The sequence below is a fragment of the Lithobates pipiens genome, unplaced genomic scaffold, assembly GCF_037356315.1.
Source record: "Lithobates pipiens isolate NorthernLeopardFrog02 unplaced genomic scaffold, aLitPip1_a1.2 Scaffold_25, whole genome shotgun sequence".
NCBI lineage: Eukaryota > Metazoa > Chordata > Amphibia > Anura > Ranidae > Lithobates > Lithobates pipiens.
The window spans coordinates 218,664,905-218,809,083 of NW_027507787.1; the positions used below are offsets into that span (position 1 = coordinate 218,664,905).

Genomic DNA, 144,179 nt, shown 5'->3' on the forward strand with positions numbered 1-144,179 from the left:
AAGTCAGGTAGGCCAGTGCCCCCGCGAAGCTTAGGGGCACATAGGACCTTATGTTTCAGTCTAGGGGGGTGGTGTAGCCATACAAATTTGATGATCGCAGAGCGGAGGGAGAGGAAGAACGCTCTAGGGAGGAGTACGGGGAGGGTTTGGAACAGATACAGAACCTTGGGCAGTATTCCATTTTAATGACGTTCATCCTCCCCCACCAGGTAAGTTTCAAATTGTGCCAAGAGTCAAGGGAGCGCCTAAGGTTGGTCAACAGGGGACTATAGTTCAAGAAGTAAATGTCTTGCAGGTCCCTCGGGATTGCGGTCCCTACATACTTAACAGAGTGTGATTGCCACCGGAACGGGTAGTTCCTTTGTAGGGCCGCCAGGTCCCGCTCGGATAGAGAAACGTTCAGGGCTTCAGTCTTTGCTATGTTAAGTTTGAAATTACTATAGCTACCGAAGCGGTCTAATTCCGCAAGAATATGCGGTATGCTAGTTTGGGGTTTCGTGACGTACAAAAGTAAGTCGTCAGCGTAGAGTGACAGCTTGCGGGGAGCCGAGGGGGTGGGAATACCATGAATAGAGGTATTGTTGCGTATAGCCTGTGCCAGGTGTTCCACCGTGATTGCGAACAGCAAGGGCGAGAGGGGGCAGCCCTGTCTGGTGCCGTTACTAATACGGAATGGTGTGGACGATTCCCCGTTAGCTGAGACCCGAGCAGTAGGGTGGGAGTAGAGGGCCATGATCTTTGAAAGTAAGTTGGGGCCTAAGCCTATTTGTTGTAGGGATGCTCTAAGGAACTGCCAACTCACCCTGTCGAATGCCTTCTCAGCATCGCAGGCCAAGAGTGCTTTGGCGTAAGAGATCAGGTGTAGTGTTTTCGTGGTGTTGTCTCTGGCCTCCCGGCCAGGGACAAACCCCACTTGGTCCCCATGAATCAGAGAGGGAAGGAGGGGGGCTAAGCGCGTGGCAAGGATTTTAGCGTAAAGTTTCAGGTCGACATTCAACAAGGAGATCGGGCGATAATTACCGCAGAGCGTAGGATCCCTCCCAGGTTTGGGGATCACCACTATTTGAGCTTGCAGAAGCTCGATAGAGAGCGGATGGTCGTCGCCAACCTCCTCAAATGCCCGCGCCATCAATGGAGCCAGTTGTTGGGCATATTGCTTGAAAAACAGGGGTGTATAGCCATCAGGGCCTGGACTTTTGCCCTGCTTAAGCCCCTTTATGGCAGTCAAAAAGTCTGAAGTGGACAACGGGCGTTCCAGGTCTGATACTGCATCTGGGGGCAATTGAGGTAAAGAGGTATCACGGACATATTGTAAGAGGTCCAAGTGCGAGGAGGGGGCGGGCGCCCGAGCAACCGGTAAGTTATACAAGGAAGAGTAGAAGTCCCGGAAATCAGAGACAATTTCTGAGTTTTTAGTGCGTTTGACGTGAGTAGAGGATATAAGATGGGAGATATTTGGTCTACGCTGTTGGGGGTGGAGTATGCGAGCTAGGTGTCTCCCACATTTGTTCGCGTGGGCGTAGTGAATATGTCTACCTCTAGTGCAGGCAATCACAGAGCGTTCGGTGAAAATCCGTTGGAGATCCCTACGTGCGTTAGAAAGTTCTGCCAGTGTCCCAGGATCGGGAGAACGCTTGTGGGAATCCTCAAGGGTAGAGATCAGCGCAAATAGTCTGTGAATTTCGGCAGTACGGGCCTTTTTCAACCTAGAGCCATGCTGAATCAAAATGCCTCGGAGGACACATTTAAGTGCTTCCCATTTGGTCAGATTAGAGGTGTTGTCGTCAGCATGGACCAGGTTAAACTCTGTGATTGCCGCTATTATCGCTGCATTGCATACTGAGTCCCGTAAGAGGTTATCGTTCAGTCGCCAGGATTTGTGTCCGCAGAGGTGTGGGGGTCTCCCCAGCGCCAAATGTACCGGGCGTGATCAGACCAGATTCTCAGTCCGATGTCGCAGGTAGGGTCACAGTCCAGTAATGTTTGGGAGATCAGTATGTAGTTGAGTCGGCTGTAGGAGTTATGTGCAGGGGAGTAATAGGTATAATCCCGCTCAGAGGGGTGAAGTACCCGCCAGGGGTCTACCAAGGAGAGGTCTTTCAAAACGGAGCGTATACTGGTCAGTGTGGATGGAGGTATGTTTGACTTGCCAGTGGATGAGTCCAGTTTCGGCACTAACGGTACGTTCAGGTCGCCACCCAGGATCAAGTTATGAGTTCCAAAAACGCGGAGGCGGGAAGCCACGGAGGAGAGGAATCGGTGCTGGTTCTGGTTAGGGAAATAAACATTAACAATGGTTAAAACCGTTTGTTGAACCTGCAGTTTCAAAAACACATATCTACCGTTAGGGTCTATCTCCTGGTCAAGAATGGTCGGGTTAAAGGAGGCATGGAAGGCCACAGAGGTCCCCCCGTGTCTTGGCGTCAGGGTTGGTGCTATGAAACCAACTTGGGTATCGTTTGTCGGAGATTGTAGGGAGCTTGTCTGTCCGGAAATGAGTTTCCTGCAATAGTAGAATGTGCGTTTTAGCTTTGTGAAAGTGATGCAGGAGCTGTCTACGCTTCTCTGGAGTATTAAACCCTCTACAGTTAAGAGAAGAGATTTTAATGCCTAGGGAGGACATACCAAGTGGGGGGGGGGGGGCGCGGGGGGTGTGTTAGGGTTCCTGTCATGGGAGCTAGAGGAGGTAGTCTCCAGCTGAGGTAACAAAGGGTCAGCAAATGGATCGTAGGGTTGGGGAAAGAGAGGGCGTCAAGGGAAACAACCAGTCAACCCCCGGAGCAGAAGGGGTAGGTAGTGGCGGACGGAAAATACACAAGGGGCAATAACAGCTCCGGGAGGGCCCAGAAGAGCCCGTGTGGGTGTGTCAAAATACATTCCCCCCGGGAAGGGTGGGTAGGGAGCAGTCAAACCCCGCCCACTAGTGTTCAGGGGGGAAAGGGGATGTGAACACTACACAGATTTCCTAAAAAATATCAGAAAACAGAGGCAGTAAAGACTCTGCACACCCTAACGTGGGGAACGTGGAAGGGCAAATCTCGGGGGCTCCGCCCCAACATAACTAAACAGACATTACTAAAGAAAAAGTGCTTATCTAAAGCGCACAGCACAGCACGTGCCGAGCAAACAAACAGTAAAAAAAGGAAAACAGTGCAAAGTCAGTAGCATAGTAGAAAAAATACCGTCCAAGCCACTGTCCAGGGCTGGCAACCAACCATGATTCGAGCAGTTCACAAAAGGGCCCAGATGAGGCTCAGCACAAAAACAAAGTGACAAAAACAGGTAGTGCCAGCGGACAGTCTCGTAGAGAAGAAAAAACTTCACAGGCTGGAACACATCACCAAAGCTGGATAGCCAGGTCAACAACCACCTAGAGGAGGAAAAGGGAACAATGCATAACGAAGAGTCAAGCCTGCAAACCAGCAAGTATAGTAGAAAAAATATAAAAATAAAAGAAAAATCATCCAGGCGGGGACTTAGAAGTGCGGGATCTGGATCTCTTTTTCCTGGATTGCTTCTCCCATCTAGGTGCTTTAGGGAACCCGGGAGTAGCTGCCTCCAATGGCCAATCCGGAATCCGAATCTGCGGCAGTTCAAACACACCTAGGAAGTTAGGTAGATCACCCAGGGTGCGAAACGTGGCCGATTTACCCTCATGGGATGCAAACAAGTGGAAAGGGAAGCCCCATCGGTATTTAATTTGCTTGGAGTGAAGTGTGTCCGTGAGCGGCTTCAGAGCTTTCCGCATGAGAAGGGTCTGCCTGGAGAGGTCCGTCAGAAGCATGACGGGGGATCCGTTAAAAAGGATGGATTCCTGATTCCGGGCGGCCTGCATAATGTCAGACTTGGTATGAAAGAAGTGAATGCGGCATATAATGTCCCTGGGGTAAGCAGGATTGGGATTGCGGGGGCCCAGGGACCTATGAATCCTGTCAATTTCCAGGTGCTCTTCCCTAGGCTTGTTCAATAGCTGATTAAACATCAAAGTGGCCGCTTTGGCAAGATCTTTGTTTTCAACCGATTCAGGCACTCCGCGGATGCGAATATTATTGCGACGACTTCTATTTTCCTGGTCGTCGAGACCGTAAAACAGTTGTTGGATCTGGTTAGTGTGCTCTTGAAGGATGTGATCATGTTCAATAATTCTGGTCACAGATTCCTCCACTGTCGCCTCAATATCATCAAAGCGCTGTCCTATATCATGGCGCAGGTCAGTAATTTCACGTTTATAGGAGAGCTCGAGCCTGCTGATGTAGGCCTCAATATCCCCTTTAGTGGGGAGGGCCTTGAGATAGCTTTCCATGTCCCATGTCCCTGGCTGAGAATGTGGCTGGGGCGGAGGGCTTCCGGGACATGCAGGGTTGCGGGGGCTCCGGGTGCCCGAACCGGGGGATTGCGGTGAGGGAGGAGAGGGCTCAGGGAGCGGTGATGGTACCTGAGAGGCGGTGAGAGCCGCCGAGCGGGTCGCCGCCATCTTGGAGGCCGGCGTGGTCCGGCCTGCGGGTCCCTTCGCGGGGAAATAGCTGCCGATCTCCTTGGATTTGAGATCCCCCAAGGCTCGGGGGGTGTCTCCGGTCCCTCTCCTGCTCATGAGGGAAGGTAGCGAGGATGTATCCGGCCGTGCTGTGCGCCGTTCGATGAGGTGGAGCGGGAGCCGAGGTCTCAGGCAGCCGTCTTGTCCATGCGCCAAGCCACGCCCTTCTTGAACAGATTTAAGAGAGTTATTCCTAAGAATTACAAGACTACAATATAAAACGCCAAATTTCCATGCAAAATAATTGTACCGCTTTCAGCACCTAAAACCAGAACTAATCATACCGCCAGGGAGGTTAAAGAGGAAGTAAACCCTGATGGGTGTTACTTCCTCTTTGTTCCCTGCAAAGTAAAAGCATAATGGGCTACTATACATCGCATAGTAGCCCATTAAGTGCCACTTACTTGCAGAAGAAGCCCGCAATGTCAGCGACGTTCCCTCTCTCTCATCGCATCCATCTTCAACCCCTCTTCCTTCCGGGGGCCGTGGACTCCAGCTCTGCTATTGGCCGGAGTCATGTCACGTCACTCCCGCACATGCACGCTAGAGCCGACGGTCACGGCACAGGCACTACATAAACGGCACGGATCGTGCCCTTTCTTTAGTGCGCATGCGCCGATTATGTCGGCGCCGGGTTCTATGTCGAATAGCTCCTAAACCATAGAGGTTTAGGAGATATTTCTAGTACCTACAGGTAAGCCTTATTATAGGCTTACCTGTAGGTACAAGTGGTTGTACTGGGTGTACAACCACTTTAAAGCATGATAGACAGCACAGTACTTGTTCTGTGCCATTTACCCCTCCCTGTGTTTTAAAAAAGATCTGGAATAAAACAGTAAAATGTTTTTTGTTTTTTAAAAGTTCCCGTGTCCCCTGTCTTCTCTCCCCTTGTCAGCTCAGGAGTCAGTGTTTTGACATTCTGTAATCCCAAAAATAAACCTTTCATCAGTCCCTTCAAAATCAAGAGGGTGGTAAATCCAGTGGCCTTTGAATTGTCACTACCTAGTTCGTACAAGATCCACCCGGTGTTTCATGCATCCCTATTAAAACCAGTGATCCCAAGCTGCATTCCTGGAAGAGAAGTGGCACCACCTCCATCGGTCGTAGTCGAAGGTGAAGAGGAATTTCGAGGTGGAGGCCATAGTGGATTGTCGAAAGAGGGGCAGACAGACTCAGTACCTGGTAAAATGGAAAGGGTATCCCCCTGAAGACAATTCTTGGGAACCCTCCAGTAACATCCACGCTCCCCGGTTAATACGGGATTTCCACCGAAGACATCCTGAGCTGCCAGCCAGATTGGGCATCCGGAGGCTGCCCCTTGGGTGGGGGCACTGTCAGAGGATCAACAGACTGCAGCGTCAGGTGCACGAATTAGTGGGTCCGGGCGCACGCATATGCGTGATATGGTACAACGGTGTGTGCGCACGGCTATGCGCACGGCTATGCGCACCACCTGATCACTCTGGCAGGCCTATAAAAGGCAATCATTTGCTCTGTGTCTTTGCTGGTTTGTCTCTTCAGCTCCAGTGTTCCTGTGTACCTGTGCCTTGTTTCCTGAGCCTTCCCGTTGTGACCCGCATTGGACCTGACTACTCTCTCGGACCTCTCCTGTGATTGACCTCTGGCTTGCCTTCTGGATTTCCCTCTCTACCGTTCCTGTGTTTGACCCCCGGCCTGCCTCCTGGACTTGCCTCTGCCTATTCCCTGTGTTGTGACGCCTGGATTTACGGACTGACCTTTGTGTATGACCTCGCTTGCTCTCGGACTCTGATTGAACCTCCCTGGTGTTTGACCCTCGGCCTCCTGCTGTTCTTCACTCCAAGTGTTAGAACCCCTGCCAGGCGTTCTCTTCAAACACATTCCAAGGCCATCTGCACGGGCATCTCTTCCTTCAGAAGAAGTCACCTGCTGGCAACCCGTGCCCCTTCGTGCCCTGTACCCGCTGTTCCACCCTCAGGGGTGCCGTGCACCCAGTTGCAAGGGAAGCCGCTCTCAGCACTTCGGACCCTGGTGAGTACCTGACACAAGGACTTTACTAGGGCTTATTTTCGGGGTAGGGCTTATATTGTAGCCAAACACGAAAATAACGCTAGGGCTTATTTTGGGAGGAAACCGGGTAGGATGGAGGTAAGTGAACTATCTCTTCTTTTGCAGGGGGCTGCTTTGGCTTATTACTTGAGTGACGGCAGAATCCCATTAAGCATAAGCATTGCATTGGACCAGGGATCCTCAAACTGCAGCCCCCCAGCTGTTGCGAAACTACACATCCCATGAGGCATTGTAAAACTCTGACATTCACAGACATGACTGGGCATGATGGGTATTGTAGTTCCTGAACAACTGGAGGGCCGTAGTTTGAAGACCCATGCATTGGATAATCATTGGTTTGTCACCTGCCAATCGCGGTAGAGGAAAACTGCTCTAGACACTTTCTCCACCAATTGATTAGGGGAAAACTGCAGTCGTTTTTAAAAGATTTTCCAACTCGCTATTCCCCTCTCCTCGCTGACAGTTCGGTTCTTCACTTTCTCTCCATTGCAGTAAAAGATGGCTGTGTGCAACCTTTGTAGTTTAACATAACCAGCTTTGTTTTGATACTGCCAATGTAATCTAAATTTCAATAAAGCCATTAATAGAGCTTTGGCAAATCCATTTGTTGAGACGTGACTTTAGATGACTGCATTTTTTTCCCCCCTTTTTTTCCGTACCTTGTAGCGGTTAAGATTAATTGCTGCCATTTTCTGTGCTGCTGAGCATGACTGTTTGCTAATGCACTCCGGAATTGTATTTTACCCTGCAGAACTTTGCTTAAATAGACCGTTCCCCAAATGTATTTCATACTGTGACAAAGTAATATTGTTTTTGTGCTGTTTTTTTTAACGCAGCTAACATCCAAATTAACTCCTGGAAATGAAAGGTGTTAAACACATATTTCTTCAACTGTAGAAACAAAAAAAGAAAAAAAGAAAAACAATTTTAGTTAATTGGACTTTGCATTAGCATACAGTGTAGGATCTGTAGTTTCCAAGCATGGGATATCGGAGTTGTTTGTTTTTTGGAGTGGGCCTGGCGGTGTGTTTGTCATAATTTTCGTCAGCGGCATATAACCAAAAATCACCCCAGATTTTCTGCAATTAACGAAAACAGAATGAAAATGTGAGGGAGAGATATTTTACTAGGGTTGCACCGATACCACTATTTTAAGACCGACTACAAGTAACGATACTTTTTTTCAAGTATCGCCGTCGCTGACTGATGCGTTTTTTTTTATATTTTTACATGCTATCAATTTTTGGCTGGCGGAAATTCGGACAGCTAAATTCCGATGGAGCATACACACAGTCGCATTTTCCGATGAAAAGCTCTCATCTGTCTTTTTCTGGCCGGAATTCCGATCGTGTGTACGCGGCATAAGGATCATAACAGTGAAAATTGAAAAATTGCCTGGTAATGAAGGTTGATGTGGTTAATCCCTGCAGTACAACTGAGTGGGGAGGGATTAGAGCCCCCGTCAATTTTTATTGCCGTGCCCCCCTTAAGGAGAGTCACCCTCTCTATTTGTCTTGTTTACCATCATCGAAAGTGAAAGTAAAAAGAAAGCCCCAAATTTTGGGTTGACCCCAGAAAAGTATTAGATGTTAAATCTTCCAATGGGGAGACCATTTCTGGTGAGCTTGGGCTCCCAAGAAATTCCTATAATTTGCAGAGATTTCCTATCACTTCCTGTTTGGCTATGGGAAAGAAAGTGAAGCGAAATCTCCGCAATGGGTCAGAGATGGGCGGAAAATAGAATTCCGATCGTGTGTACGCGGCATTAGACTGACAATTACTCGGTTGTGCAACACTGTATGCAGGTTAACTTTATAGCATATTTTAGACAGATAGGGCTTTATTTTGGTGTTATTTAATAACCTCCTGGACTTTTTTTCTTTTTAGATTTTTACAATCTAAAAGAAAAAAGGCCAACAAAAAACAGTTTCCTTTACTTTGTTTCAAAAAATAGCAAATAAAATCCCAGGACAGGTTGAAAACCCCCGAAATTATTCCTTTTTGAAAAGCAGAAACCCCTAAGTAAACTCATTTTTTTTTCCACAATTTTTTGGGGAAATGAAAAAACATTTTATTATTCAGGGGTTTAAAACATCCTTGTTAATGGTACAATAGATACATTAAAGCCCAATTCACAAAATAAACTTTTTATAATTGATGTATATGATAACACTGAGTATTCTTTTAAATCATTTTTATAAATATTTATTGGCTAAAATATTTGTCATTCTGCCCTGGGGCTTAGTATTTCCCCCCCCCCCTTTCTGACAATCTGACCCTATTGTAATTTGGCTTCTATGCTTTCAGAATTAGTCAGCTTTCGTTAGCTGAATATAATCTGCAACATCTACTTCTTCATGAGGAAAAAATAAAATTTAAATTATGCATACTTATGCATGTTTTAGTATATCAATCAAAGTGATGGCATTGCAGGATGTCAGATTGAAGCTGTAACTCATTCTGACACATCATATATAAGATGATTCCGCCCTTTTTTCAGTCTTCTTCAGTATCATTCATTTATTAGACACTTGGAGAAGGTGAACGTCTTATTGAAAATAATGTAGTGCAAATATCATTCATGCTTGCATAGAACATTTGGAAAAAGTGCCGGTCATAATATCAATGTATAAAAAGAGGGTACCTTCATCCCTAAGAGAGAGAAGGATTTTAAGGAGGCTGAAATAGACTTTTATGCTACCATACAAAAGCTTGGGATACAGAAGATAAGTATAAAAAATATAATTTTTATTACAATCACAATTTAAAATGCATGAATTTAAAAAAAAAGAGAGACATGGAACAATGCAGTGGCTCTAAATGGTTGTGGTGACACTGGAGAATGCACCATCTGTATAATAATTGCTCGATAAGTTTCGCAGAAAGGAACATCGCTTCTTCAGGAGGTTTTTTACACAAATTTTTGCACAATTTTATAGAGCGATTACCAATGTCAAACTATGAATAGAGAGAACATATTAGTTATAACATCATACAAGCCTCAAGTAATAGCACAATATTATTATTATACAGGATTTATATAGTGCCAACCGTTGCACAACGCTTTAAAACATGAGGGCAGACAGTACACTTACAATGCAAATCAATACAGGAGGGATCGGAGGACCCTGCTCATAAGGGGGGCTTACAATCTAGAAGGGAGAGTCAATTGGAACAAAGGGTAATAACTGGGGGGATGAGCTGATGGAGAAAATGAAAATACAGTTGTTAGGTGTGGGTAGGGAAGGCTTCTCTGAAGAGAAGGGTTTTCATGGATCGTCTAAAAGCTAATAGAGTAGGAGATACGTGGACAGATTGGGGTAAGGAGTTCCGTAGGATTGGAGAGGCTTTGGAAAAGTCCTGGAGGTGAGCATGGGAGGAGGTGAAGAGGGAGCTAGAGAGCAGGAGGTCTTGAGAGGAACGAAGAGAACTATTAGGTTGGTATTTAGAGACTAGGCTAGTGATGTAGCTGGCGGCTAAATTGTGGATGGCTTTGTAAGTAGTTGTTAGTATTTGGAATTTATTTTATTCGGTGAGTGGAAGCCAGTGGAGGGATTGACAGAGAGGAGTAGCAGACGCAGAACAATTGGTAAGGTGGATGAGTCTGGCAGCAGCCTTCATGATGGATTGAAGAGGTGATAGACTATGTAGAGGTAAGCCAACGAGAAGGGAGTTGCAGTAGTTGAGGCGGGAGATGACCAGGGAGTGAATTAGGATCTTTGTTGTGTCATTAGTTAGAAAGGGGCGTATTTTGGAGATGTTGCGGAGGTTGAGGTGGCAAGATTTGGACGTGGTGCTTAAGAAAGGTTCAAAGTCCAGGACTACACCTAGAACCTTGGCATGCGGGGATGGGTTTATAGTTGTGCCATCGATTGTGACATAGAACAAAATGTCATCACTACAGAGGATATACATTCATGTTCTATTACTTGAGGATTGTATGATGTTATGACTAATATGTTCTCTCTATTCATAGTTTGACATTGCTAATTGCTCTATAAAATTGTGCATATCTTTGTATAAAAAATCTCCTGAAGAAGCGGTGTTCCCTTCCGCTGAGCTGTGTCTCAGCCAATCAGGAGGAGTGTCTCGGACAGCTTAGACATTTGTGGACATCACTGGAGAGAGAGGAGGCTCAGGTAAGTAATTAGGGGGCGCTGGAGAGGCTGCTACAAACAGAAGGTTTTTTAACCTAATGCATAAAATGCATTAAGATAAAAAAAAAAACCTTATGCCTTTACAACTCCTTTAAGCACTAATTTCAATTTTAATTCATAATGTTTATTCACCTCAAGGTTCTCCTGTACATGTAGCTATGCAGGAAACCCACTAACTTTACATGCTGTGATTTTTGTTTAATGCATGATCCTACAATGGGTTACAAAGGCCTGATTACAACAGACAAAATAGTTGCTCTCGAATAAACAGAAATCTGATTTATATCCTATACACCAAAGGTGACAAAAAGCAAATTAGATATTGAAAAGCAGTAATAAGTTGTCATCGTAAAAGGGTGCCCTGCTGCTTGCATGCAATTCTCATAGGACTGCTAGCATTGTCCCCTGCACAATAGGTGACTAATGCTCAAATGGTTGTGAAAGTTAAGTTGATAGCTCTGGTTCCCCAAAATAAATCTAGTTCCAAGACGTAATATGGAATAGATGGATTCAGGTTTGCATTAAACAGAAGACTTTGCATATACAGAAGAGTCTCTTGAAATGAGGACACTTTAGACTGAAATGGGAAGAAAAGGTTGGGGGGAACCACATTCCAAATAGTCAAGTCCAAGGTAACTTGATTCCATTAACATGATCCACTAGAACAGGGGTAGGCAACCTCGGCCCTCCAGCAGTGTTGAAACTACAAGTCCCATAAGACATTGCAAGATCCTGAAAATCACAGGCATGACTCCTAAAGGCAGAAGCATGATGGGATTTGTAGTTTCACCACAGCTGGAAGGCCGAAGTTGCCTACTCCTGCACTAGAATCCTCTCAACTTGTAGGCTACCTATGTGAAACCCTAGTGCACTATTCCAATGAAATACATTTACTTTGGACACATTTTTTCATCTAGTTTCAAAATGTTCAGATCTCCAAAGACTGATCTCGGGCAAGCTGCATGACCTGCACATGAATTGACAGTTTTACCAACAAAACTGGAAAGATCATGGTAGGACCATATTTTTTCTTTTTCAAGCATAGGCAATACACTCCTACTATACTTGTTCATGTTTCCGAAAGCAGCCTTTTGAAAGAAATGTGTACTTCTGGTGGCAGTAAAGCAGAAATCTTGATTTAGCGTTTTTTTTTTGGGCAGGTGATGTGACTACACTAAAGGCTTTAAATCTTCGGAACTGCCCGCTTGAATTTCCTCCAGAAGATGTTGTGTGTAAAGGACTGGAATCTATTTTATCTTTTCTCAGAAACTTCAAGCAAACAGATCTCAGGTCTTCTGATCCCGATGAACCAGGTATACAATATCTGTAACTGGAATTATAATGTTAAATAGGGGTCTTCAAACTTTTCAATATGAGGGCACACTGAATATTTTACATCTTTGTGCTGCCCCCCATAACCGTTTTGTGAATGAATGCACATCATTTAAATGGATTAATATGTTTTAATTGCAGATTTGTTTATAGTCAGCAAAACAAATCAAATAAATTCTGTAAAACTTGAGCTATTGATAAAGCTTGAACAAAAATACATTTTTTATGCACTTTTTGCTTCAGATTCACCCTTTTTGTTAGGGTCCCCATCGTAGTCCCTTCCTTAGGTCAGGGGCCCCCTTAAATCAGGGTCCCTCATCAGAGGACCCCTTATATCAGACACCACACCAGAGTCTGCCCTTACATTTTTTTTTTTTCAATCCATTTTTATTGGTTTGCCAAATACATGTATACCATAATTCTCTTGGAACTAAGTAATAGCCGTCACCCACATTTATCCACAATAATATAAAAAGCCATAAACCCTTTTTGTGGTCATACCCTTGACTTGGCTTCAACTTCCTCCCCTCCCCCCGAATGTACACCACGAGTACCAATTTTTCCCAGTCGAGTTTCTACTCCACTGGATGGGAGAGATGGAGCAGAGCGCTGGTGAAGTTGGGGGGGTGGCGCGGGAGTCCTCACCGCGTCCCTCTGATATACCCAAATATGCAGTCCACTAGTTCCTAGAAGAGGGGAGAGGTTCCTTTCTCTGCCTCCGCCCCTCCCCCCTGCTGCCCTTACATTAGAGACCCACCTCGGAGGCCCCCCCTTACTTTAGAGTCCATGAGTGTCTGACCTTACGGTACATATTTGCAGCAGGACTTGAGCCGCGAGGTAGAATGGGTCTGGATTGAGGAGGTAGCTCTAGTTCTCCCATCTTGTACAGACCTTCATCAGCATTTGCTCTGTGGCTTCTTCGGTGGGGTCCTGGGTCTTCAGCCATCTTGATTAGCTGGCACAGGATAACATAACTTCCACACATGCACAGGAGTCACAATGCCAAGAATGGAAACTGAGCTGCACATGCACAACTCAGTGTACATTTAAAAAAATGTCTGCGAACAGAAAGGTAAGTTTATTTTTTTGCAGCAGGGAAATGGCATTTCCCTTCTACAATAAAGAGACTGCCTGCTCACATTATTTTATTTTTTTCATTTAGACTTTAGTACCACATTAAGTAGAGAGAACTGCAGCAGGCTGCACGTTGTGGTCCATATTTTATGAATGGACCATACAATGCAGACTGCAGGAACCTAGAGTAGTATAACAGAGAGCAGAAAGCACAAGGGTTATAAAGACAACCAGGTAAAAGGTATTTTCACTAGTCAAGGCCTCCAGTTCTTTTGGTGACAGATTTCCTTTAAACTCGCCTATACTCCAGTGCTGAGATGTCCTGGAGCTCCAGGCCGGCCCCTGACATTTTTAGCCTAGTGGTTTCCAGGTATTGATCCCCAGACGTGTGCTTTTATTTATATATATATATATATATATATATATTTTTTTTTTTTTAATTTTCAATAAGGGATGACGTGCAATAATTAAGAATCAAACCAAAGGGAGACAAAAAGAAAAAGGGGACACTGGACCATTTAGTTTCAGAAGGTACTTATACCTACATACAGTTGCAAACATCACATAACGCCACCATTTTTATACCCAAAGAGCATGGGGGGGATGCGCTTTTAAACCAGCGTACCAAGCCAGGACTATGTATCCGCAGATAGACAATACTGTGAACAATGCACCCATTTTGATCTAGAATAAGAAAAAGGGAAGAAGGGGTATAGGAGGTGGGAGAGGGAGCAAAGAGAGGAGATAGAGAAAAGAGCAAGTGGGCGTGGGAGGGTCAAAGACCTTATGAATACTAATAACCTAAACAGTCCTCAGATGTTTTAATTGGCCATGCAGAGTTACGTCACTCCCGCCCATGCTCAGGTGTGCAGTTAGCTCAGCATTGCTGAAATTCTATAGGGAGCTGTGTGTTCTTAATTCAATGTACAGTGGCAAACAGGCAGATAAACGACTTTAATTCAGAAAATACATGGTATGCCTCTTCTACATAAAAAGAATTCTGTTCCACAATTTTTATTTTTGTCATTAAAGTTCCACTTTAAATCCATGTTTATGTGTAGCTGCTTAGATTCTGAGTACAGTTTCTGCAGTTGCAAAGCCTCTATCCAGTCCTTGTGCAGCATGTAATACACAAAGAAATACTATTGCCCTATGCCTCCCTTTAATAGAACTACCGCCTGTAGAGAAATTGGATCTTAAAGAACTGGAGAAGTCTAGCATGGACCTCTCAGATGAAGAAGAAAAGAAGAAGTTTGAGTTGTTAAAAAGCAAACTGGAAGCACGAGAGATGGAGGAGATGGTTCAGACTGAATCCATGTATGTTCAGAACAGACCCCAAGGAGTGGAAGGCCCAAATGGCTGGAAGTTTCTAACTGAGTCAAGGTAAAGTTGCTATTGTAGCAATTGTATCATCTTTCCATAAAAAAAAAAAATAGAAAATTTATTGGATTTCTTTATATGGTCAACCACCATACAGTATATATCAGCCTTTCTCAACCTTTTCAACACAGAGGAACCCCTGAAATAGTTCTCCAGTCTCGGGGAACCCCTGCAAAAAATTTGAAATCTACAACTCATGATACATTAGTGTGACGGTCAGTGGGAAGAAAGGTCCTTACACTTGTGGTCATTGGGAAGAATTACCTCCTTACAGATAGCTAAAAAGATCAATGGTGTCGGTGGGAACTTATCTGAGAGGCAGAAATTGCCCAATGCTGAAGGAACCTCTACAACCTCTGGAGGAACCCTAGAGTTCCACAGAACCCTGGTTGAGAATCATTGGTATATACAGTATTCAGGAAAATACTATATATACACCGTATCCAGGATGAGAATAAATTACACTGTATTATACAATAGGTTAAAATGACTGTAAAGGCTCGTATTTTATTTAAAAAAAAATAACAAGCATTGCTTACCTCCACTGTGCAGCTCGTTTTGCACAGAGTTGCCCCCGAACATCCTCTTCTGGGGTCCACCAGCAGCTCTTGTGGCTCCTCCCCACATCAGATAACCCCCTAGGAGAAGCACTCTCCCGGACGGTTACCTTGCGGGCATGCTCTCAAGTCCAGCATTTGCATCCATAGACCGGAATGCCAGACTCTCCCCACCCGCTCCCCCCCCCCCACGGCTCCCGCGTCATTGGATTTGATTGACAGTACTGGGAGCCAATGGTTGCGCCGCTATCAATCAAGCCAATCAAGAGATGGGACCCCGTGGAGAGAGGGACAGCACATCCCCGGCGAGGGAAATACACGGCTCAGGTAAGTATAACGGGGGGGGGGGGGCTAGGGGGCCGGTCAGTGGCAGGTGTGCATAGGATGCATTAAGGTGAAAAAACACAAGGGTTTACAAACCCTTTAACACTGTAATATGTATTGTACGTACCGAGTTTCCCTGAAAATAAGCCCAACCCTGAAAATAAGCCCTAGATTAAAGTGGTTGTAAAATCCTAAAATGCGCTGTATTGCAGTATTATATAGTGTAAACTGTGTGTATGTTTCTGTAATCGGTTTGTGATAAATACCTTAGTTACGGCGCTCAGCTGACCCCCCCCCGCTGCTCTCCTCTTCTCCCAGATGTCAGCGGGGGATCTCTGGTCCCCTCCTCTGCAGTGCTCGGAGTGGGGAAGAGAGCTCAGGCAGGCAATGGAAGTGCCGGGTGGCGTTCAGCTAATCCCTCGCTGTTCTCTTCTGCCATCTGTCAATCGGGGATCTCGGGGGGTGGGGGGCCCCCTCCCTCTGCAGTGCTCGGAGCGGAGATGTACGATCCGGCAGGTTACGGAAGTGCTGATCGGTGCTATAACAAGGTATTTGTCACAAATCGATTACAGAAACATGCACAGTTTACATTATATAATACTGTAATTCGGTGCATTTTAGGATTTTACAAGCATTGTTACCCAATGGCCACTGACAGGCAGGGAGTGAGATGGGGAGAGAAGACAGTACCTGACAGTACCTGACAAGCCCTACCCCAAAAATATAACACATCCTCATCCGTTAAAAATAGAGGGAAAAAAAAACGAAAAAAAGAAAAGTAATGCGGCCACCACATTTTAAGAAATGGTAAGCTGCAATATATTACATTTTTATTTTTGGGTTCAATGTCACTTTAACTTTTGGTGGAGAGCCTATAACATCGTATTGCTGGCTGTATTCAGGTGAATTGGCACAGTACTAGGCAAACCTGTCTTAATTATTACACTAGCCTATGTTAATCATTAAAGAAAATGATTGTAGAGCAGAAAATGAACATAATTAGAAGCTCTCTTTTCATGACTACTTTGAGCTTGTGACATAAATTAGCTTTTCATACCAGAGATAAGAAAGAAAAGTACAATTAATGAGACCTTGTTATGTTTGCTTCAAGCTAAGTTACACTTTATTAGTCTCTTTTATCTTGTCATTGTCATCTGGACAACAGAGTGCCGAAACTACATTTTAATGATGGCGTGCATTGAATGTATTTATTAATTCTCCGCTTATTTGACAATACATTTTTAGTACTGTAAGCCAGTAACATTTTGACAACTGTGCATACACCCTTTAAATTGTTACTAAACCCAGGAGCCTGCATTTACTATACAGCGGAACCTTGGATTACGAGCATAATCCATTCCAGGAGAATGCTTGTAATCCAAAGCACTCGCATATCAAAGCGAGTTTCCCCATAGAAGTCAATGGAAACTAAGATAATGCGTTCCACATTGACTTCTATTGTATGCAGTACCGACTGTGGCCAGAGGTGGAGGGGGGGCACCTGAGAGACTCAGAAATACTTGGAGACGGCTTGAAAGCCCTTGGAAAGTCTTGGAAACACCTGTGAGTGTTTCCGAACGGCTCTGAGTGTCACCGGCACCCCCCCATCCTCTGGCCAAATGCGGTACTGCATACCACAGTGGCTTGAATCCTGCTCGTATTGCAAGACAACACTCGCAAACCAAGTCAGGATTTAAAAAAAATAATTGCTCATATTGCGAAACGCTCGTTAACCGTGTTACTCGCAATCCGAGGTTCCACTGTATTTGGTCTCCCACAGTACACAGAACAAACTGTTAAATACCTTTTCTCATTATCAGTATATAGCAGTCTTGTGACTTCTATCAGTGTCTGGCCAAGCACTGGTTATAGTTTGTAGGAGTAGTTTTCATTCCTATGAGGCTGCTTGACCCCTGACATTCTGTCTGGACAGTGCTGGTTGGCACTGTGCCGATCACATGCACCTGCCCACAAAAAAATAATCTCTAGCAAACTGAGCATGTGCAGAGTGCCTCAAAGGCTCTGTACTATCAGCAGGTGGATTGGTGACGGTAAAATAAGAGGATGATCAGAGAAGACAGGATCAAACAGCCTTTTTACACAATGCAGAAGATTAACCACTTGGGTTCCACAGTGAGTATAACAAGCATGCTTTACTGCATATACAGACTGATTTTGCTGTTGTGGGTTTAGTAAGACATTAACCACTTCCGGACCGCCCGCCGTCATTATGCGTCGCTACTTTGATGTTGAATACCATTGTTATGGCAACAGATATCTGCCATTATTATTTATTTATTATTCATACAGTTTTTATATAGCAGACAGCTGCCATACCATAACCCCGGTATTTTTAAAAACTGCGGGTGGTCCGCTTTTAGATAAAAGTGGTCTCTGTGGCGAATTCTCTGCAAAATCACTTTTATTGGCGGCGGAAGAGGTGCCCACCCGCCTCGTCCCGGTCATCTCCGCTGCTTACCGGAGCCGTTGGTAGTGGCAGAGACGATCCGGGCCTTTCCCCTCTGAGCCTGGAAGTCAAGTGGGGGAATGATGGCCCCCAATTGACTCCATACCATTGGATGATGGAAGCAACGCCAAACGTCACTTCCGCCCAATGGTCTTAAAGGGGAAATATTTTTTTATTAAAAGAAAAAAACTCTTTGTATACAGCGGAACTTTTTTCAATGACCCCTGGCATCGCACTTCTTAGTGAGTTCCTTCGTTCAGGGGATTTGTCGGACTCGGTGATTCCGACTATGTTGAGAGCACGGAAAACTTCTTCTCAGAAGATATACCATCGTACCTGGAAGGCCTACATCCTCATGTGTGAGGAGAACGGATGGCATCCGCGCTCCTTTTCCATATCCAGGATCCTGTTGTTTCTTCAGCAAGGAGTGGACCAGAGGTTGGCATTAAGCACCATCAAAGGGCAAATCTCAGCCTTAGCTGTCTTTTTTCAATGACCCCTGGCATCGCACTTCTTAGTGAGTACTTTCGTTCAGGGGATTTGAACCTGGTATTGTCGGCGCTTCAAAAACCGCCATTTTAAAATATCAGGGAGATTCCCCTGTTGACTCTTTCCCAGAAAGTGGTCTTTCTAGTGGCCATCACATCGGCCAGGAGGGTTTCGGAACTGGTGGCTTTATCCTGCAAGTCGCCCTATCTGGTTATCCACAGGGATAAGGTGGTGTTGCGTCCGCAACCGTCCTTTCTACCGAAAGTGGTCTCGGCTTTTCATATCAATGAGGACATTGTATTACCAGCTCTGTGTCCTAAGCTGAAGCACCCCAAGGAGGTGGCCCTTCACGCCCTTGATGTGGTTAGGGCTCTGAAGGTGTATTTGTCTGCTGTGGCTCCTTTTCGGAAGTCGGACTCGCTGTTTGTTTCGGTGGCTGGTCCAAAGAAAGGCATGGCAGTCTCGTCGGCCACCATTTCCAGGTGGATCAGACAGATTGTAGTACAAGCCTATGCCTTGAAAGGGCAAGTGCCCCCCCTTTCCGGTCGTGGCCCACTCTACGAGGGCAATCGGAACGTCTTGGGCCTTCCGACACCAAGCGTCGGTCGCTCAGGTGTGTAGCGGCGACTTGGTCGTCTGTCCATATGTTTACCAAGTTATTTAAGGTAGACATCAGTGCATCGGCTGATGCCTGTTTTGGCAGCAAAGTTTTGCAGGCGGCAGTGTAGTTGTAATTGAATATGCAATAGATATTTTTTCCTGGTTCCAGACCGGAAGGATTTGCCCCCCCAACCCCCCCGCCCCGGCCTTTTTTTGCGATTTGGCACTGCGTCGCTTCAACTGACAATTGCATGGTTGTGCGCCATTGCACCCAAATAAAATTGATGTCCTTTTTTTTTCCCCACAAGTAGAGCTTTCTTTTGGTGGTATTTAATCACCTCTGCAGTTTTTATTTATTGTATTTATAAAGTTAAAAAAAGCGTCACTTTTGGGGGGAAAAAACGTTTTTTTTACTTTTTGCTATAACTATCCCAATTTAAAAAATAAAATAAAAACGAATTTCTTTACCAGTTTAGGCCAAATATTTATTCTTCTACATATTTTTGGTAAAGACGCTGCACAGAGACCGGGGTCTCACTGAGAGCCTCGGGCCCCGTACTAACGATTGAAACCTGAATCTCCCGTTTCCGGGTCACCTGATTGCTTTGGTAGCCTCTGATTGGCTACCACAGTAATCAGTCACCGTGAAGCCTGCCCCTTTGTTTTTCTCTCTCTGTGAATGGAGAGGAAAGATGCAATGTATCTTTCCCAATCCTTGCAGAGGAAAAAAAAGTGTGTGCAAAAAGAAAAAAAGAAAAAAATTATATATATAGATCTATCTAGTGTGTGTGTGTGTGTGTGTGTGTGTATGTGTGTATGTGTATATATATATTGTGGCAGCAAGCAGGTAAAGTCACCTGGTTCTATCCAGGATGGGAAATATGTGTGCCCTAGATTCAGGCTTTATGCAGACCTTTACAATTAGAGGGGAAGAGTTAATGAGCCCAGCTGAAGTAAGTGGGCTCATTAAGACCTCTACAAAAAACCCCAGCATGCTTAGGGAGATGCTCCATCCTGGAACCAGTTTTTGTGTTGTATAGACTGGGGAGTGTGACACTTGTTCTGTGCGGTGAGTTAACGCCTGTGTGGCAAACCTCTACGACAGGGACTGGGGCAGCACAAGGCTGCTCTCAGTTGTTAGACAGGGAAATCTAAGTGTGTAGTTAGAGGTCAAGCTGACTAGGATTTATTTTCATGTTTTATTTTGTTTGGCTGTTATATGTATCACTGCATGTAGCAGAAATAAACCGCATCTTTTGTTTTTTTTGCACCTACAACGCTGTCTGCTGTGCCTGATTTTGTGTTGTGAACCCATCCAGGGGGTCACACACACCCGCTGCCGAGCTAACCCCTCACAGTTGGTGGAGAATTTTGGCAGTTTTTTTTTTTAAAGGCCAGCATGGAGGAGATACTGAGACAGCTGGCTCTAGCAAATGCAAATCAGCAGCAAACAAATGCGGGTTTACAAAGGAGCCTTGCAGCCCAGCAGCAGACAAATGCAACTTTGCAGCAGAGTCTGGAAAATCAGCAGAAGGCTCACCAGCAGAGTTTGGAAGCTCAGCAACAAGCCCATCAGCAGACAAATGCAAATCAGCAGCAGACAAATGCAACTTTGCAGCAGAGTTTGGAAGCTCAGCAACAAGCCCAGCAGCAATCTGAAGCCCGCTTTATAGACCTGTTGCAGAAGCAAGAGCAGAGTTTTCAACAGAAAATAGAGACATTAATACAGCAACGTCCGCAGACCAATGAAGCAAGTGGTTACAATAATACCGTATCCTTTGGTGTGAGCCGTTTATTGACAAAAATGACTGGAGAGGATGATCCGGAGGTGTTTTTGACCACATTTGAAAGGACTGCTGAAAGGGAAAAGTGGCCTAAGGAGCAATGGGCTGGACTGGTGTCCCCTCTGTTAACTGGGGAATCGCAGAAAGCTTATTATGACCTAGAGCCTGACCAAGCAAAAGACTATGTGGTGCTAAAAGCAGAAATATTGGCACGGCTGGGTGTCACCCTGGCCGTCCGGGCTCAGCGTGTGCATAATTGGACTTTTCAGGTTGGAAAACCCCCCAGGTCTCAAATGTATGATCTCATTCACCTGAGCAGGAAGTGGCTGCAGCCAGAGACTTTGACCGCACCAAACATTGTGGAACGTGTTGTTATGGATCGTTTCCTGAGAGCTCTTCCTACTGCCATCCAAAAATGGGTAAGCCATGGAGATCCAGAAAATGCAGATAAACTTGTGGATCTGGTTGAGAGGTACTTGGCTACAGAGAACTTGACCACCTCTTCCAGGGACTCACGGACTTTCCATCCTAAGACCAGATCATCCCCAGTGGTGGGTAAGATGATTCCAAGGGGTGAGGGTGGAGAGAGTGAGAGGGTGGGGGTTCTACCTAAGGTCTGGCGGGAGCAGCCCAGGAAGCCCATGCTGCAAGAGACAGTGAAAAAGATTATTTGCTACCGCTGCCGGCAAGAGGGACATATTGCAGCCAATTGCCCCGTTGTGGATGAGCCTATGCAATGTGACTTTATAAGGGAGAGACGTCAGTCGCTGTTTGCGACAGTTGCATGCACTGCCTTTCGGGGACCTGAGAAACATTTATGTAAAATGTGTATTAATGGTAGAAATGTTGATGTGTTGCTGGATTCAGGTAGCTTGGTAACATTGATAAAAGCTGAATTAGTTACTACAGAGGTCTCTGGGAAGAACAGGGTGGCTGTTATTTGTGTGCATGGGGACACCCGAGAGTATCCTGTAACTTCAGTATTTTTTGAGACCCCCAAAGGTAACCTCTCTCATCAGGTGGGGTTAGTGTCTCACTTACCACATGATGCTATTGTGGGAAGGGATTTTCCAAAATTCTGGGAACTCTGGGATTGTCCTGAGCCCCCCACTGGTGCCCCTATAAACCAGGAAGATGACCAGAATTCCTCTGGGAGTGGTGAGGACTCTCCTGAATTTCCCTTGTCGGTATTGGCGGGGGAAACTCGAGAAACTGGGGAGGAGCCAACATCCTCAGATGAAAACATGCCGTCTGTGGAGTTTTCGGATCTTGAGGTTCACAGGGAAAATTTTGCCACAGAACAGTTAAAAGACCCCACCCTAATAAAGGCACGGGAAAATGTGGTGAAAATAGATGGCGAGTTAGTGAACCCAGATAAGACTTGCCCTTATCCTTACTTCACTATGGAAAGGGACCTGCTGTATCGAGTGGCTCAAAGGGCAGAAGAACCCATTGAGCAACTTGTAGTGCCAAAACCTTACAGGAAGTTGGTGTTAGAATTGGCTCATGGGCACATTCTGGGAGGTCATCTGGGGACAGAGAAAACCAGAGAGAGGGTATTGCAGAGATTCTATTGGCCTGGGGTCATGAAGGAAATAGAAAATTATTGTTCCTCCTGCCCTGTGTGTCAGAAGTCGGCACCTATGCCACATTTCCGTAACCCGCTGGTACCTCTTCCTATCATTGAGGTCCCCTTTGAAAGGATCGCAATTGATTTGGTAGGTCCGATAATGAAGTCCGCCAGGGGCCATCAGTACATTTTGGTTATATTGGACTATGCCACCCGTTATCCGGAAGCAATTCCTCTCCGAAATACCTCGGCCAAAACCATAGCCAAAGAGCTATCTCTTGTTTTTAGCCACGTGGGTATTTGCACTGAACTGCTTACTGACCAAGGTACACCCTTTATGTCCCGGGTTATGAAAGAATTATGCAAGTTGTACAAAGTGAAGCAATTGCGTACATCTGTGTATCACGCCCAAACAGATGGGTTGGTTGAAAGATTCAACAAAACCCTAAAACAAATGTTAAAGAAGGTGGTGGATAGAGATGGAAAGAATTGGGATTGTCTAATACCCTATCTGATGTTTGCCATTAGGGAGGTACCCCAATCCTCTACGGGTTTCTCACCCTTCGAGTTGCTCTATGGGAGACACCCAAGAGGGCTGCTGGATATCGCCAAGGAAACTTGGGAAAATGAGAGTTCTCCTCACAGGAGTGTGATTGAGCATGTCGCCCTGATGCAAGATAGAATTGCACAGGTAATGCCAATTGTAAAGGAACATTTAACCCAAGCGCAGTTAGCACAGCAGAGAGTGTACAAACGTGGGGCCAAGACCCGTACTTTTTCCCCGGGGGATAGGGTCTTGGTGCTAGTCCCTACGGTTGAAAGCAAATTTCTGGCCAAATGGCAAGGTCCATATGAAGTAATTGAAAAAATTAGTGAGGTGAACTACAGGGTTAGACAGCCAGGAAGGCGAAAGCCGGAGCAGATCTATCACGTCAATCTGCTGAAAGCCTGGAGGGATAGGGAATCCCTAGTCGCAGAGACTTTGTCACAAGTACAGCCTGATTGCTTAGTTCCTGAGGTTGGAATAGCAGTCACCTTATCGAAACCCCAACAACAGGAGGTTAAAGAGTTTGTACTTCGTAACAAAGAGATTTTCTCTGAGCTTCCGGGACAAACATCTGGCGTAGAGCATGACATTATCACCCCGCCAGGAGAAAGGGTAAAACTAAAACCTTATAGAATACCAGAGGCCCGACGGGAGGCAATACGTGGGGAGGTTCAAAGGATGTTGGAATTGGGTGTGATAGAGGAGTCCCAGAGTGACTGGTCCAGTCCTATCGTACTAGTGCCCAAACCTGATGGGAGCTGGCGGTTTTGTAACGATTTTCGACAATTAAATAAAGTTACAAAATTTTACACCTACCCCATGCCGCGTATAGATGAGTTGATTGACCGGCTATATGACAACTCTTGATCTTACCAAAGGGTATTGGCAAATTCCCCTGGCCGAGTCGGCCAAGGAGAAAACTGCGTTTGTAACCCCAGATGGGGCATTCCAATATAAGAGAATGCCGTTTGGGTTACAGAATGCACCAGCAACATTCCAGCGGAAAATGGATAAGATTCTGAGGCCCCATCAGAAATATGCTGCAGCTTACCTGGATGATGTGATTATCCATAGCACAGACTGGGTCTCGCATTTGCCGAAAGTGCAAGCAGTCCTAGACTCTATCCGGGAAGCTGGGTTTACGGCCAATCCAAAGAAGTGTACCATTGGACAGGAGGAGGCCAAATATCTTGGGTACACTATTGGGAGGGGGGTCATAAAACCCCAAGTCAATAAAGTCGAGGCCATACAGAGTTGGCCACGTCCCAACAGCAAGAAACAGGTACGAGCCTTTCTCGGAATCGCTGGCTATTATCGACGATTCATTCCCCATTTTGCTTCTCAAGCTGTGCCCCTCACCAACCTGACAAAAGGGAAAGAGTCGGTTATGGTTAAATGGTCCCCAGAGGCTGAAGAAGCATTTCAGTCCTTAAAAACAGCCTTATGTAGCCAGCCAGTGTTGTACTCACCAGACTTCTCTAAGGACTTTGTGGTACAAACTGATGCATCAGACGTTGGGTTAGGAGCAGTGTTATCCCAGGTCTGGAACGGGGAAGAGCCCCCAGTCATTTACCTCAGCAGGAAGTTGAAGTCCCATGAGGTAAATTACTCCACGATTGAGAAGGAATGTTTAGCAGTGAAGTGGGCTCTAGATTCCCTTCGGTACTATCTGCTAGGTAGGCACTTTGACCTGGTGACTGATCACGCTCCTTTAAAGTGGATGGCTCAAAACAAGGAGACCAATAGAAGGGTAAATAGGTGGTTCCTGGCCCTACAGGAATTTAACTTTACAGTTAAGCATCGCCCTGGTGTTAAAATGGGGAATGTGGATGCTTTGTCTCGGATACATGCGTGTCTGGCTGCTTGTGTTACAACCCCAAGGTTGAAACAAGAGGGGGGGGGGGGTATGTGGCAGCACGCAGGTAAAGTCACCTGGTTGTATCCAGGATGGGAAATATGTGTGCCCTAGATTCAGGCTTTATGCAGACCTTTACAATTAGAGGGGAAGAGTTAATGAGCCCAGCTGAAGTAAGTGGGCTCATTAAGACCTCTACAAAAAACCCCAGCATGCTTAGGGAGATGCTCCATCCTGGAACCAGTTTTTGTGTTGTATAGACTGGGGAGTGTGACACTTGTTCTGTGCGGTGAGTTAACGCCTGTGTGGCAAACCTCTACGACAGGGACTGGGGCAGCACAAGGCTGCTCTCAGTTGTTAGACAGGGAAATCTAAGTGTGTAGTTAGAGGTCAAGCTGACCAGGATTTATTTTCATGTTTTATTTTGTTTGGCTGTTATATGTATCACTGCATGTAGCAGAAATAAACCGCATCTTTTGTTTTTTTTGCACCTACAACGCTGTCTGCTGTGCCTGATTTTGTGTTGTGAACCCATCCAGGGGGTCACACACACCCGCTGCCGAGCTAACCCCTCACAATATATATATATATATATATATATATATATATATATATATATATATATATATATATATATATATATATATATATATATATATATTAAATAAAATAAAAAAATACTTAGATCGTGTTTGATCTAGGGCCGTGCCAGGGTCAATATTTGGGTCAAGTAAGGGGCAAAGGTCAGGGTTAGTGTCAGGGTTACTATATTTTAGGCAGGATTTTTTATTTTTTTAATTAGCATCAGTGTGGTTTTAGGTAGAAAAAAATAACATAAAAAGTGCACTTTTGCTTCTGGGCTGTACTATGGGTACAAACAACAACTGACATATGTGGTATCGCTGCGATCGTCAGGAGCAGGAGAATTTATTTTCTGTTGTTTGGTAGGTTATGGTAATAACAACATTAAATACACAGCTAAGTTTTAAATCATTATATATTTTTTTATTATTATTATTTTGGGCCAGTTTTCCTTTTGATAATAAGAATCAAAAGATATCCATAACCATTTATTACCAAATGAAAGCCCAGTGTGTCCAGAAAAAAAAAGGCATAATCCAGCTGGATGCACAAAGTAGTTGTGTTGATATGTACGGTTTTACTAACACATGCCACAATTGCAAAATTGTGCCTAGGCATTAATATTTGTTTTACCCTTGGGTGTAAAGGGGTTAAAATTGCAAAAAATGTGCAAATATATGGCCAGACCCACCCACGCTCTGTAATGTGCATACAATATATCAGTTAAGGTGTTTCTTTTTTAATGAGTTTTCTTCTCCTTTCTTTTTGAGAATCTTCCTTCCCCATTGTTAAAGAGGAACTGCGGTCTGCTAACATAATTTGTAATGAAAACATCTTTGCCATTCTGAAGCTTCCCTCCAACCACTTTGCATAATATTTTATATATACAGTGTAACCTTGGTTAACACGTAACAAGCGTTTTGAAAGACCAGCAATTTTTATTTTTTTATTCTGACTCAGTTTGCGAGTGTTGTCTAGCAAAACTAGCAGAATTCAAGCTAATGAGCGGTGCAGTACCGCATTTGGCCGCAGGGGCGCTGGGGACACTCGGAATAGTTTGGAGCCGTTCGGATATACTCGGAATCACTCAAAAATACTCTGTGTTCCCAAGTGTATCCAAGCCTTTCCGAGTTCAACCAAGCTGTCCCTGAGTATTTCCAAGGCTTTCTGGCACCCCCCCACCTCTGGCCACATGCGGTATTGCATGTAATGGAAGTCAATGCGGAACAAATTATCTTAATTTCAATTGACTTCTATGGGGAAACTCGCTTTGATATGCAAGCGCTTTGGATTACAAGCATTCTCCTGGAACGGATTATGCTCGTAATCCAAGGTTCCACGGTACTGTGATTCTGAACTTGCCAAATATGCTGCAGAAATCTCCCTCCACTGAGTCTGGCTGCAGCCACTTTTACAGTGGGCAGCTGAAGCTGCTGCCTGTTCACTTCCTGGATTTACACCGACACACAGGAGGCACACCTTCAGCTCTACAGCTCTCATTGGCCCTCTTATGACTCATCCCCCCTCCCCTTACTGGCAAACTCAGATGTGAGAGCGAGAGCTGTGTATGATGTCATAAGCCTAGGCTAATGACCAGACAAGAAATGGGCTGTATAAGGGGTTTACTGGCAGAAAAAAAAATGTTTTACTATCCAAAGTTTAAAACAACAAGGGCAGAAGATTTAACAGATGGAAAGTTGAAAAAATTACTGAAGTTTCGCTTTAATTTATCTAACCATAATTTTCTTGGAACATAGGCAAGCCACACTCGCAGAGAGAAGAAAACCAAAAACCAATAAACATGCTGAAGAGAAGGAGCGGCTCGCCATGGTTCATGAAAAAATGAAGTACGTTTTTTTTTTTCCTTGTTTGCAATATAGCTTAGCGGATTTATGCATTGCTATTCGTTATATGAATTAGTAGTCGTGTTCTCTGGTAGTCATTTTAGATTTGTCTCTAATGGCCCGTACGCACGATCCGAATATCGTACAAAAATGGTCAACCGAGCAAGGATTGTAAGATTTTCGGATCGTGTGTAGACTACTTTCGACAACCGATCATGACCGTTCATCCGATTTTATTTGATCGGACATGCACGATAATTTTCCTTTTCAATTTTTGGTTAGTCAGTATAATTGTCGTTCGAAAATTTAATACAAATACATTACAACACATGACATCACTTCCGATTTTTTTTTTTTTTTTTTTCTGTCGTACGAGAATTTTCATGACTTTATTTAGCTATTCAATTTCTACTTGCGAATATTAAGCGGAAACAGTCGTACGATCGATCGTATGATATTCGGATCGTGTGTACAGGCCATAAGGCTACATTTAGATGGCCGACCAGCAGCGGATAGTTTTGTTGAGGTCAGGGGTGACTAAATGCCGCCTCTGGATGCAGCAACACCTTGTTCTATGGCTGCGTACAAACTTGTGGACTAGCTGTGGCCAGAACTCCACAGAAGCGATGATGCTGCACACACACCAGCTACATCCAGGGTAGGAGGCAATGTTTGCATACAGCCATTTAGAGGTTACATGCAGGGCCAGTGCAAGGATTTTTTTCTACATAGGCGAAAGTGCATTTTTGCGCCCCCCAACCCCCAGAACCTAAATAAATGAGTTTGCGCACGCAAAGCATAGCTGTGCTATTGTAATGATGGTCATAGCTGCTTCCATTTTTTTATTTGATTGACTTGTGATTCATTTAGACCCCTTTCACCCTGGGGCCGCTTGTGCGTTAGCAGTAAAGCGCTGCTTGTTTTATCATTGCTTTACCACTCTTTAACCGCTTGCTTACTGGGCACTTAAACCCCCCTCCTGCCCAGACCAATTTTCAGCGCTGATGCACTTTGAATGACAATTGCACAGTCATGCAACACTGTACCCAAATGACATTTTTATCATTTTTTTTCCACACAAATAGAGCAAAGTCCTTTCTTGTATTAGGAGAGGTATGGACTCCAGAGAGAGAGATATCATTTTGCCCCTGTACAAATCATTAGTAAGACCTCATCTGGAATATGCAATTCAGTTTTGGGCTCCAGTTCTTAAAAAGGATGAGGAAGGATTTTTTTTCCCCTGCTGTAGCAAATTGGATCATGCTTTGCTGGGGTTTGAGTATAGGATTGTAGTGTTTTTGTTTTTTGTTTTTTTGGTTGAACTAGATGGACTTGTGCCTTTTTTTTTTCAACCTATGTAACTATGTATTCTGCTACATATTTTTGGTAAAAAAAAGGGCCATTCATAGGGTTAACTGTGTGCCTAGGTTGTGCTTACTAACTGTGTGGGAGGTACTTTGACTAGGGGAAGGTATTGATCCATGTTCCTGCTTAGCAGAAACACAGGATCAGTGCCTTCCCTTCTGACAGAAGGACAATCTGCCTGGTTTACATAGGCAGATTGTCGTTCTGCCTGTGCCCTGTGTAATTGGTGGGTGCCGGTGGACATGGTCTGCAGTACCTGCTGCTGGGATCACAGCAGGAGCGAGTCGCCGGTGGCGCACGCAAGTTCCCAGACCTGGGAGTGTCAGATCATGTACTAGGTATGTGATCTGGTGCAGAGCAGCTGCCCTACTTCAGTAAATTTACAGTGAGCAGCGCACAAGTGTTTAAGGTAAATTTCAGTAATAACCCAAATATGTGCTTCCTGAAAATACACTATAGTTTCTCACACAAACCATGCTGTGGGATGCTACTACACGTATAGAATAATTTTCAAAGCAAGGCATCAGCATCTGAAAAAAAAAAAAGAAATATCGGTTTCTTTTTCATACATCTTGGGACACAGAGTTAAGCTAATATTCATTACCTACTGGGTTATACTGCATCTCTAGGTGAATGGACACTGGTAGACAGTCTTAGACAGGAAGTGATCCTGTATATAACCCCTCCCATGCAGGAGTACATAATTTTTACCAGTGTCTGCAAGATGGATGGGCACATTTGTTTTAGCTCTCTGAGCTCCTGGTCTCTAGTCCCACAAACGGTTCTAAATGAATCAAGGGATTGACCGATCGGATCCATTTGGCACCGGCTTAATATGCTTAGATAAATGGTACCTGAGCCTTGCAAAGAAGACACAAGATCAGACGAGGTTTTGCCTGTAATGCGACCTCCAGGCGCTGGATCCTGCAAAGTGGAATCCTGGACACCACCGAGCTAAGACATTCCTGCAGGGTGCTGTACAGGTCCAGGGGAGTGGACCCTAAGCATGAAAAGGCTACCCATTCCTTAAAGTCCTCAAGTGATGGGAACCTGCCGTGAGGGGTGAAGATTGGGCTCTTCGTTTCTAAGCTACTCTGCGCCTGGATGGGTAAGTGAAACCCTGTTATTTGCTTATTGTGGGGTGTCCCAGTGATTGTAACAATCAGTCGAGCTAGCTAGAGGCTGGACACCTGTGTGCTAGCTGTGGTTGTTTGCAAAGAGTATCTTTTTGCTTGTGTCTGGTTGTTTTTTACCTTGAATGATGGCGCACGAGGGCGCGCCATTTTGCCTCTTGGTTCGTCATGGCGCACGTGCATTCACACAAGTCAACGCTGCTGTGCTCCGCAGTTTGTTTGGCGGCCATGCCATAGGTGTGCGTATTCGGAGCTGCGCATGCACCGTAGCCTAATTGGGCGCACAAAGCTTTGTGTCATATGCGAATACAGCCGCTCCCATTAAGCTGTGTATGCCAAGCATGCAGTGCTTCCAGAAGGCAGCTGTGGGACACAGAGCAGGCTCTGAACCAGTTAGTGGTTCATTTTTAATTACCTGGGTCACGTGAGTCACCAGGTGTTGCTTGGCAGGCTAAGATGCTTAGCAGGATTGCTGCATAGGGGGTTGGTGAGCCCTATTAAAGAAGAAGTAAAGCCTCAGATCGAAGCCTCTGAAGCGGTCCTCATTCCCCTCGTCTGACACCGCCATCTATCCCAGAGTGACTTCCAGTTTTTGCGGCTTCGGCGCTGTGACTGGCTGGAGCCGCGGTAACATCATTCCCGTGCATGCGTGCTGGTGCCGCCACTAACAGCATGAGCGCCGTTAGAAACTGCACGCTCAGTGCGCCTGCGCCCAATGACTGGTCGGACGAGAAGAAGCCGGAGCAAGATGCGGGACGAGAAGAGTGGAGGAAGATGAAGAAGAAGAAGATGATGGAGAAGAACACCGAAGGAAGGCCAGAAGAAAGAAGATGGAAGAAGAAGCGGAAAGAAGAAGAAATTAATAAAGGACTTGTCAAAACCCGTCTCTTGTGTTTTTTTAACCCTTTTGACACTTTTCGTTGTGAAATGGTAGGGGTACATTTGTACCCCATTACCAATTCACACAGGGGGGGTGGGATCTGGGAGTCCCCTTGTTAAAGGGGTCTTCCATATTCCGCTAAGCCCTCTGCCCGCAGACCCCCACAACCACCAGGCAAGGGTTGTGGGGATGAGGCCCTTCTCCCCATCAACATGGGGACAAGGTGCTTTGAAGTGGGCCGCTACCCCAAAGCACCCTCCCAATGTTGAGGACATGTGGCCTGGTACGGTTCAGGGGGGGGACGCTCTCTCGCCCTCCCTCTTTCCCTGCGGCCTGCCAGGTTGCGTGCTCGGATAAGGGTCTGGTATGGATATTTGGGGGGACCCCACGCCATTTTTTTTTTTTTTTTTTTGGCGCGGGGTTCCCCTTAAACCATACCAGACCCTAGGTATAGATTTTTAGGGGAGCCCCATGCCATTTTTTTTTTGTTTTTTGGAAATTTTGGCGTGGGGTTCCCCTTAATATCCATACCAGACCTGAAGGGCCTGGTATGGAATTTAGGGAGACCCCCACGCATTTTTTTTTTTTTTAACTTTTGGTTCGGGGTTCTCTTGTGGGGAAATTCCATGCCGTTTTTATCAATGAACTGTTATGTGTATTGTTGGACCGACAATTCATTATAGCCGCGAGTTTTTTTTTCTTTTTTTTTTTCTTTAGAAATGTCATTTTACTGTCAGACTTTGCTGTCAGACAGGAAACCTGCGCCCCTTTACAGGCATACTATAGACACCCCCTAGGTACGAAATGTAAAGGAATATTACACTTTTTATTGTTTCACTTTAAGCGTTATTAAAATCACTGCTCCCGAAAAAACGGCTGTTTTTAAAACTTTCTTTTGCATTAATACATCGGGCAGGATCCAGGTCCCCAAACACTTTTTATGACAATACCATGCCTATAAGCTTTTAAAATTAGCACTTTTGATTTCTCCAATAGACTTTTATGCCGCGTACACACAATCAGAATTCCGGCCAGAAAAAGACCGATGAGAGCTTTTCATCGGAAAATGCGACCGTGTGTATGCTCCATCGGAATTTAGCTGTCAGAATTTCCGCCAGCCAAAAATTGATAGCATGTTCTCAATTTTCCCAAAGGAAAAACTTTCTATCGGAAATTTGATCGTGTGTATGCATTTCTGACACGCCAAAACTCACGCATGCTCAGATTCATCTACAAGATGGAAGCTATTGGCTACTGGCTATTGAACTTCCTTTTTCTAGTCCCATCATATGTGTTGTACGTCACTGTGTTCTAAACGATTGGAATTTGGTGTGACCGTGTGTAGGCAAGACAGCTTGAGCGGAATTCCATCGGGAAAACCATCAGAGCTTTTTCCGACAAGAATTCCGATCGTGTGTACGTGGCATAAAAGGGTGTTCTGTGGCTTTCGAATTTGCCACGAACACCCAAAGTTGTTAACTAATCGGCGAACAGCCAATGTTCGAGTCAAACATAAAGCCCGTCCCCAGGGCTGGACTGGGACAAAAATGTGGCCCTGGACTTCATCCAGACCGGCCCAGGGCACAACACATCAGGGTACAGTACATCAGGGTACAGAGCCCAGCAAATCAGAGCACAACACAACACATCAGGGTACAGAGCCCAACACATCAGGGTACAGGACATCAGGACACATCAGAGCGCATTAGGGCACATCAGGGCACATGGCACATCACAGGACACATTATAGGGATCTTACTAGCCAGTATGGAATAAGTAATAAGTTCTCTCTCATGTCACGCATCGCTGCTCGCTTCTCATCTATCCCAGATGATCTTACAAGCCAATGGGGATAGACGAGAAGAAAGAAGGGGCTGCCGGGGAGCGAGCAGCGCTGCATGACATGATAGAGAACTTATTACCGACCGGCGCTTCCTGTGCTACTCTGCATACATTTAGATCTACCCGTCAGGCAGCTGTTGACGGGTAGATCGCCGTGCACCGCAAATGCGGCTGAAAACGGCCCACACTGGCCATCGGCCCACCGGGAATCTCCCGGTAGTCCCAATGGCCAGTCCATCCCTGCCCATCCCTACTCCTGACAAACCTAATCGTATCCCTAGTGTTGTATCCCCTGAAAGTCCAGAGGCTTCCAGGCAATCTGAGCCGCTGCGCCTATCTGGTATTGTGTCTACAGTCAATGCTGCTGCTGTACCCTTTATCACCAAGGATGAACTGTCCTTAGCTCTAGCCGGGTTAGAACACAGGATTGCTGGCATGATTGCCTCCATCCCACAGTGTGCCAAGAAGCGTGACAGAACCCCCTCCCCTGAGCCTCCTAGTCTGGAGCATGAATGGGTTGAGGATGGGGAAGAGCTAAAAGCTCAGGATTCTGTGGAGGGCCTGGCAGGTGAGTCTGCTTCTGAGCAATCTGGACTAGAGGATATCCAGTTGGTGTCAGTGTCTGCCTCTCAGCCACAGGGGCTTTTGATCCAGACTCTTACCGAGGTGGTTCGTTCTGCCTTTAAGTTGCCTCTTGCAGAAGTTACTGAGCCTCCCTGGTCCTCTTTGGGATCCCTGAGGCCTCTTCAGGCTGCACAGGCTTTCCCCACTGTTGGAACAGGCGGTATATGCTGATTGGGAACATCCTGACAGGATTTTTGTTCCTCCCTAAGAGGTTTTCCCTTTTATATCCCATGGATGAAAAGTTTGTCAAGAAGTGGAGCATGCCAGCCGTAGATGCAGCAGTCTCTTCCTCAAAGAAGAACTTAACTTGTCCGGTGGGTAACGCACAGGGCTTGAAGGACCCTGTTGACAAGAAACTGGAGTCATTATTAAAGGCTTCCTTTTCTTTGACCAGTTCAGCTATTCAGCCAGCTGTTGCAGCTATTGTATCTGCCTGTCCTTAAAGGATCAGGTCAGATGGCCTTATAGACCTAACCAGGAGGGTGATCTTGCTGAAAATAAGACTGATATTCCTTGAGCGTTGTGTTTTGTTGTTGATGCCTGAAAGGATTCAATACAGCAGGTTTCACATTTGACTCTCTCTTGTCTGTACATATCAGCAAACTTTTTTGGCTTAAGAACTGGTCAGCCGAGCGTCCTTGTAAGAAGTTATTGCCAGGTTTCCCCTTTCATGGGGAATGTTTGGTGATGATTTGGACAAATATATCCAAAAGATTTCCAGAGGAAAGAGTTCTCTACTTCCTGTGAAGAGAAGCACCAAGTGTTCGGGCTTGCCCCATCTCCCCAGTTCACAAAGGTCCTAGCATCAGTACTGGGTTTTTTAAGGGCCCAAGGGATCTTGGTGCTCGGGTGTCTGGACGACCTCCTGCTCGGAGATCACTCTCACTACATGCTCTAGAACAGAGCATAACCTGCACAGTGCGATATTTGGAAAGCTTGGGCTGGGTCATTAATACCAAACAGTCAGCCTTGAGACCAGCTCAAAGTATGAAGTATTTAGATCTGATCCTAGATACGGTCCAAGCAAGGGTATTTTTGTCACCCATAAGGATCTGTGTCCTGAAGTATCAGGTGCATCAGATAAGGCACACCAGACAACCCTCCATTCAGCTCTGTTTGAGTCTTCTAGGAAAGATGGTGTCCTCCTTCGAGGCAATGCCCTATGCCCAGTTCCATTCCAGGCCTATACAACAAGACATCTTTTTGGCTTTGAACAGGTGAGGACAAGCCCTGGATTATCCAATGTGCTTATCTCTTCGGGCACGCTTAGGCCGAAGCTGGTGGTTGCAGGATCAGAACCTGCGAAAAGGAAGATCCTTTCTCCCGGTAACTTGGAGAGTACGGACCACAGATGCCAGTCTCTCAGGCTGGGCAGCAACCCTATTTGGGCTCACAGCTCAGGGGAGATAGTCAAGGACAGAACAGAACCTGTCCATCAACATCCTGGAGTTACAGGCAGTACGTCTGGCCCTACAGTCCTGGACGATGGAGCTTCAGGTCTGCCCTATCGGGGTTCAGTCTTAAAATGCGACTGCAGTGGCCTATATAAACCACCAAGGCGGTTCTAGGAGTCGTTCAGCTCTGAAGGAGGTGAACCACATACTAGCCTGGGCAGAGGGATGTGCCAATTCTATCGGCAGTCCATATTCCGGGAGTAGAGAACTGGAGGCAGATTATCTCAGCCACCAGCAGATCTGCCCGGGAGAATGGTTTCCAGCGTTGGGGATGGCCAGAGGTCGACCTATTGGCATCCAGGTTCAACAACAAGCTATAGCAGTTTGCGTCCCGAACAAGGGATCCTCTGGCAATCGGAGCAAATGCTCTGGTAGGTCCATGGAGCCAGTACTCCTTGGTTTATGCTCCCCCCCCCCATCCCTCTCCTTCCACATTTGTTGCACAGGATTCAGAGAGAGGGGTTCCCTCTCCTTCCACATTTGTTGCGCAGGATTCGGAGAAAGGGGGTTCCAGTCATTCTGGTGGCACCAGCCTGGCCCAGAAGGCCCTGGTTCTCGGAGATTGTGAGATTGACAATAGATGGGCCATGGACGCTTCCACGCTGCCCCGTTCTACTGTCTCAAGGCCCTATATTCCACCCCAATTTACAGTCTCTAAATTTGACGGCATGGCTATTGAAGCCAGAGTGTTGAAGGATCGTGGCAACTCAGGACCAGTGGTGTCTACCCTAGTGAATGCTAGAAAGGTCTGGAAGAATTATATTGCTTGATGTGAAGCCAGAAAATGGCATCCTCGGAAATACGTGATTGGGAGAATTCTCTCTTTTCTACAGTCAGCTGTGGAAATCAGACTGGCTTTGAGTACAATCAGAGGTCAGTTCTCGGCCCTGTCTTTGTTCTTCCAAAGGCCTTTAGCCTCCCATTCGTTGGTCCGAACTTTTTATGCGGGGGACAACTTGTTTTCTTCCACCAATTAGGTCACCTATGTGTCCTTGGGACTTGAACTTGGTGTTGTCTGTGTTACAGAAACAATCATTTGAGCCTATCAAGGAAATCTCATTAGACTTGCTTTCATGCAAGCTAGCCTTCCTGATGGCCATCACCTTGGCTAGAATGGTGTCGGAGTTGGTGGCTCTTTCATGCAGGGAACCATACTTGATCCTTCACCACGACAGGGTCGTGTTACGACCTGTTCCATCCTTTTTGCCAAAAGTGATGTCGGCCTTTCATTTAAATCGGGACATAATTCTACCTTCTTTTTTACTCTCAGCCTTTTTCGGCGGAAGAGAGGCGACTGCATTCCTTGGATGTTGTCCAGGCAGTCAAGGTTTATTTGTCTAGATCTGTAGAGATCCGTGGATCAGACTCCTTATTTTGTTTTACCAAAAAGACCCAAGAAGGGGGAGGCAGTTTCCAAAGCTTCCATTGCTAATTGGGTCCGTCAATTACTCATTCAGGGCTATGGTCTGAAACGTAACGCTCTTCCCTTTAGGGTGAAAGCTCATTCTACCAGGGGTGTAGGAACCTCCTGGGCTTTTCGCCATCAGATATCTGTGGCTCAGATTGTTAAGGCTGCTACCTGGTCTTCAGTGCATACATTCACAAGATTTTATCAAGTAGATGTTCGACCGGCCAGGATTTGGCTTTCGCCCGCAGTGTACTGTGGGCTGCCGTATAAGGTCTGATGGCTGTTGTTTTGCAGTGTGTCTCCGACCCCTCAAGGCTATTGCTCTGGGACATCCCAGTAGGTAATGAATATTAGCCTAAATCCGTGTCTCATGATGTACAAAAAAGAAAATAGGAATTTTCTGTCATAATTACCTGTAAAATCCTTTTCTTTGAGTACATCATGGGACACAGATCCCTCCCATCTTTTTTGAGGATTCAGTGCTTGCTAAAAAACTGATGTACTTCCTGTATGGGAGGGGTTATATAGGGGATCACTTCCTGTCTAAGACTTTGTCTACCAGTGTCCATTCACCTAGAGATGGCATATAACCCAGTAGGTAATGAATATTAGCCTAACCCTGTGTCCCATAAAGTACTCAAGAAAAGGATTTTACAGGTAAGTATGACAACAAAAAAAATCCTATTTTTAGGTATCTTGACAGAATTAGCACACTTTAAAGTAGTTGTAAAGCCTGCTTTGTTATATTTACCTACAGATAAACCTATAATAAGGCTTACATGTAGATAACATGAATATCTCCTAAACCTGAATGGGAGTGGCATCATTGCCAGCAATTCTTTGACAAAAGGACAGGAGAAGATATGCAGTGCATACTAGCACACTATGCCTTTTATCTTACAGATGTATTTATTCAGCAATTTACAACTGTTTTAAAGCCCAACTCTGGGCAACTAAATGTGTTTTTTTTTTTTTTTTTTTTTTTACATTCTGCTTACAAAATGTGTAAATCAGTACTGCTTGGACCTTGAAGAAGGGGACATACCCCGAAAGCTTGTCCTGAAAAATTGTATGTTAGTGCAAATAAAAAAAGTATCACGGACAGTACTCAATTTTCTCTGGGCAACTAAAAAATGATCCCTTGCTTTGGGGCTGTGCCTGCACTGCATGGGTTAATTACTTATTTTGGTCCAAGCCCACAAGGAAGAAGATTTATTTCCTGATTCTCCATTCCTCCCAGCAGCTAGACCATTCTCTACAGCTTCTTCTCCCCTGTGCTCCAGCAGTCTAAGGTCCTGACCAGGGGTGGACTGACCATTCAGGTACTCTGGCACTGCCCGAGGGCCCCATGCCACTAAGGGGCCCCATCAAGGTTGCTAGCCTCAATGAAACCAGAGACAGTATGTAAAAATCTGTGTTTAAAAAAAAAAAAATCTCAATGTTATAAAGCTGCCCTGCCTCTCCAGTACCTTTCCAGTGTGTATATGTGTATTCTGTGTGTGTGTATACTGTATGTGTATATTGTGTGTCTGTGTGTGTATACTGTATGTTACATAGTTACATAGTCAGGTTGAAAAAAGACACAAGTCCATCCAGTTCAACCTTAAAAACAAATAAATAAAATAAAAAATAATCGTATAATCAAAATACCCAATTTTGTGCCCACAATTGATCCAGAGGAAGGCGAAAAAACCCCCCAGCAGAGCATGCTCCAATTTGCTACAGCAGGGGAAAAAAATTCCTTCCTGATCCCCCAAGAGGTGATCGGATTTTCCCTGGATCAACTTTACCTATGTTAGTACCCAGTTATATTATGTACATTCAGGAAAGTATCCAGGCCTTTATGTGTGTGTGTATACTGTGTGGCCTCATAATCTATTGCCCGGGGGCCCCAAAATCTCCTATTGCCCGGGGGCCCCATAATCTCCTATTGCCCTGGGGGCCCCATGAGTTGTCAGTTGGTCCCTGGTCCTGACTTTATCAAGACCAAAGCAGGCTTCATAGCTGTCCTCTAGACAAAACAAACTATTAATCTACACTGCAAAGGATCATTTAAACTGTACAAACTTGTATAATAATTTAAATATTCCCAGAGTTGGGCTTTAACAAAGATAAATTCATAAATAACCTGTACATTTTTACTGCTGTGTGATGAGCTAGAATACCTATACACATACTATTGATCATTAGAAGCAATTGCTAATAAGTTATGTTAAGTGGAAAACTTATTTCCATTGTATTCGTAATACACTTTGTAATTCCTTGAAGGAAGCAAGAAATTCTTAAAGAATGGCAAAAACAGACACAAATCATGCAAAGTCAAAAAGCAAAAAACAGGAAGAGAAATGAGGTCCAACAAGAGGTATGTAAGACTTTCCTATTACACATTTCTGAACTATTAGATGCTGTGCTGCCAGCAGAGGGCATCATGGTATCACATGTATGGCTGATAGAGGTCGAAGATCATCATAGCACTGACTTTACAAAAGACATCTTTGTATTATTATGTTTTAAGAACCCAAACCTTCTGCAGTGCTGTGCAGTCTATTGCCATCTAAAATGTACATTTAACTATGTGGGCATTTGATAATAAAAAAAAAAAAAAAAAAAAAAAGCTTGGGGGAAAGAGTTGTAAACATGAGAATTGGACAACAGTAAACAATCAGCTGATTTTGTTTTGTTTTCCTGATAATAAAATATGAAATTAGATCTTCTTTGATCACTTTTTCAAATGTATTTTTTTGCATTTTGTTTTAATAATACAATCTGTATTTTCTCTAATAAACTTTGTAGACCAATTGGTCTCTTCCATACTAAGCAGAGCAAATGTCAGCACCTACAAATACTGTTGCTTTTAATATTGGGACACTTGCCTGTTCAGGAATCCAGCGGTGTCTTCACCCGCCGCCATTTTGGGTAAGGGAAACTGGCAGTGAAGTCTTACGGCTTCACAGTTGGGTCCCTACTGCGATGCACGAAGCACACTGCACTTTGTGACTGGCCCGGCGGTGGGGGAAGGAGGAGGGGAGCCAAACCAGCCAGAAGTGGGAGTGGCTACCTGTCAAAATCAGGTACCCGCTCTCCCCCCCCTGCCCCATATGGTGCCAAAGGGAGGAATAAGTGGACCTTCCCTTTTGGGTGGAGCTCTGCTTTTGAAGAGAACCTTACTTTTAACAAAGTTGTCCTTTAAATTCTTAAGCCCCCAAATAGACACCTACCTCGGCCCCACATAGAAGAGCTTCACTGAATGGGTAGCCTTGTCTAAGCCCTTGTACACACGGTCGGACATTCCGACAACAAAATCCGTTGGATTTAGTCTGACGGATTTTGTCCGAAACTTGTGTTGCATACACACGGCCGGAAAAAGTTGTCGGAAAATCTGAACGTTCATAACGTGATGACGTGATATCGTTACGACTGGTAAAGGTTTTTCACATTTGTGCGTTCTATGCGTTCAATTAAAAAAACTTCTGTGCTGCAGCTCCCCCCCCCCCCCCCTTTTTTGTTACCTGAGCCTGATCTGATCCAGCAAAGGGCACGAGCTCAATGGCTCCAAGCCACTGTCATAGTTAGATAGTAGGTGAGGTTGAAAAAAGACACAAGTCCATCAAGTCCAACCTATGTGTGTGATTATGTGTCAGTATTACATTGTATATCCCTGTATGTTGCGGTCGTTCAGGTGCTTATCTAATAGTTTTTTTAAATTATTGATGCTCCTCGCTGAGACAACCGACTGTGGAAGGGAATTCCACATCCTTGCTGCTTTTACAGCAAAGAACCCTCTATGTAGTTTAAGGTTAAACCTCTTTTCTTCTAATTTGAATGAGTGACCACGTGTCTTGTTAAACTCCCTTCCGCAAAAAAGTTTTATCCCTATTGTGGGGTCACCAGTACGGTATTTATAAATTGAAATCATATCCCCTCTCAAGCGTCTCTTCTCCAGAGAGAATAAGTTCAGTGCTCGCAACCTTTCCTCATAATTAATATCCTCCAGACCCTTTATTAGCTTTGTTGCCCTTCTTTGTACTCGCTCCATTTCCAGTACATCCTTCCTGAGGACTGGTGCCCAGAACTGGACAGCATACTCCAGGTGCGGCCGGATCAGAGTCTTGCAGAGCGGGAGAATTATCGTTTTATCTCTGGAGTTGATCCCCTTTTTAATGCATGCCAATATTCTGTTTGCTTTGTTAGCAGCAGCTTGGCATTGCATGCCTTTGCTGAGCCTATCCTCTACTACAGGGGTCTTCAAACTACGGCCCTCCAGTTGTTCAGGCACTACTATTCCCATCATGCCTAGGCATGTCTGTGAATGTCAGAGTTTTACAATGCCTCATGGGATGTGTAGCTCCGCAACAGCTGGAGGGCCGTAGTTTGAAGATCCCTGATCTACTAGGACCCCCAGGGTCCTAGATTCCCCCCAGGGATCTCCTCATTGGACAGACTGATAGCAGCAGGAGCCATTGGCTCTGGGCTGCTCCATCGATGAGAAGCTGTGACACGGGAGTGGGGGGGTGAGGCCGAGTCCATTGACCCAGACAGCGGGATTTGGGAGCGAGCCCGCATGAGTGCCCCCTTGGAAAATGGCTTTCCGTGGGGCCACCCAAAGAAGATGTGGGACCCCAGAAGAAGAGGATCAGGGCAGCTCTGTGCAAAACCATTGCACAGAGCAGGTAAGTATAGGCATATTTATTTAAATTTTTTTAAATGGAACGTTTATGACTTCTTTAATGTATATGTAAATTGTCATAATTAACTTCTCTTATTTGCTTCCTTTTGGTCTGTTATGTTTTGTTAAAACTACTAGATAAGTGCAAAAAAAGTTGATCCTGCCAGAAATCTAGTACTGCCCTGTGCCCACTCTGCAGTATTATTGCATACAAACTGATCAGGAAGTGTGATAGCGCTATAGAACATCTATCCCCCTTTGTTAGGAAGAGCGGGAGGTGTTTTATAGTCCAATTATTTGCACTGGGTTGACAATGCTGCTACTTCATAGATACAGTACAGGGAGTGAGCGTTGTCATCCTAGGACAGGAAGTGTGGTAACAGAGTGAATAAAAAAGGAATGCAGCTACCACATCTAAGAATTGATAAGCTGCATTCTATTTAAAGTGATTGTAAAGGCAGAAGGTTTATTTATTTATTTTTTTTAATCTTAATGCTTTCTATGCATTAAGATAAAAAGTCTTCTGTGTGAAGCAGTCCCCCTAATACTTACCTGAGCCCCCTCTAGATCCAGCGATGTTGCACTAGACCAGGGATCTGCAATTAGCGGACCTCCAGCTGTTGCAAAACTACAAGTCCCATCATGCCTCGGCCTTTGGGTGTCATGCTTGTGGCTGTCAGAGTCTTGCAATGTCTCATGGGACTTGTAGTTCTGCAACAGCTGGAGGTCCGCTAATTGCATATCCCTGCACTAGACACTCGGCAAGCCAGGACTCTCCTCCTCATTGGCTGAGACAGCATTGCAGCGCCATTGGCTCCCGCTGCTGTCAATCAAAGTCAGTCAGCCAATGAGGAGAGAAAGGGGACAGGGCCTGGCCGCGGCTTCATGTCTGAATGGACACAGGGAGCTGTTACTCGGCTCAGGTGCTCCCATAGCTTGCTGACACTCTACAGGAAGGAGGGGCCGGGAGCACCGAAAAGGGACCCGAAAAGAGAAGGATATTGTGCAAAACCATAACACAGGGCAGGTAAGTAAAAATGTTTTATTATTTCTACCTAAAAAAAGTACAATCACTTTAAGTTCGATTGAACTTTTGTTTTGGTGTGTTTGATGCACTTTTGCTTGTATGTTTATCCATAAAACATGCACGGTTCATAAGATTTCATAAAAGGTTTCCAAAACCCTTCCCTAGTGTAGACTGCCTTGGAATATGTTATAAAAATTAAATATCTAGTAATTGAAGCAAAATCAACACTGGCCTGCACACTTTGGTGGTGTAAAGAGAAATCTATAAAAGTTATTGCTTGTGATTTATGGCAGGATTTTGTTTTTCATCCAATATGCCCTCTGGTAGGCCTGGTATAGTGTGGTGAATGTAAGTACTGTATGCCCTTTCCACACACACACAGTTGCTCTTTTTACTGGTCACTATGTCATTTTACATGCCTATGTGCCCGTTGCTGTTCCTCCGTATGCCACGGATCTGGAGCCTTCCCAAAACTGGGATAAGCAAAAGCCTTTTGGACTTGAAACACCGGAGATGATGCCAAGGATCATGTCAGTGAAATCATTGAAGGAAATGGAGAAAGCAAGGTTTGTCTTGTAAACAGTGGGCATATTCACTGTGATGTAAACTGTGTGGTTCGATGCCCTGTGGTACACCCAAACACACACTCGGCCTGGCTCATCATCAAAGTCACAAATAGCAAATTATTAAATGGAAATGTCTTTTTTATGTGACAGACCTGTATATATATTTTACAAACGGCCTTATATATAAGAACTTTGAATTTTCATTTACATCAATATTTTTGAAAGTTTGAGTACCTGAGCAAAATAATTTGTACTCTTAACGGGAGGGGGGATACTTTGCTATGTACTATGGACTACCTGTGGAATAATATCAAGGTATAATAATAAAGTCAGACTTGCTCAGCCTCAAATGGCTATTAAATGGCTGTGTAGGTTGTATGCGGCTAAACAGGAAACATTAGTGAAGTGAAGTATGGTCATAAATTTGGTCATACTTATCTTCTGGGTCACAGGAGTGCACTTATTTTCACTTTCCTGTGACCCAGAGTCAGCTCATAGCGAGCTAAACCCACTGTTCGATGACCTCACAGAGCCACTACAGGCTATGGAAGGATCCCGACTATATTGTTAGGATCCACCCAGCTGCCTGAGTGACAGCTGGTTCCAGCTCTAAGCTGAAGCCAGCTGCACCTTCTCCCCTCTCCAGTCCCAAGTGCTCCAGCAAGAGCTGGAGGGGCAGAGTGGAGAGCGGTGACTGACAGTCACTGCTGTCCGCTTCAAAGAGACTGAAAACTGAGCAATCAAAGGTCATGTGATCCCTCAGTGCTTACGAGAGACAGAGCGATGCTGTAGCACATAGAGGTGAGATGTTGGTCTTTTTTAAATACCCCATACGTCCCCTTTAAGAGAATGAATGTATGGGTACCTTTTTTGACAGAAACAAGTCTCTAATCTTCCCCTACCTTTCAGTTCTAACCTTGACCTCCACCCCTGCCACTGGGCCATTCTTCTCCCCGCTTTCTTTTGACTTCTTAGTTCTTTTTTTTCCCCCTCTATTCTCTTTCCTACTCATTTATGCTGCAGCCCCCTCTCCTTCTGCCCCTTCCATGTTTCCTCCCCTTTCTCTTCCCAAAGTCCCACACCTCTGAAACGCGTAGACACCTCTCTCCCTCCATCTTCTTATAGTAATGCCTCCTAAAACTGTAAACGTTTTGTTATTTCCACTTTATGGTCACCACCTGCTCAATCCGTCAATCCGTGAATGATAATTGTGGGGCCAGGCTACTCTGTACCCAGATGAAATCATTATCATTTTCTTCACACTTTTTTTTTTTTTTGTTTTTACTTTGTTTCTGTCAGTAAATTTTGTAACTACGTAATTGTTCTCCTTAACTGATGTGCGCTGATCAGGCGGCACTGATAGGCTGAATTGGTGGGCATTGAGGATTTGCCACTTATGGGCAGTGAAGAGAAGGCACTAATATGCCGCATTGATAGGTGGCACTGATATGTGGCACTGAGCACTGTTAGGTGGCATTGATGGGCGACACTGATGGGCATTGATGGACAGCAGTGAAGGGCATTGATGGGCAGCACTGATAGGCGGCAATGCTAGCCAGCACTGACTGGCATCACTAATGAGCACTGATTGGCACTTGTGGGGCACTAATTTCTGGCACTGGTGGGCACTGATTGCTGGCACTGTTGGCGCTATATTGTAATTGTAAACACATGTAATCAGTGTAGATGTAAATGTCCCCCTGCGAGCAGATGCCGCTGATTGTCTCTCTTCGTCACACACTCTAAGGCCCCTTTCACTCTGGGGCGGGAGCTGCGTTGGCGGCAAAGCACGGCTATTTTTAGAGCCGTTTTACAGTTGTTTTAGCGGCAGTATTCGCCACTAGCTGGGCAGTTTTACCCCCCTGCTAGTGGCCGAGAAAGGGCTAAAACCACTGCAAAGCGCTGCTGCAGCAGCACTTTTCCGGTGGTATAGCCTTGCTGCCCCATTGATTTCAAGGAGTCTAGGAGTTCAAGGAGCGGTGTACAGATGCTGCTAGTAGGATTTTTTTACCGTCCTGCCAGCGCACCGCTCCAGTGTGAAAGCCCTCGGGGGGTTCACACTGGATATACAGCAGCGGCTCTTTCAGGGCGCTTTGCAGGTGCTATTTTTAGCGCTGTATCGCCTGCAAAGTGCCCCAGTGTGAAAGGGGTCTAACCGTGTGAAGCGAGGAGCACCGACTAGCGGCATCTCTGTGTTTACATGTGACTGGCTGTGATTGGACACAGCTGATCACATAATTAAAGAGCTGCGGACGCCATCATTTGATGGTGGGCGAGCGGCAACTGGTTAAAAATAGTTTTGTACCTATTGATCTCGGAAGCAGGCAGGTTCCATTTAAGCTGTGGACATCTGAAGCCCTCCTGTCTTAATTTCCGGGATTTTCTCCCAATTTCGCGCATGCGCAGTAATGCCGCTGTTCGGTTCTCCATCTTGCTGACAGGTTGTCATAGCAATGTCAGCGGAAGCTCCTGCCCCATTGCTATAGCAACATGTCAATCGGACACGTTTGCGTTTTTTACTGTCTGTAGATAACGCAAGATTTCATCAGTAGGTGATTCGCAAGGACTCCTGGGATTCATGATGCTGCTATCCCAGGTGAATCGCCTAGTGACGTAATCGCCTAGGCAGGGAAAAGCCGTAAGTGCGGGTCAAACCCTAAATAGAATGTATTTACATGCCAGAAAAAAAAAAAAAACAATTTCCATTAGTAAAAGCATGATCAGTGGGTATACAAGTGACATCAGGTATATAAAATGGGTGGAACTCCACTTTAACTACTTCAAAAAAGTTAGTTCACATTAACAAAAAACCTGCCTGTGCAGGTAAAGGATATATATATATCGGCCATATATATATATATATATATATATATATATATATATATATATATATATATATATATATATATATATTTATTATTATTATTATTATTATTTATATATATAAATGTGTGTTTTGCTCACTTCAAGACTCAGTGACCACACGGCAGTGGAGAAAGTTTGGAGGCCACTAATCTAGTTGTATTTTTTTTTTTTTTTTTTTTACAAATGTGTCATTTTTTTTTTTTTAGTCTGTGTCCTCTCCTTAAGGAGATTTTGTTTACTTTCTGTGATCACACAGCACAGCAGTGGAGATACAATTTTCCCAATGGTACAGAAACAGCAATATGAACCTACAGGTGTTATTATCAGGGCCGTCTTTAATATTGATTGGACCCTGGGCAAAACTTTTCTTGGGGGCCCCCTCCCCATGCAGTCTCGCGCGCCACCTGCTCTGAGACATAGCAGCTAGACTCAAAATCAGTTTACTGAATCAGATCAGGCAGCTATTGCGATTGGTTGCCACAGGTTTCAGTGTATCATTACCGCTCACTGACTGGTTACTAGAGGTTACAGAACACATTACATCTCACTGGTTAGTTGCTAGAGGTTACAGCACATGATTTCTGCTTGTTGATTGGTTGCTAGAGATTACTGTGGATATGACCTTAGGGGGGCTGATATACATATCAATGCTGCCGGCCGCCTCTATTTGCATATGAATGTCGGTAATTTACATGTAAACACAGGGTCTCCAGGTGAGTCATCTGGGACACAGCACGGGACTAAAACGAGGAAATTTAAACCGGGATATTTGGCAAGTATGAAGCACCTACTTTGGGCCCCACAACAATGACAAGGCCCAGGGCAGCTGCCCCTTTTGCCCTGCCTTACAAAACGGCCCTGGTTCTCATTCACGATTCTTTCCAAAATGACAATAAATAAAAATGTCAAAAAGAAATAGAGAGGGCAGGGCCATGTAAATTGGGGGGCTTCTTGCAAAATGAAAACAAAGCCAAGCACTACAATGTTTGATATTTTATTAAAAATATAAATACATCTATTTCTTTGAGAAAGAGAGAAAATCGCCAGCGTTCAAATCACAAATCAGCCCAAAAGAACATTTACACGGTTTCATGAAGACCGCTCTAAACAGTTTCTAATATGACAGTTGGAGGAAACAATGGAGTTGCCTAATGCCCTGTACACCTGACCGGTTTTCCCGTCGGAATAAACTCTGAAGGTTTTTCTGCCGGAATTCTGCTGCAGCTGTCTTGCGTACACACGATCACACCAAATTCCAACCGCCAAGAACGTGGTGACGTAGTGTAGGAAAAAAAACGTGATTCTGCTAGAAATGCAGCAAGATTCTAAATGCCCTCATTAATCTTAGGACAGAAAGTTTGTTACTGGAAGGATCATCAGATGAAAATAAAAGGGGATTAAGCATGAAAAAATAAACTAAAACTAAAGGAGCCTCTCCGGGTCCCCTGGATCCTGACGGTGTCATTCCCACTTCAATTTACTACTGTTGCATTTTTTTCTTCTTGTTTTGCTTTATTTTTGCCTTTCTTATAGATAATACCTGTTCCAACTTCAATGCTAGTCTCTTCATGGGCAGAAATGATGCTAATTAACCACTTTTAAAACTGAATAAAAAAACAGAAAGAAAAGTAAGGCAGTATATAGAGTTTAGATACATTATAAACCAACCCTGTAAATCATCCATTTGAAAGTTTTCTGCAATCCAAGAACTATACTCCTCTCTTTGGCAGACCGTGTCTCTCCTCCTCCCCGATCCAGCATTGGGTCTACGTGCCAGCACCATGGCCAATCAACAAACAGGTGCGGTCTTATGCCCCGTACACACAAGCAGAATTTTCGTCCGTAAAATCTTGGATGGTTTTTCCGATGGAATTGCGCTCAAGCTTGGCTTGCATACACACAGTCACACAAAAGTTCTGTGAACTTTCGACCGTCCAGAACGCGGTGATGTTCAACACTACAACGAGCCGAGAAAATGAAGTTCAGTGCTTTCCAAGCCAAATTGTCATCGTTAAATTGTTTCCGAGCATGCGTAGGAATTTTGCGCATCGGAATTGCTACAGACGATTGGAATTTCCAATCTGAACTTTTTCCGACTGAAAAATAGAGAACCTGCTCTCAAGCTTTTAGTGATTCCAGCATCTCTATTTCCCACTTTACTCCTGTCTCCCCAACCACTCCTAGTACTCTCCAACGACCCCCAGTGACCCCAGCAACTCCTGCATTCCTTTGTCTTTAGTTACTCCTGTGTCTCTAGTAGCCCCAGTGTCTCCAGTCACCCCTGTATCTTCAGTTGCCCAAGTGTCTCCAGTGTCCCCTTGCCCTCCTGTGCCTTCACAATTGACTTCTGTGCCTTCAGTAGTGACCCCAGTGTTTTCAGTGACCCCATGTGCACCTGTGTCTTCGCTGATTCCTGGGTCTCTAGTGACCCTAGCTTCTCCAGTCACCCCTTTCCCTCCTGTGTCTTCAGTGACCAAGTGTCTCCAGTGCCAATAAATTTGTATCGTTTTTTTCACACAAATAGAGCTTTTAATGGTATTTAACCACTTAAGCCCCGGACCATTTTGCTGGCCAAAGACTAGAACACTTTTTGCGATTCCGCACTGCGTCACTTTAACTGACAATTGGGCGGTCGTGCGACGTGGCTCCCAAACAAAATTGACGTCCTTCCCCCCTCCCCCGCTTTTTTTATTTTGATGGTATTTAATCACCTCTGTGATTTGAATTTTTTGTGCTATAAACAAAAAAAGAGTGACAATTTTGAAAAAAAAACGCATTATTTTTTACTTGTTGCTACAATAAATATTCCCCAAAAATATATATAAAAAACATTTTTTTCCTCAATTTAGGCCGATTATGTATTCTTCTACATATTTTTGGTAAAAAAAAAAAAAAAAAATCGCAATAACTGTTTATTGATTGGTTTGTGCAAAAGTTATAGCGTCTACAAAATAGGGGATAGATTTATGACATTTTTATTAAGATTTTTTTTTTTTTACTAGTAATGGCAGCAATCAGATTTTTATAAAATTTCACTGGCAGTGAAGGAGTTAACCACTAGGGGGCGGGGAAGGGGTTAAGTGTGTCCTGGGGAGTGATTATAACGGTGGGGGGGATGGGCTAGCAGTGACACAACACCGATCGCTGCTGCCGATGACAGGGAGCAGAGATCAGTGACACTGTCACTAGGCAGAACGGGGAGATGCTGTGTTTACATTGGCATCTGCCCGTTCTTCAGCTCGGTGACATGATCGCGGACATCGAGTCTGCGGGTCTAGTGGGCTCCGCGGGCACGGTCAAGGAGCTTGCGGCAGGCGCGCGTGGGAATGTCGGGAAGTTCAAAGTAACGTACGGGTACGTCAGCTGATTAATTTTGTGCTGGAGGTTGGATTATTCGCAAAATGCATTCCTGAGAACGGAGTGAGAAGGGTGCTGTATTGTATTGGAGCCGAGGAGAAGAGATATATTCATTGTGTGTGTTAAAAGATTCAATAAACAAACGACTTTCCAAACTATGAATCGTTATCACGAAAACAAGGCATTTCCCTGTTCTGGCTTGTGTCATGACAGAGATCACCACTCTCTGTCATCGGCAGCGTTAATCACTGTCATGTGACCTGAAGCCCCTCCCCCCACAGTTAGTATCACTACCTAGGACACACTTTACCCCTTCATCGCCCCCTAGTGGTTAACCTCTTCACTGCCCGTGTCATTTACAACAAAACCCCTAATTATCACCTATGTATTTCACGTATACCTGAGATTGTCTAAATTCCAGCCAACACTTCCAAGTGTTGGCATATTTTATTTCAGAATTATTTTGCATATGTATTACCTCTTCCATGCGCCTAATTTTATCTATCTCCCTAAACCAATCCTTTGTTGTATTTTTTAACTTCCCAATTTTTCAGAATTAATTAATTATTTTTTTTCTCTTGCTTTTCAATTGGATACACATAAAGGGTAATCACTCGAGAACTAAATAAATAGATGATGGTTTCCACACACAAAGTAAAGTAGTGAGGTGCTTTTGAATTTTTATCACTAAGGAGGGATATAAGGATGGTAAAGAAGTGCGATTCTCTCCTCCTCAAAAATAAATATAAATAGAGCCGGGAAAGTAATAAATATCACATACTGTAGCTGTTGACTTTTAAATGAGTGGAACTCCACTTTAATGTGCACGGATTGAGGTCAGAAAACAAAAAAACATTAGTATGTTGATGCCAAAATAGCAAATAATTTGTAAATATCCTCTATTTTTTTTTTATTGGGGGTCTGTTAGAATCTAGATCTCTCCTCTGCCCTTTAAAGCATCTGACCACACCAAGATCAGTGTGATAAGATGCTTTCCCAATTTAAAAATGGCACTGTTTATATCCTGCGAAAACTAAGTAATGAAATTCTAGTAGATTCCGTTTTCTTAGGTCATAGAGATGATTGAAACCTTTCCGGTCTTCGATGAGCGCTATGGTCAGCTGGCGGAACCACCAGCTGCATTCTCGGGTTCCCCAGTGGGACAGGAAAGCCCGAGAAAACCGTGGAAGGCAGTGTGAGAGGGGGAGACTTCCCCTCCCACTGCTTGTAAAAGCAATCTAGGGGCTAATTAGGCACTAGGATTGCTTTTACATGAAAGCTGACCACTGGCTGGAAAAAAAACAATACCAAGATGATGCTTAAACCTGCAGGCATCATAAAACCACTTAAAGTCCAGCGACGTACCATTAGGTTGAGGATGCCGGACGCATGGATTCCTATGGCGGGGTGGTAAATTTTGAAGCACCTGGTTAGAGCCAGCAAACAAAGGGGGGAGTCTAATAGGCTTCAAAATAGGTTGGGGCGCAGAGCGTGCACCCTGATCCCACCCAATTGTGTGACCATAGCGAATTAATATTCGCTATTTTCACACTGCTAACCTTTCTCTTCACCAATCAGGAGGCAGGATGTCAGACCTGCTTCCTGATTGGCCAAAGCGCCAGGCCACCCTATTGGATGCCTGGCGCTTAGGAAGAGGAGCAAGGTGACTTGCCCTGGAGCAGAGGTAGTCGCCGCTGCTCTGAGAGGTAACTCCTCTCGGCTGAGTCGGCTGCACCCCCCCCCCCTTGGGTTCCAGAGCCACGATCCATGCGTGGGGGTGGGGGTGCCAGAGCCACGATCCATGCACGCTGGGGGGGAGGGTGTAGGTATTGCAGCCAGAGCCGTAAACCTGGCGAGTTGGGGGGGTTTTGTGGGTACAGTGGCTGTATTTGATGGGCAAGTGGCTGTATTTGATGGGCACAGGTGGCTTCATTTGATGGGCAAGTGGTTGCATATGATGGGCACAGGTGGCTGCAGTTGATGGGCAAGTGGCTGTATTTGATGGGCAAGTGGCTGTATTTGATGGGCACAAGTGGCTGTATTTGATGGGCACAAGTGGCTGTGTTTGATGGGCACAAGTGGCTGCGTTTGATGGGCACAAGTGGCTGCGTTTGATGGGCACAGGTGGCTGCGTTTGATGGGCACAGGTGGCTGCGTTTGATGGGCACAGGTGACTGCGTTTGATGGGCACAGGTGGCTGCGTTTGATGGGCACAGGTGGCTGCGTTTGATGGGCCCAGGTGGCTGCGTTTGATGGGCCCAGGTGGCTGCGTTTGATGGGCCCAGGTGACTGCGTTTGATGGGCCCAGGTGGCTGCGTTTGATGGGCCCAGGTGGCTGCGTTTGATGGGCCCAGGTGGCTGGGTTTGATGGGCCCAGGTGGCTGCATATGATAGGCACAAGTGGCTGCATATGATCACCATTTCACCAGAAGGTAGGGCGGCACTAGTACTAGCACTTTGCTGCATACAGGAATTATCATGCGATTGCAGCACCTCAGCAACCCAGGAATGTGGTTTGGTATGCCTGACCTTAGCAGGGACCTCTACTCCATCATCAGAGCTATCTGTCAGGGTGCCACTGCTCTATGCAGGTTGGAATACTGAGCCTAAATTCTGACAGTAAAGACTACCCATCGCTCTCATCTGTCATACTCAGTATCCTGTAGGCCTCTTCACTAGTGTACCTTTCATTTGACATTTTGGCCAATAAATTTATAGGTACCTAGTGTGGCTCACAGGTAAAAAAGCACCTGGCTGTCAAGGACTGTTTAAACTGCTACAAAAAAATGTACCTGCTAGCGCTAGCAGAGATCAGGCCAGACTCTGCTAACGCTGAGGTTTTGTGTACTGTGTATTGGAAGTGACAGTGATCTACTGACACGCAACTTGTTGGGGGGGGGGGGGGCAGAGGGGCTAAACGCAGGTGCTGGCAAGTGTCGGGTTGATCCTGCTAATGCTGCATTTTTTAGAACACTATACTATTGGGGACACTAGTATAGTTCTGATCAGATCAAAGATACTATATTGATCCATTTAGATTATACTAGTAATTGAGGTGTATAGTGTGTGTGTGTGTTAGTGTTACTCAAAGGGTTAAAATGTATTAGTGAATATGTGGGGTGCCAATGTGACGCTGTCTGGGATTAACCCTAACTGCTCCTGACACTAATACAGTAATCAGTAAAATATCATTCTGTACACTGTACCTCTAATGACACTGTGACAGGGAGTGAAAGGGTTAACTGGAGGGCGGGGGGGGGGGGGAAGGGGTCAGGGGGAGTTAAATGTGCCTAACTATGTGTTCTGGTGTAAGTGTAGTGCTTTTACTCACTGTAGATGCTATTCTCTCTCACTGGATCCAAAAAGGACTCCAGGAGAGAAGATTGCATAATTTCCTGTGCCTGTGTTTACATTACACAGGCACAGGAGGTTCTGTCATTTGTCAGGTCCAGCAGGTCCAGGCCATAAATCATTGGTCTGGACCTATAGATTGGTTGGTTCTGAATCGAATCAGAACATCGCCAGGCCAGTGGGCGCACACGCCCCTTCCACTCAAGCGCAAATCATATGTGATTTTGCACAGAGAGGCCACCGCCCCAAAGTATATGTACATGGGGTGGGCAGCAACTGGTTAAGCATCATTAACCACTTGCTTACTGGGCACTTAAACCCCCTTCCTGCCCAGACCAATTTTCAGCTTTCGGTGCTCTCACACTTTGAATGACAATTACTGAGTCATGCAACACTGTACCCAAATTAATTTTTTGTCCTTTTTTTCCCACAAATAGAGCTTTCTTTTGGTGGTATTTGATCACCTCTGGGGTTTTTATTTTTTGCGCTATAAATGAAAAAAGACCGAAAATTTTGAAAAAAAACACATATTTCTTTGTTTCTGTGACAAAATTATGCAAATTATTAATTTTTCTTCATAAATTTTGGCCACAATTTATACTGCTACATATCTTTGGTAAAAATAACCCAAATTAGTGGATATTATTTGGTCTTTGTGAAAGTTAGAGAGTCTACAAGCTGTGGTGCGAATCGCACAAAATTGATGACATCTGATGTACTGGTGGCCTATCTCGCTTCTTGTGACCCGAACAAGTCAGGAAAGTACAAATACCCCCCAAATGACCCCTTTTGGAAAGTAGACATTCCAAGGTACAGTGGTGTGAAAAAGTGTTTGCCCCCTTCCTCATTTCCTGTTCCTTTGCATGTTTGTCACACTTAAGTGTTTCGGAACATCAAACCAATTTAAACAATAGTCAAGGACAACACAAGTAAACACAAAATGCAATTTGTAAATGAAGGTGTTTATTATTAAAGGTGAAAAAAAATCCAAACCATCATGGCCCTGTGTGAAAAAGTGATTACCCCCCTTGTTAAAACATACTATAACTGTGGTTGTCCACACCTGAGTTCAATTTCTCTAGCCACACCCAGGCCTGATTATTGCCACACCTGTTCACAATCAAGGCATCACTTAAATAGGAGCTGCTTGACACAGTAAGGTCCACCAGAAGATCCTTAAAAGCTACACATCATGCCGAGACCCAAAGAAATTCAGGAACAATTGAGAAAGAAAGTAACTGAGATCTATCAGTCTGGAAAGGGTTATAAAGCCATTTCCAAAGCTTTGGGAATCCAGCGAACCACAGTGAGAGCCATTATCCACAAATGGCGAAGACATGGAACAGTGGTGAACCTTCCCAGGAGTGGCCGGCCGCCCAAAATTACCCCAAGAGCGCAGTGACGACTCATCCAAGAGGTCACAAAAGACCCCACAACAACGTCCAAGGAACTGCAGGCCTCACTTGCCTCAGTTAAGGTCAGCATTCATGCCTCCACCATCAGGAAAAGACTGGGCAAAAATGGCCTGCATGGCAGAGTTCCAAGGAGAAAACCACTGCTGAGCAAAAAGAACATCAAAGCTCGTCTCAATTTCTCCACAACACATCTTGATGATCCCCAAGACTTTTGGGACAACATTCTGTGGACCGATGAGACAAAAGTGGAACTCTTTGGAAGGTGTGTGTCCAAGTATATCTGGCGTAGAAGGAACACTGCATTTCAGAAAAAGAACATTATACCAACAGTAAAATATGGTGGTGGTAGTGTGATGGTCTGGGGCTGTTTTGCTGCTTCAGGACCTGGAAGACTTGCCGTGATAAAAGGAACTATGAATTCTGCTGTCTACCAAGAGATCCTGAAGGAGAATGTCCGACCATCTGTTCGTGTACTCAAGCTGAAACGAACTTGGGTTCTGCAGCAGGACAATGATCCTAAACACACCAGCAAGTCCACCACCGAATGGCTGAAGAAAAACAAAATGAAGACTTTGGAGTGGCCTAGCCAAAGTCCTGACCTGAATCCTATTGAGATGTTGTGGTATGACCTTAAAAAGGCCGTTCATGCTCGAAAACCCTCTAATGTAACTGAATTAGGACAATTCTGCAAAGATGAGTGGGCCAAAATTCCTCCAGGACGCTGTAAAAGCCTCATTGCACGTTATCGCAAACGCTTGGTTGCAGTTGTTGCTGCTAAGGGTGGCCCAACCAGTTATTAGGTTTAGGGGGCAATCACTTTTTCACACAGGGCCATGATGGTTTGGATTTTTTTTCACCTTTTAATAATAAACACCTTCATTTACAAATTGCATTTTGTGTTTACTTGTGTTGTCCTTGACTCTTGTTTAAATTGGTTTGATGTTCCGAAACACTTAAGTGTGACAAACATGCAAAGGAACAGGAAATGAGGAAGGGGGCAAACACTTTTTCACACCACTGTATTTAGTAAGAGGCATGGTGAGCTTTTTGATGTTGTCATTTTTTTCCCACAATTCTTTGCAAAATTAAAATTTTTAATTTTTTGAATTTTTTTCCACAAAATTGTCATTGTAATAGGTTATTTCTCTCACATGGCATGTGTATACCACAAATGACACCCCCAAAAAAATTCTGCTACTCCTTCTGAGTATTACAATACCACATGTGTGGGACTTTTTCACAGCCTGGCCACAACATGCAGGGAGAGCCATCAGGTGATCTAGGAGCATAAATTACACATCTAACTTGTTGACTACCTATTACACTTTTGAAGGCCCTGGAGCACCAGGACAATGACACGTGGCACTGATACGTGGCAATGATGGCACTTATACGTGGCACTGATGACAGATGGCACTAATACGTGGAACTAATACGTGGCACCGATGACAGATGACACTAATACGTGGCACCGATGACGCGTGACACTGATGACAGATGGCACTGATAAGTGGCATTGGTGACACTGACAACAGATGGCATGTGACACTGACAGGTGGCACTGATGACAGATGGCACTAATATGTGGCACTGATGACAGATGGCACTATGTGGCACTGATGACACGTGGCACTGATGACAGATGGCATTTATACGTGGCACTGATGACAGATGGCACTGGGGACAAATGGCACTGACAACAGGTGGCACTGGGGACAGATAGCACTAACTGGGGGCAGGTGGCACTGGGTCGGATGGCACTGGGGCAGATGGCACTTTTTTTTATTTATTTATTTTATTTTCCCACTTACGGCCGCTGCAGCCGTTCATCTCTCCCCTCACACGCTGTCTGTGTGAGGAGGGAGAGCGGCGCTGAGAGATGATCTCATATGTTTACATATGAGATCATCTCACACTGGACACGCCGATCGCGCTGTAAACGGCCGCTGTGATTGGCCGTTTACAGCGATCTGTGTTTGCTTGTCTCCGGGGGACACGGCAAACACAGAACTTCCCCAATGCGTGCCCGCAGCGGCGCGCATTGCGGAAGTAAACACCAGGACGTCCAGGGACTGCCTCCCGGACGAAAGCGCCTGCTCTATAGCCGTCATTCAGCTATAGGGCGGGCGGGAAGAGGTTAAAATCACTGCTTCTGTAAAAACTATCTTTTTAACCACTTCAGCCCCGGAAGATTAGGCTGATCAATGACCAGAGAACTATTTACAGTTTGGCACTGCGCTGCTTTAACTGGTAATTGCGCGGTCATGCAATGTTGTACCTAAACAAAATTTGCGTCCTTTTTGTTTTTCCCACAAATAGAGCTTGCTTTTGATGTTATTTGATTGCCTCTGCGCTTTTTATTTTTTGCAATATAAATGGAAAAACACTGAAAATTTGGAAGAAAAAATAATACTTTCTACTTTTTGTTATAAGAAACATCCAATAAACCCAATTTTAGTCATATATTTAGGCCAAAATGTATTCAGCCACATGTCTTGGGTAAAAAAAAAAACATCAGTAAGTGTATATTTATTGGTTTTCACAAAAGATATATAGTCTACAAACTAGGGTACATTTTCTGGAATTTATTCAGCTTTTAGTTTATAACTGCCTATCTCATGTCTTGAGGTGCTAAAATGGCAGGGCAGTACAACCCCCCCCCCCCCCCCAAATGACCTCATTTTGAAAAGTAGACACCCAAAGGAAATTGCTGAGAGGCTTGTTGAGCCCATTGAATATTTTATTTTTTGTCACAAGTGATTGAAAAATTACAAAAAATAAATAAAAATAAAATAAATTACACAAAGTTGTCACTAAATGATAAATTGCTCATGCATGCCATGGTTTTATGTGGAATTCTTCTCCTGAGTATGGGAATACCACATGTATGAGACTTTTTGGGAGCCTAGCCGAGTACAGGAAACCAAGCACTGCCTTCAGGATTTCTAAGGGTGTAAATTTTTGATTTCAATCCTCACTAGGAATGAGCCGAACATCCCCAGACCCCCCCCCCCCCCCCCCCCCCCGGTTTGGTTCGCACCAGAACCTGCGAACAGACCGAACATTTGCGGGAACTTTAGAACCTCATTAAAGTCTATGGGACTCGAACATTCAAAATCAAAAGTGCTAATTTTAAAGGCTAATGTGCAAGTTATTGTCCTAAAAAGAGTTTGGGGACCAGGGAACATGTATCAATGCAAAAAAAAAGTTTTAAAAACGTCCGTTTTTTCGAGAGTACTGATTTTAATGACACTTAAAGTGAAAAATAAAAAGTGAAATATTCCTTTAAATATCGTGCCTGGAGGGTGTCTATAGTATGCCTATGAAGTGGCACATGTTTCCCGTGTTTAGAACAGTCCCTGCACAAAATGACATTTCTAAGGGAAAAAAAAAGTAATTTAAAACTTCTTTTTTTAATTTAATGTATGGTCCCGGCAATATGGATGAAAATAATTGTGAAAAATGGCATGGGTCTTGTATAGATATTAAGGGGAACCCAGTACCTAAATGAAAAAAAGGAAAGGCGTGGGGACAGGCGGTGCAAATTGGGATAAAGCATCAGTGAAGACGGGACACGTTTTTCCCATATTGACTCTTACAGGAGAGAATTTTCCCTTCCTAGGTGTAGATTTCATCTCACTTCCTGTTGTCTCCTTCCGTTTGCAAGTAGGAGACACTTGTAAGTTGGATGTTTGAAAGTAGGGGCCTGCCCTATATGCTCTGCAGAAATTTGGGCCTAAGGTGTTGGTGTTACCACAACACTGTAAGTCCTCACAGGTACTCTTGGTGGGCACTGGAACAGGCCCTGCTGTGAAATATTATATCAAGAATTGTAATTACATGCACCTGTTTAACCGGGGCTGAAAAACTGGGCATTAAGCACTGGTGCCACAACACTGCAACACCTCACAGAAACTCTAGTTGGAGAGCAGGAATGAGCCCTGCTGCAAAGTATTGCATCAAAAATTTTAATTACACGCCCTTGTTAAACAGGGGCTGAAAAATTGGGCCTTAGGCACTGGTGCCAGCGCCCAGAACCAAAAATGTTCTTCCAAGCTATCGGCAGGATCATTGAGCAGGAGGAATAGGATAGTCACTAATGAGCATAGGTAGTCTTGAAGGGATCTGACATTTCAAAAAAAATTATTCCGTTTATTCAGCTTCAGGTGCTTGGTAGCTGGTGGTGACTGATTAATCTTTATGAAGGTCAGTCGATCAACCGAGTCGGTGGACAGGCGCACCCTGTGATCGGTTACAAAGCCTCCAGCAGCACTGAATGTGCGTTCCGAAAGAATGCTGGATGCAGGACAGGCCAGTAGCTCAATTGCATACAGTGCAAGCTCTGGCCAGTGATCCATTCTCAAGACCCAGTAACCCAGAGGATTTTCGGTGGGAAAGGTGTCCAAGTCTGATCTTGCCCCTAGGTATTCCTGCACCATGTAAATCAGATGGTTGCTGGAACCGATCATACCTGGGGGCTGCGGACTAAAAAATTGTCTGACCGCATCGGTCAGACGGCCACCTTCTCCACCGCTCCGTCTGTGATTGAAGCCTCAGCAACACGTTGTCCAGGACCAGGAATTTATAACCTCCCAGTTTCTGCACAGACCTTTCTGCAAGGCCTCCCGAAGATGTCTCATCCTCTGCTCCCTCTGCAACTGCAAGATAAGGTCCGCAACCTTACCCTTGTACCATGGATCAAGGAGAGTTGCCAGCCAGTAATGATCCCTCTCCTTGGTCCGATGAATACGAGGATCTTTCCGCAGGCTTTGCAGGATCAGGGAGTCCTCTGGGTCACTAAGGATGACATGATCCGCAGCCACCTCCTCCCAGCCACGTACAAGTCCACAGGTTTCTTGGGACTGTAAATGATCCCTAAAAGACTGCTGCTGATGCTGAGTGCCAGGCTCAACCTCCATGCTGACACAATCCTCCTCTTCCTCCTCCTTCTCTTCCTGTGTGATCGGCAGGCCAGCAGGGACACTGTCTGGATAAAGGGGGCCTTGAGAGGCAAGGAAGTCCTCCTCTTCCTGCCTCTGTTCTGCCTCAAGTGCCCTGTCCATTATTCCACGCAGTGTGTGCTCCAACAGGTGGACAAGAGGGACAGTGTGTCAGAAACCATGAATCAGACCGAGACAGAAGTACAATTAAATCACACTAGTTTATTAAATAAAAATAAAAAGGTAAATAGAAAAAGCGTAGTCAAAGCATAGCCAGAGTCCAGTAACCGGATTGAGTAGTCAGCCAGGCCAGAGTTCAATAACCAGATCGGGTAATCGGCCAAGCCAGAAGTCAGGGATCCAAGTAGAGCAACAGCAAGCAGGATAAGGAGCCAGAAGGAATGTCAGCAAGCCAGTCTTTAAACAGAACCGCAGGAGATGGTTTCTTGTGATGTGACCAAGGCGAAGGCAGAGGGGAAGTAAGCTTGGCAGCTTTAAGTAGGCAGGTCAGATGAGCATGATCAGGAACAGCTGGTAACTGTGGAGAGAGATAAGAGCTGGCAATTAGCTGACAGCTGAGCAGCCAGCCCAGAGAAGGAAGGGCTAAGCCAGCCCTGACACAATGTCACTGACGCATGCACTGTCACTGCTCACCATCCTCGTGGCCTCCTCAAATGGTGACAGGACAGTGCATGCATCCCTGATCATGGCCCAATGCGTGGGGAAAAAAACAGCTCCCCTGACCCTGTCCTGGTGCAGTAGTCACACAGGTACTCATTGTTGGCCCTCTGCTGTGTGTGCAGCCACTGCAGCATGGCCAATGTTGAGTTTCACCTGGTGGGCATGTCAGATTAGGCCGTTCTTGGGCAGGTTCGATTCCTTTTGGAGGTCAGCCAGCCGAGCACTGGCATTATATGACCTGGGGAAATGCACACAGACTTTCCTGGCCTGCCTCATGACATCCTGTAAGCCTGAGTACCTGCCTAAGAACCGCTGCACCACCAAGTTAACGACGTGAGCCAGAGAGGGCACATGGGTCAGTTGTCCCTGTCGGAGGGCGGAGAAGAGGTTGGTGCCATTGTCGCAAACCACCATTCCTGGCTTAAGCTAGCGTGGCGTCAACCACCTCTCAGCCTGCCCCTGCAGAGATGACAGAATCTCTGCCCCAGTGTGGCTCCTGTCCCCCAAGCAAACCAGCGCAAACACAGCATGGCATCTTTGTGCCTGCGTACTTGCGTAGCCCCTTGAGAGCCTACGGAGCTTCGCTGTTTCCGAGAACAAAGCACAGGAAGAGGCCATGGAGGAAGAAGAGAAGGGGTGGAGGAGAGAGGCGTGTCACAATCACCAGTAGTAGCATTTTGGAGGTGTGATGTCGGAACAACCTCCAATACTACTGCACCTTGTCCTGCATCCTTCCCAGCTGCCAGAAGAGGGAGCGAACTTCTTTAGTTGGTGCATCAGCTGGGGCAGGGAAATTTGCCTGGTACAATCTGACGTCGATGTACCACTAGCAGATTGCCCACACGTACTTGGCTGTGACACACCTAATTCTACACCTTCATTCACCTCAGTGCAGGTTTCAGAGAGGACTGACGGTATAGTGGGGTTGGAGATCCCAGCTGATGAGGAGCAAGGAGAGGTGCGCTTTGTTCTTTGGTGTGGGTCTTTAAGGTACGCCTGCCAATGAACTGCATGGCAGGTCGACATACGTCTGGTCATGCATCTGGTGCCCAAGCGGCTGATGTTTTGGCCACACGAGATACGCTTGAGACATATGTTGCAAATAGCAGCAGTGCGATCTGATGCACTCATCTCATCTGATGCTGCAGCTGGGGGGAACATGACTGCCAAATTGCTTTCCTTCTTGGGCATCCCCTCTCTATGGGATCACGTTACTGCCTTCCTCTAGCTTGGTATCATCATCAGAGCCTTCAAAACGCTGGGTATCCTCCTGGAGCATGTACCCAACACTGTGCTCAAACAGTTCAGGGGACTTCTCAGGGGGACATGGTGGGGCTAGGGAAGGAGTGACTGATGCCATTGAGACGAGGGAAGAGGCCACATTGGCAGCTGCTTTGCCAGTACCCTGAGCCTGGGTGAAGGAGGATGAGGAGGGCTTGGTCATCCACTCTACCAAGTCTTCGGCATGTTGCGGCTCAACACGTCCAGCTGCTGAAAATAAAGACAAGCGTGTCCTATGGCCACGTGGTGATGAGGATGCACTGTGTCGACGACCAGCACTGTTGCCTCTACACACAGAGCCTACTTGCCCTCTTTTATTGGCTCGTGACTGTCTGCCTCTCCTTGTTGGCCTTCCAGACATACTAATGGCCTGCAGGGAGATGTAGCTGCACAAAGCTGGGATATATATACTGATTAAACTGCAGCTAGCAGAATCAACTGCCTGCCTGTAGTTTTATTACTATGAGAACACCAGCAATTAGGGTAGCTTTAAGTGCACTGTGCAGATGACACCATATACCGTCTGTAATTGTATAGGATCAGCAGAACACCAGCAATTGGGGTAGCTTTAGGTGCACACTGTGCAGATGATACAGTACACAGACTGCAATTACTGCAGCTGCCTGCCTGTGGTATAGGATCTGAATAACACCAGCAATTGGGGTAGCTTTAGGTGCAGACTGTGCAGATGACACAGTACACTGACTGTAATTACTGCAGCTGCCTGTGGTATAGAACCAGCAGAACACTAGCAATTGCAGTAGCTTTAGGTGTACACTGCAGGTGGCACAATACACCGGCTGTAATTGCTGCAGCTGCCTGTGGTAAAGGACCAGCAGAACACCAGCAATTGGGGTAGCTTCAGGTGTACACTGTGCAGGTGGCACAATACACCGACTGTAACTGCTACAGCTGCCTGTGGTATAGGACCAGAAGAACACCAGCAATTGGGGTAGCTTCAGGTGTACACTGTGCAGGTTGCACAATACACCGACTGTAACTGCTACAGCTGCCTGTGGTATAGGACCAGAAGAACACCAGCAATTGCGGTAGCTTTAGGTGTACACTGTGCAGATGGCACAATACACTGACTGTAAGTGCAACAGCTTCAAAGGAAATTCAGATACTGTCTCTCTGTCTATCTCTCAGCCGACGCAACACACTAAGCAAGGGCACTGTGCAGGCGGCCTTATATAGTGTGGGGTGTACTAAACCCCCTAAGCCATAATTGTGGCTCTCTTCGCTGACAGCGCTGTGACTGGCCAAGCATGCGGGTCATAGTGCATGCTTGGCCAGTCATCAGGCAGCAATGCACTGCGATGCCGCAGTGAATTATGGCCCGTGACGTGCCACTCAAATTTGGCGCAAACGACCCATAATGTTCGGATTTCGCCGAACGGGCAAACAACCGATGTTCGAGTCGAACATGGGTCTGACTCGAACACTCAGCTCATCCCTACTCGCTACCTATTGCAGTTTTGAAGGCCATGAAATGCCCAGATAGCACAACCCCCCCCCCCCATGACCCCATTTTGGACACAGTCACTAAATTATATATTGTTCAAACATGTCATGGGCATATGTGGAATTACACCCCAAAATACATTCTGCTGCTTCTCTTGAGTATGGGGATACCACATGTGTGAGACTTTTTTGGAGCCTACAGTGTACAGGTCCCCGAATACCAAGCACCGCCTTCAGGCTTTCTAAGGGTGTAAAATGGTGATTATGTATTCCTCACTACCTATAATGCCGCATACACACAATCGGACTATCCGGCGGACTTAGTTCGGAGGACGACCCGCCGGACTTTGCAGCGGAGGTCCACCGGATTTTCCGAACAAGCGGACCTGCCCACACATGGCCAGACTTTTCAGGCGGACTAGGTCCGACTATGGAGGGAGTGCGCCAGAGTTTTGAAATGAACGGACTTGCCCACACACGGAGAAAAGTCCATTCATTTTGAACGTGGCTCCAGGTAGATGGGACTAGCGCAGGAAGTCAATGTCGCCGTCTTCATCAGTGAGATTGACACCTCGCTAGCCCCATCACCTGGTATGGATTTAAAGGGAAAGCCCTGTGCCTAAAAAATATATTCCGAAGCATGAGGGCAATCCACCCCTAATGTTAGGAGCAAATCGCTCCTCCACCCCTGCCCTCATGCTTCGGCATACATGCTCTTTTTTTTAACTGTGGTGGTGAAATCGCCTCCCACAGCGCTCATTGGAGATGCGCCTCCTCCTCCTCCTCTTCCTCCTCCTTCTCTCTCCTATCAGGCATCCTGCCTGTGGCCAATTATGGCTCTCTTCGCTGACGGCGCTGTGATTGGCCAAGCATGCGGGTCACTAAATTATATATTGCTCAAACATGCCATATGTGGATATACACCACAAAATACATTCTGCTGCTTCTCTTGAGTATGGGGATACCACATGTGTGAGACTTTTTGGGAGCCTAGCCGTGTAATGTACCCCGAAAACCAAGCACCGCCTTCAGGCTTTCTAAGGGTGTAAAATGGTGATTATTTTATTCCTCACTACCTATAATGCCGCGTACACACAATCGGACTATCCGGCGGACTTAGTTCGGCGGGCGACCCGCGGGACTTTGCAGCAGAGGTCCGCTGGACTTTCTTAATGAGCGGACCTGCCCACACATGACCAGACTTTTCCAATGGACTAGGACCGGCAGAAATACCTGCCGGACTATGGCGGGAGGCCGCCGGACTTTTGAAAGGAACGGACTTGCCCACACACAGAGAAAAGCCCATTCATTTTGAATGTGCTCCAGGTAGATGGGACTAGCGCAGGAAGTCAATGTCGCCGTCTCCATCGGTGAGATTGACACCTCGCTAGCCCCGTCACCTGGTATGGATTTAAAGGAGAAGCCCTGTGCCTAAAAAATATATGCCGAAGCATGAGGGCAATCCACCCCTAATGTTAGGAGCAATTTGCTCCTCCACCCCTGCCCCCATGCTTCGGTATATATGCTCTTTTTTTTAACTGTGGTGGTGAAATCACCTCCGACAGCGCTGGAGGTGCCTCGTTGGAGATGTGCCTCCTCCTCCTCCTCCTCCTCCTTCCTATCAGGCATCCTGCCTGTGGCCAATTATGGCTCTCTTCACTGACGGCGCTGTGATTGGCCAAGCATGCGGGTCATAGTGCATGCTTGGCCAATTATCAGCCAGCAATGCACTGCGATGCTGCAGTGAATTATGGGCCGTGACGCGTCACTCGACTTTGGTGTGAACAACCCATAATGTTCGGATTTCGCCGAACGGGCAAACAGCCGAACATGGGTTCGACTCGAACACTCAGCTCATCCCTACTCCTCACTACCTATCGCAGTTTTGAAGGCCATAAAATGCCCAGATAGCACAACCCCCCCCCCCCCAAATTACCCCATTTTGGACAAAGTCACTAAATTATATATTGTTCAAACATGCCATGGGCATATGTGGAATTACACCCCAAAATACATTCTGCTGCTTCTCTTGAGTATGGGGATACCACAAGTGTGAGACTTTTTGGGAGCCTAGCCGTGTACAGTACCCCAAAAGCCAAGCACCGCCTTCAGGCTTTCTAAGGGTGTAAAATGGTGATTATTTTATTCCTCACTACCTATAATGCCGCATGCACATGATTGGACTATCCGGCGGACTTAGTTCGGCGGACGACCCACCTGACTGCAGCGGAAGTCCTCCAGACTTTCCAAACGAGCGGGCTTGCCCACACACGACCGGACTTTTCCCGCGGACTAGGTCCAGCGGAAATACCCACCAGACTATGGCGAGAGTCTGCCGGACTTTTGAAATGAACGGACTTGCCCACACACATAGAAAAGTCCATTCATTCTGAACGTGGCTCCAGGTAGACGGGACTAGCGCAGGAAGTCAATGTCGCCGCCTCCATCGGCGAGATTGACACCTCGCTAGCCCCGTCACCTGGTATTGATTTAAAGGGAAAGCCCTGTGCCTAAAAAATGTATGCAGAAGCATGGGGGCAATCCACCCCTAAAGTTAGGAGCAAATCGCTCCTCCACCCCTGCCCCCATGCTTCGGCATATATGCTCTTTTTTTTAACTGTGGTGGTGAAATCACCTCCAATAGCACTGGAGACATGGCTTTACGAATTATAGTTACATAGTTGCATAGTAGTTACATAGTTAGTAAGGTTGAATAAAGACACCAGTCCATCCAGTTCAACCTGTGTGAGTGTCTACAATTGTCCCTATCCCTGTACATTGCACACTCACATCGGTCCCTACTCTCAAGGAGCCCACAATCCAAGGTCCCCATTGATATACTAGGGTCAATTTGGACAGAAGCCAATTAACCTACCTGCATATCTTTGGAGTGTGGGAGGAAACCGGAGTACCCGGAGGAAACCCACGCAGGCACAGGGAGAACATGCAAACTCCAGGCAGGTAGAGTTGTGGTTGGGATAGGAACCAGTGACCCTTTTTACTGCTAGGTGAGAGTGCTAACCACTTCACCACTGTGCCGCCCTGAATCGTGAGAGCAAACACTGTTGCTGTCGAGATAAAGAAATCAGTGCTGCAGCTGAATGACGTACCTGCTAAGCAAATGATGGTTAACAATAAAACAAAATAACATTACAGTATAACAGTAAGACATACCATACCTGCAAAGAAAATACAATAAAACATGGTAAAAAATAAAAGATTTTTTAACACAATTTGTGCCTAAAATATATATGCTGAAGCATGGAGGCAATCCACCCCTAATGTTAGGAGCAAAATCGCTCCTCCACCCCTGCCCCCATGCTTCGGCATATATTCTCTTTTTTTAACTGTGGTGGTGAAATCACCTCCGACAGCGCTGAGGTCACGGCTTTATGAATCGTGAGAGCAAACGCTGTTGCTGTCAAGATAAAGAAATCAGTGCTGCAGCTGAATGACGTACCTGCTAAGCAAATGATGGTTAACAATAAAACAAAGTAACATTACAGTATAATGGTAAGACATACCATACCTGCAAAGCAAATACAATAAAACATAGTAAAAGTAAAACATTTTTTAATACAAGCTGTGCCTAAAAAATATATGCGGAAGCATGGGGGCAATCCACCCCTAATGTTAGGAGCAAACCGCTCCTCCACCCCTGCCCCCATGCTTCGGCATAATAAATCAGTGATGCAGCTGAATGGCGTACCTGCTAAGCAAATGATGGTTAACAACAAAACAAAGTAACATTACAGTATAACAGTAAGACATACCACACATGCAAAGCAAATACAATAAAACATAGTAAAAAATGAAACAGCGATAACAATAGATATAGAACAATAGTGGGATCAGGTAAGTGACACTGCCTCACTCACCACCCATACTGCCTTACCTACTCCCCATGGTGCCTCACCTACTCCCCATAGTGCCTTGCTCACCCCCCCCCCCCCAATACTTCCCCACGTACACCTCATACTGCCTCACCCACTTCTCACTCATACTACCTCACATACCACCCCCCCCCCCCCCCCCCCCATACTGCCTTGCTTATCCAGGCAGTATGAGTACGTGAGACAGTATGCCCATCCTCATACTGCCTCCCCTCTCCCTTACTGCCTCACCCACCCCCCATACTGCCTCACTACACCCCCATAGTGCCTCATTACACCCCCATACTGTTTCACCTATCCCTCATACTGCCTGGCTCACCCCTCCATACTTCCTCCCCTAACCCTCATACTGCCTTATCTACCCTTCATACTGCCTCACACACCCCTCATAATGCCTCCCCTCCCCCTTACAAACTCCCCTACCCCCCCCCCCCCCCCCACCCCCCATACTGCCTCACCTACACTCCATACTGCCTCATCTACCCCTCATGCTACCTCATGCACCCCCCCATACTGCTTCACCTACCCCCCCCCACAAACACTGCCTCACTGACTCACCCACCCCTCATACTGCCTCACCTACCCCCCATTCTGCCTCACCTACCTCTCATTCTGCCTCACCTACCCCTCATTACCAACTCGTTTTGCTGCATATCTCGCCATCGTTGACTGAGAAAGTCGAATCCGTCAACTTCTGATATTGAAGCACTTCGATCGCTTAACCTACGTCTGAGTTTGAGGATCGAATGCTTCACTTTTATCGTTTTTGACTGGTTTATCTCTGGGCTCTGTGAAGAGAAAAAAACACATTACATATAGGAAAACAATTATTTCAGATAATGCTTAATTATCACTATATTGAATATGATTATTGGGCAACTTCTATTCTTTCCTATGTGAATATATATAAGGAAATCAAATTTAAACAGACCAGTCATGATTAGACGTATTCATCAACATGAATAATCATTATATTGTTATAACTGTACAGAATTTTTATAAATGTTCTTTATATACTGCACTGATTTAAAATTCTATGTAGGAACTTGGCAGTTAGAAGCATAAAGCTGACTGTGAAATGTTGATGGGTTAATGCTTCATAAATGCATGACTTATAAATGGTCCGCTGTGGATTGTTTTTCCATTCTAAAAGTGCAATCTATTGGATAGTAATAAGTCACAACACTTGAGCAACCCAAAAGACAATGCACCTCCTTATACATGCTAGTGGGGGAGAAGAATAGATAATGCAAAACAGCAGACATCGCACAACTACCGACGTGATCTCCGATACTTACAGGTTCCATGATGTATGGTGGACTTATGTTCCCAGCTTCCAACTCATCCCAGTTTATCCCGGTGAAGAATGGATGGCGTTGTATATGCTCAAACGAAAAGTGGCACTGTGGGTTAAAAAAAATATTAAAAAGTTAGATCATTAATAAAAAAACAATAACTAAACAATTAAATTTAGCCAATTTTATAGCGCAAATAGAATAAGTAAACTTTTTCTATCTCTGGCTATGGTATATTTTCTTACCTTTTTCACTAAGTCCAGGACAGCATCATCTTCCTGGTAAGTTTCCATGTTCTCCCGATCTGCCATCAGAGAAACTGCACTGTAAAAAAACATGAAGTCTCTCTGAAGGGCGTTCCTCCAATGGTGAAAGTCCTATAAAAAAGAAAAAAATATATTTTTATAGCCCAGAACATAATAAAATAAATACAAAAATACAATACTTTTTATTTCAATCCGTAAAACAAAGCAGATTTAAACCCATCAATTTAACAGTTTCTCAAAACAGTTATATTCAAGGCACGCCATCAGTGCTAACTGTCGTAGTTAATTTTGCTGAACTGACAATCAAATGGCTGTTGTCATAATTGATCAAATGTGCAGCACCATGGCAACAACAGATCAAATAGAGGCTAAGTTGGCTGTCGAGGACAGGAGGGTTTAGTTCCCCTTTAATACTGTATGTATATATCATGACAGCAGGTGACTGTGTCATGATTATTCAACACAAAGCAGAGGTCCAACCCCATTCTGTGAGTCTAGGCCAATTTCACCATCTTTTATTGTATTATAAATCTATTCAGCTATTTTGGACGTCTAAAGTCTGAAGAAGTTAAACAAGCTCATGGAGATTTCTGGTTTTAAGAGACCTGCTCCTGGCTTTACTATAAAAGCCATCTGGGTGACTGTAGACCTGCCCAATGACTTTTTCACAGAATTTTCGATCGTGTGTATGGGGCGTAAAAGATATAAAAAAAAGTTTAAAGCACACAAACATATGTGTAGGGTGGGTGTAAGTAAATATAAATTGCGCAACCCAAATTGGGTCTCCCTGTGCACACCACAGAGCAATAATTCTAAGTAACTAATTTACTTTCAACTCTAAACAGATAAGCTGTGAAGACATTTAAAGCATAGCTCCACCCAAAAGGGGAAGCTCTGCATGTCAGCCTCCCCCCGCTGCCCCATTTGTAACCTTTTGGGGGGAGCGATTACCTGGTTTTGACAGGTACCCGCTCCCACTTCTGACTTACTTCGTCGCTGCGAAATGAGACACAAGTTCGACCCCCCATCTATCCCCCCGCAGCCGGCTCATTTACAAAGCACAGGGCAATTCATGTGCAGTGGGAATCCAGCTGTGAAGCTGCAAGGCTTTACTAACGTTTTCCCTCAGTCAAGATGGCGGTACCAGCACCTGAGAGCCGATTCAAGAACTGGCTTGGGTGAGGACACCGCTGGATGTCTGGTAAGTGTCCTAATAGTAAAAGTCAGCAGCTACAAATACAATTTTTTTTTTGAGGGGGGGGGGGTTCCTTTTTAAAGTGTCTCCAAATTGCCCCAGAGGGGAAGTGATTAAGAACCACTTTGTGAAAAACAAAAACAAAAAAAAACACTACAGCACAGTCAATAAATGGACAGAGTGTACTTACCTTAGCTGATTCTGGTTGGCAGGTTGAATCTTTCAATACATTTGCCATTCCAAAATCAATAATCCTCACATGTCCGGAACTATCCAAGAGGATGTTTTCTGTATGAATATCTCTGTAAAGAAGAAGAAAAGGGTAAGGTGGATATTATCAAATAAAACAGGGGTCTCCAAACTTTCTAAAAAAAGGGTCCTGCTTTTCAGATTTCAGGGAGGTAGGGGGGGGGGGGGTGGACTGTGGCAAGTGAGAAAATGCCCCAGTTAAAACGATGCTTCAGGCTTGGTGGCCAATGGGAGCAAAGGCTGATATACACGGACCGAAAATCTGAACAGGGGGAATTTCGCTGTGTGTGTACTGCTATCTGTTCAAAACCTTCTGTTGAACAATCCTTTTAGAAAACCAGCATTCGATCAGCACTTGCAGCTAATGGCTGCAGCACTGATCTGTATATGCTGATGGAGGGGAGTCCCTGCTGTTAGAATACAATAGCCTAGAGTGTGGATGTGGGGATCTGTCAGGTTTTTCTTTTCTGGGTGTACGAAAAAATAAAAAAACTGTCCATGTATACCCTGCATAAAAATATTACATAGCGCCTGTGGTCTGTAGGAGGAGGAATAGAGTCCCATCAATGGTATTAGAGAGATATATATAGTGTCCCATTGTTATTGCCAGAGGGAGGAATAATGCCTTGTTGTTAGTGTCAGTGGAAGGATTAGTGCCCCATCGTCGGTACTGATAGGAGGAATAGTGTCCCATTGTTCGTGTCAGTGGGAGGAATAGTGTCCCATCATCTGTATAAATGGGAGGGATAATGCCCCATCATTGGCACTAGTGGGAGGAACAGTGCCCCATCATTGGTATTAGTGGGAGGAATAGTGCCCCATTGTTGGTGTCAATGGGAGGAATAGTGTCCCATTGTTGGTGTCAATGGAAGGAATAGTGCCCTAAGGGCTGAATAAAGACAGCAGTTTGGAGACCAAAAAGGTGGAACAATAAAATATGGTGGATCAATTTCTTACCCATGTACGATGTTCCTGGTATGCAGAAATTGTATTGCACACAAGAGCTCAGCTGCAATAAACCTAATGGAAAAAGAAGAAAAGACATTTTGGTGAAAAACTTGTCCTATAATAACCTAGGCCCCATTAATATAACCTGATCCTAATTCTACTGGAAATAGGTATATTATTGAAGACGTGTTGCATATTGCTAAATCATTTTAACAAAATCTTTCCATCGGGATATTCAAATGTTTTTTAAATGCATATTACTTTTTTATTTGGCCATAAAGAAACCCTGATAAATTGTCATTACGTTATTACTGTAAAGGTTTCTAAATACTAAAGAAATAACTGTTGTCTTATTTAGGGGTGTCAGCTAAGAGTACAATAGTTAGATCTTCTTGAATCTTCCTGAGTTTAAAGTGGTTGTAAACCCTTACAGACCACTTTGACCTACAGGTAAGCCTAGATTAAGGCTTACTTGTAGGTCCAAGAAATATCTCCTAAACTGTGTAGGTATATTTGCAAAAAGACAGGAAACACTGTCTACGGCGCATGCGCCGTAGACAGTGGCACGCAGGTGCACTGAGCATTCCGCTGCTAAAGGCGATATGCCGTTAGTGGTGGCTCCCATGCGCAGGCGTGGGAGTGACGTCATCGTGGCTCCAGCCAATCACAGCGCCGGAGCCACGATACCTGGAAAGAAGATGGACGCTCCATGGAAGAGGGGACAGCGGTGACATCGCTGGCTCCTGTGTCAGGTAAGTGACACATAATGGGCTTCTATGCGATGCATAGTGGCCCATTATGCTTTACCTTTGCAGGGAAACAAGGAGGAAGTGAACCCATCAGGGTTTACTTCCTCTTTAAAGCTACCCATGGATATTAGAATATATTTTTGAAAAGATCAAACTGCGATCTCAGGTCTGAGTCCCTCCCATGACTTTTGGAAGACGCCTTTGGTCAGGGTACAAATTCTGGCCAAATGGTGTTGGTTGACATGTCAGTTATCCCCCTCCTCTATTCTCTCTGTATATAGTAAAATAAAAATTTAGGAGCAAGGCACCCCACAAGGGGTAGTTAGGTAAAGCAGGCATGCCCCATCACCCCGCTTAATACAGAGGTCCCAATGCTTTAAAGTGATCTGTCTACAAATTGTACATTCTACCTCTCTCCCCACTCCCAACAAGCCCCATTATCAAGGACTTACCTTATGGTGTCTTTATTCAGAGGTTTTCTCTTCTGAATGAATGTTTTCAGGGTTCCACCATTTATATATTCCATAACATAGAAAAGTAATCCCTGGAAGATAAAACAGATAAAAATTACAATGCATTCATTATTCACTATGAGAGTCCATATTCGACCCTTCACATTTGTCTTTGGAGACTTTCAGTGAAACATTTTGTAGCATGTCTGTGAAGGGTCTCATTTATTTAGGACATTTTATAGCTAGAAATAGTCACATCAGGCTTGTTCTGTGATGCTCAGAGGCGGCTCTCTAATTAGGCAAAGTAGGCGGTGGCCTAGGGGCCTCGCGGACCTCCTACTTTGCCTAAAGAGCCTCCTTTGGCTATCCTCATACATCAGTCCAAGGTTCAATCAGCAGAGGTTTGTGCCGCCTCGTTCAGAGTACAGTCCAGTCAAGTCTGCCTCCTCTCTGCTCAGAAACACCCAGACCCGCCAGGGCGCTGCCCAGTCTCCAATCCTGTCAAGAAAACTCCTGTCAGAACACTGGCAGACACACACACAGACCATCAACTGCCCCGCCCTACCAGCAAATCCTGTCCCTCCATTCAGCCAATATCTTGCAAGGGCACAGCTAGCACCTCAGCACAGGATTGCAGAGTCCACCCGCTTTCCAGGGTGGGGCTTCCGTGCTGGAGGCGGAGCCAATTCCAGTACACTGTGGCCTCTCTGTGTGCAGCCTACTGACTGAGCTGTGAGGGGGCAGAGCCTTGCTATGTGTGAGGTACATGGGCGGGGGGGGGGGGCTGGATGTGACTGGAGGGGTGCATGTGACTGAGGGGGTGGTATATATGACTAGGGTGGTACATGTGACTGGAGGTGTGGTATATATGACTAGGGTGGTACATGTGACTGGGGGGGTGGTATTTATGACTAGGGTGGTACATGTGACTGGGGGGTGCGATACATGTGACTGGGGGCTGGTACATGTGATTGGAGGGGTGGTATATATGACTGGGGGGTGGTACATGTGACTGGAGGGGTGGTATATATGACTAGGTGGTACATGTGACTGAGGGGGTGGTATATATGACTAGGGTGGTACATGTGACTGGGGGGATACATGTGAATGGGGAGTTGAGAGCACTGACAACAGCGCACAGTACTAAGTATTAATTCAAATTAATTGCATATATTAAGAGCCCTGGTGTCAGTGTGCTCGCTCTCAGCGCTGGTGTCAGTGTGCTCGCTCTCAGCGCTGGTGTCAGTGTGCTCGCTCTCAGCGCTGGTGTCAGTGTGCTCGCTCTCAGTGCTGGTGTGATAGAGCACACTGACATCAGTACTCATAGTTGCTGTCCCGAATTTCCCGGGATTAGGACTTTTGTCCCGGGAAATGTCCCGGGAAATTCGGTTTGTCCCGGGAAATTGAATTTCCCATTTTTTTGCCGCCGGCCACTATAGGTCCACGCCCATTTTTAAGAAGACCAGAAGTTGGTCTTCAATAGAGAACTTGTGGCGCCGCCCACCCCCGCTGCCAGTGTGTGTGTGTGTCTGTGTGTGTGTGTAAAGTGCAGTGGGCGGCTCCACAGTTCAAAGCCTCCGCGCAGCAACGGCGGCATGTCGGGGCGGGGGCCAGTCTGTCACTGTGGATGTGGGGGCGGGGGCCAGTCTGTCACTGTGGATGTCGGAGCGGGGCCACTCGGATGTCACGGGCCAGTGGTAAGATAATGTCGGGGGTCAGTCTGTGGATGTCGGGGGCCAATGGTATGTCGGGGGCCGGTCTGTGGAGTATGGGCGGGGGGCAGTATGTGGGGGGAGGCCGGTCTGTGGAGTATGTGGGGGGGGGGCACCTGATGTAAGGACAGACTCCGCTTGGGACACCTGATGGCATCTGGTGGCAGGCAACATGGCTAGTGACGTGCTCATGGCTCCCACTGATTCGGCATTATGGTGAGTTGAATGATTTCATTTCATATTACAATGTAATAATAGAAATAATGCGCTTCAATCATCCTGACACCATAACAATCATGGCACCGGAATGATTGAAGCGCTAACACCAGGTATTTGGAGTATCTTTATCTGCTGATTGTCAAACTCTGGAAAACACATATTGCTATTGTGGTGTAGGATCGGGGGCTGCTGTCCCTCCTTTCCCTCTCCCCCCCCCTTCCCCCTCCATCCCGCATTCATCTCAGACTCTAACCACACCCTTTTGAGCCACGCCCCATGTAAACCACGCCCATATTTTGCTAAGCACGCCACATTTTTACCTGTTCCTATGCCACACCCATAACCGCATGCCCCGCCCCCTAATTATACCACTACTCCGCCTACTGCCAAAAAAGTATCCCAAATTTTTTTTTACAATGTTGGCAACTATGAGTACTCTTAATATATGCAATTAATTTTTATTGCTTCTATTATTTTTTTCCCCCATTTTAGAGGTGAGCCTAGAGCCGCCTCTGGTGATGCTGAAGATGTTATGCTCTTTTCCCAAGCAGCAAGAACCAAATTCCATTCTTGGATGTTGATCAAAACTCTTCAAGATTATAGAACCAGTCCAGTTGACTAACATTTACCAACACAAGTGGTTGGATAGCTCTTAGGGGGATGTGATATTCTAATTGATTCCCTCCTAAAATGCCACCAAAATAAATAAAAGACAAAGTTGCTTACCATGTTCTGGAATGTAGCATATAAATAGGGAAAGAACCTTCTTCCATCCATCACTTCCATGACTTGGCGCTCTATCAACAATCCTTCCAGATGCCAGGGAGGCTTTATGGCTATTTTTATTGCCAGCAGCTGGTCGGTTGATGGATGCGATGCCACAAGTACCTGAAGGAGAAAGAATAATAGGATATTAGCATTGTCAATTAATGAAGGTCATCTCACCCACCCATAATAGTTCTTTTTTGGTTTAGATATAAATATGCCATGACATGGTCTACCGTGGTGAAATATACCCACTGGAGTTCCCATCTCCACCCACCCTCTGAAAGTGAACAAATTGTCTGCAATGTAAATTAGGTAGAAAATTCACCAGGGAGAGTGAAACCCCTTGCCACCCATCCCTATCTTGTGTTACTGTACATTAAAACATGGCATTAAACCTTTGGTTGGATTCACACTGTTTTTTAGCATTAACATGAATGCATTTTTTTAGGGGCTGCGCAAAACGCATCAAAATGGTGCAAGCATTGTTTCTTGTAATACAGTGGTAGTGCCATACCGCGTGAAGTGCCATTTAGAATGAATGGCAATGCAGTGCCCAAATGCAAATACAGTGTAACCAGTGGCGTAACTAGAACCTTCAGGGCCCCGATGCAAGAAACTATGAAGGGCCCCCCTGAACCCAAGCCAGGGCCCTTCCCTCCGAGTCCGGTGGTGGAACTCCAGGGCGTGGTCACAGGTATGACCTTTGTGAGCCCTGTAGTTTCATCACTGGCATCAGTAGTTTTTTTTTATTTTATTTTTAGGTGCCCCCTTGGGGGACTGTCCCTAGGCAGGATGGGGTCCCCGTCCCCAGAAGAGATGAGGTCCTTTTCTCCAGGGCAGATGAAGTTACTGCCCCAGGTGAGAAGGGGCCCCTGTCCCCAGGGGGAGATGGAGGGGGTATGTAATGGTGTGTGGGGGGGGGGTGGGGTCCTCTCCCTCCCCATGACCAAGCTGCAGGCTGCGCACTCATCCATGTTGGCCTGGGCCCCATCCAGTGTGCTGGACGGGTGATCAGCATATCTCCCAGAAAGACCTTTCATCATCTGTGTATGACGGGGGAGGAGGGGGGCTGGCAGACAAGCCTGCAGTGTCCTCCGGGGGGCTCTCATAGGGCTGCACTGCATCTGGGTGCTTAAAGTTTGTTTACCCGGGCGAAGTATCCAGTGCAGTGTGGACCGGACTCGGGGGGCGGGACTCTGGCTGGGGAAAACAGACATCGGACTGAGCGGCAATGCATGGAGCAGGAGAGGGGTACGCTGGGGAGCCGGCCGAGGACACAGGTCATGCGGGGAATGCACAACTAAAGAGCAGCCAGTGCGATAGTCAAGCATGGAGCTCTGCTAGTCACCCTCCACCCACCCCTGTGCATGGTGCACTGGTACCCCTAGCTACCTATGCTGCTGCCGGCCATATGTAGAGGGGGCTGCATGGGCCCCCTGCAGCACAGGGCCCAGTTGCGGTCGCGACTACTGCACCCCCTATAGTTACGCCCCTGAGTGTAACCCAACCTTTTAAAGATACTTTATCTTCATAAAGAAACTGCTATTTCCTTGAACTTGTGTTCACACTGTTGCGCTGAGGCAACTAAAAAGTGCAAAAACACTTTATGTGCATTTGTGAGCTGCCGTTCATTCTTTAAGTAGAATTCCAGCTTAAACCTAACTAGCCTTAAAAATGCTTACTACCCTTCCAAATACTTATGTTGACTAACCTGTGTAAAAAACATTTTATATATATATATATATATATATATATATATATCTTCTCTGGTCTGGTCGTGTGATAAGGCTCCCTATGACAGCCAGCTGCAGGGGAGAGGAGGGAGCACTGACAACGGCTGGTACATAGGAGCCTTGGGTGGCGTTACTGCTCCCGGTATTGTCAGCCATTGTCAAGCCCTCCCTCCTCCTCCTGTAGCTGCCACTGACACGGGATTAGATAAATAGACCAGAGCAAGCTGAAAATAGGTAAGTATATACATTTTAAAGGCTAGTTAGATTAAGACCCCTTTCACACTGAGCCGCCACTGGCATCAACGGTAAAGTGGCACTATTTTTAGCGCCGCTTTACCATTGTTCTAGCGGCGCTATTCCACCGCTAACGGTTTTCCACCGCTAACGGTTTTAACCCCCCGCTATCGGCCAAAAAGGGGTTAAATCCTCCGGAAAAACACCACTCGGAGCACTGCCCCATTGATTTCAATGGGGAGCAGCGGTGGAGGAGCGGTGAGTTCACCGCTCCTTCACCTTTTCAAAGAAGCTGCTGGCAGGACTTTTTCTGACACCCTGCCAGCGCACCGCTCCAGTGTGAAAGCCCTCAGGCGGAGTGGAGCAGCTGTTTTAGGGCGTTTTGCAGATGCTATTTTTAACGCTATAGAGCCTGCAAAACACTCCAGTGTGAAAAGGGTCTTAGGCTGGAATTCTACTTTAATGGCACCCAATACAACCTACTATTCTGGTGAAACTTGGAGCATTAGGCCGTCCATTTAAATGAATGGGCTGGCTTAACATGATGCACATTATGGCACAACTATAACAGGTGATAAAACACCCCAACTATGTGAATCCAAATAGTAATGGTAGGTTATCCTCGCGCTATAGTGGTAAAGTTAGAGCAGGTTGGTGTGGTTCCAGCAAAAAACACCGACAGAGGTGCAAACCCTCCCCTCAAAGTGACAGTAAATAAAAAATGGATGGTGTTGCGCTCCACACCAAATAAATTAAGTCTAATAACACAATTACTAAATAATCGCATAAAATCTTGAAAACGCACTCATGTGATTAAAATTAAAATCACTAAATAATCGCATAAAATCTTGAAAACGTGTTTATGCGATTAAAATTCCATTAATTCTAAGATAAATACCAAGTGAATAATACAGTGCTTGAAATAAAGCTATTTCCTACTAGTGTTCATAAAATGAAGAAGCTAAAATGATCTATATAATCGTGATAAAGTGACAAGAAAAGAATCGCAAATCTTAAAATTGTCAAAAGAATCGTGACATCAAACAAATCTGTGTCAGTCCATGAAAGTGCATACAAGTGCCAGCATATGTGCAAAAAAATATCTATAATAATAAATATACAATAAAAAAAAAAATATATATATAAAATGGTGTGTGAAAAAATTATTATCGCAAAATACAAAAGATAATAGTCCAGCAAACGTGATAAAAAATGTCTCTAAATAAGTATAAAAAAGCTAAATCATAAAGTTCATGCAGAAGATGAAATAAATCCACACTGCTATGTGAAGAAATGAATCCTATGAACAACCCCGGGATGATTCCACCAGTGATTTTGCAGCTCCTTAAACGTGGGTGCTCACACACTGAGTGCAGTGGGTACCTTACCTCACTGCTGTCAGTAAGACAGCAAAATGCTCCAGTGCAACAGTTGTGTCCTCAAATGGGGTGTATATCCTCAGTGGGTGTAGGGGAACTTCAACACTTTGCGGTGTATATCCTAAATGTAGTATGGGCGCCCCCAAAACCTTTTCCTCCAGATATTCCGCAAGGGATCGCAAGTCAGACCCAAGAAAGAAAGAGGGGGGGCTCCAATGGTGAAGTACGTTCACACAAATACTTTATTATAAAAAGGAACTAAGTCCTGAGTACTCACATTTATACAGTAAGAATCAAACAGTTTTTCGCTAACAAACAACGAACGGCTTCCTCGTTCGTACCCCGGACGTCACTTCCGGTATCCTCCTAGGCCAATCCTACGCGTATCGTCATTGATCACGTGACTTCATCAGTGACTTGCGATCCCTTGCGGAATATCTGGAGGAAAAGGTTTTGGGGGCGCCCATACTACATTTAGGATATACACCGCAAAGTGTTGAAGTTCCCCTACACCCACTGAGGATATACACCCCATTTGAGGACACAACTGTTGCACTGGAGCATTTTGCTGTCTTACTGACAGCAGTGAGGTAAGGTACCCACTGCACTCAGTGTGTGAGCACCCACGTTTAAGGAGCTGCAAAATCACTGGTGGAATCATCCCGGGGTTGTTCATAGGATTCATTTCTTCACATAGCAGTGTGGATTTATTTCATCTTCTGCATGAACTTTATGATTTAGCTTTTTTATACTTATTTAGAGACATTTTTTTATCACGTTTGCTGGACTATTATCTTTTGTATTTTGCGATAATAATTTTTTCACACACCATTTTATATATATATTTTTTTTTTATTGTATATTTATTATTATAGATATTTTTTTGCACATATGCTGGCACTTGTATGCACTTTCATGGACTGACACAGATTTGTTTGATGTCACGATTCTTTTGACAATTTTAAGATTTGCGATTCTTTTCTTGTCACTTTATTACGATTATATAGATCATTTTAGCTTCTTCATTTTATGAACACTAGTAGGAAATAGCTTTATTTCAAGCACTGTATTATTCACTTGGTATTTATCTTAGAATTAATGGAATTTTAATCGCATAAACACGTTTTCAAGATTTTATGCGATTATTTAGTGATTTTAATTTTAATCACATGAGTGCGTTTTCAAGATTTTATGCGATTATTTAGTAATTGTGTTATTAGACTTAATTTATTTGGTGTGGAGCGCAACACCATCCATTTTTTATTTATGTGAATCCAACCTTACAGCGGGGTTCCACCCTAAAGTGGAACTTGCGCTCATCGGAACCCTCCCCCCCTCCAGTGTCACAGTTGGCACCTTTCGGGGGGGGGGGGGGGGTTGCAGATACCTGTATAAGACAGGTATTTGCACCCACTTCTGGGCATAGACTATGCTTCTTCCTGTCCTGTCCTGTCTTTCTGTCCCGCCACGCTGTCTGCTGAGACACACACGAGTCCCAGAGACAGCGCGGACCATTCCCATTGCGCTGCGTGACTCGCGCATGCGCAGTAGGGAACCGGGAAGTGAAGCCGCAACGCTTCACTTCCTGATTCCCTCACCTAAAATGGCGTCGGCAGCAGCCGAGAGCCGAGCGATCAATCGGCCTCGGCTGCCGACATCGCTGGACCCCGGGACAGGTGAGTGTCCATTTATTAAAACTCAGCAGCTGCAGTATTTGTAGCTGCTGGTTTTTAATATCTTTTTTTCCCAGTGGACTCCCTCTTTAAAGTGAGTTGCCATGCCTCCCTTCTATACAGTGTCTCTATCTGTTATAAGGATATGAATCTGTAAATCTGATCACTTACCTGTCCAAACATTCCCTCTCCAAGAATCTTATAATACTGGAAACTTTTGGGAGTCAGAGGAGCCGGAACATCGGACTGGATCTGGATGACTTCTAAAGAGGAAAAAGAAAAGGATTAGTTTACCTTCATCTATGTTTATTTCAATGATTTTTCATTGAGTTTTTCTAAGTACAAATAAAGTTAACTGAACAAGTGTAGATTGGGAAGTGACTACATTTTACTCAATCGTGCCTCTGGGTGAGCCGTATACTGCAGGATGGTATTAAACAGGGGGACTGGGGCTGGGGGGATTTATTAATGGACAGGTTCTTTAAAAGTAAAGTTATACTTTAAGGGCAATTTTTTTTAAAGGGCATTGTCCACTAACAGCATGCACAATAGATAATATATTTTTTTCACTAAGGACCAATCTAAAGGAAGCTTTTAACCGGTTCCCAACCGGTGCACCACGATGTACGTTGGCAGAATAGCACGGACAGGCAAATGGGCGTACAGGTACGTCCCCTTAAATTTGCCGCTGTGCCATCGTGTGTGCGCGCTCCATGGCCAGGACCTCCATGGCTCGATCGCTGCGGGGATACCTGCGATCGTCTCACGGGGAGGAAGAATGGGGAGATGCTAATGTAAACAAGCATTTCCCCTTTCTGCCTAATGACAGTGTCACTGATCTCTGCTCCCTGTGATTGGGAGCAGAGATCAGTGATGTGTCACATGTAGCCACACCCCCCACAGTTAGAAACATGCCCCAGGACACACTTAACCCTTACCCTGCCCCCTAGTGGTTAACCCCTTCACTGCCAGTGTCATTTACACAGGTATCAGTGCATTTGTATAGCACTGATTGCTGTATAAATGACAGTGGTCCCAAAAATGTCTGACGTGTCCGCCATAATGTCGCAGTCACAATAAAAATCACTGATCACCCCCATTACTAGTAAAAAAAAAGAATATTAATAAAAATGCCATAAAACTATCTCCTATTTTATAAACACTATAGCTGTTGCACAAACCAATCAATAAAGGCTTATTGTAGAGGAATACGTATCTGCCTAAACTGAGGAAAAAAACGTTATTTTTATATATTTTTGGGGGATATTTATTATAGCAAAATGTAAAAAATAATGTAGATGATTAAAGGACTCTGGACGGCCGCACTCCAAAACTAAGTCGGTGCCTTTATTCAAATAATGACAGGAACACAGCAAGTGACATCACAGCAAAAAGTGATAACGGCTGACGCGTTTCACACTATAGCAAGTGCTTATTCATAGCTGCCAGCTATGAATAAGCACCTGTTATAGTGTGAAACGCCTCAACTGTTATCACTTTTTGCTGTGATGTTACTTGCTGTGTTCCTGTCATTATTAGTTTTGGAGTGTGGCCTTCTAGAGTCCTTTAATCATCTACATTGTTCGCATACTATGGCTCGCACCCGGATCTCTTCACCTGGAGTAATTATCTCTGTGTTCTCTGGATTTGCCTAGAGCGGTGGTACATATTTCTCTTGTAAAAAATAATGTGGTTTTTTTTTTCAAAATTGTCGCATTTTTTTGTTTATAGCGCAAAAAATAAATACCACAGAGGTGATCAAATACCACCAAAAGAAATCTCTATTTGTGGGGGGAAAAAGGACATCAATATTGTTTGGGAGCCACGTCACATGACCGCGCAATTTTCAGTTAAAGCGACGCAGTGCCGAATTGCAAAAAGTTCTCTGGTCAGGAAGGGGGTAAAATTTTCCAGGGCTGAAGCGGTTAAAAGAGGTACCTCTGAAAAACTAGTTAAAAGGGACTCATATTAGGGGAATCAAACACCCACCAGCAATGCAGGGTTATAGTACATACTTCAGGGTGACCACAGAGACTGGTGGTATACCATAAAGGTTATAATTAGGGTGCACTATATAAACTGCTGTTCATCATTTAGATGAACATAAAAAAAATTCCTTTGGGGCCCTGTGATTTATAGAGCCGATGGTCTATTCAGCCCCCACCAATATGCAACATCTCACTAAAAACAATTGTATGTTAAATTGTTAATAATTCTTACCTTTGGAAGTATGCTCTTTAGATTCTGCATCGCCTTTTTTACAACAGAATGGAAGACAGAGAAAAGCCTTGCCCCATCCAAAGAATAGACGATGTTTGCCCTTAGGGGTGGAGTCCTGTGGGGCAAATTCTCTGGCGGGGGGCGTGTCCTCTGCAGGTTCCTCCTGGGTGGTCGGTGGAGGAACGCACTTCTTCCTTACAAGTCTGTACTTCCTTCTTGGAAGACAAGCACTACTTGTAGCACTGTTTGTGCCACTGGTAGCCTCCGTCTTCTTGTCTGTGTGCACAATTTCTTTGCTGCCGGTAGTCTCGATCTTCTGTACCGAGGCAGTCACATTGTCTCTGGTGACAGCAGGTGAGATCGCATTTATATCTGGAGGAAAAAAAACCATAATTCAGTTACCTTCCTTTCATATATTTGTCTTTCTAGAATATCAACTAACCAAAGAAACTGCAGGACTGGCTGAACAGTATTAAATCATAATTGTACGAAATTTTTTAATCAATTTCCATTCCATATGGGTGCCCCCAGAGAAAAGCGACTGTCCATGGGGGCGCCCAACGAAAAGGAGGGGCTTGCAGGACCGGCAGGGCACCCGAGAAGAGGATCAGGGCTGCTCTGAGCAAAATGATTGCACAGAGGAGGTAATTATAGGCGTGTTTGTTATATTTATAAAAACCCTTTAATTAAATAAGTTTAGGCTCAAAAGAAGACTGAACCTGCCCAATCCAACAATGCTAAATGTAATATGACACTGTCAGAGCTTCAAATAGGAAAGACAGCAGATATAATGCTGTCAATGACCCCTTCTGTGCCGCCTCTCCCTAATTTGAAAATTGAGTGTGGACACCCTCACCAGAAGCCTGATTTGAACTTTCAGCTGGTGTGCAGAAGATGCTGTGAGTTTAATGTAAAAAAAAACAAAAAACACGCTACAGCAGCTTACAGTATACAGAGATGGATTTTTTTCAAATGTGTGTTCGTGCAAAAAAAAAAAAAAAAAAAAATATTTGAAAGGTACTATAAATGTCACCTCTCCCATGCATGTTTATAATGTATAGGAAGTCTGTAAGGCCCCTTTCACACTGGGGCGGTGGATGAATCGGCGGTAAAGCGCCGCCATTTTTTAAGCGCCAATACTTTGCAATACTTGGTGCTATTCAGCCGCCAACGGGGCGCTTTTACCTCCCCCCGCTAGTGGCTGAGAAAGGGTTAAAGGCACGCTGCCCCATTGATTTCAATGGGCAGGAGCAGTTTAGAAGTTTTTTTTTTTTTTTAATTTTTTTTTTTTTTTTTTGCGTCCTGCCAGTGCAGCGCTCTGAAAGTGCTAACCACTACACCACTGTGCTGCCAATACTCGGGCAATACTTTTTTACAGAATTTTAAGCCTTTTTTGATTTATAGCGCAAATAATTACAAACCCAGCAGTGACTAAATACCACCAAAAGAAAGCTCTATTTGTGTGAAAAAAAGGACAAAAATGTCATATGGGTACAGTGTTGCATGACTGAGTAATTGTCATTCAAAGTGTGAGAGCACCGAAAGTTGAAGATTGGTCTGGTTAGGAAGGGGATAAGTGCCCAGTGGTCAAGTGGTTAAGCTTTAAAAAGAAAAAAAAAACCCTAGAAGCTGATTGGTTTCTCTGCAGAGGGGGTGGAGTGTGAGGGATATTGGGTAAGGGGACGGGGTAGGAGGAGGGGGGAACGAAAACCCTTAACAAATTTTTCCAAATAATTTTTGTAAAACAAAAAATAAATTTTTAATAAAAAAATGTTTTGAAAAGAAATCATTTTTGAAAAAAAAATCATTTGAAAAAACATTTTTGAAAAAAAAAATTTTTAAAGAAAAAAAAATGTGATTTTTTTTTTTTTTTTTTAAATCATTTTTGATTAAATACCACCAAAAGAAATCTCTATTTGTGTGAAAAGGGGACAACAATTTCATATGGGTACAGTGTTGCATAACTGAGTAATTATTCAAAGTGTGAGAGCACCGAAAGTTGAAGATTGGTCTGGTTAGGAAGGGGATTTAAGTGCCCAGTGGTCAAGTGGTTGAGCTTTCAAAAAAAAAAAAAAAATAAAAACCCTAGAATCTGATTGGTTTCTCTGCAGAGCTGTAATGGATTCTGTGTGCATCGGCTTTAGTAAATCCCCCCCCCCCCCCCCCAGTGTAACACCTCTAAATAAAATCAATCTAGTTCAGCCAGTGTGTATGATTTATGGATCATAACTGTTACCTCTTGAATCCCTATCTGCTTTCTTCTTCTTCTTATGATGGAACAGACGTCGGAAAAGAGCCCCGACCCGCTCACACCAGGTCTGATTTTGTTGGGCAGTTTCAGTAGAATCTCTATTGGCGTGGGATTTCATTTCCATGCTATTTCTATTCTCTGTAGGTTCCTTTCTGATAACTATCTGAGGAATATCTCTATTTAATTTGAATACGCGCTTCATTAACAAAAATACTAAACTCTTTCTGGGAGCTCAGCTACAACACAACCTTCACCTTCGATGAAAACTGACGTTCTGCCAGCCCAGCTTGAAACAGCTCCACATAAGGCTCCAACTGCCGATGACATCACAGGTCATGTAACTGCCGGCAGGCATTGCTGCCAACTGCCTATCTACTGCATAGGTTTAAATTCCCTAGGGTGGCAGTTGGTTGATCAGGGTATTCTTGCTCGATTGCTCAGGTCTGCCAGGTGCAAAAACCATCCTTACTGGCCGGTGAAAGCCTTACATTTCTGCCATCAGACAACTGTATTAATCCTTAATACCTCAATACAGGGCACTTACACCCCCTTCCTGACCAGACCCGTTTTCAGCTTTCGGTGCTCACAGTTTGATTAAGTTAAATGAATACGAACAATTTTTTCGACAGTGCACATGTCTGTATTCCTAAAGTGCATTTAGATCAGTTTTTTTTAATATTTATTTCTCTGTGGGGCATATGATCATTGTATATATGTCTTGTACATTCAGTCTGGTGTATACTGTGGGGATGGCTTATGTTTTTCTATAGTTGCTATGGAATCCTCCTGGTTGATATGGGCTATCTATGGATCTAGATGTGGTTTAATGGTTATGGATCGGTGTCTCTGTTATTGTATATGATGTACCCTGGGGCTATGTTCATATCTAATATATACATTTGTATATATATATATATATATATATATATATATATATATATATATATATATATATATATACACACACACACACACATACTGTGCACTAGGACTATGTTATCCACTTCAGCCCCGGACCATTTGGAAAGACCAGAGCACATTTTGCGATTCGGCACCGCGTCGCTTTAACTGACAATTGCGCGGTCATGTGACGTGGCTCCCAAACACAATTGACGTCCTTTTTTCCCACAAATAGAGCTTTCTTTTGGTGGTATTTGATCACTTCTGCGGTTTTTATTTTTTTCCCGCAATAAACAAAAAAAGAGCCACAATTTTGCGACCTGCTTGCTTTCCAGAGGAAGTAAACTCTCCCACTCTGATGCTTCTTTTCATTTAGTCCATTATAATAAGTCATTATCAGACTATAGCCACTGTAATCCAGCCCAAATCTCATATTACTTACTGTTTAAAGAAACTTTAAGAAACTTGTTTCCAGGGGTTAGGCAGCGCCATCTTAAGTATTGTTTTCTGAGTCCACAGTGGAGTGTATTTCCGCCCTTACATTGAGCACTTCCTGTACTGTTAACCAAGCCTCCTTCTCAATCCAACGTTTCTATGGCAACCCTGCTTCCCTATTCATAGCTGACTTGTTTATTTCATAGTATTTACTTGTGCTGATTATGTAGTGTTTGCCTGTATGAGTCCATCAGCTTCAGCTGATAAGACTGCAGTCCTGCTGTCCCATTCCCTGCTTTACACTGTATGTGAGGTCACATGGTCACATGGTGTGTAGGAGGAAGCTCTGAGTGATTAGCAGAGTTCAGTGTTGTGCTGTAGGTAGTCCTGATAACAGATAGATAAGACATAGAGAGTGTGCTGTAAATCAGGGGAGATCTGGGCATGCTCAGTGACTTCATTCTAAAGAACAAAAAGAATTACAACAATCCTAAGGAGATATCTACAAGCAGTGTTCATTGGGGTTTTTATGCTGATTCACATGGGACAAAGTTATAGGGGAGGGTTTACAACCACTTTCATATAGTTCAATTGATTCTTATATTTCAAGTCTGATTTCTTGGTAGCACAGTGCTGGTCATTATATACACTATATTACCAAAAGTATTGGGACACCTGCCTTTACACACACACATGAACTTTAATGGCATCCCAGTCTTAGTCCGTAGGGTACAATATTGAGTTGGCCCACCCTTTGCAGCTATAACAATTTCAACTCTTCTGGGAAGGCTGCCCACAAGGTTTAGGAGTGTGTCTATGGAAATGTTTGATCATTCTTCCAGAAGAGCATTTGTGAGGTCAGGCACTGATGTGGACGAGAAGGCCTCCGCTCTTATTCATCCCAAAGGTGTTCTATCGATTTGAGGTCAGGACTCTGTGCAGGCCAGTCAAGTTCCTCCAGCCCAAACTCTCTCATCCATGTCTTTATGGACCTTGCTTTGTGCACTGGTGGGCAGTCATGTTAGAACAGGAAGGATCAATCCCCAAACTGTTCCCACAAAGTTGGGAGTATGAAATTGTCCAAAAAGTCTTGGTATGCTGAAGCCTTAAGAGTTCCCATTACTGGAACTAAGGGGCCAAGCCCAACCCCTGGAAAAACAACCCCACATCATATTCCCCCCTCCACCATATGATTTAGACCAGTGCACACAGCAAGGTCCATAAAGACATGAATGAGTGAGTTTGGGGTGGAGGAACTTGACTGACCTGCACAGAGTCCTGACCTAAACCCGATAGAACACCTCTGTGATGAATTACAGCTGAGACTGAGAGCCAGGCCTTCTCATCCAACATCAGTGCCTGACCTCACAAATGTGCATCTGGAAGAATGCCAGAATATTCCCATAGACACACTCCTAAACTTTGAAGATAGCCTTCCTAGAAGAGTTGAAGCTGTTATAGCTGCAAAGGGTGGGCCAACTCAATATTGGGCCCTATGTTCTAAGACTGGGATGCCATTAAATTGGATGTAAACCCACTCTCATCCTTCTAAGCTACTGCAATATTAGTTATATACATGCCTCCTGCATGTATACTTATCTGTCACATGTCTCCCCTCTGTCTGCTGTGAGACCCGGAAAACTGCAGATTTTGTGGGTGGGTCTGTTTTCCAGGGCTCAGTGGGTGGAGTCGTGATGTCAGTAGACTCCCCGCCCACCTCTACACTCCCCTTATCAACATGCATTTTCTCCTGTGTATTTCTTACACTGAACTTCTGCTATGATCACTAACATCCAGTTAACACCTAGAAAAGACCCCACACGACTGGGCACAGCTGATCTGAAATCCCGTACTCTATATTGTGCCAGACAAAAAAAAATAAAGAATTCGGGTTTACATCCACTTTAAAATATCTGTGCGTGTAAAGGCAGGTGTCCCAATACTTTTGGTAATATAGTGTAGCTATCTGCACAGCACTCAGATCTGCGATCACAGGGCCCTGGTAGGTGTCCCATCTTCACCTTCCTATGAGATGTTATTTGAGGAAACTTTGAGATGCGTTGTTCTCATTTGTTAAATGATAAAAGATTTGTGATCATAGAATAGTATTTTATTTAGATAAGTCTTTATCACTTTCACAGAAAAGCAGTCACCTTGTACAGCTCATAGAGCACTTCATCAATATATATATATATTTTTTACAATTCCCCTTCTTCAGTATATATTATGTTAAAAGGTAAATTACAACAAGGTATGTTATGGCCACCAACCATCGCAGCACTGCAGTCCACATTGGGGTTAATTTACTAAAACTGGAGAGTGCAAAATCTGGTGCAGCTGTGCATGGCAGCCAATCAGCTTCTAACTTCAGCTTCTTCAATTCATCCTTGACAATAAAATCTGGAAGCTGATTGGTTTCTATGCAGAGTTGCACCGGATTCTGCACGCTTTAGTTTTAGTAAATACCCCCCCCCCCCCCCTTTATGTTACACTTCTACCATGAAAAGTCCAGTTTAGGGATGCGCCGAAAATGGCCCTTTCGGCAATTTGCCGAAAGGAAAAAACGGCCGATAGTTGAGCCGAAAATGGGGCGGGGCCTGGGCCTGGTGCCGCCCATCATGGGAGGTGTATAGCGCAGGAGAGCCGCCTCCGCCGTCTGGTTCAATAGAGCGCCGGGAACATCACAGCTTTCATTTCAACAGCTGTGTGTTCCCCCGTCGCGCGCCGTCGCATACAGCCCCTTCCCCTTGTTCGGGGAACTTTGATAGACAGATCACCCGTCCAGATTGGACAGTGGATCTGTCTATCACAGTTCCCCGGACAAGGGGGAGGGGCTGTATGCGACGGCGCGCGACGGGTGAACATACAGCTATTGAAATTAAAGCTGTGATGTTCCCGGCGCTCTATTGAACCAGACGGCGGAGGCGGCTCTCCTCTCTCTTCGGGGACAACACTGGCTGCACAGGGGACAAAACACACTTATCTCTTTCATCATGTCGCCAGTCTCTGACCACCTCCTGTACCATGTCGCCAGTCTCTGACCACCTCCTGTACCACCTCCTGTACCATGTCGCCAGTCTGACCACCTCCTGTACCACCTCATGTACCATGTCGCCAGTCTCTGACCACCTCCTGTACCATGTCCCCAGTCTCTGACCACCTCCTGTACCATGTCCCCAGTCTCTGACCACCCCTGTACCATGTCGCCAGTCTCTGACCACCTCCTGTACCATGTCCCCAGTCTCTGACCACCACCTGTACCATGTCCCCAGTCTCTGACCACCCCCTGTACCATGTCTCCAGTCTCTGACCACCTCCTGTACCATGTCTCCAGTCTCTGACCACCTCCTGTACCATGTCTCCAGTCTCTGACCACCTCCTGTACCATGTCGCCAGTCTCTGACCACCTCCTGTACCATGTCGCCAGTCTCTGACCACCTCCTGTACCATGTCGCCAGTCTCTGACCACCTCCTGTACCATGTCGCCAGTCTCTGACCACCTCCTGTACCATGTCGCCAGTCTCTGACCACCTCCTGTACCATGTCGCCAGTCTCTGACCACCTCCTGTACCATGTCGCCAGTCTCTGACCACCTCCTGTACCATGTCGCCAGTCTCTGACCACCTCCTGTACCATGTCCCCAGTCTCTGACCACCTCCTGTACCATGTCCCCAGTCTCTGACCACCTCCTGTACCATGTCCCCAGTCTCTGACCACCTCCTGTACCATGTCGCCAGTCTCTGACCACCTCCTGTACCATGTCGCCAGTCTCTGACCACCTCCTGTACCATGTCCCCAGTCTCTGACCACCTCCTGTACCATGTCTCCAGTCTCTGACCACCTCCTGTACCATGTCCCCAGTCTCTGACCACCTCCTGTACCATGTCCCCAGTCTCTGACCACCTCCTGTACCATGTCCCCAGTCTCTGACCACCTCCTGTACCATGTCCCCAGTCTCTGACCACCTCCTGTACCATGTCCCCAGTCTCTGACCACCTCCTGTACCATGTCCCCAGTCTCTGACCACCTCCTGTACCATGTCCCCAGTCTCTGACCACCTCCTGTACCATGTCGCCAGTCTCTGACCACCTCCTGTACCATGTCCCCAGTCTCTGACCACCTCCTGTACCATGTCTCCAGTCTCTGACCACCTCCTGTACCATGTCCCCAGTCTCTGACCACCTCCTGTACCATGTCGCCAGTCTCTGACCACCTCCTGTACCATGTCGCCAGTCTCTGACCACCTCCTGTACCATGTCGCCAGTCTCTGACCACCTCCTGTACCATGTCGCCAGTCTCTGACCACCTCCTGTACCATGTCGCCAGTCTCTGACCACCTCCTGTACCATGTCCCCAGTCTCTGGCCACCTCCTGTATAAAAATATTTTTTAAAAACAGTCATTTTCTGTATCGGTGCTGCTTCGGTATCGGTTTTCGGCCTAGTGTATTTTTAATTTTTGGTATCGATTTCGGCACCAAAAAACCCATTCGGTGCATCCCTAGTCCAGTTGGTTGTACTTGCCCCCCTGGCCAAATGTTCCCAGCCCTCCACTGATACAAAAGGGTTATTTTATTAACGTTAAATTAACTGTTCACTTTTCAATGTGCAGTTGCTCTAGAGCAGCCTTTCTCAACCTTTTCAACACAGAGGAACCCTTGAAATAGTTCTCCAGTCTCGGGGAACCCCCTGATAAAAATTAGAAATCTACAACTCATGATACATTAGTGTGATGGTCAGTGGGAAGAATGGTCCTTACACTTGTGGTCATTGGGAAGAATTACCTCCTTACAGATATCTAAAAAGATCAATGGTGTCGGTGGGAACTTATCTGAGAGGCAGAAATTGCCCAATGCTGAAGGAACCTCTGGAGGAACCCTGGAGATTTTTTTTTTTTGTTTTTGCACATGGTTGGTTGCGTTTTGTAAAGTGAAGCTTTACCTCATTTACTAAGCTCTGGGCGACTGAACTTTCAAAAGTGCACAGTCTATTTCCCTTTAGTAAATCAACCCCAAAGTGACATTCTTTTCTATTTGAAAAGTTGTCAGGGTCGCATGACTAAGTTCCAAAAGCCAACCTAAAAAAATAAAATACTTTGCCCAGGGATAACCTTCTCCTTCCTAAATGTTTGGAACTTTCTGTGTCCCTGCAGGGTAGTGTCCCAGAAAGGTGTGTTCAGTATTCCCGGAAAGGCATTTGAGGCCAAATGCTTGGACATAAGAAAACCCATTGCTTTCAGCAGCGTGTGCGCAAACCGGCACCCTGCACAGGAAAAAGCCCATGTGCATTCTACACTTTGGGTGCGTTTAAGTGCATTTTTTTTCCATTGAAAGGTGCTGTCCGATATGCAATGTATACAAGGCATGCATCGTTAAGTGCGTCTGGTTCCATTGAACTTAGATATACTAAATGTAGTAGACTTCTGCCTCCTGAGTCTCTGGGGAGGGTAAAAGGGCCTTGTAAATGATTGATGGGGGCTTTGCGGAGGATCTGCCAGCCCTGACTGGATCTTTTCATTGGTTGGGCATTTTGATCCTCGCCACTATTCTTGTTGCCGTTTGTGGTAGAATTATGCTTGATAGCTTCAGCCTCTTCCTGGGAGTTCTTCACACTAAAAGAAAAATTAATAATCATGGTGGCTAGATACAATGGTAATACATATCAATGAAATGTTTTACCTCTCAAAGGAATTGTAAAATAAAACTCCTACTATTGAGATCTACTAACACTGAGGTTCTATGGGGTTAATCAGAACTGGTGCAAGGATTTTTGACACCATAGGCAAAACCTTATTTTGCTGCCTCCATTGGCTGTGCCCCTGACTCCACCCCCTTTGCCCTGCCCAGGTACCGTATATACTCGAGTATAGGCCGACCCGAGTATAAGCCGAGGCCCCCAATTTACCCCCAAAAAACTGGGAAACCTATTGACTCGTGTATAAGCCGAGGGTGAGATATGCCTGTCCATCCCTGTGTGTGTGTGTCCATCCATCCATCCATCCCTGTGTGTGTGTGTGTCCATCCATCCCTGTGTGTGTGTGTGTCCATCCATCCATCCATCCCTGTGTGTGTGTGTGTCCATCCATGTGTGTGTGTGTGTCCATCCGTGTGTGTGTGTGTGTGTGTGTGTGTGTGTGTGTGTGTGTGTGTGTGTACATTTTCTACATTCCCTAAAAGAGAGAACATGCAAATAAAGCATTGCATAGGGGGAGGATGCATGAAGTTGAGAGTTCCTGGGACATTAAGGCAGTGGACTGTGGAACTGGAGGAAGTAGGAATGTCAGCAGCACTTGCCAAACAGGTGTGGTAGTGATCAAAGTATGCAGATGGCACATAATGTGTGTGTGTGGCCTTGTGTGTCCAGCCTACCTGTGTCCCGAGCCTCCGTCCGGTCCCGAGCCTCCGTCCGGTCCCGTCCCGTCCCGAGCCTCCGTCCGGTCCCGTCCCGTCCCGAGACTCCGTCCGGTCCCGTCCCGTCCCGAGACTCCGTCCGGTCCCGTCCCGTCCCGAGCCGAGCCGAGCCTCCGTCCGGTCCCGTCCCAGGATCACCGCTCTTCGTCGGCGCCCATTCCCCTGTTCAAATGCCGCGCCTCCCTGTCTGTGATAGGCGGAACACAATTTCCCAGCAGTCTGTGTTCCGCCTATCACGGACATCCTCTGATCCTCGTCCATAGTATGAGGATGAGCGGATGTCCGTGATAGGCGGAACACAGACTGCTGGGAAATTGTGTTCCGCCTATCACAGACAGGGAGGCGCGGCTTTTGAAAGTTAGAATGGCCGCTGTCTGTCTGCTCGACACGCTGTTCGGGCAGACAGACGGCGATGACTCGAGTATAAGCCGAGGGGGGCACTTTCAGCCTCAAAAAAGAGGCTGAAAATCTCGGCTTATACTCGAGTATATACGGTATATGGTGGAGGTGGCAGGGGTCAGGAGTGTGTAATGCACAGAGTGCAGGGGTCAAGAGTGTGTAATACACAGAATGCAGGGGTCTGCATTTTGTTTACTACATACTGAGTGCAGGGTTGTGGGGTGTGCTACGTACTGAGTGCAGGGTTGTGGGGTGCGCTATGTACTGCGTGCAGGGGGAGAGGGGAGAGAGGAGAGCAGGGATGGACTGACAACTCATGGGGCCCCCGGGCAATAGGAGATTATGGGGCCCCCAGCCTTAGAGATGGCTGCCATGCCTGTGTGCCACCCTTTGGTAGAGCCCCCACTGTGTGCCACCCTGTGGCAGAGCCCCCAATGTCACCTGCCATCATCTTTGCACCTTGGTGCTTAGTGTGTTAAGCAGCTGGCAGGAAAAGGCTTTTAAAAAATGTCCACTTGTTGCAGCCTCTGAACTGCGCAAGTGAGTCGTAAAACCAGAGGAATAGTGAACGGCTGTGGTTGGTCTCAGATCGGGCAGTGGGGCATGTGAACAAAAGCCATGCTTGATGTGTGCCATGATGTCACTGCACAGGTGTACACCCAGACCTGCTCTGCTGCCTGATCCGAGTCCAAGCTCAGCAGTTCACCATTCAGATGGCCCCGAATGGCAACAAGTGCATTTTTCACAGGCATGGGATTGTTAGAGCGACTTCTGTTGAGCAGCAGTGGGCACACATTGATCATACAGTACACACACACACAGTATACACCAGTGGCGGCTGGTGCTCAAATTTTTTTGGGGGTACAAACAAAATGAGAAAAATACTGGAAAAAAAAAAAAAACTCAATTGCAGAATCCCTGTGCCCCATCAATTGCAGCCTCCCTGTGCCCCATCAATTGCAGCCTCAATGTGACTCCCCGGCAGCATTTAACCAGCACCCCCACCTGTTGTCTGACCGGCACTTACCCCATCTTGGTGGCGGGTCAGGCAGCGTGTGATGGTGGTGAGATGGGGAACGGGCAGCGGTGAGCTATGTCCTCCATGCTTACGCCCTGCATCTCTTCTTTCCTCCTGCTAGGCATCCAATAGGGGCGCTTGTCCTTTCAGCCAATCATGTGATGGGTATCAGACCCGCACTTCCTGAGAGGCGGTTCAGTGTTAGAAAAGCAAATATTAATTTGCTTTTCTAACACACCTGGATGGGCTCTGAGTGCTCTGCGCTCCAAGCCCACCCTAATTTGAAGCCTATTAGAGCTTATGGCTCTAATCAGGTGCTTTGAAATAAACCCCCCCTCCCCAGCCGCTGTAATTCAGGCGCTTGGCGTCCTAAAAGGGGCCGGATGCCCGAATAGAGGGTGGCCGCAGTGGCCATGCATAGATTTATTCTATACATTCTAGATATAGGGGGTGTAGTGATAGAGGGGACGGTGCCATTAATGGATGGACCACCCCTGGTATACACGCATACATAGTATACATATATACACACACACGCATTATATATATACATACATACATACACACACATGCACAGTAAACATACATAGTGTGCACCAGATTTTGTGCTCTCCGGTTTTAGTAAATCTACCCAAAAGTGCCATCCTTATTCCCTAAAAGTGTTATACATTACACACTCTACTAGAGTAAGTTGTAACAATAATGGCCATCAAATGTGAATGAAGTGAATACTTCAAAAATCAGTAAAGTTCATATAATAACAGTTTTTATATTTTATTGTGCTACGACATTCCCAAATACACAATCACGCTCCTTTAAACAAAGTTTTGTCAGTGTTCCTCATTGTATAATAGTGTTCCTAAACCGTGCTTGTTAAATGAATTGAATGGACTACACCTCCTGCACTCCGCGCTCCCAAACAATGCTCACCCCCAATAGGGTGTGCACTCACCAAAACTTTGTGACCCTCTTAGGTTAATAAGTGAGTCTACACCAGCTCTCTTTAGTTCTTCTCCTTCCAGACATTTTCCGGTCACTCCTTAGCTGTAAATCTTCCTTTCTTTATTCACTGAGGACTAAAGAAAGGAGGATTTAAGCTGATTTAAAGATCTGGGGGAGAGGAGTGACCAGAAAAGAGGCTGGAAGGAGAAGCATTAAAAAGAGCTGGTATAGACACACTTATTAACATAAGAGGGTCACAAAGTTTCGGTGAGTGCACATTCTGTTGGGTATAAGCACCATTTGGCAGCAGCTGAAGGAGGTGTATTATAGTCCATGGAATTCATTTAAGAAGCATGGTTTAAGAACACTCAACAATAAGGGACGCTGGAACAATTTTGTTTACCTATGATTGCTGACTACCCTTATGAAGGAATAGAGTCAGTTTGGTGCCTAGCATCGGCTTTAGCTAATATATTTCTCCAAACAGTAGTGCAGGATTGTATAATTGTTTAATTTGCAGAGTAGAACTGGAAGAGGCACAGGTTACTACACTACAAAATTCTCAAATAACCCTTTAAACACTGCTATACTCAACTCAGGGGCTGACTGACCATTCAGCCACTCGGGCACTGCCGAGGGCCCTGGGCCACTAGGGGGCCCCATAAGGGCTGCCAGCCTCAATAAAATCAGGGACAGTATGTAAAAATCTGTTTTTTGTTTACATCTGTCTCTGAAATGTCCCTTACCGACATCATTTTGGTTTAAAAATCCTGAGATTATAGCTGCCCCACCTCTCCAGTGCCTTCTCAGCCAAAAGAAACATGTCTGTGTATACTGTGTATACATGTTTGTGTATACTCTGTGATTGTATACTGTGTGTGTGTGTGTGTGTGTGTATACTGTATGGCCCCATAATCTCTGATTGCCTGGGGGCCCCATAATCTCCTATTGCCCGGGGGACCCATGAGTTGTCAGTCCGCCCCTGACTCAACTATAGCCCACCGCTATAGCAAACTTTTCCTTTGCTCCTAGAAGGCATGCAACAGATTTTAACTCCAGGTTTAGTGAACTTTATATATTTCACTTGGGCCAAGCCTGCCCCAGCTATTCACTAATGCCGTGTACACACAGGCGGAATTTCCAACAGAAAAAGTCAGACGGGAGTTTTTCATCGTATATTCCGATCGTGTGTACGTACCATCTGACTTTTTACGTCGAAAATTCTGACGGACCTAGGAAGAGAACATGTTCTACATTTTTCAGACGGAACAAATTCCTATCGGGAAAACCGCTCGTCTGTATGCTGTTCCAATGTACCAAAAACGACGCAAGTAGGAGACGGAAGCTATTGGCTACTGAACTTCCTTTTTCTAGTCCCGTCATACGTGTTGTATGTCACCGTGTTCTTGAAAGTTGGACTTTGGTGTGACCATGTGTATGCAAGACAGTTTCAGCGGAATTCCGTAGGAATTCCATTGGAGAAAACTTCAGAGTTTATTCTGATGGGAAAAACGCTCATGTGTACATGGCATAACACATGCAGCAGCTTTTAGCACTGTATGTAGCCACAGGATCATGTCACTGTACAGCAGTGCACCGCTTTGTATTCTTCCACGATGACGTCACTCCTGCGCATGTGCGCATGAGCCCTTGGTATGTCGGACCTTCAGAGCCCATGCGCCGCTGACATCATCGGCTGCATGCAGGGTGAATATCTCTCAAACGGTGCAAGTTTAGGAGATATTCATTTTACCTACAGGTAAGTCTTATTATAGGCTTACCTGTAGGTAAAAATAACAAAGCGCTTTAATGTGGTGATTTTAGTGGAAGGTTCACTTTAACATCTGATAGTTGCAGGCATTAAAAAATAAAAATGAGATAAGCAAAATGAAATATAAATGTATAATACCTAAAATACCGGTGGTTCCGAAGCTTGTATTCAGATCCACAAACACAGAGGGAAGGTATAAAGTACTGAGGAAGTTTACTCTCCAGCATCACTGTGGTTGCAGCAAGCTGTATGGTAGAAATGAATATACCGTATATACTCGAGTATAGGCCGACCCGAATATAAGCCGAGGCCCCCAATTTACCCCCAAAAAACTGGAAAACTTATTGACTCGTGTATAAGCCGAGGGTGAGACATGGCTGTCCATCCCTGTGTGTCCGTCCATCCCTGTGTGTGTGTCCGTCCATCCCTGTGTGTGTGTCCGTCCATCCCTGTGTGTGTGTCCGTCCATCCATCCATCCCTGTGTGTGTGTCCATCCATCCATCCATCCCTGTGTGTGTGTCCATCCATCCATCCCTGTGTGTGTGTCCATCCATCCATCCATCCCTGTGTGTGTGTGTCCATCCATCCATGCCTGTGTGTGTGTGTCCGTGCAGCCTTGTGTGTGTGTCCAGCCTACCTGTGTCCCGAGCCTCCGTCCCGAGCCTCCGTCCCAAGCCGTCGTCCCGAGCCGCCGTCGTCCCGAACCTCCATAGTCCCGAGCCTCCTCCGTCCCGTGCTGAGCCGAGCCTCCGTCCTTCCAGGATCGCCGCTCTTCTCGGCGGCCATTCTACAATTCAAAAACCGCGCCTCCGCCTCCGCCTGTGATAGGCGGAACACTCAATTTCCCAGCAGCCTGTGTTCCGCCTATCACGGACATCCTCTCATCCTCGTCCGTAGTACGAGGATGAGCGGATGTCCGTGATAGGCGGAACACTGACTGCTGGGAAATTGAGTGTTCCGCCTATCACAGGCGGAGGCGCGGCTTTTGAATTGTAGAATGTCCGCCGTCTGTCTGCTCGATACGCTGATCGAGCAGTCAGACGGCGATGACTCGAGTATAAGCCGAGGGGGGTACTTTCAGCCTCAAAAAAGAGGCTGAAAATCTCGGCTTATACTCGAGTATATACGGTACTAGTTAGTTTAGTAGGCTACAAAACGTAATAAAAGCTTCAATTCTTTGACCCTTTTTTTTTTCTTTTTTAACTTAACTTTATTGCTATTATTAGGGCGCTGACAAAGCCCCCATGAGAGTACAGAGCAGGCAACAGGTTCTCTTTATGTAGACTAATATCAGTTCTGCACTCTGTTGAAGCTGATTAACGTTTACAAATTCTTTTTGGTTTTTCTATTTTTAGAAATTTCCACACTTCCCTGAAATATTATGTTATATGTATAATGCATGAATCAGCTCTTGGTGCTTTCTGGTGAAAATACCATAATGCCTTATTTTCAACTGACCTGGGCATTCCACAGTTCATCTCGCTCCTGTGCCAACCTCCAATGGATATACCCCATCATGGCAATTAATAGGTTTAGCATTGTGACGTTGGAGATTAACCTCCCTGGCGGTGATCCTGAGTCTGGCTCGGGCTGGGATTTCAGTACTACGAGCGATAACCCCGAGCCAGACTCGGGATCGCATCGCTGGATACAGGGAGAAGTTACTTACCTTGTCCCCTGGATCCAGCGATGTCCTCCACGCTGTGTGTGCGAGCTGTCCTCCGCTCGATTCACACAGTGCCCGAGTGCCGCCGAGCTCCGTTCCCTGCGATGTTACGACGCACGGAAGCGGAGATCGGCGCCAAATTCAAAAAGGTAAAAACACACAAAACACATACAGAACTGTAATCTTACAGATTACAGTACTGTATAAAAAAAATCCACCCCCCCCCTTTGTCCCTAGTGGTCTGTCCAGTGCCCTGCATGCACTTTTATATTATAAATACTGTTTTTTCTGCCTGGAATTTGGAGATTGTCCATAGCAACCAAAAAGTGTCCCTTTATGTCAAAAGTGATTTTAGACCAACTAGAAAACAGTGATATTAAATTAGAATCACTTTCAGAATTGAGTGATAGCGATTTGTTGGGAAATTCTTCATCAAACACTAAATCTAATGACAGTGACAATTCTGCAAATGAGCAAATTTCAGTGTTTTTGGATTTGATTACATTATTGAATAATTTTCATTATTATTTATCATTATTTATTATATTATAAATGTTATCATACCCGGGATGTCTGCTAGACTCTGGTTTGAACAGATTTAAGAGAGTTATTCCTAAGAATTGCAGGCCTACAATATAAAACGCCAAATTTCCATGCAAAATAATTGTACCGCTTTCAGCACCTAAAATCAGAACTAATCATACCGCCAGGGAGGTTAAGGTGAAGGGGAAATATATCACACCATACATGACTGGCAGGTCTATGGCGTAGTTGGCCAGAGAGTTGATGAAGAGCTGGTACGTACTGTAGAGTGGCATAGGATAGCTGTAAAACGCCTCCAACTTATTTGGATCCCTTGGAATGCTATGTACAATGCTAAAATGGAAAGAAGAAAAAGATTGTTAATGGAATAATACAAGGGACATTGTGAGTCCCATACAACCACAAACTTACAGCTCTTTTTGGCAAACCATCTTTCCCTCCATAGATGTCCTCCTGCCGCCCCTTTCTCCTAAAAAAGATAACTTCCTGCACCTTCTAGCGTGAACCCTTCCTTCCCCCATGATAGCACCTTTTAAAGAGCTGCTCCACAATTTAAATTTCCTCCAAAACACATGCACTGCCCCAGTTATTCCATAAATGTACCCCCCTAAGTCCCCCCCCACCCCCCGCTGGCCTCATCCTCAGATGGATCTACCATACATGTCCTCTACTAACAGCCTACTCCGCCACTAATACCTTTCTGGACTGCAATCCCATTTCCCACCTGCACCATCACAGTCATGACCCTACCCTGCGGACTACTGTCTACCATCCATGAACCTAACCTTCCCACCCCCCTTGCCACCCACTTTAAAGTGACCTCTCTTTGCAAACCGATGTGTCTGTCTTAACCGACTTGCAGACAGGTGCAGTCAACTTTCTTCACTGCAGGTGTTGCTCTTCTGCAGAGGCACTGCCGTTGGAGTGGAAGTCAGGAGAACATGGTTCCTCTATGGTTTCCTGGCTCACTGGTGAAGCTATCCCATTGGATGCTGTCACCTCCATGTGACTCTAGAAGCCATCTTGGGTCAGGCAGAGCCTCCCAGATTTGCCGTGCATTTTTGTGGTAGAGTAGGGACAGGTACCCCACCATGTTTGGACAGAGCTAGATGCAGGGAAAAGTTCCCGAGGAGGAGGGAAAGCAAAAGACTCACAAATTCTCGGGACATCTGCCTGCTTGGGCACAAGACAGCCAGGCCTCATTCTACCCCCTCTACAGACTTCAGTTCGGCTGAATCCTGCTCTCTACACACTGTTGGAACTGTGAGTGTTTCCAGTTAGACTGCCTTCCCACTGTTATTTGTGACCCATTTCTGCATTATTTCAATACAAGTTCTTTCATTGCACTGAGACTGAGTGTATTATTGCCACTGTACCATGCTGCACCCCACCTTCAAGCTACCCCCTTAACATCCTTCCCTTCCACTCTACACCAAACATTCAAGGATGCAAGACAGGTACTGTTAGAAGAGATCATATGCTGGGAGTAATATTGTGAAGCCCTTTAAAAGGAACCGGGCAGGACAGAATTCTACAAGTTGCCAGTGCTTGTTTTTCAGGATGCAAGCTCTGGGACCGTCATCATTCCTTCACTATTAGCTGGTCACAGACCAGAAACAAGGATGACCATATCACATCTTGCCACTTCTTAAGTTGCATGCTTGTTTTGGGATAGAAATCCACTATGAAGACAACATCAGGGTGAGAACAAGGATGGTTGTCCCAGGTCAGTTACTTGCTAGAAAAACATGGTCAAGGATATCCACCCTGGAGCTTGCACCTTTTAAAGAAAAATCAGCAATTGCAACTTCTATATTATTCTCTCAGGACAAGTTGTCTTTAAAATGACCCTGTCAGGTTAAATAGAGATTCCGCTGAATGTTTTGGCTTGATAGTTAGCAATTTTGTCTTGTTAAACTAAGGTCCTCAGTTTGAATCCCAGTCAGGACACTTTTTTCATGGAGTTTGCATGTTCTCGGTGTGCCTGCGTTGGTTTCCTCCCACACTCCAAAGACATGCTGGTAGGTTAGTTGGCTCTTTTCCATATTGGCCCTAGTATGTACTGTATGTAGGACAGGGACTTTAGATTTCTGAGGGCACGGACTGATGTGAATTTCAGTATATAAAGCATAGCTCCCAAACGTCCCTAATTTCGAGGGACTGTCCCTGATTTGGAGCAATGCCCATCCGTCCCTCATTCTTCCCCATTTGTCCCTCATTTTGGTCTTTTTATCTATCAAAAGATGGTTTCCAGTGCTAAACATTTACGGTAATCTGATTTCTAAATTGCTGCATTTGTAAATTCCAAAAGCCAATATAAAGGAATAGTAGTGGTAAAAAAATTACAGTTCTCCTTTAAGGGGGCGTGGCAAGGGGTGTGTCCTATGCCTGCATACTTTTGATAGGTGTCCCTCATTCCCATCTGAAAAAGTTGTGAGGTACAGTATGTATAAAGTGTTGTATAAATAGTCAATGCTGTATAAATACCTGTAATAAATAAGTCCACTGCATAAAAGCAGTAGTATAGTCTCCTCTCTGGCTTTTTGTGTCCCACCTCTCCTCTGTTCCACTGCTGCACCCTCAGTAGGACTCTTTGGCATTCAACATTCCCAGGAGTGTGGGAATGCCAGTGTCCTCAACCTATGGCTGTGGTTCCATCACTCGACCACTATGAGTGCTGTGTCCTGTAGTGATGTACAGTGCCTTGCGAAAGTATTCGCCCCCCTTGAACTTTTCAATCCTTTGCCACATTTCAGGCTTAATATCTTTATAAAGATATAAAATTAAAATTTTTTGTGAAGAATCACCAACAAGTGGGACACAATTGTGAAGTGGAACGAAATCTATTGGATTTTTGAAACTTTTTTAACTTATAAAAAAAATGAAAAGTGGGGCATGCAAAATTATTCGGCCCCCTTGCGTTAATACTTTGTAGAGCCACCTTTTGCTGCGATTACAGCTGCAAGTCGCTTGGGGTATGTCTCTATCAGTTTTGCACATCCAGAGACTGAAATTCTTGCCCATTCTTCCTTGCAAAACAGCTCGAGCTCAGTGAGGTTGGATGGAGAGCGTTTGTGAACAGCAGTTTTCAGCTCTTTCCACAGATTCTCGATTGGATTCAGGTCTGGACTTTGACTTGGCCATTCTAACACCTGGATACGTTTATTTGTGAACCATTCCTTTGTAGATTTTGCTGTATGTTTGGGATCATTGTCTTGTTGGAAGATAAATCTCCGTCCCAGTTTCAGGTCTTTTGCACACTCCAACAGGTTTTCATCCAGAATGGTCCTGTATTTGGCTGCATCCATCTTCCCCTCAATTTTAACTTCCCTGTCCCTGCTGAAGAAAAGCAGGCAGGAAGAAAATCATCAAACCATGATGCTGCCACCACCATGTTTGACAGTGGGGATGGTGTGTTGAGGGTGATGAGCTGTGTTGCTTTTACGCCAAACATATCATTTTGCATTGTGGGCAAAAAGTTTGATTTTGGTTTCATCTGACCAGAGCACCTTCTTTAGACGAGACTTTTTATGGATATCTTTGAGAAATGGCTTTCTTCTTGCCACTCTTCCATAAAGGCCAGATTTGTGCAGTGTACAACTGATTGTTGTCCTATGGAAAGACTCTCCCACCTCAGCTGTAGTTCTCTGCAGTTCATCCAGAGTGATCATGGGCCTCTTGGCTGCATCTCTGATCAGTCTTCTCCTTGTCTGAGCTGAAAGTTTAGAGGGACGGCCAGGTCTTGGTAGATTTGCAGTGGTCTGATACTCCTTCCATTTCAAAATGATCGCTTGCACAGTGCTCCTTGGGATGTGTAAAGCTTGGGAAATCTTTTTGTATCCAAATCCATCAGTGCCTATCAGGGCTATCTATCAGTGCCGCATATCAGTGCCGCATATCAATGCCTCCTCATCAGTGAAGAAGAAAACATACTTACTGTATATGCCGGTGTATAAGGCGACCGGGCATATAAGACAACCCCCTAATCTTACCGGTTTTTAAGCGTTTTTTCCCTGTAGTTACCGTATAAGACGACCCTCCTTCCGAGGCTTCCGACGCTTCATATTTCTTCCTTCTTGCTGGAGCTGGCGCCATATCCTTCTTCCTGTTTTTGCTGGAGCCAATCACGGTGAGCGATGTATTCTAATAATTAATGAATACAAAGCCTGCTTGGATTGGCAGAGGCTGTAACATCATCAGCCCGCGCCTCTCTGACTCTCAAAGCCAGAGGTTGTTACTCCAATCCGAGCAGGCTCTCTATTCATTTGAATGCATCGCTCACCGGGATTGGCTTAGCGGTATATACTGTATGTAGCCAAAGCTAAATACAGTATTACTGAACACTCAGCAGGCATCCGAGGGGCTGACCCGGCGTATAAGACGACCCCTGCTTTTTGGCCAGTTTTTTTGTAAAAATACGATAAAAAAAAAAACTTTTTTTTTTATTTATTTTTTTTGCTTAGCAAAAAATAAAAAGCCCACCAAAAGAAATCCCTATTTGTAGGAAAAAAATATATAAAAATGTATTATGGGTACAGTGAGGCATGTCCACGCAATTCACATTTCATCTGATTTCTAAATGGCTCTATTTGTAAATCCCGAAAGCCGGTATAAAGGAATAGTAGTGGTAAAAAAAGCACTTGTGGGTTTAACTAATCTTGTTTGTTTTTTTGTACAATTCTCTGTTAAGGGGGCGTGGCAAGGGGTGTGTCCTATGCCTGCATACTTTTGCTGATAAGTGTCCCAGTAGCAGATCAGCTAGTTTTATGTCGGACTCTAAATCTGAGCATACAATATGATTGTACAGTCTACATTAGATCTACCAATGTCTGTATAGCACAAGGACCTACCCAATTGGATGCAGATTGAACTCGTGGTTTGGACAGGGCCTCATGCTATATTGGTGTTAGTAAGTCTAACGAAGACTGTACAGAGTCTGTACAAACAGAATGTAATGTACATGGGTAGCTTAACAGAATATAATCCTTAGCAAAAGAAATCCCATGCATAAAGAGTTTTTTCCAGTAATAGTACAGTGGTCTCCAAATCGTGGCCCAGGGGGTCAGTTGTGGCCCTTTGCATGCCTTTATCTGGCCCTTGCGGCACTATTTCACCGACTGACACTAATGATGGGGCACCATTCTCCCTACTGGCGCTATTCTTCCATTGATACCAACAATAGGGCACTAATTCTCCCAATAAAACCAATGACGGGGCACTTCTTTGCTTAGAAATTTTGGAGACCCCTTGTTTAGAATGATGCCTTTCCTTCTTCGTTCAAAATTATCCCAATAGTTCCAAAAGTACCAAGTATGTATAATATGCAAATCCGCATCCCAATTCAGGTTTTTCTGTCAAAACTGCCACCTTGGCATACATTCCTTGAAAATCAGGTCAACGTCTTTTAGCCGAGGCAAGAGAATCTTTGTGTTATAAAACTTTATAATTTCTTATGCATAGAGTGTCCAGAGACCTCCGACTGGAACAACGCATCAGAGAGCATATCCAGGCCATGCAGGAGAGGAAGAGAAACCCCAAGAATTCTGTACAGGAAGAGATGGAGGCGGCCAGGAAGGAATTGGAGATGGTAAGTTACTTTTCATTTCACTAGAACGGGCAAGGTGACACAACTTACTGGAATGTACTTCTACCAATAACTGGGTAAAGGAGATTAAAGGGCAGTCCCTCCCTCATGTTTGCATGAAGGGTAAAACAAATCGTGTTGGTGGGTAAAACCAATTCTATTGCCTGAACAGTGTATCCAGGTGGATTTTGCCTTGTTTTTTCAGGACAAAATGGGCTTTCTGGTGAAGCCATTCCTTTGTTAATTTGGATGTTTGCTTTGGGTCGTTGACATGCTGAAGGATGACGTTCCTCTTCATGTTCAGCTTTCTAGCAGAAGCCCGAAGGTTTTGTGCCAATATTGATTGATATTTGGAACTGTTCATAATTCCCTCTACCTTGACTAAGGCCCCTGTTCCAGCTGACAAAAACAGCTGCAAAGCATGATGCTGCCACCACCACGCTCCGCGATGGGTATGGTATTCTTTTGGTGATGGTGCAGTGTTGTTTTTGCGCCAAACATCTCTTTTGGTATTATGGCCAAAAAGTTCAACCTTGGTTTCATCAGACCAGAACACATTTTCTCACATGCTTCTGGGAGACTTCAGATGTGTTTTTGCAATTTTTTTGGATGTTTTTCTTTGTAAGAAAAGGCTTCCGTCTTGCCACTCTACCCCAAAGCCCAGACATATGAAGAATACAGGAAATTGTTGTCACCACACAGCCAGTACTTGCCAGATATTCCTGCAGCTCCTTTAATGTTGCTGTAATTATTGGTAGCCTCCCTAACCAGTTTTTTTTTTTCATCTTCTTTTCATCAATTTTGGAGGGACGTCCAGTTGTAACTGTTGTGCCATATTTTCTCCACTTGATGGTGACTTCACTGTGTTCCATGGTATATCTAATGCCTTGTAAATTCTTTTGTATCCTTCTCCTGACTGATACCTTTTAACAATGAGATTCCTCTAATGCTTTGGAAGCTCTATGTGGACCATGGCTTTAGCTATAGGATGCGACTAAAAAAATGTCAGGAAAGACCTACTAGAACAGTTGAACTTTATTTGGGGTTAATCAGAGGCACTTTAAATGATGGCAGGTGTGAACTGACTCCTATTTAACATGAGTTTGAATGTGATTAATTATGAATACAGCTACATCCCCAGTTATAAGAGGGTGTGCACACTTATGCAACCACATTATTTTATTTTTTTATTTTTACTTCTTCCTCCCCTAAAAGATTTCAGTTTGATTTTCAGTTGAATTGTACAGTTTGTAGGTCACATTAGAGATGGAGAAAGTTCTGAAATGATTTATCTTTGTCTCATTTTTTTTACATCACATGAACCTGACATTTTAACAGGGGTGTGTAGACTTTTTATATCCAATGTATATACACTTTTCAGATAACAAATCTAGACAAAGTAGGGATTCACCCACTTCTGTGTATATAAAATCGGATGTCCTGCTGTTTAGGTCTAAATGACAAAATGTCTGGTGCCTCTCTCCTGTTGTATACAGTGTGAATATTTACTTGAATACATTTTTTTTTAAAGTGCAAAACTTTTACTTTTGGAGTTTGCAGCATAATAAAATATAAATAATAATGAAAAAAAAAAACCTGTACATTTTCTTTAAAACCAAAATAATCTCCATTATTATTCAGGCCTGTGGGATTAATTGGTGCTGTCTGTATTCTAATTTCCTTGGATACTGTTTTTACATTTTAACATATAAAAAACATTTTTATTTTACTTGCTCTAAATTGGGGAAAAAAGCTAAAAAAAAATGTTACGGTTTATTTTGTTTATTTCCAGGCCACCTTGCTTCAAGCAGAAATATTACAGAGAAAAAGAGAACAAGATACACCTCTGGAATATCGTTTTACTGCCTTCACAGGGGAAATTTCCTCTACCGCCTCTCCATGAGGAAAACCTCCAAACCTCTTTACAATGACAAATGAAAAAACAAAAAACTTTTTAATAGGTTTTTAAGCAGCACGTTATGTATGTTGAATGCTTAGTTCTTTAATTATATTATTGAATTCCACACCACAATGTGAAATGTTTTTTGTAATTTAAAATTACAGAAAAATTATTCTTTTAATTTTTGTGTCTTGTTTTTTTATTTTATGTAAATGATTCAAAGACATACCATGTTTATTGGCGTTTAACACGTGCCAGCACATAACACACACCCCAAGTTTAGGAGGGAATTTTAAGGAAAAAAAAAATCTTACATTTATATGCCCATCAGTGCAGCCTTTTCAGTGTCCATTGCAGTCTTGTCAGTGCAGCCTTGCCCCCAGTGCCCATTGCAGCATTGTCAGTGCAGCCTTGCCAGTGCAGTCTTGCCCCCAGTGTCCATCGCAGCCTTGGATGAATTTAAAATTGGTGCCGCCGAGACTTGCCGGAGCGGAGCGAACGCTGCCGAGATCGCAGGGACTAGGCGGAGCCGAGATACACCTAGCCGAGTGTACTACAGGTAAGCCTTATTATAGTCTTACCTGTAGGTACAAGTTTAAAAATAGACTATACAACCGCTTTAACAGATGCTATGGATTCTGCAGAGTTTAGATTAGACCCATCTCAAATACTGAAATACCTGGGTCTTGCGCTGGACATGAATTTTCCCAGAATTTTTCTCCCTCGAGACAAACACCCATATCGTCGTTCTCAGGCCATGGCCCTTCAGGCCCAGAGGAAGCCCTTGGCTCATTGGGCCTAATGGTAGCCTCCTTTTGAGGCAGTGCATGTGCACAGTTTCACTACACACTGTTGCAACTCAACATTAAGGCTGCATGGAACAATGCATCTTAACCCCATGGCCAGACCCTCCCTGATGTGGTGGATTTCCAGTCTGGGGCTAGAATAAGTGAAAACCTTTCATCTGCAGTTGTGGGTGGTTTTAACAGATTCCAGCCTGTCAGGCTGGAGAGCAGTCTTGAATTCACGGGACTTGGTCACTGGAGGACACTTACCTTCTTAACAACATTCTTGAACTCAGGATAATTCAGCTATCCCTTTGACGCTGCACTGCTAATGGAAAGACACCCCAAAAGAGTACATTTGGACAATACCATTGCCATGGCCTACATCAATCACCAAAGAGGTGCCAGAAGCAGACTTGACCCTTTCTTGGGCAGAGCTTCACTTTCTGGCCCTGTCATCTGTTCACATCCTAGGTGTGAAAAATTGTCAGATGATGTTCTCAGCCGTCAGCGTCAATATCCAGGGAATGAGCTCTCCATCCAGGGGTCTTTCAAGCCCTTTGCCACAGGTGGAGAATGCCAAAGCAAACTAGACAGGTTTATCACCACGTTGGGGGACTCTCAGGCCTTCACATTAAACGCCCTGGTAAAACCGTACAATTTGTGACTGCGCCTTCAGATTCTCTCACCTACTCCGCATGATTGGGAAGGAAGGCATTCTGGTGATACTCATCACAAGTGAATCCACTGGCGAACTAGCACGCTGTGTGAACAGACTTCAGTAATATCTGTATAGTAGTTGTTCCAGTGCAGAATTTTTGGGATCTCCCCCACTCCATAGGACTGGCACTCACCTTCTGCAATAGATCTAAGCTAAAATAAATTAGTTAGGTAACCCACAGTCCTCTGGGGTAAGAATATAATTTAGTCTGAATAGCGTTAATCCTTTAAGATGTTCTCAATAACATTCAGAGAAGAGGACATTACACAAGTGACGTCACAGTTGGGACAGGATGGATTCACAATACACCACCATATGGCTGGGTCTGTGGTAGTGATCACAGGGTGTTACATGATTTTTATATGTGCACAAGTGTGGTGCACTGCACGTGTAAGTATGGTTATGTAGAAAGCATATATGGCTTTACACTATTTTGCTTTGATAGAAAAAAAGGGAGAGAAAAATTGCACTACAGTAATTGCAATAATTTCTATGCACAAATATAGATATTTAATTCACATGAGGGCACAGTTCTAATATCTACCAACTATACAAAAATAAGAATAAAATAGAGAAAAAGAACGCGCTCCTCCCAAAATTAATAACAGAAAATAATCCAAAACCTCCACGTCTTGGGTCTAGTACCCAAAGAGGATGAATTATATCAAATGATTACAGCATACAAAGGTTAGGACCAAAACATTGCAAATTATACCCATAAACCTATTTGTGAAAACTTAAATTAAATAAAGAAATATATGGGATGAAATTTTGAAAAAACAAGAAAAAAATTATGAAAAAAAGACAATATGCTGGATGATTCATATACAATAGTCCTCAAAGGAAGTCCAACTGTGAGAAATCCAGATATATAAAAAAACACCATGTGACATGTAGATGATTGAAGAAGATAAAGTCCTTCACTTCATATTCCTGTTGTTATTGTGAAGTGTGCAAAATTTTACCACCACCAAAAGATAAGATGGCTCCTTACCAGATGTTTTAAACCAAATTGCGTGTAAAAGCAAAGGAGACCGTACACACTCCTCAATCTTCCAATGGCTATAGATCTTTTCAAACTATGACTCAGTGACCCAGATCCCAGTTTGTGTTGACCGATGTTCCTATCTTCCCCCAACCGGTATGAATGAGAATTTCCAAGGTGATAACAGCGTAACACACCGCCCTACGCGGTGGGATGTCGCTGTGATTGGCTGTGCGGCGGAGGCCGTGTTTGGTTTTGCTTCCGCCGCGCTGTAGAACGAGGCGCGGTTTTCTCACGGAGGGGGGAGCCAACAGATTATATATAAATAAGAGGTGATTCAGCGTACCACCCGTGCTCCGAGACGACGTGATTTATCACGAAACGCCTAGGGCGGTGTGTTACGCTGTTATCACCTTGGAAATTCTCATTCATACCGGTTGGTGGAAGATAGGTTTATGGAGGTGTGCGTACGGCCGGCGCTATCCACCTGAATAGCCATATCTTGTTGCATGTTTGTAAGTGCAATTTTTAATTTCCTTTTTTATTAAATGAGTGATTTTACACTATTTGGAGCGTTTCTCTCTTTTATGGTAGAACATCGGTCAACACAAACTGGGATCTGGGTCACTGAGTCATAGTTTGAAAAGATCTATAGCCATTGGAAGATTGAGGAGCGTGTACGGTCTCCTTTGCTTTTACACGCAATTTGGTTTAAAACATCTGGTAAGGAGCCATCTTATCTTTTGGTGGTGGTAAAATTTTGCACACTTCACAATAACAGGAATATGAAGTGAAGGACTTTATCTTCTTCAATCATCTACATGTCACGTGGTGCTTTTTTATATATCTGGATTTCTCACAGTTGGACTTCCTTTGACTATTGTATATGAATCATCCAGCATATTGTCTTTTTTTCATAATTTTTTCTTGTTTTTTCAAAATTTCATTTCATATATTTCTTTATTTAATTTAAGTTTTCACAAATAGGTTTATGGGTATAATTTGCAATATTTTGGTCCTAACCTTTGTATGCTGTAATCATTTGATATAATTCATCCTCTTTGGGTACTAGACCCAAGACGTGGAGATTTTGGATTATTTTCTGTTGATAATTTTGGGAGGAGCGCGTCTTTTTCTCTATTTTATTTTTCTTTGATGCCCTCTTCTCTGAGTGTTAGACCATAATCTTGAACCTATGTCACATAGAAGCTTTGATAGTCACAGCTCTTTCCAATACATTCCTCAATTAGAATCTACTTCTTCAAGATGGGTTTGTGTCACTAATTGGCGTGTTACCTAATTACCTGTAAAAACGTATCCATACCCCCATATATGTAGCGTATGTACTTTTCTCTATAGATTTTATGCAGTCAAGGGAGATGACTGGTTTTGATGGAACACCAGAAAACATGATGGGCCTAACTAAAAAGGGCTTTGTGGTCTTACTTTGTGAGCAGATGGTAAGCCGCTTACCGTAAAAGCCTTTCCGCTGCCTATCTGGTTCAGCTGCCTTTCAGCCACATTCCTGGAAGAGCGAGACCTGAAAACCATTAGGCTCCCTCCTTTTAAACCCCATGCAAGTACCACCATCACCACAGGCTAATGCCAGTGGGGAAAACTTGAATCTCCATGCTACTAGACCTGTGTATACTCCACCCTGGTATACAGTTAGGTCCATATATATATGTGGACACAGGTACAATCTTAGATTTTTTCAGGTATTTACCAAAACATATTCAAGCTATAGTTATATATTGGATATGGGCTGAAAGTGCACACTGTCAGGTTTAATATGAGGTTATGTACAGCCAAATTGGAGGAAGGGTTTGGGAACTACAGCTCTTAAGAATAGCCATCGCTCCTTTTTCAAGGGACTAAAAGTAATTGGACAATTGAATTAAAAGCATACAATTCACTATAGCCGCTACTACTTTTAATCAACTTTTTTTCCTTTAGAAATGTAATTGCTTGTTCACAGACATCCATTCCTTTCGCCAAAGTATTTCTTCAGTGTCCACTTAGTGTCTCCTAGTGCCCCCTGTCCACCAGGGCAGTCCTACCTTGTGAGTAGCAGAAAGAGTCCTTAAAGTATCAAGTCAGTGAGTCCATGTCCTGGAACCCCTGTATCCTTGCAAAAGTATTCACCCCCTTGGGATTTTTCGTATTTTGTTGCCTCACAACCTGGAATTAACATGGATTGTTTGAGGATTTGCATCATTTAATTTACAGAACATGACCACAACTTTGAAGATTTTTTTTTTAATTATAGGACAAAATAACAGAAAAAGTCATGTGTGGGAGTAGTGCTGGTAAGAACAGAAAATGAAGGCAGGTGGTCAAAGCTTGAAGTAGGGGGGCCAGGTGGTAGTAGAATGGGTGATAAAAAAAAGTTTTACGTTTCTCAGAAAAATACATGACATTTTGTATTGACAGCATTCCTACTTTGTAAGCACAATGACAGAGACCAGGCAGATTTAAATCTAGAAATCAAATTACAGTGTACTATTTCTCAAAAAAATTGAATAAATATTGAATTTCTCTCCCTCCCCCTCTCTCCCTCTCCCTCTCCCCCTCTCTCTCTCTCTCTCTCTCTCTCTCTCTCTCTCAACCCTCTTCCCCCCCTCCCTCTCTCTCCCTCCCCCTCTCTCCCTCCCCCCCTCCCTCTCTCTCCCCCTCTCTCCCTCCCCCCCCCCTCCCTCTCTCTCCCTCCCCCCCTCCCTCTCTCTCTCTCCCCCCCTCCCTCCCTCCCTCCCTCCCTCCCTCCCTCCCTCCCTCCCTCCCTCCCTCTCTCTCCCTCCCTCCCTCCCTCCCTCCCTCTCCCTCCCTCTCTCTCCCTCTCTCCCTCCCCCTCTCTCCCTCCCCCTCTCTCTCTCCCTCCCCCTCTCTCCCTCCCTCCCTCTCTCTCCCTCCCTCTCTCTCTATCGCTCCCTCCCTCTCTCTATCCCTCTCTCTCTCCCCCTCCCTCTCTCCTCCTCCCTCTCCTCACACAGAAGCCACTGGTTATTTGGGCCTATTTTCTCCACTCACAGCATGCACAGCCAGGTTCACTTCATTTTCAGCATACTTCCTTTGGCTCAAGTATTGGTCGAGGGGTTGTTGTTTTTTTGGGGGGGGGGGGGGTATTGGGAACAGGAACTTGGATAGAAATGGGGAGCATGGGATACCCCGGAACTATGGAAATCCAATAATTGAGGAATGCTAGGCTTCTAGCTGCTCTGTACTGTAATGCAGGCTGTATTGCACATGTTTGACTGCACTGAATTCTGGTTGATTTGTACAACTCCTGGTTATCTTACACAACTCCTGACTGCACGGCACTGGCTTGTGAGAACAAAACTTCCCACAGTCACATTTATTCTGTATAGCAGCATCACTACTCACTCAGTCCCAAAATGAATGGACTCCTTTCCACCAACTCTCTTCTGGCTCTTCTCTCTTCAGTAAGCCCTTCAGCTAAGCCTAGCTGGGACCTTGATGTCTCTTCAAAGGCTCCCCAGTCTCCTCTCTGTCTCTCTCTTTGTCCGAGGTGCACAGACCTTGTGCAGGGGCCTTCTCCTGACGGTCTGGACCCAGGAACTCTGCACTTGGTGACAGGCCTCAGATTATTTATGGGCACCCCCTCCACCTTCTGGACAGTACCTCCCTAGGGATTGCCCAAAATCCCATAAATATTTCCCAAACTGGCACATGATCTGTTACAATGTGTCAGTTCCTCCTCTTTCCTGATATGCAGGCAGCTGGAATGCAGCTACCCAAAAAGAACCAGCCACTGCACAGAACACTTTACCAACTGTTTCCAGAGTACTGAGCCTCAGGTGTGGTGGCCCTGCGTTTACTGCCATTCACGTGTGTGTGTCCAGACCAGGGACTCTTCCTGCCACTTGCCTGTGGAGCTGATCCTGGGATCCTCCAGCTGCTTGCTTGAAACACCAGAACCAGACTTTTGCACTGTGAGCAGGCATGTACTGGCCATTGGGACTACAGGGAATTTCCCGGTGGGCCGATGGCTCAGTGGGCCGGTTTCTGTGACAAAGTAATGGCTGCACGGCTTGCCCTCAACTTCATGCAGTGATGTGAGAAAGATGAGAAAAATACAGAGGAGAATAAGTGAAATAATAAAAGAGGTTAGTGAGGACTCCTTATGTTATGCTACTTATGTATTTTTGCACAATTACGTATAGTTTTTTACACTTTTTGTGCTTGTTTGCAAAATTAAAGTGAGCTGGTCTGGATGAAGTCCAGGGCCAAATTTTTGTCCCAGTCCAGCCCTGACTGTGAGAGAGATGCTGTCTCCATATTCTGTTCCTTTAGAACTTTTTCAGAGACTGTGTTGTACTGTCAAATAGCGTGCTTACCGAGAAACTGAGACATCGCTCTTTGGAACTTCTGGTTGCAAAGCTACTTTATCTGATTAACGTGGGTCTTAACTGAATGCATAATCATGACTAGGGGATGTGCTCATTTGTGAGGCTCTTCTATAACCACTTATACTCTGAATTACTTATCTAACAAATGACCAGACGACACGTTATCCTCTTTGGAGTCGAATGGCCATAGAAGCCCATTTTTTATTACAAACATATGAAAAAATACTCTGAAACAAACTTAAATGCATATAAATACATTTTCAACAAAAAAATATATAAACCAAATATATATATATATATATATATATATATATATATATATATATATATATATATCCAGCATTAACCCATTTTTTGATCTAGAGGTCTTTGAAGGTAAATTAGAATTTTAACCCACCAGTTGTATCGGTAAACCATAAACAGGCCCCCCCGCCGTGTAATTACGCAAGCTCAGGGACAAACCAGCAACTTCCTTCCAGATACAACCTCCTCCATTCCATTAACATTTTAAGGGAGAAAAAAGGACACCCATACCTCCATCTGTGCCCAACCCCCTTAAAACTCCATTATTTTTTCCAGCACCACCTTCAAAGACCCCATAGACCTAACGCCACAGCAAGCGCATTTGACACTTTACATGCGTGACGCCCACCACATCCTAACTCCCGTTACACACCGTCCTGCACCCCCATCTGCCAAAGGTCAAGCCCGATGGCATTCAAGTGCATGCCATCAGGGCGCAAAAAACGCCAAGTTTCTTCCTCTAAATCCCGATGACGCACCACCAGCCCCTCATTCTGGACGAAAAACTTGGCCACCGCCTTGTTCACCTTCACCCTGGCCCTATTTAAGCCTGCAACACGTGCCAAATGCCAAACAGTCCTGGCCACAATATCGGACCAAATAAAAATTGTATCAGGGAAAGAGGCTTGCAACCGTAGCAGATCAAATTTTATATCCCTGATTAACTCCCGGGCACACCGCAAACCCAGATCATTACCCCCCACATGTAACAAAACCACATTAGGGGGACGATCCAAGCGAGCGTACCTGTGTATTTCTGGCAACACCCTAGACCACAGCATTCCCGGGATACCCAACCAGCGAACCGTGCCTTCCTCCCTAGACAAACCCAACAACCTCCCATCCCGCCGGACCTCAGCCCTCCTGGCACCCCAATACACATATGAGTGTCCGAGGATCCACACCAGACAGGCCTCCGATTTTGAAAGAAAAGAAAAAACACAAAGGAATAGAATGGCAGGGTGGGATGGGAGGAGAGCAAGGTTGTACAATGCTTTTTTGAAGAAAAGAATGTACCATCCCGGCCCACCCCCGAAAAAACTTCACCCCCCCAATCCGGCTTAGACCCACCGTCCCCCCGTACCTACAATAAATGAGGGCAGACGTACAACCTAAATCGCACCGATTCCCAACACCCAATGCTCTGAATCGCTTTGTCATCCAATCCCCACCGGACCGCCTCAGTGGCAGCCCCAATGCGGAAAGAGTGAGAGGAATCGTTTTTTACCGACAACCCCGCAGCCACCAAACACTTTTTAAATACCGCCTGAAATTGAAATCTAGACAAGGCCGTGCCATCCTCATGTCGGAAGAAAACCCCGTCCCCCTGGGGCCTGATACAGTAAAATTCCCCCACAGACGCCACCGGACACACAGGGGAACCCGGAATCGACTGCATTTCCACCCACACACCCTTGCCCAACCTATCCGTCTTGGACCTGCGCAAGAACACACCCAATGCCCCACCCCGCACAAACACCTCGCTCACATCTAAACCCTCTCTTATTCCTACTCACAATCTCCCCCACCCGAAATGCCCCGAAAAAGGCCAGAACAAAAACCGCCCGGAATAACACCCTCTCAAACTGTGAAACGCAAACATGTTGCAACTGTTTCATCACCTCGCCCAAAAGCTGGAATGAAACTGGTCGTCTGGTATCAGCCGCCGAGCGACCCGCACGGTAACTGCACATAGCGCGCCGAACCATAAAAACCTTAGTAACATCCCTCTGGCCAGCCAACTGAAACATAAAAGCCAGCCCGGCCAGCTTTTGTGACATATAAGACGCCGACACCCCACTTTCAAAATTCCGACCAATAAAATAAAGCAGCAAATGAACCCTACCCTCCTCGCTACTGCAATCCCCCACCTCCTGCATCAAAGCACCCCATTCTTTCCAGACCTTACTGTACGCCGACCAGGTAGCCACCGATACTGACGAATCAACAGCTGTGCAGTGGTAATGCGATGCTCCATAACCTCTCGGGGCACTGAAGCCCGTGCGCCTCCGCTTCCGGTGCCAATTGACGAAACCTGTCCCACTGGAAACGAGATAACGCATCAGCCACTGAATTTTGCACTCCAGGAACATGCACAGCAGTCACAAAACAATTAAGACACAAACACTTAAGAACCAGATAGCGCAGCAAACGCACCACAGGAGAAGATGCAGTGTTGTTAATAATGGCTTGCACCACCTCCAGATTATCACAATGAACGCGAATGCGACGATTCCGAAAATCCCCCTCCCATAGCTCGACCGCCAGTACAATGGGGAACAATTCCAGTGCCGCCAGATTGTGAACCAAACCTGCTTCCCTCCAAGACACCAGCCATTCCCCAGCACTCCACCTACCCTGAAAGAAAGCCCCAAAACCACCTGAACCAGCCGCGTCTGTGAACAGTTCCATGTCAAAGTTAGAAACCACCCTATCCAACCAAAGCGAGTGGCCGTTATAACTGGCCAAGAAAGAATCCCACACCAACAAATCAGCCTTGTGTTTTTGGCCCAAGCGGATGAAATGATGAGGAGCCTGCACGCCGGCCGTGGCCACCGCCAATCGCCGGCAGAAAACACGCCCCATTGGCATAATGCGGCAGGCGAAATTCAACTTGCCCAATAGTGATTGCAGGGCCCGAAGCTGAATCTTCTTCGCCCGCAATGCCTCCCACTGCAGATCCTCCAACTTGTCCATCGGCAAATGGCACTCCATCGCCATGGTGTCTATGATAATCCCCAAAAAACGCAGCTCTGTTGTCGGACCTTCTGTTTTATCCGGGGCCAACGGGACCCCAAAAACCTCGAACAACTGCTGAATAGTAGCCAAGAGAGACGCGCAAACGCGGCTGTCCGCAGGCCCAATACACAGAAAGTCATCCAAATAATGGATGACAGAGGATAAACCCGAAACATCCCGCACCGTCCATTCCAAAAAAGAACTAAACTGCTCAAACCACGAGAAATTGTGCACCCCATGGGCAAACACCGATCAACATAAAACTTGCCCTGCCGCTGGCAACCCAACAAGTGGCAGCAATCTGGATGAACCGGCAAGAGGCGGAAGGCCGCCTCTATATCCGTTTTTGCCAACAACGCCCCCTTGCCAAAACGCTGCACCCACTCAACAGCCGTATCAAAAGAAGTGTAAGACACAGTGCAGAGGCTGGGTCAATGGAATCATTAACCAATCCCCCCCGCGGATGGGACAAATGATGAATGAGCCTAAATTTGTTCGGCTCCTTCTTAGGAACTATGCCCAATGGGGAGACCACTAAATTAGACATGGGTGGATCCCCAAACAGACTAGCCATGTGCCCCAATGCAACTTCTTTGAGCAACTTGTCTGTGACAACAACCGCATGCTCCCTAGCCGACTTCAAATTGTTCGCAACCGGCGGAACCACATGAAGCTGACTATTCAACCGAAAACCCTCCGCAAACCCCAACTCCAGCAACTTGGCCGCAACCTGATCAGGATAGCGCCTTAGAAAAGGCACCATCCTTCCTACCCTCACCGGCATCACCCCCTTTTCCAGTGCCCCCCCCTTTTCCCCGTCCCTGCTTGAAGCACCGGGACTGGGAATGGGAACCCCCGCACGTGGAACACTTGTGCCGGAATCGACACTTGGCCCCGAATTTGCAAGTGCCAGCATTGAATTGCCAACAGAAACCCATGCGGTTCCCGGCCGGTTGTCCAACGGCCGCCGGGCTCCCGGCCCCTCCCTGAAAGGGAGGCAAGGAGCCCCTCGGGGAGGACATCAGCTTCATCCAAAGACTAATGTCCTTGTGGTCCCACCTCAAGGATGGGCGGATCGCCTTCTTCTGCCTAAATTGCTCATCATAGCGCAACCAAGCAGTCCCCCCGTAGACCCTCTGCGCCTCCCCGATGGAATCGAGGTAGCAGAAAAGCGGCAAGCAGTTTTCTGGCGCCTTCTCCCCAATTACACTTGCCAGAATCGCAAACGCCTGCAACCAGTTAGCAAACGTGCGCGGGATCAGCCTGTACCGCCGCTTCTCTTCCTCCTCCTTCTTGCTCTCATCCAGCTTAACTTTGTTAACTTCTCCAGAGGTAGCAAGGAAAAAATCTCTACATATTCCCCCTTCCAAATGCGGTCTCTCACCTCAGTCTTCAAGTGAGCGCCCAAAGGCCCCTCAAAACAGACGTAGACCTCACATTTTGCCGCGTCTGCCAGACGCAAGCCATCTCCTCCCGCTACCCCTTAGCGGTCACCGCAGCCTCCCCAAAGTCGCAGTAACAACCCCCGAAACGGCCGGCCCAGTAGCAGCTGCGAGCGGGCCGATCGCCGGCCCGTCCGCCGTGGCCACCACTACTGAGGGAACCCCAACGGCAAACCCCGAACCCCAGTCTGTGCACCCAATGCCCACACAGCAACCAGAGATGCCTCAGCCGCCGGCCGTGAACCAGCCTCACAGCGTGCCAGGACCTCCCGCAACCCTGCCAACAAGGTGTGAACTACCCCCACATCCTGAGAACCCGCTACCCCCAAGGACAGGGAACCCGCCCCCAGATTCACCCCCCCAGGACCAACCCCGAGGACACCGGACGCCCCTGCGCCCCCCACCCCTCCCAAAGGAACCCCCTCAGGAATGATAGAAGAAGATGAAGAAGACATAGTACAATCCTCCTCCGGCTCAACCAGCTCCCCCTCCGACAAGCTGTCTTGGAAACTCCCAGCCTCTGATCGTTCCGCCACACCAGGCCGTGGATCAGGATTCCTTGCCGGTGTAGAGCGCCCTGCAGTGCCGTCCGCACTGCATGCCGTGGTGGTCCACACCCCCCACTCAGAGTTTTCGCCACAACGAGCCCTGGGCCGGACCGGGGAGGCCCGCCTAGCCACAGATCTAGACCGCAATTCGGACCGGTCCCCCCGATGGAGCCGCTGCATCCCGGCCGTCCTGCTTCGCCCCCGTCCATCAGGATTACAGGCCCCGGCCGTGCCCGGCGACTGGCCAGCACCCGCCAAAGCCTCTCTCTCACGCCGAGCTGCCCTCACCGCAGGCAAGAGGCCCGCCAAGGCAGCCGCCATCCGACCCCTCTCCAGCGCCGGGGCTGGAGCAACCTGGCCCCCTGGATAGCCACCCCCCCACGCACGCCGCAAACTGGCACTCCCCCCCAACCGCCACCGGCCTACGCTTAGACGGCGGGGTAGCAGTGTCCCTATCTGGGTTCCCCCCGCCCTGTCAGCGGCCAGCTCAGGGCTGTACCACTCTGGAGGCCGGGATCTGCGGGCCCTGAGGCGGCTGGGAGGCTGAGGGGGGGAGAGAGGGGGAGGGGGGCCGCCGGGTACCACGCACGAGGCCTGGCCGGGGCCCTGCAGCAAGCCTGCTACAGAGGCCTCCAACCAGCCAGCACCATGGGCCACCGCCTCCTCCCGCAGCCGCAACAGCACCGCTTCCACATCCATGCTTTACCTAGCAAAAAACCGCCGGTCCGCAGGGCTTTACAATCAAAAACGCAGAGGAGAGCTGAAAAAACTTTCCTCTTGCTTCCTATTCCTCGGCGTGAACTCACCTGCGCGCCGACTCCGCCCCCTTCTTACATCATCCCCTCCGCTCAAGGGCCCGCCTCCTATACATTTTGCTTCACCCAGCCGATCCTCACAGCCCCCACCCTCGTCATGTCGGCCCTCCCCTAATTTAGTGTCCGGGCCATTTCTTTGACTTTGTTGACCCTGTGGTCTTAATCTTAATATGCAACTATTTGGTAAAGTTTATTTTAAGGCTACTCTCTGTCTCTTCGTTTGGCTGATTTCCCACTGTTACAAGCCTCATCACGAAATTCACGGTTAGTGGTGTTTGCGTTGTAAGGCAGTGAGGAATTGGTGCGTCATAGTCATGATCAGCAACTCATCAAGAGTCATGGCTTCCTGCAGGAGCCTCATCCGTTCTTCTCTATTGTCAACTGCAGCCCATCGTCTGCTGATTCATGTCTTCCTCTCATTCTTAGAAGTTTCATCCAGCCATTGTGCTTTAAATTGAGTAATATGCCTTTTTCCACAATGCTGTTTGGAATACAGTTTCTAGTCCTCTATTATAGCTTTTGTTGATAGTCTAGCACCCCTAGATCTTTCATGGGTTATCTTCTTATAAAGTTTTGTTATCTGTATTTTTGTACTTTTAAATTACACCTCCATATACCCCCCTTACACCAAAGTATTACTTGTTCTTAGATGTGGTGGCTGCAATGTTTTTTTTTTTTTTTTTTTTTTTTTTTTTAAGGTTAAGTAAATTTTAGAAATCGCAGAAATCATCTGTTTAATCTGCCTGAAATACAATCCTTGTCATTTCCTGTGAGCTGAACTGAAACCACAATATTAACTTCCTTCTGTATACTACTAATCCCCCCAGGACCCATGTAATTGATATAAAGACAGCCAGATGTTTGACGTTCAGCCTGGGTGACAACCATGGCGTCATATTACAGTATATGGAATGAGCGTTGTCACCTTAGGACAGGAAGTGTATTACTGGCAGGATTGCAAGATAAAAAATACTGTATTTATCGGCATATAACACGCACCTTCATTTTAAGAGGGACGTTTCAGGAATAAAACTTTAATTTTAAATAAAAAACTTTGAAGCAAAAACAGGGTCACAGCCCATCAATTCAGCCTCACCAGTGCCCATCTGCAGCCTCACCATTGCCCATCAATGCACCCTGCTCAGTGCCCATCTACCGACCCCTTATTTTCTAAATGAACACACTCGCTCATAACTGAAGTGTGAGTTTACTATGCTTCGGTTTGTGAATGAACTGGGAGCCGCTCAGCACAGAGCACTTCCCACTCATTCACTGTCCAGTGCAGATGAGGCTGCAGAGAAAGACGTGTGTTTGAGCTACGGGGTGCACACCCTAATGCAATAGGCTGCCCACACCTATGCCAGTGACAGATTGGGATCCCTCCAAGCTGTAGCGCATATCTCACGAGTGCTCTCACTTAACTCCTTCACTCTCCATTACCATGCTGCCAGGTACTTGAGGCCTCTGTACTAAGGGTTCGGTCCCAGATGCCTTGAGGAACCGACTGTTAGGGAGGGAGCAAGATCACCAACCCTCTGGCCTGGTCATTGTGTTACACAATGGCCACCTTTTCACTCTCCCTCTTCACTATCCCTTCCCCACTTTATTTATTTATTTTATTTCTGTGTGGTTTGTCACGTTTTATGTTGTCACCTGCACGTTTGATGAGTAGGGTGTCAGTCCTCAGGCCAACCCTGAAAGTTGTGTGGGAGGGTGGACATAGGCCTTCTGGCTTGGTTCGCCCACTCTTTGGGGGGTCTCCCTTCAGACTCACCCTAGTACCTGGGTGGGTCTGTTTCGGCAGACCTTCCGGAGAAAGGAGGTCGCCTGGCTTCGGCTAGATGGGCCATGTATTGGTACCTCGGTCCCCAGCTGGAGCCAAACGCACCGGGGGATCGGGGTAAGGTCCTTTCTTGTGGAGGATAGCAGACACCCGTGGCATGTTTTTGTGTTTCACTCTTGATGTGTGTGCACTTTTTTTGCACTGGGTGGAAGTTTTTGGGTGTGTTTTGCACGCCATAGGCTTTTTCTATAGAAAAAAAAAACCCTCTTGCCACTGGAGGACCCAACACCTTTGCCAGGTACCACGCTTCACCACGCTGCTGCTATTCACCTTTCATCAGTTCTTGGGTACCCATAGCAACTGCTCTCCTGTTCCAACTTCCTGCCAAGTTAAAGATGTTGTAGTGGCCTTGCTTTATACCCCACAACTTCCATCAGTTCTTGGTGACCCATAGCAACTGTTCTCTTGTTCCAACTTCCTGCCAAGTTAAAGATTTTGTAGTGGCCTTGTTTTATACCCCATATACATGTGCTGTACTGACCCTGTTCTTTTATACGTTGGGAACCATCATGCACCCCTTTGAATGACTTCACACAAGGCTTGGAACAGTTTGACAACTTTTGACAATGGAGGTGGCTGCCCAGGCATACCTTTGCAAGTGTTTGTCCAAAATTGGCAATCTACAATAATTGGTAGTGTCCACCGGAACCCTGGCACTTTGTGGGGTCACATACTGGTTCCTGAATTCCCGAGCTCCATGAACTTGGTGCATTCACTTGCTCTCAAGCTCCTCTGATCTTCCCCAGAACTGGGCCTCCCCCCTATGTATGTATTACACAGGGTGGAAGGATGGCCCAAGACCAAATTCCTGGGAACTGAAGTACTGAAAGTTAACCTCTTCCCCAGCCTGGGCAAGCTAACTACCTTACTGGTGTAGAAAACACACACTGTAGGAAACCTGCCTACACACACTACATTCCCTGACCAGCCAATCAAGAGACCAAAAACCTGGCACCCAGATGTGGCGGAGGAGAAGATGACAGTAGTCAACGAGGGATTTACATGCATGTTACATCACTGGAATGAGGAGTTATTTCTGGGAGTTTAGTTCTGCTTAAGACCCCTTTCCATCTGGATCCCCATCCGTTTTTAGATTGGATTGGATGGGGTGTCGGTGGGTGTTAACGGACACATTGACACCCGCTGCTCCAAGGATGGCAATGCATGGTCTGACTGGGTCCTCCTGGAAAAACTGACAGCTGGACCCAGTCGGTCCGTCCGTGTGAAAATGGTAGTAAACTATTTTTCAAAATGTAAAAATCTCTATAAAAGTAGCAAAAGCAAGTTCCTCTAGACATCATCTTTTACCCTAAAGAGGAGGGGCGTTTAAATAAAAAAAAAAAAAGTCAGCAGCTGCAAACACTGCAGCTGCTGACTTAATAAACACACTCACCTGTCCAGGGCGCCCACGATGTCGGCCGCCCGAGGCCGACCCGTCCCTCGGCTCTCAGGTCCCGGCGCCGCCATTCCCTCTAAGGGAAACAGGCAGTGGAGCCTTATGGCTTCACTGCCCGTTTCCTACTGCGCATGCGTGAGTCCCGTAGCACTTTCGGAATGGGACGCGCTGTGTTCTGGAACACACAGTTCCCAGAACACAGCGCGACCCATTACCCAGAAGACGCCGCGACGAGGAGAGAAGACAGAAGATCTCCGCGGAGGAGGAAGAGGAAGATTAGGATTATGTGCCTAGCAACAGGCATTTCTGGTAAGTAAAAAAAAAATTTTTTTTCATTTTTTTTTTTTTTTAGATTTTTTTGTAATTTTTAATATTTTTTTGTTTTCAGGGTGGCCCTCCACTTTAAATATAGTGTGATCCTCAACATAGGGCTCCTATACATATTATCGTCCACCCTCAGCATTGGGATCCCTTGTAAGTATTTTATAGTCGCGCCAAATAGATATATTTTATGGATCTTCTCCAGCATGGTATAGGCCAGTGATGGCGAGCCTTGGCACCCCAGATGTTTTGGAACTACATTTCCCATGATGCTCATGCACTCTGCAGTGTAGTTAAGCATCATGGGAAATGTAGTTCCAAAACATCTGGGGTGCCAAGGTTCGCCATCACTGGTATAGAATGTTCCTTCTCTTCTGAGAATCTTTATTGTGTTGTGTTGAGATACAGTACACATGACCTGTCTGACATTTTCTAAGAAATGCAGAAAGTAATGATGTCCCAGTCACAGTAAACACTGGTCTACAGAAGGGTTTCCAGATATAAAAGATAGCAAAAGAAAATGCTATATCACAAGATCCTGCTAGTCACGAAGTATCACATAACCTAGAGAAAGGTCCATGTAATCAGAACAGCAACCATGCCAGTGTACTATAGAAACACTGTAAACTAATAAAACACATAAACACAGTAAAGTACTGCTCTACACAACCATATTTAAGATTGTATTTACATTTTGGGCACTGAAGCTGCTTTATATTTTTACCTCCAATACAATTCAGATTCTATTTGTCAGTTCATAATCCACCAGATAGTTAGGCCAGTCACTAACTAAACATAGTGAATAAGAAATAAGATGAGTAGGCTTTAGATGAGCCTTGTGCATGGCTCTTAGGTTCGTAGGAGGACCTCCGTGACACAATATGATGGAAATCCATGGCTAGGTCTGGTGCCCCTGACATTCCAGGAAACAAACTGAAACCGGGTTTACAGAGGGAAGTGCCATCATCTAGGTTCATAGAATCAGTGTTGTGATGTCCAGGTATATTTAAATGAGAAAGAATTTCGATATAACTCAGTGACCAAGTTATAACATAGCGGACATCCTATGTGGATCAATGCAAATTCCACATGCCATTCTTCAGTGAGGGAGACAAAGATCCTTCTCCAAACAGAACTCCCGGATAGTGCCCTCCAGCAAAAGTCTTTTGTTAATTCTTGTTTAGGTCCTCAGCCCAGCAACCACCAAGGCCTGAACTGTATATCTTCTTTCACACTAGCTGGCTCCCAGGGGCAGCAGCCTCAGGAGAACTGGACCCCTCCTAGCAGAGGAAAGAACACTCTAAGGAGACCTCCAAAACATACTACCTCCCCAACCCCCTTCTTGAAGCCTCCTTCCAGGGATTGGCTGAGGCTTGATAAATATTCATAACTGGATGCTTGACTCTTCCTGCCCTATATTCTGGAAGCTTCTTCCGGAAGCAGGTAGAAGATATTAAACACTAGGAAGCCCTAACCAGACAAAAACAGGAGATAACTCCCCCACTGAATACAGTGAAGCAAACAAACAAAAATTATTAAAAGTGAAAATTGGGGTAACCATACTTGCTCAGTACATATGCAGTCCCTGCTTCCTGCTTTGCGGCACCACACAATGGTTGTGCATATCACTCTTTATTATTCCATTTGTTCACTGAATTCAATTTTCTTTTATATATTTCTCAAAGGCTTCAGTGGCAAGATCCAAGCAGCAAAGTGTTTGGTTGTCTTTCTTTTGAGTATTATTACATTTTCTGCCTTTTAGACCCCTTTCACACCACACCGCCCATAGCGTGGGCGGTAAAACGCCGCTATTTTTAGCAGATTTGCGGCGCATTTCGGCCGCTAGCGGGGCGCTTTTACCCCCGCTAGTGGCCGAGAAAGGGTTAAAACCGCCGGCAATACGTCGCCGGCATTTTGCCGGCGGTATTACAGCACTGCCCCATTGATTTCAATGGGGAGCAGCGGTGGAGGAGTGGTAAACACACCGCTCCAAAGAAGCTGCTGGCAGGACTTTTCCCTGACGTCCTGCCAGCGCACCGCTGTAGTGTGAAAGCCCTTGGGCTTTCACACTACAAACAATGGTGCAGCTTTTTTAGGGCGGATTGCAGTCGCTATTTCTAACGCTATAGCGCCTGCAAAACGCCCTGGTGTGAAAGGGGTCTTAAAATAAATGGAAGACTAAAACCATTTGTATGGGATACAATAGCTGCATAGGTTTCGAACTCTATAGTGCAATAAATTCCAGATAGGGAGTCTGCAAGAAATACAAGCAGTGGTGGCCAGTCCAGTGGGGGTACAGGGGCGTCGCCCCCCCCCTTATCTCCATGAAGAGCTCAAGACACATGGATTTCTATAGGGGTTCTTTAAGCACTTGATTAGAGCCAGAGGCTCTGATTGGCTTCAAAAAGGGTGGGCTTGGGGCGCAGAGCACTGCTCCCCAAGCCCATCCACTTGTGTGACTTTAGCGAATTAATATTTGGTAATGTCTTCCTGTTTCTCCTCTCGGCCAAACCAATTGGTCTCAGGACCCGCCTCCTGTTCGGCCGGGAGGAAAAGCATCGGCCCCAGCAGCAGCATACCCTGGATTCAGCAGTGCACCACCACCACATTTCCCCCCCCCCGCACCTCTACCACAGTATAAGGTAAGGCCACTGATCGCACTGGGAGGGGGGTGGCCTTAATGCGAGAGAATCGCTGCTGTGATTGATTGTTCAAGAGCTGGGGGGGGGGGGTTGCTAGTGCAAGGGCCAGGTCTGTTTTACTGTGCCCCCCCCCCCCCCAAAGTTTTGACCACCAGCCGCCACTGCATACAAGTAACATTATGATCCACTGGCATCTACCAAAAATGTAAAAAATCTGTTTTAGATTCACAGCGTGAACACACTTTACATGATGACCTCATAAATAACCTGCAAATGTTTTTACTGCTATGTGATGTCATAGGTCACCTACGTATACACTCACTATTGATCATCAGAGGAATTGCTATTCATTTTTGTTTCAGCTGTACGTTTGAGGTGCAAACATCTCCAACAGATTCCTAATACACTTTTCAATTTTTTTTACTTGAAAAAACAAAAAAAACAAACACGAATCATGCAAGATCAAAAAAAAAGCAAAGATCAGGAAAAGAAATAAGGTCCAATAAAAGGTATGAAAGTCTATCTGATTACTAATTTCTGTGCTGTGAACTAGAAGCTGTGCTGCCAGCAGAGGGCATCGCAGTACCACGTGCATGACTGCTGGAGGTCGAAGATCATTGCACTGACATTTGAAAAGACTTCTTTGTGTTATTATATGTTTGAAGGGCCAAAAATCCTCTGCAGTGCTGTGCAGTTTATTACCATCAAAAATATGTGAGCATTTAACAAAAGAAACTTGGAGGGGGTAAAAGTGAGAAGGGGCTGATGGTAACCAGTCAGACACTTTGTTTAATTTTCCCGAGAATTAAAAATGAAATATGACCATCTGTCATCACTTTTTTCCACATCTTTTATTTATTTTTTGCTTTTTGTTTTATCAATACAGTCTTAATTTTCTATAATAAAAGTTGTGGTCCTGGCTGCGTTCTGCATACCCAACCAGTTCCTGTCTAGAGCAGTTTTTTTATTTTTTGCAAACATGTCCAGTGTAAGTTATCAAACTACTTAAAACCCCCAGAACATTTTATATTTTTTGAATGCAGAGGCCATATAGAATAAATAGATGGTAGTTAATTTTATTTTATTTTTTTATGTTACACAATATTTGTGCAACTGTTTATCAAACATATATTTAAATCTCTCAATTTTTATGGATGTAACCCATGTTACATCCATAAAAGATGTTGGATGTATTGTTTGTAAAATACTTATGTGCGCAATAAAAAATCTTTAAAAAAAAATAATAATTTGACTGCATACAAAAACAATTTAATCAACATTTTATTTTGTAAAAAAATAAAATAAAAATAAAAAGACGAGGTAGGTAGTGTCAGGTAGATAGATACCAAATATTTCAAGCATCGGAACTGCTTGCACCTGTTTAAAAAAATGTTGAAAAATTACTTTACCCCAAATTTTTAATAGGTGGTGCTTTAAATGCTTTTACAGCTCCTCAGTTTAGAGTTACTTGCAAATGAGAAACCAAGAATTATTGCTTTCATTTTTCGACTTTTGAATTGATATACTGCAATTGCTGCAGGCATTGCATAGAAGGGTGTGCGCAGAGTGACAGGGGAGCTTTTTACATTTTTATTTTTATTCATTTTATAACTTCAAATTTTTAAAATGTATTTGTAATTTTTAAAATCATTGCTATCATAAAGGAGCTAACAATCTCCATTTTTATAGTACCCTTTATTGGATACTTAAGGGGTCTATTAGACCCTTAAAGTGGTTGTTAAGCCACTTTTTTTTTTTTTTTTTTTTTTTTATTTCTATAGTTCCCTCTGTTGGATAACATGATGTTCCCCAGTGTATGAATGAAAAATTTAGATTTTTAGAAGTTTATTTTTGCAGTCTCTATTTGGCAGGGTTTGTCTTTCAGATAGACTGCCCCAAAATGTCATCCTACCCTGTTTCCCCCGAAAATAAGACCTAGCGTGATTGTCCGTGATGGCTGCGATATAAGCCCTACCCCCCAAATAAGCCCTACCCTGTTTCCCCAAAAATAAGGCCTACCTTGAAAATAATACCTACAAGGACTTTAACTAGGGCTTATTTGGGGGGTAGGGCTTATATTGCAGCCATCACCAACAATCACGCTAGGTCTTATTTTCGGGGGAAACAGGGTATGACCCTTGTTGCTTGGTATGGCTCTTGTACTGAGAATTCCTAGGGTCATACAAGTTGCTATGAGCCCTCACTATACAAATGAAAGCCTCCACAAATTGAAAAAAGGACAGTTCAGACTCCCCCATCTTGTTGAGAGTACTTAAGTTGCAGGCAGGATACGTGGCTTTATACAAGGGGAGCGCTTTATTGATGAATGCCTTCCAGGTTGGAACAGCAGGAGGAGTAGACTTTTTTCCAGGAAAGAACTATCGGCTTCCTAGCATAGTAAAACAATAATATCAAAAAGGTACGTATTAGCTTTTTATGGGCCAGGGCATCAACAAGCCCAATGAGACACACTTCAAAATCTGGCCTTACACATAGTGTAGTAACCTCCTCTATGCATTTTGAAACCTTGGCCCAAAACCCTTGAATTCTTGCACAGTCCCAAAAAATTTGTTGGAAATCTGCCTTGGGTCAAGTGCACCGCCAACAGCTGAGCAACTGGGTGGGAAATATCCTAGCCAATCTGCCTCCCAAGGTGCAAGAATCCTATGAACATCAGTAAACAATTGCTTATATATAGTGGACAAGACCTTAGCTAAAGAATTGTCTCTGAGTAGAGACCGCAGTAAGACTTTAAAGTAGAAATAAAGGGTTATGATCCCTGTAAGTATACTTTTCTTCTTCTTGTTGCCATTGGTGTCTTATTGGGGAGATTTCTCTTTTGCTTTTTGTCCTTCCTGCCACAACAGGAAGTGAGGGAATCACTAGTAGTCATCAGGGTGACCAGAACTATTGACCCCGTTGGAGGAATTCATCCTTCTATACTATTATTGAAGGGAAAACCAAAAATTTGGGATTTTCTATTACTTTTGGTGATAATAGTAAATCTTACAAATAGAGAGGGTTATTATTGGGGGCATAGATCGCCCCTGCACACACGGATGGAAATTCCGTCGGAAAAGGTCCGATCGGACCATGTTGTCGGATAATCCAACTCGGCTACATCAGACTTTTTCCGTCGGAATGTCTGATCAACAAAGTTTGAGAGCTGGATATCAAATTTTCCGACAACATGATCCGATTGCACTTTGATTGTTTGTAGAGAATTCCGATCGGATAAAGTGCCACGCATGCTCAGATCAAATTACGAGACCAAAGCTATTGGCTACTAGTCGCAGCGTAGTCCCATCGCAATGAACAAACGTCATCACGTGGAATCCGTACGATCGTATTTTCCAACAACTTTGTCCGACCGTGTGTATGCAACACCAGTTTCGGACAAAATCCATCGGAAAAAATACAACAGATTTTGTTGTCGGAATGTCAGACCGTGTGTACAAGGGCTAATTCCTCTCCACTCCAATCTAAAAATGAAAAAAAAAAATGTTTAACTTGTAGATTGTGCTCCCAAGGATGTTATAAATACTTGAAAAATAAATAATGAGCACAGCTCTTTCTGTGCGGCATGCAGTATCTCTATCTGTAATGTAGTCTGCAGTTCATGTGAATGACTTGCCGGTGCAAAGTGTTTCCGTGTCTCTGTCATACAAGAAGAAGAAGTGTGAAATGCAATACGTGGTCGTGTATACTGTCACAATGACATCTCTGTTTTTAGCTTCTACCCCAGTGATAAACAGTCGTATTACCTTTCTCTGAGCTCTAAATATATTTGGACTGTCAGATAAATGTTGAGTCTGCTAGGTTCACAGTTGAGCGTTGTCGTCTTCATTTGTTTTTTGCGCATATTTTATGCACATTTGTGCACACCCCTTCTGTATTTTTTTTATTTGCATTTTCCAACATAAGTGGTTTTGTTAGGCCAATTAACAGCAGGAAGAGAGACTGGTTGTTGGGTGTGAAAACTGTGTGTTATGTGTATTTTCTGCTGCTCTTATGGAAAAAAATGCAATTTCCTTCTCCAAAGAAGCTTCTGTACTTCTTTGGCATGACAAGTGACAGCACATCATTTTGATTTTAACAGGAGCCACATAGAATAAAATGGAATATTGAAGTGCTTCTGGAAATCGCTCAGATATGAATGGGGCTTTGGAGGTAATTTCAGAAGCTAGAACATTGTGCCTACACACATCAAATACAGTGCCTTGCAAAAGTATTCACCCCCCTTGGCTTTTTACTTATGTTGTTACGCTACAGCCTTTAGTTTAATGTTTTTTTTTTTTTAATCTGAATTACATGTGATAGATCAGAACACAATAGTCTAAGTTGGTGAAGTAAAATTAGAAAAAATATATACATACAACTATTTTTCAGAAATGAAAAACTGATAATTGGCATGTGCATATTTATTCACCCCTTTTGTTCTGAAGCACATAAAAAGCTCTGGTGCAACCAATTACCTTCAGAAGTCACAAAAGTAGTGAAATGATGTCCGCCTGTGTGCAATCTAAGTGTCACATGATCTGTCATTACATATACACACCCTTTTGAAAGGCCCCAGAGGCTGCAACACCTAAGCAAGAGGTACCACTAACCAAAAACTGCCATGAAGACCAAGGAACTCTCCAAACAAGTAAGGGACAATGTTGTTCAGAAGTACAAGTCAGGATTAGGTTATAAAAAAAGTATCCAAATCTTTGATGATCCCTAGGAGCATCATCAAATCTATCATAACCAAAATGGAAAGAACATGGCACAACAGCAGACCTGTCAAGAGACAGCCGCACACCAAACCTCACAGACTGGGCAAGGAGGGCATCCGAGAGGCAGCACAGAGACCTAAGGTAACCCTGGAGGAGCTGCAGAGTTCCACAGCAGAGACTGGAGTATCTGTACATAGGACGACAATAAGCCGTACGCTCCATAGAGTTGGGCTTTATGGCAGAGTGGAACAGAAGAAAGTTATTACTTTCAGCAAAAACAAAATGGCATGCTTTGAGTTTGCAAAAAAGGTATGTGGGAGACTCCCAAAATGTATGGAGGAAGGTGCTCTGGTCTGATGAGACTAAAATTGAACTTTTTGGCCATCAAAGAAAACACTATGTGTGCCGCAAACCCAACACATCACCCAAAGAACACCATCCCCACTGTGAAACATGGTGGTGGCAGCATCATGCTGTGGGGACTGGGAAACTGGTCAGAGTTGAGGGAAATATGGATAGTGCTAAATACAGGGATATTCTTGCGCAAAACCTGTACCACTCTGTGCATGATTTGAAGCTAGGATGGAGGTTCACCTTCCAGCAGGACAATGACCCCAAACACACTGCTAAAGCAACACTTGAGTGGTTTAAGGGGATACATGTACAGTAAATGTGTTGGAATGGCCTAGTCAAAGCTCAGACCTCAATCAAATAGAAAATCTGTGGCCAGACTTAAAGATTGCTGTTGACAAACGCAAACCATCCAACTTGAAGGAGCTGGGGCAGTTTTGCAAGGAGGAATGGGCAAAATCCCAGTGGTAAGATGTGGAAAGCTCATAGAGACTTATCCAAAGCGACTTGAAGCTGTGATAGCCACAAAAGGTGGCTCTACAAAGTATTGACTTTAGGGGGGTGAATATTTATGCACTTTTTCTGTTATTTTGTTGTTTGCTTCACAATAAAAAAAAAAATCTTCAAAGTTGTGGGCGTGTTCTGTAATTTAAATGATGCAAATCCTCAAACAATCCATGTTAATTCCAGGTTGTGAGGCAACAAGTCACTATATTGCAATTTCAACCATCTTCAAGCACATCTTGAAAGCTAAAATGATTGAACAAATCAAATGAATATAGTCTCTCCCCCCCCCCCCCCCCCCATTGTGGTTGGCTGAGGCTGCCCTTCTAAAGTGACACTTCTCCATAAAGACATGATAAACTCCTTGTAAACCATGGCCCACCTTCTGTAACTCTTAACAATGTACACTACGGACAATAGATCCTCGTTACTTCATAACTCTATCTATGATTGTGCAGCCTTTCTGAGCAAGTACCATTGACCTTGTACTGGACTTCAACAGCCCAGTAACTTGTGACCTCACTCCCAGTAACATTGATACGTATATTAAACTTTAATACTAGGAAGCTTAACTCTTGTACAACACCATGCTTATTCTCTCTCAAGGCCTCATTCCATCTTCTGTGACGTAGGAGTTGGGTCCGTAGGATGCCACAATATAGGTCCTATACTGGAGTAGCAGTCACTAAGGAAGGAAGCTAAGCTCACAAGCTTCTTCACTACCAGGCCCCTCCATCACCTACGCCAAGCCACACCGCTTCCTGACCAGCTGGCTTCTTATGCAATCAACACTAGTACTGAAGTCATTGGGAACGGCGGTATAGGCTCCTCCAACTTCTAACTTCAGACCAGGAAAAGTTAAATACCAGCAAAAGTTATTTGACTGAATTATTTAACTATAACATGAAGAGTTTAACAAAGATGTCTTCAATACACCTTCCTGTACATGACCTTCTAAGTGGCCCTTGGTGTCCCTGCCCCTTGAGGTAGTCATACCTTAGTAGGTGAGAAAAGTTCTTAAAGTCCATAGCTTTGGGACCCCGACTGGGTTCCCTCATGGGATAGTTAAGCAGCAAATATTAGTTACATCTCAAATGTCTTTGTTGTCCCTTAACTGGGGTAACATGAAATCATACCTCTGGCTACCCTACTAACTGTGGGACCCCTGAGAGATGGCTGCATCCCTTTTTATGTGTTTCATAGTTAGTAAGGTTGAATAAAGACACCAGTCCATCTAGTTCAACCTGAGTGAGTGTCTACAATTGTCCCTATCCCTGTACATTGCACACTCACATTGGTCCCTACCCTCAAGGAGCCCACAATCCAAGGTCCCCATTCATATGCTAGGGCCAATTTTGGACAGAAACCAATTAACCTACCTGCATGTCTTTGTATTGTGGGAGGAAACCGGAGTACCCAGAGGAAACTCACGCAGGTACAGGGAGAACATGCAAACTCCAAGCAGGTAGTGTCATGGTTGGGATTTGAACCAGCGACCCTTCTTACTGCTAGGTGAGAGTGCTAACCACTACACCAATGTGCCGTGTTTGCCCCAGCAGAGGGTGGTACTTCCTCATAAAGCCTGGGAATACCTGGCCAACAGTGTTAACCCTTACCTTCCAGGGAGTGCCACCTCGGCAGGGCAAACGTTAAAAAAAAGTGCAAAACTTTTATACTACAATACAGAGGTTTACTAACATGCATAAACATGGAAACGATACAACATTTCAATAAATAAAAATAAAAGGAACATTTTATGTCCACCAGCTTACAGGTAGATTGTCCACAACCCACTCCATCATTTACTTTATCAAAACCTGATTTACTTGATCAAAACCTAACTGTGTTTAAAACGGCCTAATAAATACTATAAGCATGGTTAACAAGAAGGCTGGCATAAGTTGCACTTTGTTTTTCATTAGGTGATAAAGCTACATTTCTACACAAATGTACAAACTCCCAAGTAATATACTTAGCAACCTCAGGCATGGAAAGCAACATGTTACATAATAAAAGTGAATAAGTAAGAGAGTCACGTGAAAGTAATTAAACCGTAATATGTGGGTAAATGAATATGGCATTTGCTGGCTGGAATGCGTGCAAATCATTTCTTGCTCCGGAAAAGTCAAACAATGTCATAGATTGCTGTCTCTGTAAAAAGTGAGAAACGTCTCCATCTGCAAATTTAAATCTTCACTGTGTACACATAAAACCTAAAGCGTTATCCTTTGTATAAACTGTTATTGCTGGCACTGCATTATCAAAAGTAACTAAACCTGCAGTTATGCTCAGTGTACATCAGTTAAAGCGGTAGTAAACCAGCCAAAAAAAAAGGGTCCCCTGCAGGTTTATGCCATAATGTGCTAGTATACACCACATACTAGTACATTGTGACATACTTACCTTTCAATAAAGCCTTGCTGCGACATGCTGTCACTGCTGTTGGGGACTTCCATCTTCACCTGGTCATCCTTCTGGGTTTGTAGGCTCCAGCCATTTGAATGGTCGGGGCCACGATGACATCACTCCCATGTATGTACGCGAGAGTCTCAGCTGTAGCACGTGGCATTATGTCTACCCTGAATGCAGAGCATCACTGCACATGCGCGGGTGGAAGCCATTGGCTATTGCCAATGTGAATATCTCCTAAATGGTGCACGTTTAGGAAATATTCATTTAACCACAGGCAAGCCTTATTGTAAGCCTGCCTGTAGGTACAGTACATGTTAAGATACAATGTTTACTACTGTTTTAATGGTGTATTTGTTGTATTAACCCCTTCCCGCCGAGCGTACGCAGATCTGCGTACTCGGCTTCCGGGGGGTATACCGGGATGATGCCCGCACCTGCAGGCATCATCCCGGTACCGTTTTTTACAGCGGGCGATTGGCTTTCCAGCCATAACAACCGATGCGGCTAAAAGCTGCTCGGCTGTTATGCCGGAGGAGCGGGAGGGGACGTCCCCCCCTCCCGCCGCTTCTCGCCGCTGTTACCGGTGCTCCCGCTCGATCGGGAGCACCGATTCCCTGTCCGACGCCTCCGGCTGCTGCGGAGGAACTGGAACGAAGCCGTAATCGGCTTCGTTCCAGTCTCCTCATCGTAAACACGGAAGCGACGTCATGACGTCACTTCCCGTTTACTCGGCTGCCAATGGCGCCGGTTTTAAAAAAATATTCGGTATTCAGAATCGCCGTTTTCGGCGATCTGAATACATTGAAGTGTAAAGGAGGGGTGGGGGGGGTCTTTTAGACCCCCGATCCCTCCATAAAGAGTACCTGTCACCACCTATTACTGTCACAAGGGATGTTTACATTCCTTGTGACAGCAATAAAAGTGATCAAATTTTATTTTTTTTTTTTTTAAAACAATTTAGTCGTTTTAAAATAAATAAAATAAATAAAAAAAAAAAAAATTTCAAAGCGCCCGCCGTCCCCGCGAGCTCGCGAAGCAAAGAAAACGCATACGGAAGTCGCGCCCGCGTATGTAAACGGTGTTCAAATCACACATGTGAGGTATCGCCGCGATCGTCAGAGCGAGAGCAATAATTCTAGCAGTAGACCTCCTCTGTAACGCTAACCTGGTAACCGTAAAATTTTTTTAAAGCGTCGCCTATTGAGATTTTTAGGTACCGTACTTTGTCGTCAATCTACAAGTGCGCGCAATTATAAAGTGTGACATGTTTGGTATCTATTTACTCGGCGTAACATTATCTTTCACATTACGCAAAAAAATTGGGCTAATTTTACTGTTTTGTTTTTTTTTTTATTCATGAAAGTGTCCCTTTTCCCAAAAAGTTGCGTTTAAAACACCACTGCGCAAATACCGTGTGACATAAAATATTGCAACAATCGCCGTTTTATTCTCTAGAGCCTCTGCTAAAAAAATATATATAATGTTTGGGGGTTCCAAGTAATTTTCTAGCAAAAAATATGGATTTTAACTTGTAAACACCAAATTCCAAAAATAGGCTTAGTCATGAAAGGGTTAAAAATTAAAAATATAGTATTTTTATTTATTATAGGTACTTATATAGCATCAATATTTTTTTGTAGTGCTTTAAGTATTGTATATTCTCATTAGTCCCTGCTCTCAGGAGCTTACAATCTAAGGTCCCTAATACACATGCATACATAAACACACATACCAATTTAGACAGGAGCTAATTAATCTATTAGTATGTATTTGGAGTGCAGAAGGAAACTAGAGTCCCTGGAAAGGAAACCCCTGAAAGCATAGAAACTGCATACAGATGGTGTGTTGTAAGTGGGGCAATAATTTATACAGTCATGTACAATGGAAAACTTGTATTGAAATAGCACAGTAACAGTTCACCACAAACCAGGCAGGAAGGCTGCCCAACCGGGTGCACTCACGGTTTCCAGTAATTTGAAGAGAGCGGGTATCTGCTAAACTGACAGCACCTGTAAACAGATCAGAATGCGGTCTGGCCATCTCGTCCAAGGAAGTTGCAACCCTGTGCTTTTCCTCCTTGTCAGGAACCTTTCCCTGTTCATATTTTACCAACTCGCAACTGCACGCTTAATCTGGGAGCCAGGGCCCTACATAGGCTCTGTGTGACCCAAGATGGCTGCTAGAGTCACAAGGGGCGGTAGCATCCAATAGAATAGCTTGCCCAGTGACTCATAGAGGCACCCTGTTCCTCTTCACTTCCTCTACAACAACAGTGTCGCTGCAGAAGAGTGCCTCCTGCAGTGGAGAAAGTAGATTGCACCTGCCTACATGCTGGTTGGGATTCAAACTGAGGACCCCAGTGTTGCAAAGCAGAGGTGCTAACCCCTAAACCACTGTGGTGCCCGAGTTATATATGAGTTATATATATATATATATATATATATATATATATATAAATACGGTATATATATATATATATATATATATATAAAAGGAGATCAGCTTAACATAAATAAATTGATCAAAGTGTGTTAAAGTTTTTAAAGAACTTGTTTCTATGTAAAGTTTTCAACTATATATTCCCTTTAGATTGTAAAAAATTGAAATGAATTTTGGATGAATGACTTTGTAGGCATAACACAGATATATTAAAATAGTGTTTATTACAAAAATAAAACTAAAAAACACATACATAAAATCCCATATATTCACAGATTGTACCTTTGAGCATATTATATACACCATCTACATTATATACACCATCTACATAATCAAGATTTATACTGAAAAATTCAGATAACCGAGCAATTCACTTTAACAATAATATAAAGTTTCTGAAGAGACAACGGGGATAATTTACTAAAGCAAAATCCACTTTGCACTGAAAGTGTACTTGGAAGTAGTCACCGTAGATCCGAGGGGGACATGCAAGGAAAATAAAAAACAGCATTTTAGCTTGCACATGATTGGATAATAAAATCAGCAGAGCTTCCACTCATTTCAGATTTACCCCTAATCCCACGTACACATGACTAGACCTTGACGGACTAGGTCCAACAGAACGAATCTGTCAGATATTGTGATCGTGTGTGGGCTCCAGCGGACTTTTTTTCCCCCAAAAGTCTGACAGACCTAGAAATAAAACATGTTTCAAATCTTTCAGATGGACTCGAGTCCAGTCGAAAAATCTGTTCGTCTGTATGCTAGTCCGACGGACGAAAACCGACGCTAGGGCAGCTATAGGCTACTGGCTATGAACTTCCTTATTCTAGTCCGGGCATACGTCATCACGTTTGAATCCATCGGACTTTGGAATGATTGTGTGTGGCCAATTCCGTTCATTCGGAAAGTCCATCGGAACGCCGCTGAAAGTCCGTCGGGAAGACCGTCGGACCTAGTCCATCAAAAAGTCCGGTCGTGTGTACGCGGCATTAGATTTAGAGTGACTGCATGTCCAAGAGCACTTGCAGTGCAAAGTGGATTTGCCTTTCGTAAATGACCCCCATTGTGTCATCTATAACTCAGCTCAGCCTGCTCTACATGTTGCGTGTTCAATAACGCTTCCTCAGGAGCTTTTGGCATATTCTATGAACAAAAGAATAAGCACAAGTTCATCACATTCTACATATATATCAAACATTGATGTATAATTCTATTGCCCCAGTGACCTTGGCACCACCCTCGGCTAAGTCTCCCACAACACTGTTGCCACATGAAAAAAAAACAGAAAAAAGTCACAAAAAAGAGACGAAAGAAAGACATTATTAGATGAATGAGCAGTAAATAGGGAGCTTGTCAGCATAAAAATATAGTTGTAACAAGGTATCTACTTACATTTTTACACACAAAGTTTGAGAGCTGGATCTAAAATTTTCCAACAACAAAATCCGATCGTTTAAATTCCGATCGTTTGTAGACAATTCCGACAGACAAAGTGACACACATGCTCAGAATAAATTACGAGACGAAAGCTATTGGCTACTGCCCTCTTTATAGTCCCGTCTTACGTGTTTTACGTCACCTCGTTCTGAATGATCGAATTTTCCGACAACTTTGTGCGACCGTGTGTATGCAAGACAAGTTTTAAGCCAAAATCCGTTGGAAAAAATAAGACGGATTTTGTCGTCGGAAAGTCCGACAGTGTGTATGGGGTATTAGGCTTAGGGCAGTTCAGGAGTGGCATCTACAGCATAGGGCAGTTACCTTGAACAATGATGTTTCCTAGAGCTCCCCGCTCAGATGACAGCACCGCACAGAGTAAGAACAGCTGTGAGAGACGCCAACCCAGAACGTCTCTTTGTACGCCCATCCCCCCAGTGACATCAGTCTGTTCGATCGGATATGACGTTCACACGTGGCCGGGCCCTACTACACATGCACCCGACCTCCGAGCCGACACACCGCATCCAAAGGAACGGGAGGCGGTCCGAGGTTCTGGTGCAGCTGCAAAGCACAGCACCAGGATGGGACAAGGTTGTCTCCCTCTTGGAGCTGAAAGCGCTGCTGATAGCCAATTGGCTGCAACCAAACGTCGCTTTGCGGCCATATAATACACCGCATCGCCACGCCTACTCAGAAGGGGGAAAAGAAATGCTTAGAAAGAATTGAGAAATTAGATAACAGAAAAGGAAGAAATAACAACAAAGGGGGGGAAAAGGGAGTGGGACAAGACAGAAAAGAGACAGAGAAGACCCCAAAGGGGAAAGAAAAGCACACTGGAGGGGGCAGTAAACCAACCAGGTCACAAAGGGCAAAATCACAATGTACATAGTAAATGCATTCGTGAAAACACATTTGTATTAAAATTTACAACTAAAATATATGTAGTGGCGGCTCCTGAAGAACACACACTATGCGGTTTTTCTAAATTTAAAGTTGCCTAAACTGCAGTTTGGTTTGGGTATAATTATCTAAATTGGGCCTCAGCATCAGTCTGACTGGACTATGAGATGTTCAGCCTGGCCACAGAGGGCACTGTCTCTTCTGGCAGACATGGAACTATGGTCTGGTCAGGTGCTTAAGTTACTCTCTCTCGGAGCCCGCCCAGTGGGAGTGGCGCTCTCACTGTGCTTTCTGGGAAAGGGTACTTAAGATGCAGATTGACGTGGTTCGGGGTTCCGGTCCAGTATGATGTGCTGACTTCATGGTCCTGGTCCTCCTGACCAGCCCCCAGGAAGGCTATGTCCTGGTGTGCGGATATTCCGACTTTAATGTCTCTGGGCTGGCTAGCCCGAGGCAGGGAAACTAAAGGAGTATTCCGAGGTGGTTGGGTGCTGTCTCCGGTTCGGGAGAGACCCAGTGAACTTCAAGAATTCCAGGGGAGGACTCTTCAGAAGAACACCATGTACGGGTTGTTTTTTTTAGTAAGAGCCTGGAAGGGCTGAAGTAACTGAGAGAATCCGGTCTTGTGGATATCGCCAAGCAGGCTGAAAGATCCAGGTATCCTACAAGTGTTCTAAAGCTTAGTTTTCCTATAGGTTCTTCAACAACGTCTGTGGCAGAGACATTATCTTGTACGTTTCTATAACAACGTTTGTGGCAGAGACTTGTTCCTGAGTAAGCACCAAGTTGGCTGCTAGGCCTTGTGAGAGAGGGACTGTCCAACCTGAGTGTTCATCCAGCTGCAAATGGCTATTCTCTGGATGCAGTCAAAGTAAGCAAGTTCTTCATCGTTTTTGACTTTGACACTAATGCCACGTACACACGATCGGACTAAAGTCTGGCGAGCAAACCGCCGGACTTTGAAGCGGCATTATGTCACAGTCCCGGAAGATGCTGGGATTGTGACACCATAAAGGGGCGGGGTCACCGCGTGACATCACTTGGTGACCCCGCCCATTGTCCCTATATAAGTGGCCGCACAACGCGTCCCTGTCATTGCGGCCAGAGAGAGCGTTGAGTCAACACCTCAAGGAAAAAGAAGAGAAGGCGGTGACAGTGACAGAAGACCGGGCCACCGCTAGTAAAAGAGCTGGAACAAGAAAGTGGAGGCCCGGCAAGAAGAACCGAAGAGGGGGACAAGACCCCTGAAGTCAAAAGAAGAGAAGGCGGCGACAGAAGACCGAGCCACCACTAGTAAAAGAGCTGGAAGAAGAAAGCGGAGGCCCGGCAAAAAGAACCGAAGAGGGGGACAAGACCCCCAAAAAGGGGGACAAGACCCCCAAAGTCGGAAGAAGACCTCCGGACGGCGGTGGTGACAACGAAGAAGAAGAAAGCCGGGCTCCTCCGCTAGTAAAAGAGCAGAAGATAGCGGAGGAGTCCGGCGAGAAGTCCCCGCAAGATGGAAGACCACCAGAGCTGTGCAATAAATTATTTTAAAAAACATATGTTGTGTTTTTTTCGTTACACTTTTTTCCCCCCAGGTGAATGGGTAGGGGTACATGGTACCCCAATACTCATTCACATAGGGTGGGGGGCCGTTATCTGGGGGCCCCCTTATTAAAGGGGGCTCCCAGATTCCGATAAGCCCCCCGCCCGCAGACCCCAACAACCAACAGCCAGGGTTGTCGGGAAGAGGCCCTTGTCCTCATCAACATGGGGACAAGATGCTTTGGAGTGGGGGGGCCACAGGGCTCCCCTTCCCCAGAGCACCCCCCCATGTTAAGGGCACGCGGCCTGGTACGGATCAGGAGGGACGGGGCACTCGCTCGTCCCCACCCCCTTTCCTAACCGGCCGGGCTGCATGCTCGGATAAGGGTCTGATATGGACTTTGGGGGGACCCCCACGCCGTTTTTTCCGCGTAGGGCTTCCTCTTTAAGTTTATACCAGGTGACGGGGCCAGAGAGGTGTCAATCTCGCCACCGAAGGCAGCGACATTGACTTCCTTCGCTAGTCCCGTCTACCTGTAGCCACATTCAAAATGAACGGACTTTCCTCCGTGTGTGGGCAAGTCAGTTCATTTCAGATGTCCGGCGGACTAGCGCACAGATGGCCGGATTGTCCATGTGACAATTTTGAGTCAAAACTTCTTTCTAAGTCTGCTGGACTTTTGGAAAGAAAAAGTCCGCCAGAGCTCACACATGGGCGGATTATCCGTCGGACTCTGGTGCGCCGAACCAAGTCCACCGGATAGTCTGATCGTGTGTACGCGGCATAAGAGTAACTGAACTTCCTTTCCAACCCTCTGATCTCAAGTTGAAAGGCTGTTCAATTGTCTGAGTTTTGCAAATAAAATCCATTCAAGTGGATCTATTGTCAGTCTCAAGTTACTTGGCCATTTACCATGGGACATCCCCTAGACGTGCAACAAGGAGAACGGAAGGTAACGGTAAGCCCAAAAATAACCAGCAGCTCCTTCGGGGGTTAGTGCTACATATATAAATACATTGCTGTCTAATTGAATCAGACATGCATTAATCTATGAACTGTACCGTAATTGTGCCCCCCCCCCCCCCCCATACATTGTAAAGCACTGTGCAAGCTGTAAACTGCTGTATATAAATCGTGTATAATAATAATAATTCTAGAGAACTAAATATTAAAAGGGAGAAAAAAAGAGGGATCAGTATAGAAATTAAAGAAATGGGGGGGGGGGGCTTTAGATTGTAAGCTTTCACATGTAGAGACTTATGAACCCTCCTGTATTGTAACTGTACTGTCTCCCTTAATTGAATTTGTAAAGTGCTGCGCAAACTGTTAGTGCGATACAAATCCTGTATAATAAAAGTAATAAAATATACAGTGTGTACACGTGGGACGCCACGGTTGCTTACTCCGGTACTCAGGAGGATATACTTTCTGCTTTGCCAGATACAACAGTTGCTTCACTGCGTTTTCATAATACAAGTCTATTAGTCAGATGACTGAAAACAATGCACTCCCTGTATGGTTTATATTTTATCTCTAGGTCATTAAATTAGTTTATCTTCTTTCCTCTACAGATTAATCTACAAGCCTCCTACATTTAAAGGACAATTGTACCTCTAGAACAGTTGCCCGTACTTACCTTGTTTCCCATTCCAGTCATTTTTACCATGCAGCCCTCCATACTGTCCCACAGCCTTTGTAACAAAGACTTGCGTACCCAGCCCCATTTATTCCCTTGAGTGAGATGTATTTATGGCAGCCTCTGGCAATCCGGTGAATTACAGCTCACTCATAGCAATAAATGGGGCTTCGATGTACATGTACAGTAAGAAAAAGAGACCCAGCGGGTCATTTTCTTTAAAGGTTTGTGCAGTATAAGGTAAACACAGCAAAAATAATTACCGTATTTGCCGGCGTATAAGACGACTGGGCGTATAAGACGACCCCCTATTTTTCAAGTGAAAACATAGGTTTTGGGCAATACTCGTGGTATAAGACTACCCCCCCTTCTGGGGCAACACCATTTTAAAAAAACATTAGAACGATTAAAAAATACAAAGCAAGAATGCCAACTACTCATCCGCCATGCTGTGTTATGTCATAAAGTAAATCAAACAATAATAACACAAACAGAGATCTATTGAATGCCACAACTCTGGAAAGTAGAATTTTTCACTAACCAAACCTATACCACTTTTGGGTTACATTCTATGGGAATTGTCCACCAAAATGCATTTAATAACCCCCCTGTCATATGTCCCAGATTTACCTGTCCCTCTTGGGTGCCTGAGACCTCAAAGGCAAACAGCAGGATGTATAGTAGTAGGAGATCAGTGAATGGATTTACCCAGGGAAGTATGGTGAGCGGTGTATTATTTTAATGAATACAACGCCTGCTTGGATTGGCAGAGGCTGTAGCATCATCAGCCCTTGCCTCTCTCTCTCTCTCTCTCTCTCTCTCTCTCTCTCTCTCTCTCTCTCTCTCTCTCAAAGCCAATCCGAGCAGGCTACTCTATGTAGCCTGCTCGGATTGGCAGTGGTTGTTACTCCAATCCAAGCAGGCTCTGTATTCATTAATAGAATACATCGCTCGCTGGGATTGGCTCAATGGCGTATACTGTTTGTTGCTGAAGCCACATACAGTATTAGCAGACATTTGGGGGCTGACATCCATCGGGCAGCATTGTATACCTGTATACCCGGCGTATAAGACGACCCCCAATTTTTGGGCATTTTTTTTAAGTGTAAAAGGTAGTCTTATACGCCAGCAAATACAGTATATATTTGTGTCACTGAAAATAAATTTTATTTGACACCTTAAAAAAAAAGAACACACCGCCCTTGAGGTTCAGTTACCACAATCCTGGGCAATTCACAAATATTAGGGGAGAGGTTCTACATCATTATATGCCCACATCCTATAAATTCTGGAAAACACACCAATTTCTGCAGCCGAGGACCTTTTAGGGCTTGTAGAGGATTGTTGGCACAACATTAATACATATGCTAAAATCAGAACAATTTTTATTGTACAAATGTTAAAAATATATGACGCCATGGTCCACTTTAACCAAAAGTTGACATATTCTACACAAGGTCTATAGGTTAGCGGTGATACAGCTCTGCTAGGTGCCACATCCCTAATGGTATAGAACCACAGAAAATCCCCTATTGGTGGGACTTTTTAGGCACCAGACTCACATGAATTAATAAAAGCAGTTTTTTGTTGTTTAATTATCGAATAATAAACACACTATACAGTGTATAACATGGTATGCACAACTATTGTTACACCAACTGCGTGTGATGGTCAAAGATGCAAAGCGATTTCCTTCACTCGACTCGTTTCGGAGAATAATTATCTCCTTCATTAGGAGTGTGAGAGGCATCATTTGTAGTCAAGGAAATAGTGTAGTAGATGAACATTCCATGTTTTTAATTAAAAACACAGTCTGAAAGATTCTGTTCACATGTCCCATTTTTTGGAGTATTATCATTATGCTGGAAAACTGGTATTAACAAGGCTTTAAGCGCATGGAAGAGGGAGACAGGTAACACTGAGTCCTAAAAGAATCAATCCTGCACCTAAAAGGGCAATCCTGGACAAGATAGTCAAAGTAAACTGACATGTAGGGGGAGCCTGAAAGATTTTGAGACATATCTGTGATCCAGCCTATAGAATGAAATGGACATGTTATGTCTCTCGGTGAGATTACTCAGCCAGAGTAGTAGTGGTTCTATATTCTACACAAGAGTTGATAACCAAGGACACACTCCACATGCAAGCTCAGCGCGTTTCCAATATTTGTATAACGTCCTTAGGAGCACGTGTGAATGACATCCCTGTGACTGAATCAGAACTTTAAAACCAATTTGTATATCTACTTAGGTGTTGTTGCTGTAAATCAAGGGTCTCCAAACATTCCCGGTTGGAATCAGGGCCGGTTTATTTTACTTCAGGGAGGCCAGACTGTGGCCAGCGGGAGTGGAAATTTTCCTTGCATCAGCAAGAGTGTAAACATCACCACATTTGGTATTTGCGAGAAGAATAGTGACCATCGTTGGTATCACTAGGAGGAATGATGCCCCATTGTTGGTGTCAGTGGGAGAAATGGTGCCCTTATTGTTGGTGGCAGTGGGAGAAATGGTGCCCCATTGTTGATATCAGTTGACAGAATAGTGTCTCGTATCAGTGGGAGGAATAGTGCCCCAAGGGCCAGATAAAGGCAAGCAAAAGGACCTCATCCGGCCCAGGGGCTGCAGTTGGAAGACCACTGCTGTAAATCATCGTTTCTCTAGGGGCAGGAAAAATGACCCCGGGCCACAGAACGTCCAGTCCTAACACAAGGGATGCCACAGAATAGAGCCACCAGGCCAGTTTCTATAATAAAGAAAACCCAAAATCTTGACAATCAACAAATCTCCTTAGGTCAAAAATCTGGGCCACAAGATATATTGATCACAAAAGTCTGGCCTCAAGACCCAACAGTGCCAAACATAAATCCTGGGCAATTCAAGGTGAGCTTAGTGGAAAATGTCCAAGCACAGGTTACCTTCAGGAAAAATTGCATGTAAAATATCTAAAAGATCCAGAGATGTATACAAATAAATGTATCTGCAAACTAAACATTTAGGGCCTATTCACGCTAAAGCGATTTACTGTAGTGGTTTACAGCACGTTAGGGCATGAATGGACTGCCAAAGTATCACAATGGATGAAAAACATGCAAAGTATCACAACTCACAGAGCGGGACATATATCAAGCAAATTAGCAACACGGTTCCTTGCAAATTAGGCTGTGTCCTGTGACAGGTTTACAGACCTGTGCATTTGTATTCCTGGGCAGCCAAGTGCAACATTTTGAAAAGTCAGACTTATTACTGAAGATAAATAGGCATCTATATAGAGTAGAAATCTTCTTAAAGTGGTTAAGCCACTATATCATCTGTATACCATCCCATCTGCTATATAATGCCGTGTCCCAGTGTCTGTGCTGTATAAAGAAAAAGGCAGATTTCTACCTTATCTTAGAGCGTCTCCCAGTGCTCACGTGACTCCTCGGCTCTCTCCTCACCCCAGCTGACATCTATAGTGGGAGGAGCAGAGAATCCCCCACTGACATCAGCGGGGAGGAGAGAAGCAGAGAGCCGAGGAGTCACGTGAGCGCCGGTAGACACTCTAAGATTAGGTAGAAATCTGCATTTTTTTATATAGCACAGGCACTGGGACACATAGCAATATATAACAGATGGGATGGTATACAGATGATATTGTTTTTTATAACAGCAGGAGGGGGGGCAGGCAGTGTCTGGAGCTGACAGGCAGGCAGGGGAGGGGGGAGAGGAGGACAGAGGAGAGCTGGGGCTGACAGAGGACTAGTAAACTGACCACGTTGTCAGGGCTCAGTAGCCATGATAAACCATGGTCATTTTACAGGGGGGAGGTCAGAATCAGGAAGGATCAGCTAGGTTTTTTAGGTTATACAAGGGGCCAAATTACACAGCACAAGCACTATGTTGTATAACATGCTTTAGGGGAATATGAGCTATTTTTTTTTTTTTTTTTGGGTAACAAACACTTTAAGACGTGACCAGGGTCAGGTCCCATTTGGTTTTGTTGTGCTGCTTTATAGAAGAATTTGACTAAAGCTGTAACCTTGTAATAAATCTACTGTATGTCACAATGCTTTTTTATAGCTTCTGTTTAGAATTGATTTGCCTTGGGACGGGATTTGATAAATAACTATGTGCATTGTAGTGCGCTGCTATGCCCCATGCATTGCACATTACTGTACAGTACACAATAGCAATATTCACAATAGCACCACAACACATCTCACATAGAGCACGTGTGTTGCGATGCATTGTCAAAATGCACAAGTGTGAATGGGTCCTTAGTGTAAAAGTTAAACCTGCCTTCACCCCTCAAGACTTTAAATGCTCTATTGATATTGATAACGGACAGCATGGATTCATGCAAGACAGAAGTTGTCAAACCTGATTTATTTTTATGAAGAGGTAAGTAAAACCTTGGACAGAGGGGTGGCGGTGGACGTGGTATACTTGGATTTTGCAAAAGCGTTCGACACAGTTACCCACACCCGGCTCATGTGTAAGGTAAAGTCTACAGGTTTGGAAATATCAGTTTGTAACTTGATAGAAAACTGGCTAAAAGACAGAATTCAGAGAGTCGTGGTTAATGATTATTACTCTGAATGGTCTGAGGTTATCAGTGGTGTACCCCAAGGTTCAGTGTTGGGACCCTTACTTTTTAATATCTTTATAAATGATATTGGGTCTGGGATCAAAAGTAACATTTCCGTCTTTGCAGATGACAGCAAGCTATTCAGTGGAATAACGTTCTTACAAGATGTCTCCAATTTACAAGCCAACCTCAATGCTCTGTCTAATTGGGCGACTATGTGACAAATGAGGTTTAATGTTGATAAATGTAAAGTTATGCACTTGGGGGCTAAGAATATGCATCATACATACTAGGGGGAGTACAACTGGGGGGATCCATAGTGGAGAAGGATCTGGGGGTTTTGGTAGATCATAAGCTCAATAACAACATGCAGTGCCAAGACGCGGTTTCCAAAGCGAGCAAAGTCCTTTCCTGTATTAAGAGAGGTATGTACTCCAGAGAGAGATATCATTTTGTCCCCCTGTTCAAATCATTAGTAAGACCTCATCTGGAATATGCAGTTCAGTTT

At 45.0% G+C, this 144,179-nt stretch overlaps 1 protein-coding gene across 1 annotated transcript; it reads left to right on the forward strand.

Moving 5' to 3' along the window:
* Window positions 1–11,891: 11,891 nt before the first annotated feature.
* Window positions 11,892–104,448, forward strand: LRRC27 (leucine rich repeat containing 27). Its single transcript, XM_077455558.1, has 7 exons — window positions 11,892–12,053; window positions 14,316–14,529; window positions 27,059–27,148; window positions 38,120–38,213; window positions 41,968–42,110; window positions 102,244–102,370; window positions 104,160–104,448. Exons 2-7 carry the CDS (start codon window positions 14,366–14,368, stop codon window positions 104,268–104,270), a joined length of 729 nt encoding a protein of 242 aa, XP_077311684.1. The 5' UTR covers window positions 11,892–12,053; window positions 14,316–14,365; the 3' UTR covers window positions 104,271–104,448.
* The last annotated feature ends 39,731 nt before the right edge of the window (window positions 104,449–144,179 follow it).

Excerpts from the sequence above, each read along its gene's own strand:
- LRRC27 (XM_077455558.1), top strand. The coding sequence starts at position 14,366 with ATGGACCTCTCAGATGAAGAAGAAAAGAAGAAGTTTGAGTTGTTAAAA. Across the intron at positions 14,530-27,058 it reads AAGTTTCTAACTGAGTCAAG|GCAAGCCACACTCGCAGAGA; the intron begins GTAAAGTTGCTA and ends CTTGGAACATAG. Across the intron at positions 38,214-41,967 it reads GAAATGAGGTCCAACAAGAG|GTGCCCGTTGCTGTTCCTCC; the intron begins GTATGTAAGACT and ends TTACATGCCTAT.